Source organism: Scyliorhinus torazame, chromosome 5 (genome assembly GCF_047496885.1).
Source record: "Scyliorhinus torazame isolate Kashiwa2021f chromosome 5, sScyTor2.1, whole genome shotgun sequence".
NCBI classification, from domain to species: domain Eukaryota; kingdom Metazoa; phylum Chordata; class Chondrichthyes; order Carcharhiniformes; family Scyliorhinidae; genus Scyliorhinus; species Scyliorhinus torazame.
The window spans coordinates 187851092-187970152 of NC_092711.1; the positions used below are offsets into that span (position 1 = coordinate 187851092).

Here is a 119061-nt window from a genome sequence, read left to right on the forward strand (position 1 = left end):
GGAAAAAGGAAGCATATGTAAGGATGAGAAAACAAGGTTCAGTTGGGTCACTTGAGGGTTACAAGGTAGCAACGAATGAGCTAAAAAAAAGGGCTTAGGAGAGCTAGGAGGGGGCATGAGAAGTCCTTGGTGGGTCGGATCAAGGAAAACCCCAAGGCTCTTTACTCTTATGTGAGAAATAAAAGAATGACCAGGGTGAGGTTAGTGCCGGTCAAGGACAGTAGTGTGAACTTGTGCATGGAGTCAGAAGAGATAGTAGAGGCGTTGAATGAATACTTTTCTTCAGTGTTCATCAAGGAGAGGGGCCTTTTTTTTGAGGATGAGAGTGTGATACAGGTGGGTAGGCTGGAGGAGATAGATGTTCTGAGGAAGGATTTATTAGCAATTTTGAAAAACCTTAGGGTCGATGGGATATACCCTAGGATTCTTTGGGATTGCAGAGCATTTGGCTTTGTTCTTTGGGTCCTCACTGTCCGCGGGATAGTGCCAGAGGACTGGAGAGTGGCGAATGTTGTTCCTATGTTCAAGAAAGGAAATAGGAATGACCCTGTTAATTATAGGCTGGTTAGCCTTACTTCGGTGGTTGGTAAGTTAATGGAAAAGGTCCTGAAGGATAGGATTTACGACCATTTGGGAAGATGCAGCTTCATCGGGGATAGTCAACACGGATTCGTGAAGGGTAAGTCTTGCCTCAAAAATTTGATTGAATTCTTTGAGGAGGTAACTACGTGTGTATATGAAGGTAGAGCAGTTGATGTCGTATACATGGATTTAATAAGGTGTTTGATAAGGTTCCCCATGGTTGGCTCCTGAAGAAAGTAAGGAGGTGTGGGACAGAGGGAAATTTGGCCAATTGGATAAGTAACTGGCTATCACATAGAAGACAGAGGGTGGTGGTGGATGGAAAATTTTCAGACTGGAGACCAGTTACCAGCGGTATACCACAGGGATCAGTGCTGGGTCCTCTGCTATTTGTGATTTTTATCAATGACTTGGAGGAGGGGGATGAAGGGTGGGTCAGTAAATTTACTGATGACACCAAGATTGGTGGAGTAGAGGATGAGGTGGAGAGCTGTTGTAAGCTGCAAAGAGACATTGATAGGTTGCAGAGCTGGGCCAAAAAATGACAGATGGTGTTTAACCCTGATAAGTGCGAGGTGATTCATTTTGGTAGGAAAAGTTTGAATGCGGATTACAGGGTCAACGGCAGGGTTCTGAGGAATGTGGAGGGACAGAGATCTTGGGGTTCATGTCCACAGATCTCTGAAGGTTGCCACTCAAGTGGATAAAGCTGTGAAGAAGGCCGAGAGTGTGTTAGCATTTATTAACAGGGGGCTTGCGTTTAAGAGCCGTGGGGTTATGCTGCAATTGTACAGGACCCTGGTGAGACCACATTTGGAGTATTGTGTGCAGTTCTGGTCACCTCACCATAGGAAAGATGTGTAAGCATTGGAAAGGGTGCAAAGGAGATTTACCAGGATGCTGCCTGGTTTGGAGGATAGGTCTAATGAGGAAAGGTTAAGGGCGCTGGGGCTTTTCTCTTTGGATCAGCGGAGGATGAGGGGCGACTTAACAGAGGTTTATGTGATGATGAGGGGGATAGATAGAGTGGACGTTCAGAGACTATTTCCTCGGGTGGATGTAGCTGTTACACTGGGACACAACTATAAGGTTCAGGGTGGGAGATATAGGAGGGATGTCCGAGGTGGGTTCTTTACTCAGAGAGTGGTTAGGGTGTGGAATGGACTGCCTGCTGTGTTAGTGGAGTTGGACACTTGAGGAACTTTCAAGCGGTTATTGGATAGGCACATGGAGCATACCAGAATGACAGGGAATGGGATAGCTTGATCTTGGTTTCGGACAAGATTCGGCACAACATTGAGGGCTGAAGGGCCTGTTCTGTGCTGTACTGTTCTATGTTCTATGTTCTACCACGCACTAACTGATTGTGCCACTGCAGCACATGATATCAAGACTTCTATCATTTTACTTTCGTTGTTTTCTTTGACACCCCTCTTTTCCACTCTGAGTGTGTGTGTTTCAATTGTGTCTGTAAAATGTGCGGGCGCGTTGATGGGGAGGAGGTTGGGGGGAAGGAATCTGTTAATACATAACAAATTGCATTTGCTGCATTTTTAATTGTAGTTATTATTAATAAGGATAATTGTCTTCAAACTTATAGACCTGGGCAGTTATTGGGCAGTCAAAAATAACATTAATCTTTATTGTCACACATAGGCTTACATTAAGAGTGCAATGAAGTTACTGTGAAAAGCCCCTCGTTGCCACATTCCAGATCCTGTTGGGGAACACGGAGGGAGAATTCAGAATGTCGAAATTACCTAACAGCACAACTTTCGGGACTTCTGGGAGCAACCAGAGCACCCGGAGAAAACCCACGCAGAAATGTGGCGAACGTGCAGACTCTGCGCAGACAGTGACCCAAGCTGGGAATAGAACCTGTGCCTTGGCACTATGAAGCAACATTGCTGACCACTGTGCTACCATGTCAACCACAATAATCTCAACAGGTACAGCAATTGAACTGAATGTCCTCTCGGCTAAGTCTTTCGGTTCTCGTGAGAGGGACCGGTGCACCCGGAGAAAACGAACGCAGACACGGGAGAACGTGCAGAGGCCACACAGACAGTTACCAAGCTGAGCACAGAACCTGTCACCTTGGCACTGTAAAGAAACAGTGCTAACCACTGTGCTACTGTGCCGCCCATAATAATCTCAACCGGTACAGGCATTGAACTGGTGCTGCTGGCATCGCTCCAGATCACAAGGCACCCTTGCAGCCAACGAAGCAAACCAACTTCCTATATGAAAACATCTGCTCCAGGTGAGGGTTGAACTCACAGTCTCGGCATTGCTCGCTGTTTGCACTGATGTATAAGTACCGCACGCTCACCAATTACGCCACAGGAGCACACTACATCAAAAGTCCTACCATTTTTACTTTCATTGTTTTTTGACACCCCTCTTTTCCCCTCGGTGCTTGCTCACTGTCTGTGTGGCCCCAGCACGTTGTCCCGTGTCTGTGTTCGTTTTCTCCGGGTGCTCCAGTTCCTCTCACGAGACCCGAAAGAAAACCCACGTAGAAATGTGGAGAACGTGCAGACTCTGCGCAGACAGTGACCCAAGCTGGGAATTGGACCTGTGCCTTGGCACTATGAAGCAACAGTGTTACCCGAAGAGGACATTCTGTATTATCCTGTTGTGTACCGAACTGGTACCGGAATGTGGCAACTCGGGGCTTGCCACGATAGCTTTATTACAGTGTTAATGTAAGCCTAATTGTGACAATAAAGATTAATATTATTGACTGCCCAATAACTGCATGTCACCAGGTTTCTAAGTTTAACCACAATAATCTTTATTAATACCAATAACTATAATTAAATATGCAGCAAATGTAACTCATTAACTTTGATCAAATTCCCACCCCCGCCGCCAGGCCCCTCAACTCGCCCGCACCAATTACACACATGGCACAAACAAACAAACACAGAGGGGAAAAGAGGGGTGTCAAAAAAACGATGGAAGTAAAAATGCTTCAACATTTGTTATAATGTGCTCCAGTGGTGCAATCGGTTAGCGCGCGGTAGTTATACAGCTGTGCAAACAGCGAGATATGCCGAGGTTGTGAGCTCGACCTGGAGCAGGTGTTTTTATATAGGAAGTTGGTTTGCTCAGTTGGCTGGATGGGTGCCTTGTGATTTGGAGCGATGCAAGCAGCACAGTTCAATTACTGTATCGGTTGAGATTATGATGGGCGGCACCATAGCACAGTTTCTTCACAGTGCCAAGGTCACTGGTTCTGTGCTCAGCTTGGATCACTGTCTGTGTGGCCTCTGCACGTTCTCCCGTGTCTGCGTTCATTTTCTCCGGGCGCTCCGGTTCCTCTCACGAGACCAGAAAGATATCCAGTTAGTTGAAGTGGACATTCTGTATTATCCAGCCATGTACCCAAACCAGGTACGGGAATGTGGCAACTCGGGGCTTTCCACAATAACTTTATTAGAGTGTTAATGTAAGCCTATTTGTGACAATAAGGATTAATTTTATTGACTGCTCAATAACTGCATTTCACCAGGCTTCAAAGTTTAAACACAATTATCCCATGCCCTTCTACTCGCCCGCACCATTCACACACGGCACAAACAAACAAACACCGAGGGGAAAAGAGGGGTCTCAAATAACGATGAAAGCAAAAATGATAGACTTTTGGTGTAATGTGCTCCTGTGGCGTAATTGGTGAGCGTGCGGTACTTATACAACAATGCAAACAGCGAGCTATGCCAAAATTGTGTGTTCGACCCTCACCTGGAGCAGATGTTTTCATACAGGAAGCTGGTTTGCTCAGTTGGCTGGAAGGCAGCCTTGTGATCTGGAGCAATGCCAGCAACAGTTCACTTTCTGTACCGGTTGAGATTAGTATGGGTGGCATGGTAGCACAGTGATTAGCACTGTTGTTTTACAGTGTAAAGGTCACAGGTTCTATTCTCATCTTGGGTCACTGTCTGTGTGGCCTCTGAACATTCTCCCGTTTCTGCGTGGGTTTTCTCCGGGTGCTCCAGTTCCTCTCACGACACCCGAAAGTTAGTTGAAGTGGACATTCTGAATTATTCAGCCATGTACACGAACTGGTGATGGAATGTTGCAACTCAGGACTTTCCACAATAACTTTATTACAGTGTTAATTTAAGCCGAATTGTGACAAAAAGTATTAATATTTGTGACTGCCCAATAACGTCATGTCACTAGGTTTCTATGTTTACACATAATTATCTTGTGATCTGGAGGAATGCCAGCAGCACCAGTTCAATTTCTGTACCGGTTGAGACTATTATGGGAAGCATGGTAGCACAGCGGGTGGATTCGTTGTTTCATTGTGTCATGGTCACAGATAGCATTCCCAGCTTGGGTCACTGTCTGCACAGAGTCTGCATGTTCTCCACATTTCTGCGTGGGTTTTCTCCGGGTGCTCCGCTTCATCCCACAAGACTTGAAAGATGTCCCGTTCATTGAAATGGACATTCTGAACTCTCCAGCCATTAATGTAAGCCGACTTGTGACAATAAAGATTTTTATTATTATTGACTGCCCAAGAACTGCATGTCACCATTTTTCTAAGTTTAAATACAATTGTCTTTATTAATGCAGAAAATGAGGAGGCTTGGGATAGTGGGAAATTTGGCCAGTTGGATAACAAACTGGCTAACCGATAGAAGTCAGAGAGTGGTGGTGGATGGCAAATATTCAGCCTGGATCCCAGTTACCAGTGGCGTACCGCAGGGATCAGTTCTGGGTCCTCTGCTGTTTGTGATTTTCATTAATGACTTGGATGAGGGAGTTGAAGGGTGGGTCAGTAAATTTGCAGGCGATGCGAAGATTGGTGGAGTTGTGGATAGTGAAGAGGGCTGTTGTCGGCTGCAAAGAGACATAGATAGGATGCAGAGCTGGGCTGAGAAGTGGCAGATGGAGTTTAACCTTGAAAATTGTCAGGTTGTCCATTTTGGAAGGACAAATATGAATGCGGAATACAGGGTTAACGGTAGAGTTCTTGGCAATGTGGAGGAGCAGGGAGATCTTGGGAACTATCTTCATACATCTTTGAAAGTTGCCATGATAGAGCTGTGAAGAAGGCCTATGGTGTGCTAGCGTTCATTAACAGAGGGATTGAATTTAAGAGCAGTGAGGTGATGATGCAGCTGTACAAAACCTTGCTAAGGCCACATTTGGAGTACTGTGTACAGTTCTGGTTGCCTCATTTTCGGAAGGATGTGGAAGCTTTGTAAAAGGTGCAAGGGAGATTTACCAGGATGTTGCCTGGAATGGAGAGTAGGTCTTATGAGGAAAGGTTGAGGGTGCTAGGACTTTTCTCATTAGAACAGAGAAGGATGAGGGGCGACTTGACAGAGATGATCAGCGGAATAGATAGAGTAGACAGTCAGAGACTTTTTCACCGGGTGGAACAAACCATTCCAAGGGGACATAAATTTAAGGTGAATGGTAGAAGATATAGGGGGGAATGTCAGAGGTAGGTTCTTTACCAGAGAGTAGTGGGGGCATGGAATGCACTGCCTGTGGAAGTAGTTGAGTCGGAAACATTAGGGACCTTCAAGCAGCAATTGGATAGGTACATGGATTACGGTAGAATGATTTAGTGTAGATTAATTTGCTCTTAAGGGTAGCACGGTAGCATTGTGGATAGCACAATTGCTTCACAGCTCCAGGGTCCCAGGTTCAATTCCAGCTTGGGTCACTGTCTGTGCGGAGTCTGCACATTCTCCCCGTGTGTGCGTGGGTTTCCTCCGGGTGCTCCGGTTTCCTCCCACAGTCCAAAGATGTGCAGGGAGAGTGGATTGGCCATGATAAATTGACCTTAGTGTCCAAAATTGCCCTTAGTGTTGGGTGGGGTTACTGTGTTATGGGGATAGGGTGGAGGTCTTGACCTTGGGTAGGGTGCTCTTTCCAAGAGCCGGTGCAGACGCGATGGGCCGAATGGCCTCCTTCTGCTATGTAAATTCAATGATAATCTATGATTAATCTAGGACAAATGTTCGGCACAACATCATGGGCCGAAGGGTCTGTTCTGTGCTGTATTTTTCTATGTTCTATGTTTTAATAACCATAACTATAATGCAGCAAATGCAACTCGTTAACTATGATCAAATTCCTTTCCCCCTGCCCCCATGCCCCTCAACTCGCCCGCACCATTGGCACACACGGCACAAACAAACAAATACAGAGTGTGATTTGTTATGTTGTAGGTGTAACATAAGCGGCTTCCTTGTGCTGCACTTGAAAAAGGAAGGTTCAGACGTGGACATAACTTCAACACATTTATTAAACTACTTACACTTCTATTACTCGGGTTCGACACTACTGCTAATCCTACTATAGCTACCCAGACTGACTACCCAGTTGCTGCAATCCACGTGGTGAGTGTAATATTGAATCAACTCTGTGTCTCTACTCACTGACTGTCTCCACTGGAAAGAGGCAGATCATGTGTGTGGTGTTCTTTATATGTGGATTGGTGTAATGCCCTCCTGTGGTGGTGTCACCTCTGTGTGTATCATGAATGGCCATTGGTCATGTCCTAACTAACTGATCTATTGGTTGAGTGTGTGTGTGTGATGTTTCTGGTGCTCCCTCTAGTGTCTAGCTAGCCTACATGTATTCACATTGATGTACATCACCACAGAATGTAAAAGAGGGATGTCAAAAAAATGACAAAATTAAAGATGATTGGGCTTTGAGTGTAATATGCACCAGTGGTGCAATCGGTTAACGCATGGTACTTATGCAGCAGTGTACACAGTGAGCTATGCTGAGGATGTGAGTTCTATCTTTATGTGGAGCAGTCATCTTTATGTAGGAATTTGGTTTCTTCAGTTCGCTGGATGACTTTAATGTGATCTGGAGCGACGCCAGCAGCACCAGTTAAATTCCTCTACCGGTTGAGATTATTATGGTTGACACAGTAGCACAGCGCTTAGCACTGTTTCTTCACAGTGCCAAGGTCACAGGTTCTACACTCAGGTGAGGTCACTGTCTGTGTTACCTCTGCATGTTCTTCCGTGTCTGTGTGGGTTTTCTACGGGTGCTCCGGTTCCTCGCACGAGACCCGAAAGATGTCCCATTAGTTGAAGTGGACATTCATATTATCCAGCCGTGTACCCGAACAGGCACCCAAATGTGGCAACTCGGGGCTTTTCAGAATAACTATATTTCAGTGTAAGCCTACTTGTGACAATAAAGATTAAGATTTTTGGCTGCCCACTAACTGCATGTCACCAGGTTTCTAAGGTTAAACACTATTATCTTTATTCGTAACAATAACTATGATTAAATATGCAGCAAATGCAACTCGTCAACTATGATCAAATTCCTAGCCTTGCCCCCAGGCCCCACAACCCACTCTCACCAGTTACACACACGGCACAAATGAACAAACACAGAGGGGAAAAAAATCGCCGAAAGTAAAAATGATAGGATTTTTGGTGTAATGTGCTCCAGTGGCGCAATCGGTTAGCGCGCGGTACTTATGCAGCAGTGCAAACAGCAAGCTTTGCTGAGGTTGTGAATTCGACCCTCACCTGGAGCAGATATTTTTATACAGGACGTTGGTTCGCTCAGTTGGTTGGATGGGTGCCTTGTGATTGGGAGCGATGCCAGCAGCACCAGTTCAATATCTGTACAGGTTGAGACTATTATGGATGGCACGGTAGCACAGTGGTTAGCACTATTGTTTCACTGTGTCAAGGTCACAGGTTCTATTCCCAGCTTATTGTTACAGGTTCCAGACTCATCTTGGGTCACTGTCTGTGCAGAGTCTCCATGTTCTCCATGTAACTGCGTGGGCATTCTCCGGGTGGTCCAGTTTCTCCCTCAAGCTCCGCAAGACATTCTGTTAATCGAATTGAACATTCTGAGTTCTCCAGCCGTGAACCCGAACAGGTGCTGGAAAGTGGCACCTAGCGGCTTTTCCCAGTAACTTTATTACTGTGTTAATGGAAGTCTACTTGTGACAATAAAGATTATTATTATTATTGACTGCCTGTCACCAGGTATATAAGTTTAAGCACAATTATCTTTGTTAATAACAACAACTATAATTAAATGTGCAGCAAATGCAACTCGTTAATATTTTCAAATTCCTGCCCCCGCCCTTAGGCCCCTCAACTCGCCCGCACAGTTTACACACATGGCACAAACAAACACAGAGGGGAAAAGAGGAGTGACAAAAAACGACAAATGTAAAATGATAGGATTTGTGGCTTCATGAGCTCCAGTGGTGCAATCAGTTAGCATGTGGTACTTATACAGCCATGCAAACAGGAAGCTACGATGAGGTTGTGAGTTCGATTTTCATCTGGAGCAGACATTTTTATATATAGGAAGTTGGTTCGCTCAGTTGGCTGGACGGGTGCCTTGCGATCTGGAGTGACGTCAGCAGCACCAGTTCAATTTCTGTACTGGTTGAGATTATTATGGATGGCACGATAGTACAGTGGTTAGCATTGTTGCTGCACAGCATCAAGGTCACACATTCTATTCCCAGCTTGATCGCTGTCTGTGCGGAGTCTGCACATTCTCCTCGTGTCTGCATGGGCTTTCTCCGGGTCTCCCGGCACCTCAAACAAGTCCCAAAAGAGATGCAGTGAGGTCTCACACTTCTCCTCCAACTCCTCCAGGCTCTGGAAACCCTCATCACTAAAGGTATGTCCAAATCTTTCGATCCCTGCCCGCACCCACTCCCGAAATCCCCCGTCAAGCCCCTCCGGAGCAAACTGGTTATTGTCACATATCGCTGTCCACACCGATGGCTCTTCCAATCCCATAGTCTGCCTCCACTGTCCCCATACGGAGAGGGCTGCCACTGCTCTCAGGCTTGTGGACTACCAAGCCAGCAAGAATGGCAGAGGTGCCTTAAATGATGCCTCCAAACTCGTGTCCTTACATGAGGCCGCCTCCATCCATTCCCATACCGACCTGTCCCCCAAGACCCACTTCCTGACCATCGCAATATTCGCCGCCCGGTAATAGTTGATGAAATTCAGGAGGGCCACCGCCCCTTCCCCACCCCACCATGCCCCCGCTCCAGTAGCATCTTTATCACCCGTGGGATTTTCCCTGCTCAAACAAATGCCGAGATCTCTGCATTCAACTTTTTGAAGAACGCCGTGGGAATAAAAATTGTGAGACTCTGGAAAACAAACAAAAACCTCGGGAGGACCGTCATTTTAACTGCCCTGCCAATGACAACGGGAGCGCATCCCACCTCTGAAAATCCATCCTCACCTGTTCTACCAGCCGCCCAAAATTCAGTTTACGTAGCTGCTCCCACACCCGTGCCACCTGGATACCCAAATATTGAAAGCTCCCTCCCACCACCTTGAACGGCATCGCACCCAGTCTCTTCTCCTGCCCCCTCACCTGGATCCCAAAGACGACACTCTTACCCATATTCAGTTTGTATCCCGAGAACCGACCGAATTCCTCAAATATCCTCATAATCCCACCAATTCCCCCCAGCGGGTCCGATATGTACAGCAGCAGATCGTCCTGCGTAGAGTAAGACTCTGTTCCACCCGCCTGCACTATCCCCTGCCAGGCCCTTGATGCTCTCAATGCCAATGCGAGCGGCTCTATAGCCAAGGAGAGGGAACATCCCTGTCTCATCCTGAAGTACAAACTGATGTAGTCCAATCTCACCCGATTCGTCCACACACTCGCAACCAGTGCCTGGTATAGCAACCGGACCCAATCCACAAATCCCTGCCCCAGGAACTCCCACAAGTATTCCCACTTCACCTGAACAAAGGCCTTCTCTGCATCCATGGCCACCAGCACCTCAGTCTCGTGCCCCTCTGGAGGCATCATGATTACATTAAACAACCTCCTAATGTTGGTCACCAGATGCCGCCCCTTAATGAAACCTGTCTGGTCCTCCCCAATTACCCTGGAATGCAATCCTCAATCCTTGTGGCCAGCATCTTCGCAAACAGTTTGGCATCCACATTTAACAGGGAAATCGACCTTTCTGACCCACAGTTTTCTGGGTCCTTATCCTGTTTTAAAATGAGGTGGATTGACGCCTGTGACAACATTGTTGGGGGGGGGGGGAGCACTCCCAGCTCCTTGGTTTCATTGAAAGCCCTTACCAACAGAGGTTCCAAAACCCCAAGAACTTCTTGTAAAATTCCACCGGCTACCCGTCCGGTCCCAGGGCCTTACCCGATTGCATCGCCAGCAACCCCTCTACTACTTCTACAAGCCCAATTGGGGCCCCCAAGCCCTCCACCAACTCCTCGACCACGTTCGGGAACTCCAAACCTCCCAGAAACCTCCTCATCTCTCCCTCCCCGGCCAGGTGTTCTGACTTATACAATTTACTGTAAAACTCCCTCAGCACCCCATTCCCCCCACCGTGTCCAAGACCATGTTCCCTCCCATGTCCGTCACTTTCCCAATTTCTCTTGTTGTCTACTGCTTCCTCAACTGGTGCGCTAACATCCTGCTCGCCTTCTCCCCATACTCGTATACCGCCCCTCTCTCCCTTCTCAACTGCCCTACCGCCTTACCCGTGGTTACCAACCCAAATTCCATTTGCAGCCTCTTGCGTTCCTTTAGCAGCCTTTCCTCCGGGATGTCTGCATATCTCCGGTCCACCTGCAGAATTTCCGACACTAGCCTTTCTATCTCCACCCGCTCTGCCTTTTCCCTATTCGCCAAATTAACTGCTCCCTGACCACTGCTTTCAGTGCCTCCCAGGCCGTACCTGCCAAAATCTCCCCCGTGTCGTGTCATTAATCTCAACATACCCTTGGATGGCCTTCCTCACTCGCTTACACACCTCCACCTCCGCTAACAGTCCCACATCCAACTCCATTGCGGGCACTGCCCCCCCCCCCCCCCCTTTGCTCACTCATAAATCTACACAGTGCGGGGCATAGTCTGACACCACTATTGCTGAATACTCGACATCCACCACCCCTGGCAACAACGTCTTATCTGCCACAAAAAAATCTATTCAGGAGTAAAACAAAAATTATTTCACCCTCGCCTCCAAAATCTCCACAGGTCCACCCTCCAGTCCCTCCCCCATATGTTCCATGAACCCCTGGAGCTCCTTAGCTGTAGCCGACACCCTCCCCGACCTAGAGCTCGAACGGTCCAGCCTCGGACCAGGAACGTATTGAAGTCCACCCCCCGCCCCCTCCCCCCCGCATAATCAGCCAATGAGAGTCCAGGTCCGGAATCTTCCCCAATACCCACCTCATAAATTCCATGTAATCCCAGTCCGGTGCATAGATGTTGACCAATGCCACCGGCATCCCCACCAGTTTCCCACTTGGCATAACGTACCTCCCCTCAGAGTCTGCCACAATACTTCCCACCTCAAACGCCACACGCCTATTGGCCAAAATCGCCACCCCCCTCATTTTAGAATCCAGCCCTGAGCGAAAAACTTGCCAACCCATCCCTTGCTCAGCCTAATCTGGTACACCGCCTTCAGGTGTGTCTCTTGCAGCATGGCCACATCCGCCTTTAATCACTTTAAGTGTGCGAACACTCTTGACTGGCCCATTCAATCCTCACTTTTCTATGTGACCAGCATGGAGGGGGGGGGGGGGCACGGGGCACGCTGCACTGCGCTCCCCCCACTCCCCCGCCGATCAACCATAGCCCCTCATGGGCCAGCCCCGAATCTCCCCAGGCCTGTCCTCGGGAGCCCACCTTCATTGATCCTCCTCCCCTTACATTTTATAAGCCCTATCCCTGTCAGTAGTACCCCTCCCCATCCTCCCCCAGATCCTCCAGTTAGATGATCTTCGAAAAATTAGAGATGTAACAATTGGGAAACACGTCCTGAGGAACAATTCGAAGATATGTGGAGATAACGGTCAAACTTTTCTGTGCCCATTCCAATTTGTTATGTTATAAATCAGTGTGACTATCACTCAGGCCAACAACTGCGCTGTGGTCGCATGGCCGAGTGGTCTAAGGCACTGGATTTAGGCTTCAGTCTATATGGAGGCATGGGTTCAGATCCCACCGTTACTAAGACATTAGTTTGTTGTCACATCTGTCTATTCAGTGAATTTCTGTTGATGGAGAGGAGGCAGCTGATGTTGCATTTTGGTGGGAAGACCAAAGAAAGGCAGTTGTCCATCAGCAAGTCAAGTATAGTTGTGGCCGAAAGGTTAAGCCAATGGGTTTGAAATCCATTGGGGTTTCCCTCGCTCGCGCGTTTGAATCGTTTTGACAACACGGCTACCGTTTATCATATGGAATGGTGAAGTGTATCTGTTCCTTTCAGTGTCAACGCCACTTCCTATCTCCACCTGTCGCTCTTTATCTCTGTATCTCTACCTCGGTCTCTTTCACTCTCAGTCTATCTGTCTGTGGCTCTGCCACAGTGGTAGGAAATCTGCAGTCCCACCCATTTGGGTTGTAAGTGCCGCCCACGCGACCGTTACCCACACGCAGGATTGCCACATTTCACTGATTTCTGTCCACATAGTTTATTTACCTACAGGGCTGACTGAAGTGGTGCAAGGGAAGTGATGTGTGAGGTGCTTGCAGATTACACACATTAACTGTGAGAGACATGAACTCCTTCTGTGTCCAAAGTGTAAATATTTATTTTGATTTTATCATTTGAAGTTGATAACAGTCCTGGTAATATATAAATTATGAAGCATTTTGTGTAACTCATAAAATATTTGGTGTGTAATAAATGTATTTAATCTTAATCAGTGACTCAGGGTGAGTGAAGAAGTCTGATTGCGGTCCACTGAGATGATAGAGGGCCACTCATGTGGCCCATTCACTCTCCTAGGTTACTCATCACTGCACTGTCTTTCTTTTCCGCTTTTCCTCTCCATTCCCCTCCCGCGTTGTCTGGAATGATTCCTGAGATGAGGCGGTTGTCTTGAGAGGAGAGATTCAGTGGGATGAGTCTGTTCTCTCTGGAGTTTAGAATAATGAGAGGTGATCCGATTGAAAAGTCTGAAATCCGGAGCTGCTCTTGCTCATGTATTTGTTTTGTTTGGCCCTTGTTCCGCACTGTAACCTTTGTCGATTATTCTTTTTGTCCACTATGTACGTTATGTGTACGTTCCCATGGCCGCAGAAAAAATGCTTTTAACTGTACTTCGGTACATGTGACAATCAATCAATCAATCAAATAAAGCAATGGGTAAAACGATGATGATCAACTAACTGCAAATCTCTCAGCTTGCCTGGAGGTTCAATGGTCAGGAGCGGGTTCAATTCTCAGCCACGGATTTCAAAACATTTGATTGATTGATTGATTTATTGTCACATGCCTGGAGCAATGGGTTAATGTTCTTCATATAAAATCATAGAATGGTTACAGCAAGGAAAGAGATTCAATCCGATGAGATCGCCCTGCAATGTATACTCCCTCTTTTATAAACAAAGTGCCGCACTGCACCAGCTACATTCAACCCATCACGAGAGTTTTGCTGTGGGGATCAGTGGACATGTTAGCAGCAAACCCACATCTCCAAAGAGACTGGAGACTAAATTGAGCGCCTCAGACAGTTCAGCCACGCTACCACATATTCATAAACCAGAAATTTGGCCCTGAGCAGTGTTTGCACTAAGTTACAAAGAACAAACAAAGAACAAAGAAAAGTACAGCACAGGAACAGGCACGGCCCTCCAAGCATGCACCGACCATTCTGCCCGTCTAAACTAAAACCATCTACACTTCCGGGGTCCTTATCTCTCTATTCCCATCCTATTCATGTATTTGTCAAGATGCCCCTTAAATGTCACTATCGTCCCTGCTCCACCACCTCCTCCAGCAGCGAGTTCCAGGCACCCACTACCCTGTGTAAAAAAACTTGCCTCGCATCTCTCCTCTAAATCTTGCCCCTCGCACCTTAAACCTATGCCCCCAAGTAATTGACCCCTCTACCCTGGGGAAAAGCCTCTGACTATCCACTCTGTCTATGCCCCTCATAATTTTGTAGACCTCTATCAGGTCGCCCCTCAACCTCCGTTGTTCCAGTGAGAACAAACCAAGTTTATTCAACCGCTCCTCATAGCTAATGCCCTCCATACCAGGCAACATTCTGGTAAATCTCTTCTGCACCCTCTAAAGCCTCCACATCCTTCTGATAGTGTGGCGACCAGAATTGAACACTGTACTCCAAGTGTGGCCTAACTAAGGTTCTATACAGCTGCAACATGACTTGCCAAATGTTGTACTCAATGCCCCGGCCAATGAAGGCAAGCATGCCATATGCCTTCTTGACTACCTTCTCCATCTGTGTTGCCATTTTCAGTGACCTGTGGACCTGTACAGCTGGATCTCTCTGACTGTCAATATTCTTGAGGGTTCTACCATTCACTGTATATTGCCTACCTGTATTAGATCTTCCAAAATGCATTACCTCACATTTGTCCGGATTAAACTCCATCTGCCATCTCTCCGCCAAAGTCTCCAAATGATCTAAATCCTGCTGTATCCTCTGACAGTCCTCCTCACTGTCTGAAATTCTACCAACCTTTGCGTCATCCGCAAATTTACTAATTAGACCAGTTACCTTTTCCTCCAAATCATTTATATATACTACGAACAGCAACGGTCCCAGCACTGAGACACGACATCCCCTTCACAAAACCATGTTGCCTCTCGCTAATACATCCACTTGCTTCCAAACGGGAGTAGATTCTGTCACGAAGAATTCTCTCCAGTAATTTCCCTACGACTGACGTAAGGCTCACCGGCCTGTAGTTCCCTGGACTTCTTAAACAAAGGAACAACATTGGCTATTCTCCAGTCCTCCGGGACATAGAGACATACTTCGAAAATACAAGGAGGAAGCCATTCGGCCCTTTGTGCCCGTTCCGCCATTCATTATGATCATGGCTGCTCATCAAGTTCAATAGTCTGATCCAGCATTCTCCCCATATCCCTTGATACCTTTATCCACAAAAGCTATATCTAATTCCTTCTGGAAATTGCACAACATTTTGGCCTCGACTACTGTTTGTGGTCGTGAATTCCACAGATTCACCATTCTCTGGGTGAAGAAATTTCTTCTCACCTCAGTCCTAAATGGTTTAACCATTAAACTCAAACTACGACCCTGGTTCTGGATTCCCCCACCACCGGGAACATTCTTTCTGAATCTACCCTGTCTAATCCTGTTAGAATAATAGAACAATAATAATCCTGATTGTCACAAGTGGGTTTACATTAACACTGCAATGAAGTTACTGTGAAAAACCCCTCGTCGCTACATTCTGGCACCTGTTTAGATACATATAGGGAAAATTCAAAATGTCCAAATTACATAACAGGACGTCTTTCAGGACGAAACCAGAGCACCCAGAGGATGCCCACGCATACACAGGGAGAACATGCAGACTCCACACAGACAGTGACCCAAGCCGGGAATCGAACCTCGGACCTGGAGCTATGAAGCAACAGTGCTACCGACTATGCTACCATGCCACCCATAACTGTATAGGTTTCTATGACATCCCCTCGCTGTCTTTGTCTCTCCTCATATGACAGTCCCACCATCTCAGGAATCAGTCTGGTAAAACTACAGCCCGTCGCTGCACTTCCTCCATAGAAAGAACAGATAAGGACACCACATTTGCACACCGACGCCCTGTACAATTTCAGGAAAATATCCGGATTCCGGTTTGCCATTCATATATTCTAATCTCTTTATGTGCCACTATCAGCACTTTTCTGAGCCTTAATGACCCCCATTATATTCCTTTTGTCTTTCTGTCCACTTATCGTTGGCCCCTATGCAGCCCCCCCCCCCCACTCAACCCCCTCTTGCCCCCCACAAAAGTGTAAATCTGGTCCTATTCCAGTTCTCTCCAGCTTTGACAAAGAGTCATGAAACGTTAACTCCCCTCTCTCCACAGATGCTGTCAGACCAGCAGAGATTATCTTGTATTTTCTGTTTTTGTTTCAGATTCCAGCATCCACAGTAATGTGCGACCATCCTGATCCCTATACTCAAATCCCCTTGCAATGACGGCCAATATACCATTTGCTTTATTTAATGCCTGCCATACCTGTGTGCCTACTTTCAGCGGCTGATGTACAAAGACGCCAAAGTTTCACTGAATATCCACCTGTCTCAATTTGCAGCAATTCAAATAATACTCTGCCTTCTTATGTTTGCTACTGAAGTGGACAACCTCACATTTATCCACATTATACTGCATCTGCCATGTTTATCCCCACTCATTCAGCCTTCACAATGTTTAAAAATTGTTTTTATTCATTTACGGAATGCGGGTGTCGCTGTTTAGGCTGCGAACTAGAAAATAAGATAGGTCTCCCCTGGTAGGGGACCTCGAACCCCCCCATAACCTCCTTCCGAGCCAGGCGGATAAAAACCTGGAGCCAGAAGGAGTTGATGTGCTTTCGGGGGCATCCTTTCAGCCGAGTGTAAGCGGCACCATCCCGAACTTAACCTTCCCCAATAGATGGAGAGCTCCATGGGGAGGTAGGACGGGATGTTTGATAGAATGAGCATCTCAGCAGTGGCCTCCAGCCACATTGGCCTCCAGCCACATGGGCCCCACCCACCCCCCACCCACCCTGAGCCCCTTTTCAAGGACGAGGTGGACCGCGCTCTCGGCATGAAGTAAGAACATGGCCTTCGCATACAATCTGGAGGAAGGCACGATGGTCAAAGGGCCGACGACCCCAGCCATTACACGTAAGCAACGCCTGAACGGATATTGTAGGATGGGCTTAGCATTTGACGCCCTCGCTGCCGGGTGAACAGACAGAAGGCTGACGGGGCAGCGGGGGCGGTGGAGGTCTTAGAGGTTATCACCCCTGCATAGGTGACCTTTTAGGGTCCTGCCACCAGCTAGATGGTGACGCCATTGGGCGATCGTTGAGCCCACCCCGATATGGCCACAAATGGGGTGGCAAACATCCCCCCCCCCCCCCCCCCCATCCCCGGATAGGTAAGTGGAGGAGCGAGGAAGGGCAAAAAAGGAGAGAGAACCAGTAATATAGACTTTAACCTGGTGTTGTAAGACTTCGTATAGTAATATAGAGGGAGGGGTGGACACAGGAGAATGGGGCACCGTGGCTATTTGGTGCCCCCAAGGAGGGTGCTGGCTGGAGAGAAAAAAAACTCCCGTCCAGCGGTTGGGTGGGAGGGGGAGAGGAAATAATATTCAGCCCAGGAAGTGCCGGACAAGGGCGCAGTCCGTCCTATCCCATCAAACAGGCATTCGGGCAGCCAGGCCGGGGTAGATGAAAACCTCACTTCACGTCATTCACTCCTGCTGTCCCCCTTGCTGGAGGACCGAGCGGAAACGGCTAGTCCTCCAACCAATCACAGTGAATGAGGGGGCGAGGCCGGGCTGGGGTCTGGAGCATGCGCAGTGGGAGTAATGACGACGGGGAGATGTTGATGTGGTGCGGAATCAGTAAGTGAGTGGAATGACGGGACGTAGGGAGTAATGAATCTGGCCGGTGGGCAGAGAGTCTTCGTAAACATGTTCTGTTTGCAAACTCCGAAAAAGAACTTCGCAGCCCGTCGTCCTTCCTTCACACATAGCAGGGGCCACAGTTTTTTTCCCGCAGTTACAGACCCGAGTTCACGGCCGCCATGTAACCGGTGGATAATGAGTAGCAGGGCGCATGCGTGGTGGCCATCTCTGTGCTGGGTGATGTGCAGTAGCGAACAGCTATGTTTATTTGGGCCAATGTTCTTCAATCTTTTAGATTCATAGAATAATACAGCACAGAAGAGACCCTTCGGCAGATCGAGTCCGCACTGACGCATGAAGAACACCTGACCTGCCTACTTAATCCCATTTGCCAGCTCTTGCCCCATAGCCTTGACATGCCAAGTGCTCATCCAGATACTTTTTAAAAGATGTGAGGCAACTTGCTGACCACCTTCCCAGGCAGTGCAATCCAGATCATCACCACCCTCTGGGTAAAATAGTTTTTCCTCAAATCCGCTAAAACCCCCTTCCCCTCACTTTAAACATGTGTCTCCTCGTAACTGACCATTCAGCTAAGGGGAACAGCTGCTCCCCATATACCCTGACAATGCCCCTCATAATCTTGTACACCTCGATCAGGTCATCCCTCAATCCTTTCTGCGCCAGCAAAAACAAACCAAGCCTTTTAAACCTTTCTGCATAATTGAAATGTTCCATCCCAGGAAACATCCTGGTGAATCGCCTCTGTATCCACTCCAATGCAATCACATCCTTTCTGTAATGTGGCGACCAGAATTGCACACAATACTGCAGCTCTGGCCTCACCAAAGTTCTATACAACTCCAACATGACCTCCCTGCTTTTGTAATCTATGTCTCGATTGATAAAGGTAAATGCAAGTGTCCCACGTGCCTTTTTCACCACCATATTAATCCACCCTTCTGTCTTCAGAGACCTGTAGTAAACACTCTTAAGGTCCCTTTGTTCCTCGGAACTTCCCAGTGTCATGCCATTCATTGAATACTTCCTTGTCACATTACTCCTTCCAAAGTGTTTCACCTCACACTTTTCAGGGTTAAATTCCATCAGCCACTTTTCTGCCCATTTGACCATCCTGTCTATATCTTCCTGTCACCCAAGACTCTCAACTTCACTGTTACCCACCCGGTAATTCTTTGTCATCCGTAAACTTACTGATCCTACCTCCCACGTAGTCATTTATATAAATGAAAATAATAGGGTCCCAGCACAGATTCCTGTGGTACACCACTGGACACTGCCTTCCACTCACTAAAGCATCCGTCTGTCATCACCCTCTGTCCCCTACAGCTAAGCCAATTTTGAATCTACCTTCTCAAATCACCCTGTATCCCATGTGCTGTTGCCTTCTTTATAAGTCTCCCATGTGGGACCTTGTCAAAGGTTTGCTGAAATCCATGTAAACTGCATCAATTGCACTACCCTCATCTACACACCTGGTCACATGCTCAAAAAATTCAATCAAATTTGTTAGACAATACCTCCCTCTGTCAAGCCTGATCAAACCTTGCCTCTCCCAACTGGAGGTAGATTCTCTTCTCCAGAATTTTCTCCAATAGTTTTGCTACCACTGACATGAGACTTACTGGTCTGTAGTTCCCTGGCTTATCTCTCCAACTTTTCTTAATAGTGAGACCACATTAGCTGTTCTAATCACAAAAAGATTACGGTTGAGAGAGAGACCATTCCGTCCATCATGTCTGCCCTGACCATCGTTCATTGTTATAAAACCATAAATGCCTCAATAAAATGTTTTCTTTAAAAAAATGACTGCCCTAACCAAAGAATAGAAATACGAAATTAGCCGCTCATTTTAATGCCATTTTCCAACACCTGGCCTGTAGTCTTGCAGGTTGAATGTGTAGATTAGGTGCATTGCCCATGCTAAATTGCCCCTTAAGTCCAGAGTGGGGTTACTGGGATAGGGTGCGGGATTGGGCTTATTTGGGTGCTCTTTCGGAGAGTCAATGCAAACTCGATTGGGCAAATCTGCACTGTAGGGATTCTATGGTTACAGTAATTCAGATGCTGATCCAAGGACATCTAAAATGGATTGAGAGTTTCAGCCCTAACCAGCTTCTTGGCACTGAATTCCAGACCGCTAGTACCCTCTGGGAAAATTTTCCCTCAAATCACTCTACTGGGGAAAACAATTCTTTCCTGACCATGGCCCTCATAATTTTGTACACTGCAGTTCGGTCACTCCTTTTCCTTCTTTGTTCTCAGGAAACCAACCCTGGCCTGTACAATCTCCCCTTGTAGCTGCAATTTCCAAGCCCTGCAACATTCTTGTAAACATCCTCTGCACTCTCTCAAGAATAATTATTCTGTCTGTAATGTGGTGACCAGAACTGTATGCAAATCTCAGCTGTGGTCTAAACCGTGTTTTGTACAGTTGCATCATTGCAATCCTGCTTTTGTATTCAATAGTATAAAGCATTCCATATGCTTTCTTGACCACCTTTGTCCGCCTGTCCTGTCACCTTCAAGGACCTGTAGACCTGCCCTGCACGTCAAGATCTTGCATTTCCTCAACCCCTCTCAATCACTTCCCACTTATTGAGTATTCTCTTGCTTTGTTTACCCTCTCCCAAATCCATTAGCTCACACATTTCCAGATTGAAGTGCTTATGGCAGGTGTCAGGTAGAAAATGCAGTTGGTAACCAAGAGGAACAAAAGAATCAGTTTCGAAAAGAAAATCTGGATTACGAGAAGAGATTGGCAGCCAAAATAAAATGTAATCCCAAAGTCACATCCCATAGGCATATGAATAGTAAAGGGTGGTAAAAGGAGAAGTGAGGCTGATTAGGGAACTAAAATGGAGGCAAGGGGCTAGGTTGAGGTATTGAAACAACACTTTCCATCCATCTTTAGCAAGGAAGTAGATGCCACCAAGGACATAGTGACAGACAAGGAAACTCTATTCTTGAAGGGTTCAAAATTAATAAGGAGGAAGTGTTGAATAGACTGTCGGTACTGAACGTTGACAAGGCACTGAGACCAGATGAGATGCATCCAAGGATATTGAAAGAAGGAAGTGAGAATGCAAATTGCAAGGGCACTGGAATTGATTTTCCAGGTATCTCAAGACTCAGGGGACTGCAAAATTCATACAGTGCAGAAGGAGGCCATTTAGCCCATTGATTCTGCACCGACCCTCTGAAAGAGCACCTCACATAGACCCGCTCCCCCGGCCTATCCCAACCTACTCTGTACATCTTTGGACACTCGGGCAATCTTTAGCATGGCCAATCTGCATAATCCACATCTTTGGACTGTGGGAGGAAACTGGAGCACACAGAAATGGGGAGAAAGTGCATACTCCACACAGCCAGTCACCCAAAGTCGAAAGTGAACCCTGATCTCTGGTGCTGTGAGGTGACAGTGCTAACCACTGTGTCACCGTGCCACTGGAGTACGGTAAATATTATGCGCTTGTTTTTAGAGTACCCAATTAATTTTTTCCAATTAAGGGGCAATTTAGCATAGCCAATCCACCTACCCTGCACATCTTTGGGTTGTGGAGGCGAAACCCATGCAAACACGGGGAGAATGTCCAAACTCCACATTGACAGTGACCCAGAACCGGGATCGAACCTGGAACCTCGTCGCCGTGAAATGTTATGCACTTGTTGAAAAAAGGTTACAAGGATAGTTCCAGCAATTGCAGCCCAATCAGTTTATAATCAGGTGGACAAACGTCGAGAAACAATTATTTAGGATGGGGTTAGTAATCATATGGGAAAATGTGGGTTGATTTGGAAAAGCCAGTGTGAATCTCGAAAGGGGAAATTGTACTTAACTAACTTTCTGGGGTTTTTTGGGGCGATTATAAAAGGGGTCAACGAGGTAATGATTTATTTCAGAAGGCATTCGATACAGTGCCACACAACAAACCTCTGAGAAAAGTTATAGCTTGTGGAATAAAAGGGACAGTAGTAACATCAATAAAAAATGGACTGAATAATAGGAAGCAGAGCGTAATGGTCAATGTATATTTTTTGCGCTGGAGGAAGGTTTGTAGTGGTGTACCCCAGCAGTTGATATTAGGACCCTCGCTTTCCCAGATACATATTACATACTGTGCAAGGGACAGTTTCAAAGTTTATGGATAACCCAAAACTTGGAATTACTGTAAACTGTGAAGAGGACACTGCAGAACTTCAAAAATACATAGATAAGTTGGTGGGGTGGGCAGATAGGTAGCAGATGAAGTTCAATGTGGATAACTGTGAGGTAATGCATTTCAGTCAGATGAACATGAAGAGACAATATAAAATCCCTAAATGTGTCAAGGAGCAGAGGGACCTGGGTGCATAGATCATTAAAAGTGTTAATTTGGACCTTGTCAGATGCTTTACTGAAATCGAGGTAGACAATATCCACTGCGTTCCTCTCATTAATCCTCCGAGTTACTTCTTCCTACATTTGTATTAAGTTAATAAGACACAATCCACTCTGAACAAATCCATGCTGACTATACCTGATCAATCCATGCCTTTCCAGAAACTTTATTGGGGGCACTATTCTTCAATCTTTTCCATGACAAAATGGGAACAACTTGTCCATCAAGCTGCTTCACACTTTAAATTACAATGTCATATTAATGAGGCAGAACAATGGTATATGGCCAAGTCAGTGACAATAATTTGTATTTGTGCCTTTTTCAGAATAAAACTTTCCCTGTCATTTCACAGAAATGTTGCAAAGTAATGGTTGTCACAGTCACATAAGGAGCAATTAGGGCAGGTGATCGAAAGCTTCGTTAAAAAGGGAGGCTTTAAAGAGAATCTTAAATGAAGAAAGTGAGGTGGAGAGGGTTAAGGAGGAAATTCTAGAGCTTGTGGCCCAGCTAAAAGAACGGTCATCAATGGTGGAGCGCTTAGTATCATTAATGTTCAAGAGGCTGGAATTAGATGCGAGAGATCGAGGAGAATGCAGAGATAGGGATGGTCAGTGATGTGGAGGAAAATAAGGATGAGAATTTTAATATTCCTCTGGCGGCATGGTGGAACAGTAGTTAGCACTGCTGCCAGAGACCTGGATTCAATTCCGGCCTTGGGTAAATGTCTTGTGTGGAGTTTGAACTTTCTCCCTATGGTTCTGCAAGGGATGCCTTTGCAGGTCAGTGAACACATGGGTGATGGGTGATCAAGACTTGGTGTGAGTAAACACACGGGCGGCAGAGTTTTGGATGACCTCAAAATTACAGGAATGTTGAATGTGGGAGGCTGGTCTGTGGGTGAGTGTGCGTTATGATAGTTAAGTCTAGAATAGTTGGTGGCTAAACAGTTTATAGCGGGAACTGAAGACAATGGGCTGGATTCTCCTTCAGCGGATCCTGCGTTTCGCCGGCAGCGCACTCACACCTACGGATTTTCCGACAGCGTGGGGGTGCCCACAATGGGAAACTCCATTGGCCGGCTGCTGGGATGGAGAATGCCGTACCTTGACTTCAGTCTTCCAAGTGTTCAAATGCAGGACATTTGCACATTGCGGGGCAGCACGGTAGCCTTGTGGATAGCACAATTGCTTCACAGCTCCAGGGTCCCAGGTTTGATTCCGGCTTGGGTCACTGTCTGTGCGGAGTCTGCACATCCTCCCCGTGTCTGCGTGGGTTTCCTCCGGGTGCTCCGGTTTCCTCCCACAGTCCAAAGATGTGCAGGTTAGGTTGGCCATGATAAATTGCCCTTAGTGTCCAAAATTGCCCTTAGTGTTGGGTGGGGTTATGGGGATAGGGTGGCGGTGTTGACCTTGGGTAGGGTGCTCGTTCCAAGAGCCGGTGCAGACTCGATGGGCCGAATGGCCTCCTTCTGCACTGTAAATTCTATGAAAGCTATGAAATTTCTGTTCATCCAGTACTGGGTATCAGAAAAGTCAGGACAGTGTGTGATCGGAGGTGATGGTGCTCACATACACTTGCTATCCTGGTCCTTACGGGTGTGGCGGTTTGGGAGATCCTGTCAGAGTTCTGGCCAAGCTGAAGTTATATAAAATTCTTCTTCACCTCTCTATCCTGTCACAGAGGACAGAGTCTTGTGTAGGTCCAGACCGGGTGGCCGGTTCCCTACCCCGAAGGACATTAGTGAACCATTTTGGGTTTTTACAACAATCCAGCAGCTTTCAAGGTCACTTTTTCATAGTACCTACCCAAACATTACCAGGTTCATTCAGCTCAATCTCACAATCTGCTTTGTGTTTTTGTGGGTCTATCTCACTCCCTTTTTTCTTTTTCGAACACAATTTCACAGGGTGTTAGAAGGCGACGATTTGCAGTCGGGCAACTGAAACCAAACATCACATCAGTATCTGACAGAGATTCTCAATTTCATCAGGACTTGAGGATCATCAGCCTTCGAAAATGGCAAGAAAAAGCATTGGTGATACTGGGGTGAGTCTGTGGAAATGTGAGGACTGTGGAAAGGGATTCAATTACCCATCAGAGCTGGAAACCCATCGGCGTATTCACACTGGGGAGAGACCGTTCACCTGCCCCGAGTGTGGGAAAGGATTCACTCAGTCATCTAACTTACTGAAACACCAGCGAGGTCACAATGATAAGAAACATTTTAAATGTTCGGACTGCGGGAAGAGCTTTAAAACTTCCTGGGAACTGAAGTCCCATCAACGTGTTCACACCGACGAGAGGCCGTTCAGGTGCTCTCAGTGTGGGACTAGGTTCAAGCGATCATCTCACCTCACTGTACACCAGCGAGTTCACACAGGGGAGAGGCTGTTCACTTGCTCCCAGTGTGGGAAGGGATTCATTTGTTCATCCAACCTGCTGACACACCAGCGAGTTCATACTGATGAGAGACCTTTTCAATGCTCAGACTGCGGGAAGTGCTTTAAAAGTTCAGAGGAACTGATGTCCCATCAACGTGTTCACACTGATGAGAGACCGTTCAGGTGCTCTCACTGTGGGACCGGGTTCAGGTGGTCTTCGCAACTCACCACACACCAGGAAATTCACACTGGGGAGAGACCGTTCACCTGCTCCCAGTGTGGGAAGGGATTCACTCGTTCATCCCACCTACTGACACACCAGCGCGTTCACACAGACGAGAGACCTTTTAAATGCCTAGACTGTGGGAAGTGCTTTAAAAGTTCTGGGAACTTGATGACGCATCAACGCGTTCACACTGACGAGAAACCATTCAGATGCTCTCGCTGCGGGTCAGGGTTCAAGACATCATCTCAACTCAGTGTGCACCAGCAGGTTCACACTGGGGAGAGACCGTTCACCTGCTCCGATTGTGGGAAGGGATTCAGTCAGTCAGCCAACCTGCTGAATCACCAGCGAGTTCACACTGACGAGAGACCTTTCAAATGCCCAGATTGTGGTAAGTGTTTCAAAAGTTCCAAGGAACTGATGTCCCATCAACGTGTTCACACTGACGAGAAACCATTCACGTGCTCTCACTGTGGGACTGGATTCAGGTGGTCATCCCAACTCACTGCACATCTGGAAATTCATACTGGGTAACGACCATTCACCTGCGTGTGGGAAGGAGTTCACTCAGTCATCCAGCCTGCTGGCAACCAGTTCACAATGAATTTTGCTCTTATTCACATCCAGGACTGAATCATGTTCATTGCGGCCTGTTTCTGCTGACATTAATAAAGTCCAGCCCAGTTACAGTGGCTAATATTCTGCATAAACATAAAATAAATCAGCTTTGTGTTAAAAAAAAATGTCTGGTCTCTTTTAATATCTCTAATGGAAGTTAGCTCCTTTTGAAGTTCTTTCCCTCTCCCCTGTCTCCTCCATCATGTTGCAGCTGTATAGAACCTTAGTTAGGCCACACTTGGAGTATAGTGTTCAATTCTGGTCGCCACACTACCAGAAGGATGTGGAGGCTTTAGAGAGGGTGCAGAAGAGATTTACCAGAATGTTGCCTGGTATGGAGGGCATTAGCTATGAGGAGCGGTTGAATAAACTCGGTTTGTTCTCACTGGATAGAGGTCTACAAAATTATGAGGGGCATAGACAGAGTGGATAGTCAGAGGTTTTTCCCCGGGGTAGAAGGGTCAATTACTAGGGGGCATAGGTTTAAGGTGCGAGGGGCAAGGTTTAGAGTAGACGTACGAGGCAAGTTTTTTACGCAGAGGGTAGTGGGTGCCTGGAACTCGCTACCGGAGGAGGTGGTGGAAGCAGGGACGATAGTGACATTTAAGGGGCATCTTGACAAATACATGAATAGGATGGGAATAGAGGGATACGGACCCAGGAAGTGTAGAAGATTGTAGTTTAGTCGGGCAGCATGGTCGGCACGGGCTTGGAGGGCCGAAGGGCCTGTTCCTGTGCTGTACATTTCTTTGTTCTTTGAGCTCATGCAGCCTCTTTGTCACTCAGATTGAGACAATCTGATCTCTGCTGCTTCTCCCTTCCACTAGCCCACCGGGACAAACTTTCTCTAAAGTTCTGTCTTGTCCAAACGCTGATCTCACATCTTTCTCTAATTTCTCTCCAATCTCCCCTCAGGCCCCCTCAGCACACATCTTATCCTTGAGACCCATATTCTGCTCTCTTGACCGTCTTCCTGCTAAATTGCTGATCGTCCAACTTGCCTGTGTTGGCTGATATTATTGTTCTCTCTCTTCTGGCACTCCTGAGAGGGACCCATTGAAAAAAACACTTGGTCCTATCGTCTTTCCAAACTACCACCCCCATCCCCACTCTCCCTTTTCTCTCCAAAGTCCTTGTACTTGGTGTCCTCCAAGGATCTATTTCAGGTTCAATTTCAGGAAGCAATTCAGGTTCATTTAACAGTTTGGGCTGCAGCAATAAATCTTCATTCCTTGACTGAGAAATGAACCTAGGCCATGGTGTTGAGAGCTCTGAATCCTAACTACTAGACTGCCAGAGAGGTTCGTTCACGAGATATTAACCTGGTGTATCCTGAGACTTTTAATTTTTGATCTCTTTCATCTGAAACATGTTTCTCCTCCAAAATGATATGTTTAGATGGAACGCAAGTGACTTCTTCAGTCAATGACATCACTGATTGCTGTTCACTGGAACATGAAATCGACAGTGAGATGGAATAGTCCCACATGCTCATGTGTAACTTCAATTTCAAAAAACCCACCATGTCACAGCCATGTGACATTCACACTTCCTCAGGTTTTTAATGAGATTCTGCAAAATACCGTTCTGGAGAAATAGGCAAAAATTGGGATGCATGTCACTTTATAATTATAATGATAGATTAATTTCTCTGCAGCATGGCTAAGGTTTTCAATGAATTGTACTTCCATGAAATAAGATTCTGTAGTGAAGGGGTTATACCTGGACGGCTCCCCAGACCAAAACCATTATCAAAACTCTGATCTGAATGTTCCCCAATTGAGGTTTATTACTGATTGTGAACGAACTATGGTATCGATCAAAATATTGAACATTTACTCTTCACAATTTCTTGGAAAATGCGCTTAGGGCTTTCTGCTGGCAGCGGGTATTTGGAGTGTGTGGGACTGGAATATTGCTGCTTCTCCCTGCCTCTCACACTGTGGAGCTGAGGAAGAGAGAGTAATTGATGGATTTGTTTGAATGGAATAATTTTATTGATAAATTTTCAGTCTAACATTATAAGGCCTTTAACAAGGTGCCATTCAGGAGGCTGCTAATTAAGAGAAGAGCCCATAGTGTTGGTGGCAAATTACTGGCATAGGTAGAGGATTGGCTGACAGACAGAAGGCAGAGTGGGGATTAGTGAGAATTTTTCAGGATGGCAGCCGGTGACTAGTGGTGTTCCGCAGGGGTCAGTGTTAGGCCTACAACTCTTCATGATGTACATTAATGATCTGGAAAAAGAAACTGACGGCATTGTTGCTAAGTTTGCAGATTATACAAAGATATGCAGAGGGACAGGTAGTGGGGAGGCTGCAGAAGGACATAGACAGGTTAGGAGAATGGGTAAATAAAATGGAAGATAAATTACAGTGTGGAAAAATGTGAGGTTATGAACTTTGGTAGGAAGAATAGAGACATAGACTATTTTCTAAATGGGGGAAAGGTTTCGGAAATCTGAAGCACAATGGGACTGAGGAGTCCTAGTTCAGGATTCTCTTCAGGTAAACATGCAGGTTCAGTTGGCAATCAGGAAGGAAAATGGAATGTTAGCATTCATTTCAGGAGGGCTAGAATACAAGACCAGGGATGTACTGCTGAGGCTGTAAAAGGCACTGGTAAGACCCCATTTGGAATATTATAAGCAGTTTTGGGCCTTTTATCTAAGGAGGAATGTGCTGGCTTTGGAGGGGGTCCAGAAGAGGTTCATAAGAATGATCACAAGAATGAAGGGCTTGTCATATGATGAACAGTTGAGGGCTCTGGGTCTGTTCTGGATGAGGGGGGATCTCCTTAAAAAATACAGGATCCCCTGCGGTCGTTCCCCTGAGAAACAAGTATACCGCTTTGGATGCTTGTGGGGGGGGGGGGGACTTACCAGGGGTAAGCCATGGGGTACGGGCCTCTGGCACGGAGTCTGTCCCTGTTGCTCAGAAGGGAAGGGGGGAGAGGAGCAGAGCATTAGTAATTGGGGACTCTATAGTCAGGGGCACAGATAGGAGATTTTGTGGGAGCGTGAGAGACTCACGTTTGGTATGTTGCCTCCCAGGTGCAAGGGTACGTGATGTCTCGGATCGTGTTTTCCGGGTCATTAGGGGGGAGGGGGAGCAGCCCCAAGTCGTGGTCCACATTGGCACTAACGACATAGGTAGGAAAGGGGACAAGGATGTCAGGCAGGCTTTCAGGGAGCTAGGATGGAAGCTCAGAACTAGAACAAACAGAGTTGTTATCTCTGGGTTGTTGCCCGTGCCACGTGATAGTGAGATGAGGAATAGGGAGAGAGAGCATTTAAACGCGTGGCTACAGGGATGGTGCAGGCGGGAGGGATTCAGATTTCTGGATAACTGGGGCTCTTTCTGGGGAAGGTGGGACCTCTACAGACAGGATGGTCTACATCTGAACCTGAGGGGCACAAATATCCTGGGGGGAGATTTGTTAGTGCTCTTTGGGGGGGTTTAAACTAATGCAGCAGGGGCATGGGAACCTGGATTGTAGTTTTAGGGTAAGGGAGAATGAGAGTATAGAGGTCAGGAGCACAGATTTGACGTCGCAGGAGGGGGCCAGTGTTCAGGTAGGTGGTTTGAAGTGTGTCTACTTCAATGCCAGGAGTATACGAAACAAGGTAGGGGAACTGGCAGCATGGGTTGGTACCTGGGACTTCGATGTTGTGGCCATTTCGGAGACATGGATAGAGCAGGGACAGGAATGGATGTTGCAGATTCCGGGGTTTAGGTGTTTTAGTAAGCTCAGAGAAGGAGGCAAAAGAGGGGGAGGTGTGGCGCTGCTAGTCAAGAGCAGTATTACGGTGGCGGAGAGGATGCTAGATGGGGACTCTTCTTCCGAGGTAGTATGGGCTGAAGTTAGAAACAGGAAAGGAGAGGTCACCCTGTTGGGAGTTTTTTATAGGCCTCCTAATAGTTCTAGGGATGTAGAGGAAAGGATGGCGAAGATGATTCTGGATAAGAGCGAAAGTAACAGGGTAGTTATTATGGGAGACTTTAACTTTCCAAATATTGACTGGAAAAGATATAGTTCGAGTACAATAGATGGGTCGTTTTTTGTACAGTGTGTGCAGGAGGGTTTCCTGAAACAATATGTTGACAGGCCAACAAGAGGCGAGGCCACGTTGGAGTTGGTTTTGGGTAATAAACCAGGCCAGGTGTTGGATTTGGAGGTAGGAGAGCACTTTGGGGACAGTGACCACAATTCGGTGATGTTTACGTTAATGATGGAAAGGGATAAGTATACACCGCAGGGCAAGAGTTATAGCTGGGGGAAGGGCAATTATGATGCCATTAGACGTGACTTGGGGGGGATAAGGTGGAGAAGTAGGCTGCAAGTGTTGGGCACACTGGATAAGTGGGGCTTGTTCAAGGATCAGCTACTGCGTGTTCTTGATAAGTATGTACCGGTCAGGCAGGGAGGAAGGCGTCGAGCGAGGGAACCGTGGTTTACCAAGGAAGTGGAATCTCTTGTTAAGAGGAAGAAGGAGGCCTATGTGAAGATGAGGTGTGAAGTTTCAGTTGGGGCGATGGATAGTTACAAGGTAGTGAGGAAGGATCTAAAGAGAGAGCTAAGACGAGCAAGGAGGGGACATGAGAAGTATTTGGCAGGAAGGATCAAGGAAAACCCAAAAGCTTTCTATAGGTATGTCAGGAATCAGCGAATGACTAGAGAAAGAGTAGGACCAGTCAAGGACAGGGATGGGAAATTGTGTGTGGAGTCTGAAGAGATAGGCGAGATACTAAATGAATATTTTTCGTCAGTATTCACTCAGGAAAAAGATAATGTTGTGGAGGAGAATGCTGAGCCCCAGGCTAATAGAATAGATGGCATTGAGGTACGTAGGGAAGAGGTGTTGGCAATTCTGGACAGGCTGAAAATAGATAAGTCCCCGGGACCTGATGGGATTTATCCTAGGATTCTCTGGGAGGCCAGGGAAGAGATTGCTGGACCTTTGGCTTTGATTTTTATGTCATCATTGGCTACAGGAATAGTGCCAGAGGACTGGAGGACAGCAAATGTGGTCCCTTTGTTCAAAAAGGGTAGCAGAGACAACCCCGGCAACTATAGACCGGTGAGCCTCACGTCTGTAGTGGGTAAAGTCTTGGAGGGGATTATAAGAGACCAGATTTATAATCATCTAGATAGGAATAATATGATCAGGGATAGTCAGCATGGCTTTGTGAAGGGTAGGTCATGCCTCACAAACCTTATTGAGTTCTTTGAGAAGGTGACTGAACAGGTAGATGAGGGTAGAGCAGTTGATGTGGTGTATATGGATTTCAGCAAAGCGTTTGATAAGGTTCCCCACGGTAGGCTATTGCAGAAAATACGGAGGCTGGGGATTGAGGGTGATTTAGAGATGTGGATCAGAAATTGGCTAGCTGAAAGAAGACAGAGGGTGGTGGTTGATGGGAAATGTTCAGAATGGAGTACAGTCACAAGTCGAGTACCACAAGGATCTGTTCTGGGGCCGTTGTTGTTTGTCATTTTTATCAATGACCTAGAGGATGGCGCAGAAGTGTGGGTGAATAAATTTGCAGACGATACTAAAGTCGGTGGTGTTGTCGATAGTGTGGAAGGATGTAGCAGGTTACAGAGGGATATAGATAAGCTGCAGAGCTGGGCTGAGAGGTGGCAAATGGAGTTTAATGTAGAGAAGTGTGAGGTGATTCACTTTGGAAGGAATAACAGGAATGTGGAATATTTGGCTAATGGTAAAGTTCTTGAAAGTGTGGATGAGCAGAGGGATCTAGGTGTCCATGTACATAGATCCCTGAAAGTTGCCACCCAGGTTGATAGGGTTGTGAAGAAGGCCTATGGAGTGTTGGCCTTTATTGGTAGAGGGATTGAGTTCCGGAGTCGGGAGGTCATGTTGCAGCTGTACAGAACTCTGGTACGGCCGCATTTGGAGTATTGCGTACAGTTCTGGTCACCGCATTATAGGAAGGACGTGGAGGCTTTGGAGCGGGTGCAGAGGAGATTTACCAGGATGTTGCCTGGTATGGAGGGAAAATCTTATGAGGAAAGGCTGATGGACTTGAGGTTGTTTTCGTTGGAGAGAAGAAGGTTAAGAGGAGACTTAATAGAGGCATACAAAATGATCAGGGGGTTGGATAGGGTGGACAGTGAGAGCCTTCTCCCGCGGATGGAAATGGCTGGCACGAGGGGACATAACTTTAAACTGAGGGGTAATAGATATAGGACAGAGGTCAGAGGTAGGTTCTTTACGCAAAGAGTAGTGAGGCCGTGGAATGCCCTACCTGCTACAGTAGTGAACTCGCCAACATTGAGGGCATTTAAAAGTTTATTGGATAAACATATGGATGATAATGGCATAGTGTAAGTTAGATGGCTTTTGTTTCGGTGCAACATCGTGGGCCGAAGGGCCTGTACTGCGCTGTATTGTTCTATGTTCTATGTTCTAATACTGAGAGGCCTAGATAGAGTGGACGTGAAGAAGATGTTTCCATTAATAGGAGAGACTAGAACCTGAGAGCACAGCTCAGATTAAAGGCATAATCCTTGAAAATGGAGATGAGGAAGAATTTATTCAGCCAGAGGGTGATGAATCTGGAACTCCTTGCCACAGAAGGCTGTGGAGGCCAAGTCATTGAATGTTTTTGGAGTCAGAGATCGATAGGTTCGTGATTAATAAGGCGATCAGAGGTTATTGGGGGCGAGGCAGGCGAATGGGGATGAGAAAGATATCAGCCATGATCGAATGGCAGAGCAGACTGGATGAGCCAAATGACTGAATCCTGCTCCAATATCCTATGGTCTCATGTCCATCGTCTACACGAGTGATTAATCTCCACATACTATCTCATCCATGTGAAGTTAACTCCACCGGAAAACTGAATTATATAGCATCAATTTTGAGTCATCTACAAATTTAGCTGGCATGCATTTGCTCCTCTCATCTCAGTAATTGACTCCATATATCCTGCCAATCTAATTTTTCTTTTCAAATCCCTCCATGACATTGCTCTTCCCTATTTCCAGCCTCACAGATGTTTGAATCTTTTTCCATAGACACACTTACATTTGGATTCTGATGAATCGAGTGACTGTCAGATTTTGATCTGATCTTTTTTAACTTACTGGAGACTCAGCAGGTGAGAGGAACACATGATCACACTTCATGTTAACTCTGTTTCTTGATCCACAGATGCTGCCAGATATTTTGTGGTTTTATCTCATTAGATATTGGTGACTAACTTATTGTTATTTCCATCTCATCACAAATGGAAACATTGTCCACTTGTCTCCCCGTCAAAATCGTTCATGTTCTTAAAGGCTTCACTCAAGTCATTGCTCGCTCATTTCCAGACCAGAATGTTCAGCCAGTTCAATCTTTATATGAATTAACCATCCAGTTCTGGTATCACAGTACATTTTGATACGGTCACAACAGATGCAGCATTTGCTCTTTCACCTCCTCTTTTCCCACATTCCAGGGACCCAAATACAATTTCCAGGTGACACAATTCGATTTACTTGTACTTCTTGCCGTTTTCACTGTTCTACACTCAGAAGACTAAATCCAGATCGAGTGACTCCTTCGAGGAACATCACCATTCAACCTGGAAATGTGATCCTGAGCATTCAGTTGTTTATCATTTTCATTTGATTTGATTTAATTTATTGTCACATTTACCGAAGTACAGTGAAAAGTACTTTTCTGCGGCCAAGGGAATGTACACATTACGTACAGAGTAAACAAAGGAATAATCAACAAGAGAACATTGACAAATGGTACATCGACAAACTGATTGGTTACAGTGCGGAACAAAGGAAGCAAATATATGAGCAAGAGCAGCATAGGGCGTCGTGAATAGTGTTCTTACAGGGAACAGATCAGTCCAAGGGGGAGTCGTTGAGGAGTCTTGTAGATGTGGGGAAGAAGCTGTTCCTATGTCTGGATGTGCGAGTCTTCAGACTTCTCTATCTTCTGCCTGATGGAAGGGTCTGGAAGAAGGCAATGCCTGGGTGGGAGAGGTCTCTGATAATGCTGTCTGCCTTCCTGAGGCAGCGAGAGGTGTATACAGAATCAATGTGGGTGTGGCAAGCTTGTGTGATGCGTTGGGTTGAGTTCACCACACTGCAGTTTCTTGCAATCTTGGGCCGAGCAGTTGCCATACCAGGCTGTGATGCAGCTGAATAGGATGCTCTGTATCGCACATCTGGAGAAGATTATGAGAGTCAATGCAGACATGCCAAATTTCTTTAGCTTCCGCAGGAAGTAAAGACATTGTTGGGCTTTCTTGAATGTTGCATCAACGTGTGTGGACCAGGACAGACTCTCTCAGGTGATCTTTCTGTCCTCCCAAACTATTCCTTTGCAGCGCAGTGAAAACTCAGATAGAACCTCATCTTTTGATCAGGTACTTTAAATCTTTTAGACACAATAATTATAATTCAAAAGGCGGCACGATGCACAGTGGTTAGCACTGCTGCCTCACGGCGCTGAGGACCCGGGTTTGGCCCCAGGTCACTTTCCGTATGGAGTTTGCACATTTTCCCCATATCTGCGTGGGTCTCAGTCCCACAACCCAAAAAGATGTGCAAGATAGGTGGATTGGCCATGCTAAATTGCCCCTTAATTGGAAAAAAAGAATTCATAACCAGTACTCCCTTTTTCAGACAGGCGGTTTTATACTTCCCCTAGATCAATATTTTGTTCTCTCTCCTGTCCCGTTAGTTTATTTATAAATGAAAATATTGAAATGTTTTACTATATTAGCTTGTGATGCTATTTCCCCTCACTGTTCAGTCCATATTCATGTTGTGACCATGAAAACTTGATTGTTGTAAAAACCCAACTGGTTCCCTAATGTCTTTCAGAGAAGTGAAACTGGTCAGAGCTTCTACAAAACTCCAGCATCTATTGGGGAGCGGGTGTGGTGTTGAAGAGATAAGGGAGAAGGGGTGAAAGAGAGCGATTTTATATATCTGCAAGTCTACCAGAACTTTCTCAACATCTCCCAAAGCCTCAAACCCGACCCCCTAGGTCCCCCCCGAGGGAACAGGTATATGTGAACACCATCATCGCCAAGTCACACACTGTCCTGACTTGCCTGACATCCAGTACTGGATCAAAAGAAATTTCCTGCATTTAAATATTGGGAAGGCTGAAGTCACTGTCTTCAGTCTTCACTACAAACCCCACTTCCTAACCATTAATATATCCAACTCTCTTACAACTTTGAGGCTGAACCAGACTGTTCACAACCTTGGTGTCATATTTCATCCCAAACACAGCTTCTGACGACATATCACTAAGACCGCCTATTTCCACCTCAGTAACTTTGTCTAACTTCACTCCTGCCTCGCTTAGCTGCTGCTAAAACTCATCCATTCCTTTCTTCCCCTCAAACGGGACTACTCCCAACCACTCACATAAGGATGTGGAGGCGAGAGTGACTGCTCTTGACATCAAGGCAGCATTTGATCAAGTATGGCATCGAGATTCCCTAGAAAAACTGGAGTTAATGGGAATCAGTGTTAAAACTCGCCACTGCTGGAGTCATAGAATCATAGATTCCCTACAGAGCAGGAGGAGGCCATTCAGCCTATCGACTCTGCACTGACCCTCTGAAAGAGCACCCTACCAAGGTCCACGCCACTGCCCTATCCCGTAATCCCACCTCGGGTCAATATTCCATGGCCACTCCATATGACCTGCACACCTTTTGACTGTGGGAGGAAACTGGAGCACCTGGAGGAAACCCACGCAGACATGGAGGGAAAGTGCAAACTCCACACAGAGAGTTGCCTAAGGTCGGAATTGAACCCAGGTCTCTGGCATTGTGAGGCAGCAGCGCTAGCCACTTTGCCGCCATACCTAGCAGAAAGGAAGATGATTGCATAAAAGCAAACATTGAAAATCGAAGCAGGAGGCCATTCAGCCCTTCGAGCCTCCTCCACCAATCATTATGATCAGCAAATTGAATCACTGGTCCCACCTTGCCCCATTTGGTTCAGCTCAGTGGGTTAGACAGCTGGTTTGCGATGCAGAACAAGGCCAACAGCGCGGGTTCAATTCCTGTACCAGCTGAGAATTCTGAATTCTCCCTCTGTGTACCTGAACAGGTGCCGGAATGTGGCGACTAGGGGCTTTTCACAGTAACTTCATTGCAGTGTTAATGTAAGTCTACTTGTGACAATAAAAATATTATTATTATTATTATTTCTCTTGATCCCTAAAGCCCCAAGAGCTATATCTAATTCCTTCTTGAAATCACACAACATTGTGGCTTCAACTACTTCCTGTGGTAGTGGATTCCAGATTCACCACTCTCTGGTGAAGAAATTTCTCCTCTCCTTAGTCCTAAAATGTTTACCCCTTATCCCCAAACTATGACCCCTAGTTCTGGACTCCACCCCCCACCATCGGGAAGATTCTTTTTGAATCTACCCGGTCTAATCCTCTTAGAATTTATGAGATTCTATGAGATCCCCTCTCTCTTCTAAACCCAACGAATATGATCCTAACCAGTTTAGTCTCTCATCATATGACAGTCCTGCCATCACAGGTATCAGATTGTAAACCATCACTGCACTCCCTCCATGACAAAAACATCCTTCCTCATATACGGACACCAAAACTGCACACAATACTCCCGGTGTGGCCTCACTAACGCCCTATACAATTTCAGTAAAACATTCATATTCCTATACTCAAATCCTTTCACTATGAAGGCCAATATGCCATTTGGCTTCTTTACTGCCTGCTGTACCTGCATGCTCATTTTCAGTGACTGATGCAGAAGGACACCAAGATCTCATGGAGTATCCACCCCTCTGGTCGTGCACTCTGAGCCTGCGCGGACCAGCTGGCAGAGGTATTCGTGGACATCTTTAACCTGTCCCTACTCCACTCCGAGGTCCCCACCTTCTTTAAGAAGACCACCATCATACCGGTACCAAAGAAGAACCAGGAAACGTGCCTCAATGACTACCGTCCAGTGGCCTTGACTTCAGTCGTAATGAAGTGCTTCGAGAGATTGATCATGAAGCGCATCACCTCCATACTCCCAGAACGCCTTGATCCACTGCAATTCGCATACCGCTGCAACCGGTCCACATCAGATGCCATTTCCCTGGCCCTACACTCATCCCTAGAGCATCTCGAAAACAAGGACTCCTACATCGGACTCCTATCTATTGACTACAGCTCCGCCTTCAACACCATAATCCCAGCCAAGCTCATATCAAAGCTCCAAAACCTAGGACTTGGCTCCCCACTCTGCAACTGGATCCTCGATTTTCTGACCAACAGACCACAATCAGTAAGAATGAACAACAACACCTCCTCCTCAATAGTCCTCAACACCGGGGCCCCGCAAGGCTGCGTACTTAGCCCCCTGCTCTACTCCCTGTACACACACAACTGCGTGGCAAAACTTGGTTCCAACTCCATCTACAAGTTTGCTGACGATACGACCATAGTGGGCCGGATCTCGAATAACGACGAGTCCGAATACAGGCGGGAGATAGAGAACCTAGTGGAGTGGTGTAGCGACAACAATCTCTCCCTCAATGCCAGCAAAACTAAAGAGCTGGTAATTGACTTCAGGAAGCAAAGTACTGTACACACCCCTGTCAGCATCAACGGGGCCGAGGTGGAGATAGTTAGCAGTTTCAAATTCTAGGGGTGCACATCTCCAAAAATCTGTCCTGGTCCACCCACGTCGACGCTACCACCAAGAAAGCACAACAGCGCCTATACTTCCTCAGAAAACTAAGGAAATTCGACATGTCCACATTAACCCTTACCAACTTTTACAGATTCACCATAGAAAGCATCCTATTGGGCTGCATCACAGCCTGGTATGGCAACTGCTCGGCCCAGGACCGCAAGAAACTTCAGAGAGTCGTGAACACTGCCCAGTCCATCACACAAACCTGCCTCCCATCCATTGACTCCATCAATACCTCCCGCTGCCTGGGGAAAGTGGGCAGCATAATCAAAGATCCTTCCCACCCGGCTTACTTACTCTTCCAACTTCTTCCATCAGGCAGGAGATACAGAAGTCTGAGAACACGCATGAACAGACTCAAAAACAGCTTCTTCCCCGCAGTCACCAGACTCCTAAATGACCCTCTTATGGACTGTCCTCATTAACACTACACCCTGTATGCTTCATCCGATGCCAGTGCTTATATAGTTACATTGTATATGTTGTGTTGCTCTATTATGTATTTTCTTTTATTCCCTTTTCTACCCATGTACTGAATGATCTGTTGAGCTGCCCGCAGAAAAATACTTTTCACTGTACCTCGGTACACGTGACAATAAACAAATCCAATCTAAATCCACACCATTCAAATATTTTCACAGTAACTTCATTGCAGTGTTAATGTAAGCCTACTTGTGACAATAATAAAGATAATTATATTATAATCTGCTTTCCTATTTTTGCTACTGAAGTGGATAACTTCACAATTATGCGCATTACACTGCATCTTCCATGCATCTGCCCATTTCTAGTACCCAATTCAATGTCCAAATCACGCTGAAGAATCTCAGCATCCTCCTCACAACTCATCCTCCCACCTAATTTTATATCATCTGCAAATTTGGAGATAATATATTTAATTCCCTCGCCCAAATCATTAATATATCATGTGAATTAGCACAGATCCCTGCGGAACCCCATTAGTCACTGTCTGCTAATCAGAAAAAGACCCATTTATTCCAACCTTTTGCCTCCTGTCTGCGAACAGCTTTCTATCCATCTCAAGACACTACCCAATCCCATGAGCTTTACCTTTACATAGTAATCTGCTTTGTGAGACCTTGTTGAAAGCCTTCTGAACGTCTAAATAACCCACATCCAACGGTTCTCCCTGGTCAACTCTACTAGTTACATTTTCAAAGAATTCCAGTAGATTTGTCAAGCATGATTTCCCTTTCATAAATCCATGCTGACTTTGTCTGATTGTACCACTGCTTTCCAAATGCTGTGCTATGAAATCCTTGATAATGGTCTTGAGCAACTTTCCTAATACCAACGTTCGGCACACTGGTCAATAGTTCCCTGTTTACGGCCAGCACGGTGGGGTAGTGGGTTAGTCCTGCTGCCTCATGGTGCCGAGGTCCTAGGTTCGATCCTGGCTCTGGGTCACTGTCCATGTGGAGTTTGCACATTCTCCCCGTGTTTGCATGGGTTTCGTCCCCACGACCCAAAGATGTGCAAGGTAGGTGGATTGGCCACTCTAAATTGCCCCTTAATTGGAAAAAATGAATTGGGTACTAGGAATTTAATTTTTTTTTAAAAATAGTTCCCTGTTTTCTCTCTACCTCCCTTTTTGAATAGCGGCCTTATGTTAGCAATCCTCTAACCTGTAGGAACCATTCCAGAGTCGAAAGAATTTCGGAAATTGGCCATCAATGGATCTACTATTGGTAGGGCCACTTCTTTAAATACTCCGGGATGAAGATTACCAAACCCTGGAGATTTATCTGCCTTCAGTCCCATTAATTTCCTCAAAGACTCCAGTGGTTCAAGAAGGCTGCCCTCCACCAACTTAGGGATTGGCTACAAATGCTGGCCCAGCCAGCAATACCCACATCCCATAAAAATGAAGAAAATAAAAATCAACATTCTGCTTCCCGTATCCTTAGAACATAGAACATAGAACAATACAGCGCAGTACAGGCCCTTCGGCCCACGATGTTGCACCGAAACAAAAGCCATCTAACCTACACTATGCCATTATCATCCATATGTTTATCCAATAAACTTTTAAATGCCCTCAATGTTGGCGAGTTCACTACTGTAGCAGGTAGGGCATTCCACGGCCTCACTACTCTTTGCGTAAAGAACCTACCTCTGACCTCTGTCCTATATCTATTACCCCTCAGTTTAAAGTTATGTCCCCTCGTGCCAGCCATATCCATCCGCGGGAGAAGGCTCTCACTGTCCACCCTATCCAACCCCCTGATCATTTTGTATGCCTCTATTAAGTCTCCTCTTAACCTTCTTCTCTCCAACGAAAACAACCTCAAGTCCGTCAGCCTTTCCTCATAAGATTTTCCCTCCATACCAGGCAACATCCTGGTAAATCTCCTCTGCACCCGCTCCAAAGCCTCCACGTCCTTCCTATAATGCGGTGACCAGAACTGTACGCAATACTCCAAATGCGGCCGGACCAGAGTTCTGTACAGCTGCAACATGACCTCCCGACTCCGGAACTCAATCCCTCTACCAATAAAGGCCAACACTCCATAGGCCTTCTTCACAACCCTATCAACCTGGGTGGCAACTTTCAGGGATCTATGTACATGGACACCTAGATCCCTCTGCTCAGCCACACTTTCAAGAACTTTACCATTAGCCAAATATTCCGCATTCCTGTTATTCCTTCCAAAGTGAATCACCTCACACTTCTCTACATTAAACTCCATTTGCCACCTCTCAGCCCAGCTCTGCAGCTTATCTATATCCCTCTGTAACCTGCTACATCCTTCCACACTATCGACAACACCACCGACTTTAGTATCATCTGCAAATTTACTCACCCACCCTTCTGTGCCTTCCTCTAGGTCATTGATAAAAATGACAAACAGCAACGGCCCCAGAACAGATCCTTGTGGTACTCCACTTGTGACTGTACTCCATTCTGAACATTTCCCATCAACCACCACCCTCTGTCTTCTTTCAGCTAGCCAATTTCTGATCCACATCTCTAAATCACCCTCAATCCCCAGCCTCCGTATTTTTTGCAATAGCCTACCGTGGGGAACCTTATCAAACGCTTTGCTGAAATCCATATACACCACATCAACTGCTCTACCCTCGTCTACCTGTTCAGTCACCTTCTCAAAGAACTCAATAAGGTTTGTGAGGCATGACCTACCCTTCACAAAGCCATGCTGACTATCCCTGATCATATCATTCCTATCTAGATGATTATAAATCTTGTCCCTTATAATCCCCTCCAAGACTTTACCCACTACAGACGTGAGGCTCACCGGTCTATAGTTGCCGGGGTTGTCTCTGCTCCCCTTTTTGAACAAAGGGACCACATTTGCTGTCCTCCAGTCCTCTGGCACTATTCCTGTAGCCAATGATGACATAAAAATCAAAGCCAAAGGTCCAGCAATCTCTTCCCTGGCCTCCCATAGAATCCTAGGATAAATCCCATCAGGTCCCGGGGACTTATCTATTTTCAGCCTGTCCAGAATTGCCAACACCTCTTCCCTACGTACCTCAATGCCATCTATTCTATTAGCCTGGGGCTCAGCATTCTCCTCCACAACATTATCTTTTTCCTGAGTGAATACTGACGAAAAATATTCATTTAGTATCTCGCCTATCTCTTCAGACTCCACACACAATTTCCCATCCCTGTCCTTGACTGGTCCTACTCTTTCCCTAGTCATTCGCTTATTCCTGACATACCTATAGAAAGCTTTTGGGTTTTCCTTGATCCTTCCTGCCAAATACTTCTCATGTCCCCTCCTTGCTCGTCTTAGCTCTCTCTTTAGATCCTTCCTCGCTACCTTGTAACTATCCATCGCCCCAACCGAAACTTCACACTTCATCTTCACATAGGCCTCCTTCTTCCTCTTAACAAGAGATTCCACTTCCCTGGTAAACCACGGTTCCCTCGCTCGACGCCTTCCTCCCTGTCTGACCGGTACATACTTATCAAGAACACGCAGTAGCTGATCCTTGAACAAGCCCCACTTATCCAGTGTGCCCAACACTTGCAGCCTACTTCTCCACCTTATCCCCCCCAAGTCACGTCTAATGGCATCATAATTGCCCTTCCCCCAGCTATAACTCTTGCCCTGCGGTGTATACTTATCCCTTTCCATCATTAACGTAAACGTCACCGAATTGTGGTCACTGTCCCCAAAGTGCTCTCCTACCTCCAAATCCAACACCTGGCCTGGTTCATTACCCAAAACCAAATCCAACGTGGCCTCGCCTCTTGTTGGCCTGTCAACATATTGTTTCAGGAAACCCTCCTGCACACACTGTACAAAAAACGACCCATCTATTGTACTCGAACTATATCTTTTCCAGTCAATATTTGGAAAGTTAAAGTCTCCCATAATAACTACCCTGTTACTTTCGCTCATATCCAGAATCATCTTCGCCATCCTTTCCTCTACATCCCTAGAACTATTAGGAGGCCTATAAAAAACTCCCAACAGGGTGACCTCTCCTTTCCTGTTTCTAACTTCAGCCAATACTACCTCGGAAGAAGAGTCCCCATCTAGCATCCTCTCCGCCACCGTAATACTGCTCTTGACTAGCAGCGCCACACCTCCCCCTCTTTTGCCTCCTTCTCTGAGCTTACTAAAACACCTAAACCCCGGAACCTGCAACATCCATTCCTGTCCCTGCTCTATCCATGTCTCCGAAATGGCCACAACATCGAAGTCCCAGGTACCAACCCACGCTGCCAGTTCCCCTACCTTGTTTCGTATACTCCTGGCATTGAAGTAGACACACTTCAAACCACCTACCTGAACGCTGGCCCCCTCCTGCGACGTCAAATCTGTGCTCCTGACCTCCATACTCTCATTCTCCCTTACCCTAAAACTACAATCCAGGTTCCCATGCCCCTGCTGCATTAGTTTAAACCCCCCCAAAGAGCACTAACAAATCTCCCCCCAGGATATTTGTGCCCCTCAGGTTCAGATGTAGACCATCCTGTCTGTAGAGGTCCCACCTTCCCCAGAAAGAGCCCCAGTTATCCAAAAATCTGAAACCCTCCCGCCTGCACCATCCCTGTAGCCACGTGTTTAAATGCTCTCTCTCCCTATTCCTCATCTCACTATCACGTGGCACGGGCAACAACCCAGAGATAACAACTCTGTTTGTTCTAGTTCTGAGCTTCCATCCTAGCTCCCTGAAAGCCTGCCTGACATCCTTGTCCCCTTTCCTACCTATGTCGTTGGTGCCAATGTGGACCACGACTTGGGGCTGCTCCCCCTCCCCCCTAAGGACCCGGAAAACACGATCCGAGACATCACGTACCCTTGCACCTGGGAGGCAACATACCAAACGTGAGTCTCTCACACTCCCACAAAATCTCCTATCTGTGCCCCTGACTATAGAGTCCCCAATTACTAATGCTCTGCTCCTCTCCCCCCTTCCCTTCTGAGCAACAGGGACAGACTCCGTGCCAGAGGCCCGTACCCCATGGCTTACCCCTGGTAAGTCGTCCCCCCCACAAGTATCCAAAGCGGTATACTTGTTTCTCAGGGGAACGACCGCAGGGGATCCCTGCACTGACTGTTTTTTCCCAGTCCCTCTTACAGTTACCCACCTATCTCCAATCTTTGGTGTAACTAATTCCCTGAAGCTGCTATCTATGACCCCTTCTGCCTCCCGAATGATCCGAAGTTCTTCCAACTCCAGCTCCAGTTCCCTAACTCGGTCTTGGAGGAGCTGGAGATGGCAGCACTTCCTGCAGGTAAAATCAGCAGGGACACTAACTGCATCCCTCACCTCAAACATCCTGCAGGAGGAACATTGTACTCCCTTCCCTGCCATTCCTCTAACTTTCTACCAAGATCTGGCTAACAACTAAATTAAATTTTTATAAAAAATAATAATAATAATATAATAAAAATATGGTACTTACCTCAGACCAATGGTCTACTTACTCGCACTAAGTCTCATTTATCCAACTCCCTTGTGTTCACTGAGCTACATGTGTTCCTGGTTAAACAACACCTCAATGTTAATATTGTTAGAATTGTTTTCAAATCCTTCAGTGACCTGTCCCCTCACTATCTCTATAATATCCGCCAACCTACACCGCTCCCAGATGTCTCATCCAATTCTGGCCTATTGAGAATCCCTGATTCAGTAAAGGTGGACCAATGGATTGATTAAAAAGGGAGAAATACAATGTGAATGTAAGCCAGTGTAGAACATAAAAACTGACTGTAAACGGTTCTACAGGTATGTATAGTCCTTACAGTCAGAAACAGGGAAATTCATAATGGTGACCAAAGAAATGGCTGAGGAACTAAATTTGTACTTTGCTTCTGTCTTCACAAAGGAAGACATGAATAATGTACCAGACATTCTGAGAAACACAAGTTTTCGTGAGGCGCTGAAGGAAATCAGCATCTGGTAGCACAGTGGTTAGCACTGTTGCTTCAGAGCTCCAGGGACCCCGGTTTGATTCCCAGCTTGGGTCATTATCTGTGCAGAGTCTGCAAGTTCTCCCCATGTCTGCATGGGTTTCCTCCAGGTGCTCCGGTTTCCTCCCACAAGTCCCAAAAGCCGTGCTTGTTAGGTGAATTGGACATTCTGAATTCTCCTTCCGTGTACCCGAACAGGTGCCGGAATGCGGCTACTCAGGGCTTTTCACAGTAACTTCATTGCAGTGTTAATGAAAGCCTACTTGTGACAATAAAGATTATTATTATTAAATTCAAGATAGTGCAATGAGGGCATTTTCGGTCTCTGCTGATGGAGATGGGCCGTTTTCTACCTTGCGGGGCAGACTGGGTTTGATTCCCCCACCATTATTTAAGATCAATAATCCGTACTTCTGTGCTTGGGGCCGAGATTAACAGCCATCCCGCAACCAGAGCCCCTGGAACCTGCAGTCTGGAACTGGGAGAAGCAGAAAGAATGAAGAGAAACAATATAATCCAACACTCACGGCAACCTCCAATCCACCTCTATTGCTGAGATAGTAAGATAGTGTACCCGTCCCCCGTTTCCCCACATGCTTCCAGCTTCCTGCACCTTGATCCAGCTTTGCCGAGGTGTGGGACAGTCCAAGGCGAGTGATTTATGTACCCAGGGGAATGGGGGAGGGGTCACCTCCCGCCTTGTGCTGTGTCCCAAATGGTTCCTCCCTTGTCTTCCCCAAGGCCCTCTGAACACTGTGTGCAGACGTCTGATGGGTGGGCCTCACTGACCTGTACAGGTGCATTATCCTGTACCTCGATTCGCTGTGAGAACCAATTGATTTATCAGCTACCATTCGCTTAATCAAGTCTCATTAATGCCAGGAATAAATTGCAGGGCTGCAGGGCAAAGGCAGAGAGGTGTAAATTAGGGAACATAAGATGAAGGAACCCTTAGGGTACAGTGACCATGATATGATAGAATTTACCCCGCAGTTGGAGAGAAACCCTATGATCAGATGAAACGGTATTACAATTGAATAAAGGTAATTACAAATACATGAGGGAGGAGCTGGCCAGAGGTTATTGGAATGGGAGCCTAGCAGGGAAGACAGTGGAACAGCAGTGGATTGTGTTTTTGGAGAAATTCATCCCAAGGAGGAGGAAATGTGCTAAGAGGAGGATGAGGCTTTCATGGCTGACGAGGGAAGTCATGGACAGCATAAAAGCAAAAGAAAAAGGAAACAAAGTGGCGAGGACCAGTGAGAAGCAGAGGATTGGGAAAGCTCTAAAAGCAAGCAGAGGACAACTAAAAAACAATAAGGGGGGAGAAGAAGAAATATGCGTGTAAGCTAGCCAGTAATATAAAAGAAGATTGGAGAATTTTTTTCAATATATCAAAGGTAAGAGAGAGGCAAGAACAAACATAGGACCACTGGAAAATGAGGCTGAAGAACAAAGAAAAGTACAGCACTGTACTTTCCCGTAACAGCCTCCCCGAACAGGTGCCGGAATGTGGCGACTAGGGGCTTTTCACAGTAACTTCATTTGAAGCCTACTTGTGACAATAAGCAATTTTCATTTCATTTCACAGGAACAGGCCCTTCGGCCCTCCAAGCCTGTGCCGATCATGGTGCCCTAACTTTAAAAAAAACATCTGCCCTTACTCGCTCCATATCCCTCTATTTCCTCCCTATTTATATATCCATCCAGGTGCCTCTTAAATGTTGCTAATGTGCCTGCTTCCATCACATACTCTGGCAGCGTGTTCCAGGCACCCACCACTCTGCGTGAAAAACTTACCACACACATTTCCCTTAAACAACCTTTTCAAAAAAGTCACCACTCAGCCTTCTTGTTCCAAAGAAAATAACCCCAACACATCTAATCTCTCCTCGTAGCTACACTTTTCTAGCCCTGGCAACATTCTTTTTTTTTAAATAAGCATTTTATTGAGGTATTTTTTTGGCGTTGTAACAGCAGCAATATAAACAATGTACATGAAAATATTAACATAGTGCAAATACCACCTCCCTCCACAACAGGTCCCACCATTAATTAACCCCCGAATCTACGCTAAGCTAAACCCCTCCTCCCCCCCCCCCCCCTGATTAATTCTCCGCGAAGAAGTTGATGAATGGTTGCCACCTCCGGGCGAACCCTAACAGTGACACTCTCAAGGCGAACTTAATTTTCTCCAGACAGAGAAAGCTGGCCATGTACGATAGCCAGGTCGCTGACTTCGGGTACTTTGAGTCCCTCCATGCAAGTAATATCCGCCTCCGGGCTTACAGGGAAGCAAAGGCTAGAACATCTGCCTCTTTCTCCTCCTGGATTCCCGGATCCTGCGACACCCCGAAAATCGCCACCGCTGGACTCAATGCCACCCTTGGGTTTTTTTTGGGTTTTTAAAAAAAATATTTTTATTCTCCTTTTTCACATTTTCTCCCACATTTACACCCATCAACAATAAATAATAATCAGCAAGATATGTCAATCCCCATAATAACAACGATCCCATCCGCCCACCAACCCCCAAGCATCAGCCTACATGTTTACATAAACAAATGACAAAAAGGGATCAGGGATTACCCATAGTCACCCTTAATCTACACAGCCCCCCTCCCCCCCCTACCCAACCCCTCCCTCCCCACCCACCCACCCCCAACTAATGTTCGATGTTATCCAGTTCTTGAAAGTGCATAATAAATAGTGCCCATGATTTGTAGAACCCCTCCGAGCTTCCCCTCAGTTCGAACTTAACCTTTTCAAGGGTCAAGTATTCCAACAGGTCCCCCCGCCACGCCAGGGCACTGGGTGGAGAGGCTGCTCTCCATCCCAGCAGGATCCGCCTTTGGGCGATCAACGAGGCGAAGGCTATGATATCTGCCTCCGCACCCGTTTCCAACCCTGGCTGGTCCGACACCCCAAATATGGCCTCCTGGGCACCCGGGTCCAGTTTCACACACACCACCTTGGAAATTACCCTAAACACCTCCTTCCAGTACTCCCCTAGCTTTCGACAGGACCAAAACATATGAACGTGATTCGTGGGCCCCACCCCGCAACGCTCACACACATCCTCTACTCCTTCAAAAAATCGGCTCATCCTTGCCCTCGTGAGGTGCGCTCAATATACCACCTTCAGCTGTATCAGCCCCAACCTCGCACATGAGGTGGAGGCATCCACTCTCTGGAGCACCTCACACCAGACCCCCTTCTCTATAACCTCTCCCAGCTCTTCCTCCCACTTTGCTTTGATCCCTTCCAGTGGTGCCTTATCCTCTTCCAAAATAGCTCCGTACACCGCTGACACTGCCCCCTTCTCCAGTCCCCTTGTCGTCAACACCTCCTCCAGCAATGTGGAGGCCGGTTCCTCTGGGAAACTCTGTAACTCCTTCCTGGCAAAATCCCGAACCTGCATGTACCTAAACACTTCTCCCTGCTCTAGCCCATACTTCGCTTCCAGCTCCCTCAATTCTGCAAACCGACCCCGAAGAAACAAATCTCTTAGCGTCTTAATCCCCTTCTCTTCCCATTTTCGAAAACTTCCATCCCACCTCCCTGGCTCAAATCTGTGGTTCCCCCGAATCGGCATTTCCCTTGACCCTAAACCCAACCCGAAGTGTTGGTGAAACTGCCTCCAGATTTTCAATGAAGCTATTATTACCGGCCTCCCTGAATATTTCCCCGAAGCTATCGGGAGCAGCGACGTTGCTAGTGCCTTCAGCCCCGACCCCCTGCACAAACTCTCCTCCATTCTGACCCACTGAGAATCAACCCCTCTGACCCAGCTCCGCACTTTCTCCACATTTGCCGCCCAGTAGTAGTACAACAGGTTTGGGAGACCCAAACCCCCTGCCTGCCTTCACCTCTGTAGCAGCACCTTTTTCACTCTGGCCACCTTCCTTCCCCATATGAATGAGGTAATCCTTCCCTCAATCTCCCTGTAAAAAGATTTTGGCAGGAAAATCGGTAGGCATTGAAAAATAAACAGGAATTGCGGCAACACATTCATTTTAACTGCCTGTACCCGACCTGCCAGTGACAGAGAAGGCCGTCCCACCTTGCCAGATTGGCTTTCACTCTCCCCACCAAACTAGTGATGTTGTACCTGCGAAGCCTCCGCCACTCCCGGGCAACTTGCACCCCCAGATACCTAAAATGAGTCCCTGCTCTACGGAATGGCAGCCCCCCCCCAACCCCGGCCGAGACACCACAAAGTACTCACTCTTGTCCAGGTTCAACTTGTACCCCGAGGAAGACCCAAATACCCGCAGTAGCTCCAATATTCCTCCGATCAACGCACTCGGTTCCGTCACATACAGCAGCAAGTCGTCAGCATATAAGGAAACCCTATACTCTATCCACCCCCGCACTATTCCTTTCCATGCTCCCGAACTTCTCAATGCGATGGCCAACGGCTCAATCGCAAGTGCAAACAGCAGGGGGGCATAGGACATCCCTGTCCCTTCCCACGGTGGAGAGAAAAATATCTCAAACTGATATTATTTGTGCGGACACTCGCCTTCGGCTCCTTATATAATAGCTTTACCCAGTTCACAAACCTTGGTCCAATCCCAAACCGCTCCAGCACTGCCATCAGGTACCCCCATTCTACCCGATCAAATGCCTTCTCGGCGTCCAATGCCACAACTACCTCAGTTTCCTTCCCTTCAGCCAGTGCCATAACAACGTTCAAAACCCTTCTAAAGTTCGAAAACAGCTGCCTCCTTTTCACGAACCCCGTCTGATCCTCCCCTATCACCTTCGGGAGGCACTCCTCCAGCCTACCCGCCAGTACCTTCGCCGACACTTTGGCGTTCACATTCAGAAGTGATATAGAACATAGAACAATACAGCGCAGTACAGGCCCTTCGGCCCACGATGTTGCACCGAAACAAAAGCCATCTAACCTACACTATGCCATTATCATCCATATGTTTATCCAATAAACTTTTAAATGCCCTCAATGTTGGCGAGTTCACTACTGTAGCAGGTAGGGCATTCCACGGCCTCACTATTCTTTGCGTAAAGAACCTACCTCTGACCTCTGTCCTATATCTATTACCCCTCAGTTTAAAGTTATGTCCCCTCGTGCCAGCCATATCCATCCGCGGGAGAAGGCTCTCACTGTCCACCCTATCCAACCCCCTGATCATTTTGTATGCCTCTATTAAGTCTCCTCTTAACCTTCTTCTCTCCAACGAAAACAACCTCAAGTCCGTCAGCCTTTCCTCATAAGATTTTCCCTCCATACCAGGCAACATCCTGGTAAATCTCCTCTGCACCCGCTCCAAAGCCTCCACGTCCTTCCTATAATGCGGTGACCAGAACTGTACGCAATACTCCAAATGCGGCCGGACCAGAGTTCTGTACAGCTGCAACATGACCTCCCGACTCCGGAACTCAATCCCTCTACCAATAAAGGCCAACACTCCATAGGCCTTCTTCACAACCCTATCAACCTGGGTGGCAACTTTCAGGGATCTATGTACATGGACACCTAGATCCCTCTGCTCAGCCACACTTTCAAGAACTTTACCATTAGCCAAATATTCCGCATCCCTGTTATTCCTTCCAAAGTGAATCACCTCACACTTCTCTACATTAAACTCCATTTGCCACCTCTCAGCCCAGCTCTGCAGCTTATCTATATCCCTCTGTAACCTGCTACATCCTTCCACACTATCGACAACACCACCGACTTTAGTATCATCTGCAAATTTACTCACCCACCCTTCTGCGCCTTCCTCTAGGTCATTGATAAAAATGACAAACAGCAACGGCCCCAGAACAGATCCTTGTGGTACTCCACTTGTGACTGTACTCCATTCTGAACATTTCCCATCAACCACCACCCTCTGTCTTCTTTCAGCTAGCCAATTTCTGATCCACATCTCTAAATCACCCTTAATCCCCAGCCTCCGTATTTTTTGCAATAGCCTACCGTGGGGAACCTTATCAAACGCTTTGCTGAAATCCATATACACCACATCAACTGCTCTACCCTCGTCTACCTGTTCAGTCACCTTCTCAAAGAACTCAATAAGGTTTGTGAGGCATGACCTACCCTTCACAAAGCCATGCTGACTATCCCTGATCATATCATTCCTATCTAGATGATTATAAATCTTGTCCCTTATAATCCCCTCCAAGACTTTACCCACTACAGACGTGAGGCTCACCGGTCTATAGTTGCCGGGGTTGTCTCTGCTCCCCTTTTTGAACAAAGGGACCACATTTGCTGTACTCCAGTCCTCTGGCACTATTCCTGTAGCCAATGGTGACATAAAAATCAAAGCCAAAGGTCCAGCAATCTCTTCCCTGGCCTCCCATAGAATCCTAGGATAAATCCCATCAGGTCCCGGGGACTTATCTATTTTCAGCCTGTCCAGAATTGCCAACACCTCTTCCCTACGTACCTCAATGCCATCTATTCTATTAGCCTGGGGCTCAGCATTCTCCTCCACAACATTATCTTTTTCCTGAGTGAATACTGACGAAAAATATTCATTTAGTATCTCACCTATCTCTTCAGACTCCACACACAATTTCCCATCCCTGTCCTTGACTGGTCCTACTCTTTCCCTAGTCATTCGCTTATTCCTGACATACCTATAGAAAGCTTTTGGGTTTTCCTTGATCCTTCCTGCCAAATACTTCTCATGTCCCCTCCTTGCTCGTCTTAGCTCTCTCTTTAGATCCTTCCTCGCTACCTTGTAACTATCCATCGCCCCAACCGAAACTTCACACTTCATCTTCACATAGGCCTCCTTCTTCCTCTTAACAAGAGATTCCACTTCCCTGGTAAACCACGGTTCCCTCGCTCGACGCCTTCCTCCCTGTCTGACCGGTACATACTTATCAAGAACACGCAGTAGCTGATCCTTGAACAAGCCCCACTTATCCAGTGTGCCCAACACTTGCAGCCTACTTCTCCACCTTATCCCCCCCAAGTCACGTCTAATGGCATCATAATTGCCCTTCCCCCAGCTATAACTCTTGCCCTGCGGTGTATACTTATCCCTTTCCATCATTAACGTAAACGTCACCGAATTGTGGTCACTGTCCCCAAAGTGCTCTCCTACCTCCAAATCCAACACCTGGCCTGGTTCATTACCCAAAACCAAATCCAACGTGGCCTCGCCTCTTGTTGGCCTGTCAACATATTGTTTCAGGAAACCCTCCTGCACACACTGTACAAAAAACGACCCATCTATTGTACTCGAACTATATCTTTTCCAGTCAATATTTGGAAAGTTAAAGTCTCCCATAATAACTACCCTGTTACTTTCGCTCATATCCAGAATCATCTTCGCCATCCTTTCCTCTACATCCCTAGAACTATTAGGAGGCCTATAAAAAACTCCCAACAGGGTGACCTTTCCTTTCCTGTTTCTAACTTCAGCCAATACTACCTCGGAAGAAGAGTCCCCATCTAGCATCCTCTCCGCCACCGTAATACTGCTCTTGACTAGCAGCGCCACACCTCCCCCTCTTTTGCCTCCTTCTCTGAGCTTACTAAAACACCTAAACCCCGGAACCTGCAACATCCATTCCTGTCCCTGCTCTATCCATGTCTCCGAAATGGCCACAACATCGAAGTCCCAGGTACCAACCCACGCTGCCAGTTCCCCTACCTTGTTTCGTATACTCCTGGCATTGAAGTAGACACACTTCAAACCACCTACCTGAACGCTGGCCCCCTCCTGCGACGTCAAATCTGTGCTCCTGACCTCTATACTCTCATTCTCCCTTACCCTAAAACTACATTCCAGGTTCCCATGCCCCTGCTGCATTAGTTTAAACCCCCCAAAAAATATGGGCCGATACGACCCACACTCCATCGGATCCTTTTCTTTTTTCAGCAACAGTGAAATCGATGCCTGCCCCAAGGTTTGCGGCAACACCCCCTTCCCTATCGCCTCCTCAAACATCCCCACCATCAGGGGTGCCAACCGATCCTTAACGTTTTTATAATATTCCACCGGAAACCCACCCGGCCATGCCACCTTCCCCGACTGCATCCTCCCAATCTCATCCTTTATCTCCTGCTCCACCAATGCTCCTTCTAATGTAGCCCTGTCCCCCTCCCCTAGCCTCGGGTACTCCAACCCATCTAGAAATTTGTGCATCTCACGGTCTCCCCCGGGTGGCTCTGACTTGTACAACCTCTCATAAAACTCCTCAAAAACCTTGTTAATCAGCACTAGAGCCACCACCAACTTCCCTGCCCTATCCTTCACCTGAAGAATTTCCCTTGCCGCTGCCTCCCTCCGGAGCTGACCTGCTAACATACAGGCCTTATCTCCATGTTCATAAACTGCACCCCTTGCTCGTCTCAATTGGCACACCGCCTTCCTGGTGGACAGTCGGACGAAGCTCGCCTGTAGTTCCTTCCTCTTTTCCAGCTTCACCGGGTCCCCATCCTCTGCATACCTCCTATCTACCTCCAACTTCTCATCTATTACCCTCTGCCACTCCAACCTCTCCTCTTTATCCACCCTAGCCTTAAACAAAATTACCTCACCCCTTACCACCGCCTTTAGAGCCTCCCTGACGACTGCCTTCGACACCTCACCCGTACAATTGAAACCTACATATTCCTTAATTACCTTTCCAATTTTCTTACAGAACAGTTGGTTCCCCAACAGCCCCAAATCCAGTTTCCACCCCGGTCTCTGCGCTGCCCCCTTCTCCAGCACCATATCCACCCAATGTGGAGCGTGATCTGACACTGCAATTGCAGAGTATTCCGACCCCTTAACTCTAGCCAGCAAAGCCTTCCCCTCCACAAAAAAGTCGATCCGCGAGTATATCTTATGGACCGCTGAGAAAAACGAGTACTCCCGTTCCCTTGGGTGCAGGAACCTCCAAGGGTCCACCCCTCCCATTTCCACCATTAGCCCAGCCAGCGCCTTCATCCTCCCTGAGCGCGGCCGTGATCTGTCCAACCTTGGCTCCTGCACCAAGTTCCAGTCCCCCCGCCACAATCAGCTCATGCATGTCCAAGTCGGGAATAGCCCCAAATACCTTCCTCGCGAATCCCACATCATCCCAATTGGGACTGCGCTGTTAGCGCCACTAATCTCCCCTCCAGCACCCTTGGCTAACCCAGCCCTTTTTAAATCTCACCTGGTCCTTCACCCTCAAGTGAGTCTCCTGCAGCATTGCTACATCGGCTTTCAAACTTTTAAGATGTACAAACACCCGTGACCTCTTGACCGGCCCTCTCACGTTCCACGTGACTATCTGTAGCGCACAAAGACTCCGAGAGACGAATAGAGTGAAGCCGATGAGGCTTTATTAAGCGTGACTGTTCCCCCGCAGTTCAGTAGTAGACTGGCCTGCGGGGGAGGACTCCTGGTTCTTATACTCCGCCTTCAGGGCGGAGCTAGAGGTCAACGGCCAACCAGGACCCGGGATCTGTCAGCCAATGACATCATGGTTTCACAGTTCCACATGACCCCTAATGCATACTACCACATTCACCCCTTGTTAAAAATGAACCCGGCGGGGTGATGCTTCGCATGGTGGTAAGGGTTTACAAGGCTGGTCCTGGGAGGAAAACTTTCGCATGTTATTACAGTATGTACAAGGTTTTTTTTTGTTTCAAACTATTTACAGTAATCGTCAGGAGAAAAAGACAAAATGTTCTCGTTAAAAGTCCACATATTGTAGTGTTAGATCGACGCCACGAGTCGGTCGGGCGGTCTGGAGGAATTTTTGGAGGTTGGCCTCGTGGTCCTGCTGATCGTGGCCACAGATGGTTACATTGTCGAGATACGGGAACGTGGCCCGCAACCCGTGTTGATCAACCATTCGGTCCATCTCTCGTTGGAAGACCGAGACCCCGTTTGTGACGCCAAATGGGACCCTTAGGAAGTGGTATAATCGCCCGTCTGCCTCGAAGGCTGTGTACTTGCGGTCACTTGGGCGGATGGGGAGCTGATGGTAGGCGGACTTGAGGTCCACGGTGGAGAAGACCTTATATTGGGCAATCCGATTGACCATGTCGAATATGCGGGGGAGAGGGTACGCGTCTAGTTGTGTGTACCTGTTGATGGTCTGGCTATAGTCTATGACCATCCTTTGCTTCTCCCCTGTCTTTATTACTACCACCTGTGCTCTCCAGGGACTATTGCTGGCCTGGATTATGCCTTCCTTCAGTAGCCGCTGGACTTCGGACCGAATGAAGGTCCGGTCCTGGGCGCTGTACCGTCTGCTCCTAGTGGCGACGGGTTTGCAATCCGGGGTGAGGTTTGCAAACAAGGATGGGGGTTGAACCTTGAGGGTTGCGAGGCCGCAGATAGTGAGTGGGGGTATTGGGCCGCCGAATTTGAAGGTTAGGCTCTGTAGATTGCACTGGAAGTCTAATCCCAGTAATATGGGGGCGCAGAGTTGTGGAAGGACGTAGAGCCTGTAGTTTTTGAACTCCCTCCCTTGCACCGTTAGGGTAACTATGCAGAAGGCTTTGATCTGTACGGAGTGGGATCCTGCAGCTAGGGAAATCTTTTGTGCGCTGGGACGGATGGTCAAAGAACAGCGTCTTACCGTGTCGGGGCGGATAAAGCTCTCCGTGCTCCCGGATTCAACCAGGCATGGTGTCTCGTGCCCGTTTATCAGCACCGTTGTCGTCGTCGTCTGGAGCGTCCGGGGCCGTGCTTGGTCCAGCGTCATTGAAGCCAGACGTGGTCGTAATGGTTGAGCGTCTTCTTCGAACCCCGTGGAGCCGTCGACACTGGGGTCCGTTGTTGCCGTCCAAGATGGCGTCGGGGGTGAACAAGATGGCTGCCCCCATGCATCGCACATGGTTGGGGGGTCACAAGATGGCGGCGGGGCTGGACAAAATGGCCACCCCCATGCGTCGCACAGGTCTGGGGTGGTCCAAGATGGCGGCGCCCCTCCTCCCCTCGTGGTGGCCGGGACCCAAAATGGCGGCGCCTGCGGGTCGCACATGGGGCGCTGGGGGGGTTGGGGAGCGTTAGGAACACGCGGACTCCCTCTTCTCTGGGGACAGCGGTGGCTGGGAACCAAAGTGGTAGCGCCGGCGGGTCATACATGGGGCGCGGGGGGGGGGGGGGTTGGGTAGCGTAAAAGGCGTGCAGGGCTCCCTGTTCTCCTGGGACAGCGGCGACCTCCCGGGACCGGCACACAGCCACGAAATGGCCCTTTTTCCCGCAGCTCTTACAGATCGCTGCGTGGGCCGGGCAGCGCTGCCGGGGGTGTTTCGCCTGGCTGCAGAAATAGCAGCGGGCTCCCCCGGTGCGACTTGGCGTTTGAACCGCGCAAGCCTGTGGGGTGTCCGGGGGGGGGGGGGGGTGGGTTTGTCGCGACGGGTGCGTATGGAGCCCAATGGGCTGCCGCGCGGTCGGGGCCGTAGGTGCGGGTGTTTCGCGCGGCCACGTCCAGGGAGGCTGCTAGGGCCCGTGCCTCTGAGAGTCCTAGCAACTCTTTTTCTAAAAGTCTTTGGCGGATTTGGGAGGAGTTCATACCTTCCACAAAAGCATCGCGCATTAACATGTCCGTGTGTTCATTTGCGTTCACCGGCGGGCAGCTGCAGGTCCGTCCCAAAATTAGTAGCGCGGCGTAGAATTCATCTATCGATTCTCCGGGACTTTGCCGTCTCGTTGCGAGTTGATAGCGAGCGTAGATCTGGTTTACTGGGCGAACATAGAGACTTTTTAGTGCTGCGAACGCCGTCTGGAAATCCTTTGCGTCTTCGATGAGAGAGAAAATCTCCGTGCTTAACCTCGAGTGCAGGACCTGTAGTTTTTGGTCTTCTGTGACCCGGTCGGGGGCCGTTCTGAGGTAGGCCTCGAAACAAGTCTGCCAGTGCTTGAAAGCTGCTGCTGCGTTCACTGCGTGGGGGCTGATCCTCAGGCATTCCGGGATGATCCTGAGCTCCATAGTCCTTTAGTCACGCTTAATAAATTGTAGCGCACAAAGACTCCGAGAGACGAATAGAGTGAAGTCGATGAGGCTTTATTAAGCTTGACTGTTCCCCCGCAGTTCAGTAGTAGACTGGCCTGCGGGGGAGGACTCCTGGTTCTTATACTCCGCCTTCAGGGTGGAGCAGGAGGTCAACGGCCAACCAGGATCCGGGATCTGTCAGCCAATGACATCACGGCATCACAGTCCCACATGACCCCTAATGCATACTACCACACTATCCTTACTGGGGATCTCTCTCCCCACCCCCCCCCCCACCTTTCTTATCCACCATCACCATACCACCTGGCCCTGACCCACAAGCCTGACCCGCCCCTGTTCATTGTTAACATCGAACCCCTTCCCCCCCTCCCAAGAACCCCCCCTACAAAAACATCCCCCAACATCCATCCCTCCACCCCCTCTTGCTCACCTCATAGGCCCATTGAAGCCTGCTATCCAGGCTCCAACGTCCACAGCCCTCCTCTCACCTCACCCCTGTTCACTGACTTGAGTTAGCTAGCGCGGGTGGCTCCCTCCACCAAGACCTCTCGCCCCCTTCCACGCAGCCCCAGAGAACGAAACACCAAAACAAACCCAACACTCCAACCCCTACAATTCACTAACATAACATTTAACCGTCGCAACACAGAACGCCATTAACTTGAACTCTGCAACAATGCAAAGAGAAGTAAATTTCAATACAAATCAGTAAAAAGAAAGCTGTAACATTTGTACATTTTCCAGCCGCTCAAACACAGCCCACAGTCTCTCTTCCAGTTCCGCTCTTCACGTCTGTCCCAAGCCTGGCGCCCTCACGAACGCCTCAGCCGCCTCCGCTGTCTAAAATAAAGGTCTTTGGCGTTATATGTTACTCTCAACTTCGCCGGGTACACCACACCAAATCGCACCCCCTTGGACAAAGCCGCCTTCACTCGCCCAAACGCCGCTCGTCTTTTTGTCAACTCCACCGTCAAGTCCTGGTAGATCTGAACCGCAGTACCATCCCACAGCACCTCACGCGCCTGCTTCGCCCAGCTTAATACCTTCTCCTTCGTGCAAAACTTATGGAAGCAGATAATTACTGCCCTTGGCGGCTCGTTCACTTTGGGCTTCGGCCTTAATGACCGATGAGCTCGGTCTAGCTTGTACAGGGTGGGGCTCTCACCCTTCCCCATCAGCTCCGCCAACTTCTTAGCGAAGTATTGCGTTGGCCTTGGGCCCTCTGTCCCTTCGGGCAAGCCCACAGTTCTCAAATTGTGCCGCCTTGAGCGGTTTTCCAAGTCTTCCAGCTTTGCTCGGAGTCCTCTGTCAACCTCCACCACCCTCCGCGGCTCGTCCCCCATCGAGCTGACCTGGTCGCTGTGTCGTGTCACGGCCTCCTTCACCTCCTTCATCTTCTCGCCCGGCTCTCTCACCTCGGCCGATGCCTTTGCCACCTCCACCCTCATCGGGCCGATTGCCTCCACCAACAATGACCTCAGCACGACCGCTGTCTCTTTCCTCAAGGCCTCCATGTGCCTCACAAACTGTTTTTCCAGCTCCACCGCCATCACCTCGGTCATCTTCTCCACCGTAAGTAGTGCGGCCCCGCCTTGCAGTTCAGCTTCCGCCATCCTGTCAACACTTTTGCTCGTCTTCTCCTTCTGCGGCAAACCCGCGTTTCCTCCTTTCTTCGACGCTGCTCTTCGCATCCTTTAGCGGCTTATTGTTTTTTACCTTCTTTCTTTTCTCCTCTCTCCCCCTTCACCCTCCTGTCCTTCATCAATCTGACATTCATTTTTTGAAAAGAAAGGGGAGAGAAAAAAAAAACTTTCACCAAACCTCCTTAAACCTTCTTTCTTTCTCCTCTGCATTCACTCAGAGCTCACCTGGGACCAGGCTTCAAGCTTCTTTCTTCTTCCTAGGTGGGAGCCATCCGACATGGAGCACCCACCCTACATAGTGCCCTAGCCTCGGGCTTGCCGCCTCGGCCTCCTCGTAGCTCCGCCCCCGCTGCTCTGACCTGCCGCGCTGGGCCCAGCACCTCAGCCCCCACCGCCCGACACCCGCGCGGGGTTCTTCGCCGTTTTTTAAACCGGCCCCGCTGGCTGCTCGTGGCGGCTGCAAAGGCCGACGATAATCGGGGAGTGCGTGAGGACTCGGGGATTTCCCCGAAATCGCCGTGAATTGCGGCCACTGGCGGGAGCTCTTGTTATTGCGGCCGCCTTGCTCGCCCACACCACCGGAAGTCGGCACCCTTGTTTTTAATACCTTGAACATGACGTCAGCAAACCCCTGCCAAAATCCCCTCAGCTTTGGACATTGTTCGCTGGTCTTCCCGCACATTTTGCACGCACCCATCTTCCACCCCAAAGAATCTGCTCATTCAGGCCACTGTCATGTGAGCACGGTGAACAACCTTGAATTTAATCAGGCTGAGTCTGGCACAAGTTGAGGTCGCATTGAAACTACTCAACGCGTCTGCCCAAAGGCCCTCCTCTATCTCTCCCCCCAGCTCCTCCTCCCACTTTCGCTTCAGCTCCTCAGTCTGCATCTCCTCTGATCCCATAATTTCCTTTTAGTTGTCAGAAACGCTCCCCTCACCCATCCATCCTTTGAAACCTACCCTGTCCTGAATTCCCCTTAGCGGCAGGAATGGGAAGGTTGGTACCTGTCTACGCAGAAAGTCCTGCACCTGCAGATATCAAAATTCATTCCCCCCCACCAATGCAAACTTCTCCTCCAGCGCCCTTATATTCGAAATGCTCCCCTCTATAAACAAGTCCCCCATCCTCTCAATCCCTGCTCTCTGCCATATTCAGAACCCCCAGTCCATCCTCCCCGGGGCAAACCGGTGATTATCGCAGATTGGGGACCAGACCGATGCTCCCACATATCTCCTCCATTGCCCCCAGACTCTCAAGGCGGCCGCCACCACCACTGGTGGAGTACCGCGCCAGTACTTGCCCACCCATACAAAGCCCGCTATAACTTTATTGACCCGCTTAAAAAAGGTCCACGGAATGAAGATGGGGAGACATTGAAATACAAACAGGAATCTCGGGACGACCGTTTGGACTCTATCACCTAGAGACAACGGGAGCGCATCCCATCTCCGGAAATCATCTTTCATCTGATCCACCAACCGGGCCAAGTTCAATTTATGTAGCCGATCCCAAACCCGTGCCACTTGGATACCTAGGTACCTGAAACTGTCCCCTACCAATCTTAATGGCAGTTCCCCCAGTCGCCTCTCCTGACCCCTCGCCTGGACCGCAAACATCTCGCTCTTCCCCATATTAAGCTTATACCCCGGAAACCGACCAAATTCCCCCAAACTTCCCATGATTTCTTCCATCCCCTGAATTGGATCTGAAACATACAGAAGCAGGTCGTCCGCATACAGTGAGCCTCTGTGCTACCCCCCCCCCCCCCCCCTCCGCCCCCCAGGACCAGCCTCTTGACGCCCTCAGAGCAATTGCCAGCGGCTCTATAGCCAGCATAAACAGCAGTGGGGAGAGGGGGCATCTCTGTCTCGTCCCCCGGTGCAGTCTAAAATAGTCTGAAGTTGTCCTGTTCATCCGTACACTTGCCACAGGTGCCTGGTACAGCAACCTGACCCAGTCAATAAAGCCCCTCCCAAATCCAAACTACCCCAGAACCTCCCATAAATAATCCTACTCAACATGGTCAAAAGCTATTTCCGCATCCATCGCGACCATTACCTCCACCTCCCTACTTTGCGGGGGCATCATGATCATGTCTAACAGCCTTTTTACATTGGCCACCAGCTGCCTGGCCTTAACGACCCCGTCTGATCCACCACAATGACGTTCGGTACACAATCCTCAATCCTGGAGGACAGAATTGTGGCCAACAGTTTGAACATAGAACATAGAACATAGAAAATACAGCACAGAACAGGCCCTTCGGCCCACGATGTTGTGCCGAACCTTTGTCCTAGATTAATCATAGATTATCATTGAATTTACAGTGCAGAAGGAGGCCATTCGGCCCTTTGAGTCTGCACCAGCTCTTGGAAAGAGCACCCTACCCAAACTCAACACCTCCACCCAACACCAAGGGCAATTTGGACATTAAGGGCAATTTATCATTGGCCAATTCACCTAACCCGCACATCTTTGGACTGTGGGAGGAAACCGGAGCACCCGGAGGAAACCCACGCAGACACGGGGAGGACGTGCAGACTCCGCACAGACAATGACCCAAGCCGGAATCGAACCTGGGACCATGGATCTGTGAAGCAATTGTGCTATCCACAATGCTACCGTGCTGCCCTTAAGAACAAATAAATCTACACTATATCATTTTCCCGTAATCCATGTACCTATCCAACAGCTGCTTGAAGGTCCCTAATGTTTCCGACTCAACTACTTCCACAGGCAGTGCATTCCATGCCCCCACTACTCTCTGGGTAAAGAACCTACCTCTGATATCCCTCCTATATCTTCCACCTTTCACCTTAAAAAGGTTTGGCGTCTACGTTCAACAGGGAAATCGGCCTATAAGACCCACATAGCTCCGGTTCTTGGCCCATAAGACCATAAGACATAGGAGCAGAAGTAAGGCCATTCGGCCCATCGAGTCCACTCCACCATTCAATCATGGCTGATTTCAACTCCATTTACGCGCTCTCTCTCCATAGCCCTTAATTCCTCGAGAAATCAAGAATTTAGCAACTTCTGTCTTAAAGACACTCAACGTCCCGGCCTCCACCGCCCTCTGTGGCAATGAAGTCCACAGACCTACCACTCTCTGGCTGAAGAAATTTCTCCTCATCTCTGTTCTAAAGTGACTCCCTTTTATTCTAAGGCTGTGCCCCCGGGTCCTAGTCTCCCCTGCTAATGGAAACAACTTCCCTACATCCACCCTATCTAAGCCATTCATTATCTTGTAAGTTTCTATTAGATCTCCCTCAACCTCCTAAACTCCAATGAATATAATCCCAGGATCCTCAGACGTTCATCGTATGTTAGGCCTACCATTCCTGGGATCATCCTTGTGAATCTCCGCTGGACCTGCTCCAGTGCCAGTATGTCCTTCCTGAGGTGTGGGGCCCAAAATTGCTCACAGTATTCTAAATGGGGCCTAACTAATGCTTTATAAAGCTTCAGAAGTACATCCCTGCTTTTATATTCCAAGCCTCTTGAGATGAATGACAACATTGCATTTGCTTTCTTAATTATGGACTCAACCTGCAAGTTTACCTTCAGAGAATCCTGGACAAGGACTCCCAAGTCCCTTTGCACTTCAGCATTATGAATTTTGTCACCGTTTAGAAAATAGTCCACGCCTCTATTCTTTTTTCCAAAGTGCAAGACCTCGCACTTGCCCACGTTGAATTTCATCAGCCATTTCTTGGACCACTCTCCTAAACTGTCTAAATCTTTCTGCAGCCTCCCCACCTCCTCCATACTACCTGCCCCTCCACCTATCTTTGTATCATCGGCAAACTTAGCCAGAATGCCTTCAGTCCCGTCATCTAGATCGTTAATATATAAAGAGAACAGCCATGGCCCCAACACTGAACCCTGCGGGACACCACTCGTCACCGGTTGCCATTCCGAAAAAGAACCTTTTATCCCAACTTTCTGCCTGACAGCCAATCGTCAATCCATGTTAGTACCATGCCTCGAATGGGCCCTTATTTTACTCAGCAGTCTCCCGTGAGGCACCTTATCAAAGGCCTTTTGGAAGTCAAGATAGATAACATCCATTGGCTCTCCTTGGTCTATTTGTTATCTCTTCAAAGAACTCTAACAGGTTTGGAAAGGCATGACCTCCCCATACTAAATCCATGCTGACTTGTCCTAATCTGACCCTGCACTTCCAAGAATTTAGAAATCTCATCCTTAACAATGGATTCTAGAATCTTGCCAACAACCGAGGTTAGGCTAATTGGCCTATAATTTTCCATCTTTTTCCTTGTTCCCTTCTTGAACAGGGGGGTTACAACAGCGATTTTCCAATCCTCTGGGACTTTCCCTGACTCCAGTGACTTTTGAAAGATCATAACTAACGCCTCCATATTTCTTCAGGATAAGCAAAATCATGGCCTGTGACATCGTCTGGGGCAGAACCCCTCTTTCCCTTGCCTCATTAAACACTTTCATCAGCACAGGTCCCAATATCCCGGAGAACCTTTTGTAGAACTCCACTGGGTACACGTCCAGTCCTGGGGCATTACCCGACTGCATTGCCTTCAAGCCCTCCACTAGCTCTTCCAACCTGATTGGGGTCCCCAGTCCTTCTACCAGCTCCCCGTCCACCTTCGGGAAAGTCAGCCCCTCCAGGAAGTGCCTCATCCCCTCCGGCCCCGCAGAGGGTTCCGACCTGTACAACCTGCTGTAGAAATCCCTGAATGCCTTGCTCACCCCTGCCGAGTCCCCAACTAAGTTCCCATCCCCATCAATATCTTTCCCTATTTCTCTAGCTGCCTCCCTCTTTCTGAGCTGCTGTGCAAGCTTCCTGCTGGCCTTCTCACCATGCTCGTAGATCACCCCCTCGCCTTTCTGAGCTGTTCCACTGCCCTCCCAGTGGTGAACAAGCCGAACTCCACCTGTAGCCTCTGCCATTACCTTAAAGCCCTATCTCTGGAGTCTCTGCGTACCTCCTGTCGACTTGTAGAATCTCTTTTAGCAGTTGGTCCGTCTCTTTCTGTCCGTCCTGTCCCTGTGAGCCCGGATCAAGATCAGCTCTCCTCTCACCACTGCCTTCAGTGCTTCTCAGACCACCGCTGCTGAGACCTCCCCCATATCATTTACCTGCAGGTAATTTTGTATGCATTTCCTAAGCCTCTCGCACACCGCTTCGTCCGCCAATAGCCCTACATCTAACCTCCATTGCGGGCGCTAATTGCTATCTTTACTAACCTGCAGGTCAACCCAGTGTGGAGCATGGTCCGAGACTGTGATCGCCGAGTACCCGTGTCCACCACCCCTGCCAGCAAGGCCCTACCCAAAACAAAGAAATCGATCCATGAGTATACCTTTTGCACGTGGGAGTAGAAGGAGAACTCCTTCACCCTCGACTGTCTAAATCTCCATGGATCTGTCGTGTTGGGTGTTCCGATACACAAACAAACTAACACGGTTGTAGATGGTACAACTCTGTTTTATTATTCTGTACAATAATAACTATTAACTTCTGGCTGTGGTTCGTACTTCACCAGCTAACCTGTGGACCCAGCCCTAGCACTATCTTAGTGAGGCACTCAGCACATGGTGTATGTCTGAGTGGCACGCTGTGAGCTCTGTGCTCTGAGCTATCTCCTGGTAGAATGAGCGGGAACTGTGGTGTTCCCTGTTTTATAGTGCGTGTGCCTCACTGGTGATTGGCTGCGATGTTGTGCGTGTGTTGGTTGGTCCAACTACCTGTCCATCAGTGTGTGTGTGTGATTGCACCATGATATGTTAATGTAGATATCATGACAGGATCCATGATCATTGAAAGATCATAACTAATGCCTCCACTATTTCTTCAGCAATCTGCTTTAGAACTCTAGGTTGTAGCCCATCTGGGCCCGGAGATTTATCAATTTTTAGACCTCTTAGTTTTTCTAGCACTTTCTCCTTTGTGATGGCTACCATATTCAACTCTGCCCCCTGACTCTCCTGAATTGTTGGGATATTACTCATGTCTTCTACTGTGAAGACTGACGCAAAGTACTTATTTAGTTCCTCAGCTATTTCCTTGTCTCCCATCACTAGATTACCAGCGTCATTTTGGAGCGGCCCAGTGTCTACTTTTGCCTCCCGTTTGTTTTTAATGTATTTAAAGAAACTTTTACTATCATTCCTAATGTTACTGGCTAGCCGACCTTCATAATTGATCCTCTCTTTCCTTATTTCTCTCTTTGTTATCCTCTGTTTGTTTTTGTAGCCTTCCCAATCTTCTGACTTCCCACTAATCTTTGCCACATTATAGGCTTTCTCTTTTGCTTTGATGCATTCCCTAACTTCCTTTGTCAGCCATGGCTGCCTAATCCCCCCTCTGATAACCTTTCTTTTCTTTGGGATGAACGTCTGTACTGTGTCCTCAATTACTCCCAGAAACTCCTGCCATTGCTGTTCTACTGTCTTTCCCACTAGGCTCTGCTCCCAGTCGATTTTTGTCAGTTCCTCCCTCATGCGCCTGTAGTTACCTTTATTTAACTGTAACACCTTTACATCTGATTCTACCTTCTTTCTTTCAAATTGGAGATTGAATTCTACCATATTATGATCACTGCCTCCTAAGTGCTCCCTTACTTTAAGATCTTTAATCAAGTCTGGCTCATTACATAACACTAAATCCAGAATGGCCTGTCCCCTCGTGGGCTCCATCACAAGCTGTTCCAAAAAGCCCTTCTGTAAACATTCAATGAATTCTCTTTCCTTGGGACCACTGGCAGCATTATTTACCCAGTCCACCTGCATATTGAAGTCCCTCATGATCACTGTGACCTTGCCTTTCTGACATGCACTTTCTATTTCGTGGTGCAGTTTGTGCCCCTGGTCCTGACCACTGTTAGGAGGCCTGTACATAACTCCCATTATGGTTTTTTTGCCTTTGTGATTCCTCAACTCTACCCACACAGACTCCACGTCATCTGACCCTATATCATTTAGTGCTATTGATTTAATTTCATTCCTAATTAACAAGGCAACCCCGCCCCCTCTGCCCACCTCTCTGTCTTTTCGATCGGTTGTGAATCCCTGGATGTTTAAATGCCAGTCCTGAACCCCCTGCAACCACGTCTCTGTGATGCCTACCACATCATACCTGCCAGTCACAATCTGGGCCACAAGCTCATCTACCTTGTTCCGTACACTGCGGGCATTTAAATATAGCACCTTTAATTCTCTATTGACCGTCCCTTTTTGTTTTCTTAGTGTGGTGGACCTTGGTTTACTGAGCCTTTCCATACACTGTGTCATATTTTGTAGGATGGGGACTATCGTAACCTCTCTTGAGTTCTGTCTTTTTGTGCTTTTTTGTATTCCTAAGCAGCTACGCTTCCCACTGATTACTTCACCTCTTGATTCCCTGACTTTCCCTCCTCCCCAATCTCTAGTTTAAAGTCCTATTGACCACCCTATTTACTCTTTTTGCCAGAACACTGGTCCCAGCTCGGTTCACGTGGAGACCATCCCAACGGTATAGGTCCCCCCTGTCCCAAAACTGATGCCAGTGTCCCATGAAAAGGAACCCCTCTTTCCCACACCACTCTTTCAGCCACGTGTTAACTTCCCTTATTCTTGCCTCCCTATGCCAATTTGCAAGTGGCTCAGGCAGTATTCCGGAGATTATGACCCTTGAGGACCTGTTTTTTAATTTGAATCCTAGCTCTTTATAATCTCTAAACAGGTCCTCTTTTCTAGACTTGCCTATGTTGTTGGTACCGACATGGACCACAACAACTGGATCCTCCCCCTCCCTCTCCAGTATCCTTTCAAGCCTGTCAGAGATGTCCCGCACCCTAGCACTGGGCAGGCAACATACCATGCGGGACTCTTTATCCTGCTCACAAAGGATACTATCTATCACCCTGATAATAGAATCCCCTACAACTACAACTTGCCTATTTACTCCCTCCCCTTGAATGGCCTGCTGAACCATGGTGCCTTGGTCAGCTGACTCATCCTTCCTGCAACCCTGTTCGCCATCCACACAGGGAGCAAGTGCCTCATACCTCTTGGACAGGGTCAAGGGCTGAGGCTCCTGAGTTCCTGACTGCTGGTTCCCTTTACCTGCCTGACTTGCAGTCACACCCTGCTGTCCTTGGCCACTGGCAGGATTTAAACTACTTACTCTGACAGGTGTGACTGCCTCCTGAAACACAGTGTCCAGGTAAGTCTCCGCCTCCCGGATGTGCCTCAGTGTTTGAAGCTCAGACTCCAGCTCATCAACTCTGAGCCGGAGCTCTTCGAGCAGCCAACACTTACTGCAGATGTGGTCCCTGCAGCTCACAATGGGATCTGCCAGCTCCCACATCAAGCAGCTTAAGTACATCACCTGACCAGCCATCACTAATTAATTAATTAGTTTAATTTAAGTTTACGAGTTTAGCTGTGTTTTTTTTTAAATTTGTGGCAGCTTTTCTGTCAACCAATCAGATCACAGCTTCCCTCTGACGTCACTTTTGGGGAAAAAACCTGGAACACAGGAAGTTACCGTTAGGTTTTTATACTCACAGAGACTGCTCCTCCTCCTCTGAATGGCTCCCAAAATTAGGCCCGAAGAAAGAGAGAGAACAAAACAGTCGGGGAAAAAGCACCTTCTCCCACTCTTCACCGAATTACCTCACTGCACCAAATTACCAAATTATCACTCTGTCTGTGTCTCACTCACTCAGGCTGTGTCTCCTTGACCAGTGCAATGCTTACTAAGTGCGCTTTCTGTCTGTCTTTTATACAGACTTTAGGATGACTCACACTAAAACTTCAGGAGGAGCTGGTTTGTCAATTTCAGCGGGGGCAGTGCGGAAGTGATTGCTGGGAGGTAAGTCTGTCCTTTAAAAACACTTGTCTTTGCAGGGGCAGGCCAGTCGATTTCGGCGGGAGAGGAGGAGCTGGTTTGTCAATTTCAGCGGGGACAGTGCGGAAGTGATTGCTGGGAGGTAAGTCTGTCCTTTAAAAACACTTGTCTTTGCAGGGGCAGGCCAGTCGATTTCGGCGGGAGAGGAGGAGCTGGTTTGTCAATTTCAGCGGGGGCAGTGCGGAAGTGATTTCTGGGAGGTAAGTCTGTCCTTTAAAAACACTTACCTGGTCCCGTTTTCGGTCCCTCTTTTCTGTTTTTAAAAAAATATTTTAGTATTTAAGGCGGAAACAGGAAGTTCGACCCGCGGACGTCTGGGAAGACCCTCACCAATAAATTCTGGTGGAGAGGAAACCCGAGACACTACACGTGTAGTGTCTCCCACCCGCCCTCCTCCTCTAACCTAATAATAAAACCCATTGGTGTGAGGTAAGTACCATATTTTATTATTCACACTAAGAAGGTAAGTAAGTGATTTTTACGCATTTTTACTTTTGTACCTTTTTCAAATTGTGTGTGTGTCGGGGGGGAAACTGAAGTGAAATCACAGAAAAGCTGTGGCCTGAGTGGCTGGTTGGGATTCTACACTAAATTAAAAAAACTGAGCATTGGTAACTAATTAAACATAATTACTTAATTATAATTTAGAGGGATATCTAAGCCAGAGATCGGAGAGTACTATATTTAGCTTTCGCATTTCTATTAGAAATCTAGTGCTAGGAAACAGATAGTCAACAGTAACTTTGAAATTAAAAAAAATATATATTCAAAAAAAATAATAAAAAATTTAAATTTTAAATTTAATTATTTGACGCAATGTCAGTTAGAGGGGTGCTGTGCTCTGACTGTGAGATGTGGCAGGTCCAGGAGGCTTCCAGCATCCCGGATGGCTTCATCTGCAGAAAGTGCACCCAACTGGAGCTCCTCACAGACCGCATGGTTCGGTTGGAGCGGCAATTGGATGCACTTAGGAGCATGCAGGTGACGGAAAGCGTCATAGATCGCAGTTATGTAGATGTGGTCACACCCAAGGTGCAGGCAGAGAAATGGGTGACCACCAGAAAGGGCAGGCAGTCAGTGCAGGAATCCCCTGTGGTTGTCCCCCTCTCGAACAGATATACCCCTTTGGATACTGTCGGGGGGTATAGCCTATCAGGGGAAAACAGCAGCAGCCAGAGCAGTGGCACCACGGCTGGCTCTGATGTTCAGAAGGGAGGGTCAAAGCGCAGAAGAGCAATAGTAATAGGGGACTCTATAGTCAGGGGCACAGATAGGCGCTTCTGTGGACGTGAAAGAGACTCCAGGATGGTATGTTGCCTCCCTGGTGCCAGAGTCCAGGATGTCTCCGAACGGGTAGAGGGCATCCTGAAGGGGGAGGGCAAATAGGCAGAGGTCGTTGTACATATTGGTACTAACGACATAGGCAGGAAGGGGCATGAGGTCCTGCAGCAGGAGGTCAGGGAGCTAGGCAGAAAGTTAAAAGGCAGGACCTCGAGGGTTGTAATCTCTGGATTACTCCCTGTGCCACGTGCCAGTGAGGCTAGAAATAGGAAGAGAGAGCAGCTAAACACGTGGCTAAACAGCTGGTGTAGGAGGGAGGGTTTCCATTACCTGGACCACTGGGAGCTCTTCTAGGGCAGGTGTGACCTGTATAAGGACGGGTTGCATCTAAACCGGAGAGGCATAAATATCCTGGCCGCGAAGTTTGCTAGTGTCACACGGGAGGGTTTAAACTAGTATGGCAGGGAGGTGGGCACGGGAGCAATAGGTCAGAAGGTGAGAGCATTGAGGGAGAACTAGGGAATAGGGACAGTGTGGCTCTGAGGCAGAGCAGGCAGGGAGAAGTTGCTGAACACAGCGGGTCTGGTGGCCTGAAGTGCGTATGTTTTAATGCAAGAAGTATTACGGGTAAGGTAGATGAACTTAGAGCTTGGATTAGTACTTGGAACTATGATGTTGTTGCCATTACAGAGACCTGGTTGAGTGAAGGGCAGGATTGGCAGCTAAACGTTCCAGGATTTAGATGTTTCAGGCGGGATAGAGGGGGATGTAAAAGGGGAGGCGGAGTTGCGCTACTGGTTCGGGAGAATATCACAGCTGTACTGCGAGAGGACACCTCAGAGGGCAGTGAGGCTATATGGGTAGAGATCAAGAATAAGAAGGGTGCAGTCACAATGTTGGGGGTCCACTACAGGCCTCCCAACAGCCAGCAGGAGATAGAGGAGCAGATAGGTAGACAGATTTTGGAAAAGAGTAAAAACAACAGGGTTGTGGTGATGGGAGACTTCAACTTCCCCAATATTGACTGGGACTCACTTAGGGCCAGGGGCTTAGACGGGGCGGAGTTTGTAAGGAACATCCAGGAGGGCTTCTTAAAACAATATGTAGACAGTCCAACTAGGGAAGGGGCGGTACTGGACCTGGTATTGGGGAATGAGCCCGGCCAGGTGGTAAATGTTTCAGTAGGGGAGCATTTCGGTAACAGTGACCACAATTCAGTAAGTTTTAAAGTACTGGTGGACAAGGATAAGAGTGGTCCTAGGATGAATGTGCTAAATTGGGGAAGGCTAATTATAACAATATTAGGCGGGAACTGAAGAACATAGATTGGGGGCGGATGTTTGAGGGCAAATCAACATCTGACATGTGGGAGGCTTTCAAGTGGCAGTTGAAAGGAATTCAGGACCGGCATGTTCCTGTGAGGAAGAAGGATATATACGGCAATTTTCGGGAACCTTGGATGACGAGAGATATTGTAGGCCTCGTCAAAAAGAAAAAGGAGGCATTTGTCAGGGCTAAAAGGCTGGGAACAGACGAAGCCTGCGTGGAATATAAGGAAAGTAGGAAGGAACTTAAGCAAGGAGTCAAGAGGGCTAGAAGGGGTCACGAAAAGTCATTGGCAAATAGGGTTAAGGAAAATCCCAAGGCTTTTTACACGTACATAAAAAGCAAAAGGGTAGCCAGGGAAAGGATTGGCCCACTGAACGATAGGCAAGGGAATCTATGTGTGGAGCCAGAGGAAATGGGTGAGGTACTAAATGCATACTTTGCATCAGTATTCACCCAAGAGAAGGAATTGGCAGATGTTGAGTCTGGAGAAGGGTGTGTTGATAGCCTGGGTCACATTGAGATCCAAAAAGACGAAGTGTTGGGCGTCTTAAAAAATATTAAGGTAGATAAGTCTCCAGGGCCTGATGGGATCTACCCCAGAATACTGAAGGAGGCTGGAGAGGAAATTGCTGAGGCCTTGACAGAAATCTTTGGATCCTCGCTGTCTTCAGGGGATGTCCCGGAGGACTGGAGAATAGCCAATGTTGTTCCTCTGTTTAAGAATGGTAGCAAGGATAATCCAGGGAACTACAGGCCGGTGAGCCTTACTTCAGTGGTAGGGAAATTACTGGAGAGAATTCTTCGAGACAGGATCTACTCCCATTTGGAAGCAAATGGACGTATTAGTGAGAGGCAGCACGGTTTTGTGAAGGGGAGGTCGTGTCTCACTAACTTGATAGAGTTTTTCGAGGAGGTCACTAAGATGATTGATGCAGGTAGGGCAGTGGATGTTGTCTATATGGACTTCAGTAAGGCCTTTGACAAGGTCCCTCATGGTAGACTAGTACAAAAGGTGAAGTCACACGGGATCAGGGGTGAGCTGGCAAGGTGGATACAGAACTGGCTAGGCCATAGAAGGCAGAGAGTAGCAATGGAAGGATGCTTTTCTAATTGGAGGGCTGTGACCAGTGGTGTTCCACAGGGATCAGTGCTGGGACCTTTGCTCTTTGTAGTATATATAAATGATTTGGAGGAAAATGTAACTGGTCTGATTAGTAAGTTTGCAGACGACACAAAGGTTGGTGGAATTGCGGATAGCGATGAGGACTGTCGGAGGATACAGCAGGATTTAGATTGTTTGGAGACTTGGGCGGAGAGATGGCAGATGGAGTTTAATCCGGACAAATGTGAGGTAATGCATTTTGGAAGGTCTAATGCAGGTAGGGAATATACGGTGAATGGTAGAACCCTCAAGAGTATTGAAAGTCAAAGAGATCTAGGAGTACAGGTCCACAGGTCATTGAAAGGGGCAACACAGGTGGAGAAGGTAGTCAAGAAGGCATACGGCATGCTTGCCTTCATTGGCCGGGGCATTGAGTATAAGAATTGGCAAGTCATGTTGCAGCTGTAGAGAACCTTAGTTAGGCCACACTTGGAGTATAGTGTTCAATTCTGGTCGCCACACTACCAGAAGGATGTGGAGGCTTTAGAGAGGGTGCAGAAGAGATTTACCAGAATGTTGCCTGGTATGGAGGGCATTAGCTATGAGGAGCGGTTGAATAAACTCGGTTTGTTCTCACTGGAACGAAGGAGGTTGAGGGGAGACCTGATAGAGGTATACAAAATTATGAGGGGCATAGACAGAGTGGATAGTCAGAGGCTTTTCCCCAGGGTAGAGGGGTCAATTACTAGGGGGCATAGGTTTAAGGTGAGAGGGGCAAGGTTTAGAGTAGATGTACGAGGCAAGTTTTTTACGCAGAGGGTAGTGGGTGCCTGGAACTCGCTACCGGAGGAGGTGGTGGAAGCAGGCACGATAGTGACATTTAAGGGGCATCTTGACAAATACATGAATAGGATGGGAATAGAGGGATACGGACCCAGGAAGTGTAGAAGATTGTAGTTTAGTCGGGCAGCATGGTCGGCACGGGCTTGGAGGGCTGAAGGGCCTGTTCCTGTGATGTACATTTCTTTGTTCTTTGTTCAAAGAGAAGAATACAATGTTTACCTTTGTGCCCCTTAACAGGCCTCAGCTGACTGCCAGATAACTGCCTCTCAGCAATTAGGGTGGGGGCAGCTTCAGCCAATCAGACACTAATCTACACTGCACTTTTAACTGAAAAACAGCACAATTAGATTAACCACTTACCTTTCCTGGTTACCTCACTGCACCAAATTACCAAATTCTCACTGTGTTTGTGTCTCACTCACTCAGGCTGTGTCTCTTTGACCAGCGCAATATAATCCCGAGATTACAAGATCCTGTCTTTTAACTTTCTGCCTAGCTCCCTGAACTCCTGCTGCAGGGCCTCATCCCCCTCCCTGCCTATGTCGTCAGTACCAATATGTACCACAACCTCTGCCTGTTTGCCCTCCCCCTTCAGGATGCCCGCTACCTGTTCTGAGACATCCTGGACCCTGGCACCAGGGAGGCAACATGCCACCCTGGAGTCTCTTTCACGTCCACAAAAGTGCCTATCTGTGCCCCTGACTATAGAGTCCCCTGTGACTATTGCTCTTCTGCACTTTGACCCTGCCTGCTGAACATCAGAGCCAGCCGTGGTGCCACTGCTCTGGCTGCTGCTGTTTTCCCCTGATAGGCTATTCCCCCCAATAGTATCCACAGCGGTATACCTGTTCGAGAGGGGGATAACCACAGGGGATTCCTGCACTGACTGCCTGCCCTTTCTGGTGGTCACCCATTTCTCTGCCTGCACCTTGGGAATGACCACATTTCTATAACTCCTGTCTATGACACTTTCCGCCACCTGCATGCTCCTAAGTGCATCCAATTGCTGCTCCAACCAAACCACGTGGTCTGTGAGGAGCTGCCACTGGTTGCACTTGCTGCAGATGTAGTCAACCGGAACGCTGGAAGCATCACAGGTCTGCCAATCTCACCGTTGGAGCACTGCAGCCCGCTGAGTGACATTTAAGCACTAGTTAATTAATTTAAAATAAACACTTAAATTATTGTTAGATTGAGTTACAATTAACTATATGGCCCTGATGCTTGATTTTTACTGTAAAATTAAATGCTAAATACCCATCTCTGCCCTCAGGTTTAGTTACTCTACTATCTAATCAATCAATTCGACTTGTTTTGCAATATTATTTTTTTTTCAAATTTAACAGATTCCCAACCAGCCAATCAGGTCACAGCTTTACTGTGATGTCACTTCAGTCCCCCCCCCCACACAATTTGAAAAGGTAATAAAAATCACTTACCTTCCCAGGATCCTCTATTCTTCTCTCCCTGCAGATTAACAGTTACAAGTAGGAAGAAAGAAAAAAAAAACGGTAGGGGAAAAGCACCTTCTCCCACTCTGCACCAAATTACCTCACTGCACCAAATTACCAAGTTCCAATTCCCACTCTGGCTGTGTCTCACTCAGGATGTCTCAACTTCATGTCCGCAGCTTGCAGGTTAATGAATTTTGAAAGCACAAGTGAATCACGCCATCGGGAACTCGGCCTATCGGAGGTGGAGAATTGCAGGTGGACCCACTAATGATATGCAAAACGTGTTTAAAGTATGCATGGAGTGGAACGCACTGACGCCATTTTTGAGGTGATGGAGAATCACGATTTGGCATCAAACTGGCGCCTGCTGTGATTTTGGTGTCGGAAGCTATTCTCTGCCCAATCGCACTCCCAGATTTCGGGGTCAGCAACAAAGAATTCTGCCCTGGATCTTTTTCTGGTTGGCAAGATGTAACTAGTGGGGTACTACTGGGTTTGGCTCTTGCACCTCAACTGTTCCAATCTATATTAATGACTTGGATTCAGGGATTCGAGGCTCCATAGCCAAATTTTCAGATGACACCAAAATAGGTGGGACATTAAGTTCCAATGAGGAGGTAAGAAATTTACAAATGGATACAGATAGGTTCGGTGATTGGGCCAAAATTTGGCATATAGTGTTTAATGTGGATAAGTGTGAGGTTATCCCCTGTGGTCGGAAAAAAGGAAAGCCAATTATTATCTAAATGGAGAGAAATCCTACATCTGACTCCTATTTATTGACTACAGCTCCACCTTCAACACCATAATCCCAGCCAAGCTCTTGAACTTGATTCTTCACTCTGTTACCAGACTCCTCAATGACCCTCTGCAACTGGAACTTCGACGTTCTGGCCCATAGACCACAATCAGTAAGGATAAACAACCTCCACGATAGTCCTCAATACTGGTGCCTTGCAATGCTGCATTCTTTGCTCCCGATATACTCCCGATACACACACGCCTGCGTGGAAAAATTTGGCTCCAACTCCATCTACAAGCTTGCTGTAATGGGTCGGATCTCAAACAACGACGAGTCTCTATACCGGCGGGAGATAGAGAACTTAGTGGAGTGGTGTAATGACAACAATCTCTCTCTCAATGTCAGCAAAACTAAAGTGCTGGTCTTTGACTTCAGGAAGCAAAGTATTGTGCACACCCGTGTCTGAATCAATGGGGCCGAGGTGGAGATGGTTGACGGCTTCATATTCCTAGGTGTGCACATCACCAAAAATCTGTCCTGGTCCAGGGCAGCACGGTGGTGCAGTGGTTAGCACAGCTGTCTCACGGTGCTGAGGTCCCAGGTTTGATCCTAATTCTGGGTCACTGTCCTTGTGGAGTTTGCACATTCTTCCCGTGCTTGCGTGGGTTTCGCCCCCACAAGCCAAAAGAATGTGCAGAGTAGGTGGATTGGCCATGCTAAATTGGAAAAATTTAATTGTAATTGTAAAAAAAAATGTATTGGGTACTCTAAATTATTTTTTTAAAAACTGGTCCACCCACGTCAATGCTATGGCCAAGAAAGCACAACAGCGCCTATACTTCCTCAGGTAACTAAGAAAATTCTGCATGTCTTACCACCTTTTACAGAAAGCATCCTATCTGGCTGCATCACAGCCTGGTCTGGCAACTGCTCGGCCCAAGACCCGAAGAAACTTCAGAGAGTCGTTAACACCACCCAGTCCACCACGCGAATCTGCCTCCCATCCATTGACTCTATCTACACCTCCCGGCTGCCTGGAGAAAGCGGGCAGCATAATCAAAGATCCCTCCCACCCGGCTTACTCACTCTTCCAACTTCTTCCATCGGGCAGGAGATACAAAAGTCTGAGAACATGCACACATAGATTCAAAAACAACTTCTTCCCTGCTGTTACCACTCCTAAATGGCCCTCTTATCTACTCATCTGGTCTCTTCACACATCTTCTTGGTAGAAAGTTAGAGGGATGGCACGGAAGGGAGTGCAATGTTCCTCCTGCAGGATGTTTGAGGTGAGGGATGCCGTTAGTGTCCCTGCTGATTTTACCTGCAGGAAGTGCTGCCATCTCCAGCTCCTCCAAGACCGAGTTAGGGAACTGGAGCTGGAGTTGGAAGAACTTCGGATCATTCGGGAGGCAGAGGGGGTCATAGATAGCAGCTTCAGGGAATTAGTTACACCAAAGATTGGAGATAGATGGGTAACTGTAAGAGGGACTGGGAAAAAATAGTCAGTGCAGGGATCCCCTGCGGTCGTTCCCCTGAGAAACAAGTATACCGCTTTGGATACTTGTGGGGGGGGGGGACTTACCAGGGGTAAGCCATGGGGTACGGGCCTCTGGCACGGAGTCTGTCCCTGTTGCTCAGAAGCGAAGGGGGGAGAGGAGCAGAGCATTGGTAATTGGGGACTCGATAGTCAGGGGCACAGATAGGAGATTTTGTTGGAGCGTGAGAGACTCACGTTTGGTATGTTGCCTCCCAGGTGCAAGGGTACGTGATGTCTCGGATCGTGTTTTCCGGGTCCTTAAGGGGGAGGGGAGCAGCCCCAAGTCGTGGTCCACATTGGCACTAACGACATAGGTAGGAAAGGGGATAAGGATGTCAGGCAGGCTTTCAGGGAGCTAGGATGGAAGCTCAGAACTAGAACAAACAGAGTTGTTATCTCTGGGTTGTTGCCCGTGCCACGTGATAGTGAGATGAGGAATAGGGAGAGAGAGCAATTAAACACGTGGCTACAGGGATGGTGCAGGCGGGAGGGATTCAGATTTCTGGATAACTGGGGCTCTTTCTGGGGAAGGTGGGACCTCTACAGACAGGATGGTCTACATCTGAACCTGCGGGGCACAAATATCCTGGGGGGGAGATTTGTTAGTGCTCTTTGGGGGGGTTTAAACTAATGCAGCAGGGGCATGGGAACCTGGATTGTAGTTTTAGGGTAAGGGAGAATGAGAGTATAGAGGTCAGGAGCTCAGATTTGACGTCGCAGGAGGGGGCCAGTGTTCAGGTAGGTGCTTTGAAGTGTGTCTACTTCAATGCCAGGAGTATACGAAATAAGGTAGGGGAACTGGCAGCATGGGTTGGTACCTGGGACTTCGATGTTGTGGCCATTTCGGAGACATGGATAGAACAGGGACAGGAATGGATGTTGCAGGTTCCGGGGTTTAGGTGTTTTAGTAAGCTCAGAGAAGGAGGCAAAAGAGGGGGAGGTGTGGCACTGCTAGTCAAGAGCAGTATTACGGTGGCGGAGAGGATGCTAGATGGGGACTCATCTTCTGAGGTAGTATGGGCTGAGGTTAGAAACATTAAAGGAGAGGTCACACTGTTGGGAGTCTTCTATAGGCCTCCAAATAGTTCTAGGGATGTAGAGGAAAGGATGGCGAGGATGATCCTGGATAAGAGCGAAAGTAACAGGGTAGTTATTATGGGAGACTTTAACTTTCCAAATATTGACTGGAAAAGATATAGTTCGAGTACATTAGATGGGTCGTTTTTTGTACAGTGTGTGCAGGAGGGTTTCCTGACACAGTTTGTTGACAGGCCAACAAGAGGCGAGGCCACATTGGATTTGGTTTTGGGTAATGAACCAGGCCAGGTGTTGGATTTGGAGGTTGGTGAGCACTTTGGGGACAGTGACCACAATTCGGTGACGTTTACGTTAAGGATGGAAAGGGATAAGTATACACCGCAGGGCAAGAGTTATAGCTGGGGGAAGGGAAATTATGATGCCATTAGACGTGACTTGGGGGGGATAAGGTGGAGAAGTAGGCTGCAAGTGTTGGACACACTGGATAAGTGGAGCTTGTTCAAGGATCAGCTACTGCGTGTTCTTGATAAGTATGTACCGGTCAGGCAGGGAGGAAGGTGCCGAGCGAGGGAACCATGGTTTACCAAAGGAGTGGAATCTCTTGTTAAGAGGAAGAAGGAGGCCTATGTGAAGATGAGGTGTGAAGTTCCAGTTGGGGCGATGGATAGTTACAAGGTAGCGAGGAAGGATCTAAAGAGAGAGCTAAGACGAGCAAGGAGGGGACATGAGAAGTATTTGGCAGGAAGGATCAAGGAAAACCCAAAAGCTTTCTATAGGTATGTCAGGAATAAGCGAATGACTAGGGAAAGAGTAGGACCAGTCAAGGACAGGGATGGGAAGTTGTGTGTAGAGTCGGAAGAGATAGGCGAGATACTAAATGAATATTTTTCGTCAGCATTCACTCAGGAAAAAGATAATGTTGTGGAGGAGAATGCTGAGCTCCAGGTAAATAGATTAGATGGCATTGAGGTACGTAGGGAAGAGGTGTTGGCAATTCTGGACAGGCTGAAAATAGATAAGTCCCCGGGACCTGATGGGATTTATCCTAGGATTCTCTGGGAGGCCAGGGAAGAGATTGCTGGACCATTGGCTTTGATTTTTATGTCATCATTGGCTACAGGAATAGTGCCAGAGGACTGGAGGATAGCAAATGTGGTCCCTTTGTTCAAAAAGGGGAGCAGAGACAACCCCGGCAACTATAGACCGGTGAGCCTCACGTCTGTAGTGGGTAAAGTCTTGGAGGGGATTATAAGAGACCAGATTTATAATCATCTAGATAGGAATAATATGATCAGGGATAGTCAGCATGGCTTTGTGAAGGGTAGGTCATGCCTCACAAACCTTATCGAGTTCTTTGAGAAGGTGACTGAACAGGTAGATGAGGGTAGAGCAGTTGATGTGGTGTATATGGATTTCAGTAAAGCGTTTGATAAGGTTCCCCACGGTAGGCTATTGCAGAAAATACGGAGGCTGGGGATTGAGGGTGATTTAGAGATGTGGATCAGAAATTGGCTAGCTGAAAGAAGACAGAGGGTGGTGGTTGATGGGAAATGTTCAGAATGGAGTTCAGTCACAAGTGGAGTACCACAAGGATCTGTTCTGGGGCCGTTGCTGTTTGTCATTTTTATCAATGACCTAGAGGAAGGCGCAGAAGGGTGGGTGAGTAAATTTGCAGACGATACTAAAGTCGGTGGGGTTGTCGATAGTGTGGAAGGAAGTAGCAGGTTACAGAGGGATATAGATAAGCTGCAGAGCTGGGCTGAGAGGTGGCAAATGGAGTTTAATGTAGAGAAGTGTGAGGTGATTCACTTTGGAAGGAATAACAGGAATGTGGAATATTTGGCTAATGGAAAAGTTCTTGAAAGTGTGGATGAGCAGAGGGATCTAGGTGTCCATGTACATAGATCCCTGAAAGTTGCCACCCAGGTTGATAGGGTGGTGAAGAAGGCCTATGGAGTGTTGGCCTTTATTGGTAGAGGGATTGAGTTCCGGAGTCAGGAGGTCATGTTGCAGCTGTACAGAACTCTGGTACGGCCGCATTTGGAGTATTGCGTACAGTTCTGGTCACCGCATTATAGGAAGGACGTGGAGGCTTTGGAGCGGGTGCAGAGGAGATTTACCAGGATGTTGCCTGGTATGGAGGGAAAATCTTATGAGGAAAGGATGATGGACTCGAGGTTGTTTTCGTTGGAGGGAAGAAGGTTAAGAGGAGACTTAATAGAGGCATACAAAATGATTAGGCGGCTGGATAGGGTGGACAGTGAGAGCCTTCTCCCGCGGATGGAAATGGCTGGCACGAGGGGACATAACTTTAAACTGAGGGGTAATAGATATAGGACAGAGGTCAGAGGTAGGTTCTTTACGCAAAGAGTAGTGAGGCCGTGGAATGCCCTACCTGCTACAGTAGTGAACTCGCCAACATTGAGGGCATTTAAAAGTTTATTGGATAAACATATGGATGATAATGGTATAGTGTAGGTTAGATGGCTTTTGTTTTGGTGCAACATCGTGGGCCGAAGGGCCTGTACTGCGCTGTATTGTTCTATGTTCTATGTTCTATGTTCTCTACTGAGTAGTTCTGCACTCCTGTATGCTTCACCCAATGCCTGTGTCTATGATTTAACATTGTGTATTTTATGTTTGTCCTATTATGTATTTTATTTTCATGCACGGAATGATTGGTCTGAGCTACATGCAGAACAATACTTTTCAGTGTACCTCGGTCCATGTGACAATAAACAAATCCAATCCAATTCAAATTTCAGAGTGCTTCGGTCAGAGGAATCTGGGTGCCCTCGTGCATGAATTGGTGGCCAATTTTGTGCTCTCCCATTGCATTCTGACAGTTATCTCACTGTGTTGAAAAATCTGGATTGGCTGTATGCCCGGCTATCCCTGTCAGTAGAAAAATTAGTCTCTGAATTTCAGGGTAATTGTGTCCAATTTGGGCACCATTGTTTTTAAGCTTTGCTTCTTTCCTGAGTGAACCCCAGATCTCCATTCCTACAATAGTGTCACTGCTCAAACATTGTTATGATCAGTTACTGATTTCCGAGTGAAAACTGCCCCCACTTCACTGGGAGTGTCAGAGACAGGTTTGTAAGCGTGGCCTAATGTACAATGAATGATGACACTTTAAAAGTGACATTTTCCACTCAAGCCAATGAGCCAACAAATCCCAGAGTTAGAATGGCCACTTCCTGGGGGACTGATTGCGGCGGTCCATGTGAAACAGGATCCAGGAGAGAATAATTTGATTAATAAGATTAGGGAGAGAAATTCGAAACTCCCTCTGAACATTATTCAAGTCAGAATGGAGATGTTTCTTCCTGTGTGACTTGTATGTTTGATTACTGAAGAGCTGTATTCTCCGTTCCTGCGACTAAGTGTTGACGCCAGGGCAGGTTTCATGGACTTCCATGATAGCAAAACTGCCGCTGAACCTGGACCGATTCAGCTATCGTGGAGGGGCTAGCTCTGGCGCCACATGGACCATGACCGATTCCAATGAAAAATGATGCGGGATTTGTCGGGTCCCTGAATGATACTCAGGAGGCTGACAAGCTGCAGTCACATATACACATTACAATCCCCACACACACTCATCCCAGTCAATAAGATGGCACTGGTTGCACTGGAGCATGCACATACAGCTGATGAGTCAGCTGGGGCCAGAGGACACCTGGTGGGGGGGCGGGTGTGAGGTCTGGGGGACACCGATATCATTTGTGGCCCTAAGTTACAGTGGGCTGTTAGTGGCCTGCGCAGCTGCACGGCTGCCTTTCCGGCTATGGCAAAGGTGTTCCATGTCCGTCCACTCTGAGCCCACGGCCCACATCCTGGCCACCTACCGATATTCCCCCCACCCCTAGCAGAAGCCCCCCCCCCCCTGGCAAGAGGCACAACTGTCAGCACACTATGGCGATGTTGGATACTTTCCATACCCCTCTCCCTCCCTCAGCAGTCACGATGCCAGTTTCATGATTTTTAAAATCACAAGTAAACTGCGCCATTGAGAACTTCCATCAGGGGCGGAGAATCATGGGAGGCCCCGGAGAATACCCGGTCAGGCCCACTAATATGTAAATGGTGCTTACTGTATGTGCATGCAGACCATATTGACGCTGTTGTCGAGGCACTAGGGAATTGCAATTTGTTGTCAAATCAGTGCCCCTCCACGATTTTGGCATCAGGACCTATTCTTCACCTAATCGCATTTCCCGATTTCGGAGTCAACTTTTCACAGTAATTTCATTTGAAGCCTACTTGTGACAATAAGCGATTTTCAGCGAACGGAGGAACCAGCCCAAAATGTTTATTCTGCATAATGGAGGGGAAAGATTTTAAATTTGTCAATGTGTGACAGAAAAATGATCTGGGTGATCAGAGAAGGAAAATATTCCCAGAGCAGGGGCGACACGGTGGCATAGTTAGCACTGCTGCCTCACACTGCCAGGGGGCCAGGGCCACCCGGGTCCAATTTCAATCTTGGGTGTCTGTCCCTATGGAGTTTGTACATTCTCCCTGTGTCTGCATGGGTTTTCTCTGGGTGCTCCAGTTTCCTGCCACAGTCCAAAGATGTGCAGGTTAGGTGGACTGTCCATGTTAAATTGCCCCTTAGTGTCCAAAAGGTTAGGTGGAGTTACAAGGATCGGGTCGGGAAGTGGGCCTAAGCAGGATACTCTTTCCAAGGGTCGGTACAGACTTGATGGGCCGAATGGCTTTCTTCCGTACTGTTGAGATTCTATGATTCTATTCTTTGGTTCAGAGCAAGCTGATTGACACAGAATGGCCCTCCCACCATCAGTGTCGTTACTTGTTCCATTGACATCTCGTTCTAAATTTCACCATCATCCATTTTCTCATTTAATCGCTCCTGCCTTCCAGCCTGTCGCAGAGCTGCCCTGCTGAGTATTTCCAACATTTTGTGATTGTAAATTCAAATGTCACTCGGTAAAAATTGAGTTAGTCACCAATAATTCTATCTCACAGTTCAGGAGCAACTGGAGATAAAACAGTAAAAATAGAAAATGCATCAAATATTTAACATATCTGGAAACATCTGTGGATTGAGAAACATTTCAGGTCTGAGCACCGTTGCAGGCTCAGATGCAAGCTCACAGAATTTGTGTTGCTCTATCTCCACAGAAAATGACACATCTGAGCATTTGCAACATTTTTTCTTTTAATTTTAGAGTAGCCAATTATTTTTCTTTTCCAATTGAGGGGCAATTTAGTGTGGCCAATCCACCTAACCAGCACATCTTTTGGGTTGTGGGGGTAAAACCCACGCAGACATGGGGAGAATGTGCAAACTCCACACGCACAGTGAGCCAGGGCTGGGATTCAAACCCAGGTCCTCAGCACCGCAGTGGCAGTGCTAACCACTTTGCCACATGCCACCCTACATTTCTTGTGTTACACCAGGGGCGAAATTCTCCCCCAACGGCGCGATGTCCGCCGACTGGCGCCAATCAGACGGGCATCGCGCCGGCCCAAAGGTGCGGAATGCTCCGCATCTTTGGGGGCCGAGCCCCAACATTGAGGGTCTAGGCCGGCGCCGGAGGAATGTCTGCCCCGCCAGCTGGCGGAAATGGCATTTGTTGCCCCGCCAGCTGGCGGAAATGGCGTTTGGTGCCCCGCCAGCTGGTGCAGAAATGAGGCACATGCGTGGGAGCGTCAGCGGCCGCTGACAGTTTCCCGCGCATGCGCAGTGGGGAGAGTCTCTTCCGCCTCCGCCATGGTGGAGACCGTGGCGGAGGCGGAAGGGAAAGAGTGCCCCCACGGCACAGGCCCGCCCGCGGATCGGTGGGCCCCGATCGCGGGCCAGGCCACCGTGGGGGCACCCCCCGGGGTCAGATCGCCCTGCGCCCCCCCAGGACCCCAGAGCCCGCCCACGCCGCCTGGTCCCACCAGTAAATACCAGCTTTGATTTACGCCGGCGGGACAGGCAATTTCTGGGCGGGACTTCGGCCCATCCGGGCCGGAGAATTGAGCGGGGGTTCCCACCAACCGGCGCGGCCCGATTCCCGCCCCCACCCAATCTCCGGTACCGGAGACTTCGGCGGGGGCGGGATTCACGGCGGCCAACGGCCATTCTCCGACCCGGCGGGGGGGTCGGGGAATGACGCCCCAGATGTCCAATATCTGCAGTATTTTGCCTTTAGTTGTCTGGCGAGTGTTGTGAATGTGGTATCGATCAGGAGAGGGCTTGAGATCCCACTGTAAAAAGAATGTTCACAAGCTGAAAGTGGAAAGGGATTCATTTAGTGACACAGCAGAAGTCACACCAAAATTAGAGCTTTCAGATACTTCACTTCTGCAAAGGGATTTATTCAATTCCCCGACCTATTAATACTACAGCTTTAAAAACTCCATGGAATTCCTAGAGTGCAGAAGGAGGCCATTTGGCCCATCGATTTTGCACTGACCCTCCCAAAGAGCAGTTTACCTAAGCCCACTCCCCACTCTAACCCCGTAACTGCACGCATTGATCCAATCCACCTAAACTGCACATTTTTAGAATTTGGGAGGAAACTGGATCACCCAGAAGAAATCCATGCAGACATGGGGAGAACATGGAACACAGTCACCCAAGGCTGGAATGGAACCCGGGTCCTTGGTAACTGGGGTAGCAGCGCTAATCACTGTGAGGCAGCAGTGCTAACCACTGTGCTGCCCAATGACCTACAATCAGTACATTGCCTTTGTTAACGCACGTTTTAAGTGTACCCTCTCCAGGGGAAAAAAAATCATGGCACCAGCTGAGACTCCAGTGACTTCTGCTATTAATTACACCCAGGATAGAAGTCCTGTGAACTTTGTTTGTGGTATTAGTTGTTTTCATAATTTTATATCATGGTCCTGTGACACCAATCGTAATTGAATTAGAAAACTTATTTTTTGATTCAGCAATGTCATTCAATGTTAGATATGCTACCCAACATTCGCAGCGGGGATGAATGCGCCCTATGTCCGAGAGCCGCATGCGCAGACACAAAGGCTGGTTTTGAAATGGAGCATGCGTAGTTGGGTGAGCTTTGCAGCTGCAGGATGTGCATTTTTCCGACTCCACAATTCAAGAAGAACAGCCGATTGTAGGAAGGTAATGGAGTCAACAGCTGGGTGTGGATGTTTCATAAACACCCAGTGGATAAATTTAAATCCGAATATGAAGGGATCGATGCCATGTTCGTCCCAAACGGGGCCGCGGCAGCAGCTGCCTGAGTTGGAAACCCCAAATGAACGACCGCCATCTTAAGAGGGGGCAATGTGCAGCATGGCGCATGCGCAATCATCCTGCCCCAGGCAGCAGGAAGAGAGAATATTGTTAATTTCTATCCTGGACAGATGCTGATGGATTTCGGAAACTCCAATTACAGTGACTGAGAAGGGGAGGATTAACACACAGAAAATTCAAACAAAGACATATTTTTGTCTCTGCTCAATTTCTATCCTTGTCTTGACACTATTTTTTGTAATCACCTTTTTGCAGGATTGTTAATGGGGAGGATTTTCAGACTGGAAACAAACCCAACATCACATCAAAATCTGACAGTCACATGATTCTTTAGGACCTGATTATCATTGCATTTTGAACATGGAAAGAAACAGCATTGTCCCAATTGTGGCAAAACCATGGAAATGTGGGGATTGTGGGAAGGGATTCAATTATCCGTCTGACCTGGAAACTCATCGACGCAGTCACACTGGGGAGAGACCGTTCAACTGCTTGGACTGTGGGAAGGGATTCACTCAGTCATCTGCTCTGCAGACACACCAGCGAATTCACACTGGGGAGAGACCGTTCAACTGCTTGGACTGTGGGATGGGATTCATTAGTTCAACCAATCTGCAGACACACAAGAGAGTTCACACTGGGGAGAGACCATTCATCTGCTCCGAGTGTGGGATGGGATTCATTACTTCAACTAACCTGCAGACACACCAGACACTTCACATTCGGGAGAAGCCGTTCATCTGCTCCAAGTGTGGGAAGGGATTTGCTCGATCATTCGACCTGCTGATGCACCAGCGAGTTCACACTGGCGAGAGACCGTTCACCTGCTCCGAGTGTGGGAAGGGATTCACAAGGTCATCCCACCTACTGAGACACCACCATGTGCACACAGCCGAGAGATTGTTTAAATGTCCAGACTGCGGGAAGTCCTATAGAAGTTCCCAGGACCTGATGTCCCATCAACGTATTCACACTGATGAGAGAGCATTCAGGTGCTCTCAATGTGGGATAACGTTTAGGCGATCAAATGATCTCCTTGTACACCAGCGTAGTCACACTGGGGAGAGGCCATTCACCTGCTTTGCATGTGGGAAGGGATTCACTCAATCATCCAACCTGCTGAGACACCAGCAAGTTCACACTGGGGAAGGGGCTGCTCAATTGCCCTGACATTGTCAAAGTTTTCAGTAATTAATCGTAACAACTGAGAGGCCATCACGTTTTCAACCAGGGAGAGACTAGTCAACTGTTTTGTATTTGGCCAGGATTCACTCAGTCATTTACCCTACTGAGACACCAATGAGTTCACAATTACAGTTATTGGATTTGCTGTTATTCTGAATCAATAATACACCACAGGGACTGCAGCAGTTCAAGAAAGCAGGTCACCACCACCTTCCCAGGGGCAATTAGGGATGGGTAATTGAATGCTTGCCTAACCAGCGACGCCCACATCCCATGAATGAATAAACGCTGAACCATGTACATTGGAGTCATTATATCTGTTTCCGGAACCTGCAGGAACTTTCCTGTCGAATTAAACACTTGTATAATGTGGTATTTGTAAGTCAGAGACGAGTACAAATACTTACAATCTGTTTGACTTCCACATCCGCCTGTTATCAGGCATTTTATCTTGAATGATAACAAATGGGATGAAGCCACATCTTTAGTTTGAATTGTGACCATGCTGTCAGTGGAAAGCGTCAATTTCCTGCTTGTTTGTAAAAGTATAAAGCAAACATTCTCAAATGTGAGCAATTGTGTCTTTATTTTCAGATCAAAGATGAACCAAAGACCACTTTCAGCTTTGTTTTGTCCAATTTGGTATTGTTCTGAGCTTTGCCCAAATGTTATTTTTTTCTTCTTTCTTCAGCACCCTTTCAAAATGACTAATGAAAATGAAGGAAAATGAAACTAGAAAAGTGACCTTTTCCAGGAAAACAGAAGCTTCAACCTTCTGAGACTAAATAGCGTCAAAGAGGTCAGAGCGCCCGGCAGCTTGTGATCTCTGAAACATCACCTCAAGGCTGAAGTTTATCTTTAGGGATTCAAACTTTTTGGTGCCTTTTACAATTAAATTGTGATTCATATTGTCATTCAGTAGTTACAATGTTTCACTTTCTCAGCACAGAAGCTGCCAGCATTTTAGATTAAACCCCAATTGTAGACTGATGTATGGAGAACATCATATCCGCTGTAGACCAGCCAGCACAGAAACTGCACTGTGCTTCTGGATCCACACGGGCTGCAAGTAGATGGAGGCTTTTAATCCTGACATAATGAAGGTCCTCCCAGTGATGCTGACGAGTGAGATGTCCCTGTAGTTGCAATCACTTCTGCCACCTTTGTTTTCTCTATAATGTGATGATGTTTGTGTCTGTGACAACTGGAGGATTTGAGGAATTTTGGATTCTAAGTATTGGGCAATTTAAGGGTTAAAAGCGTGGGGTCCTAGCGTGTTTGACTGCAGTGGTCATGTTTTAAAAAAAATAATAATTCTGTTTTGCCAGGCCTGGGTACTTTTAGGAGCCAGAAGGTGGGATTGACCAGAGGAATGTGTTTTTCAGTCTGGGCTAATGCACTGTAGTTATGACTGGGGACAGTCACTGGGGAATAAACGTGCTTTCAGTCTGGACAGTTATTTTGTTTTACATCTTGGGGTGATAATGTCAGTGCTTGGTGGAGCTAAAGCATGCAGAGAAACCTTTTGAGAAAGTTTTTGAAGAGAGTTGAAGTCTGATCTGGCAACCCTTGTTTTGACTACAAGCAAAGGCAGTTTTCTCTCCCAGTAGGATAGTTCTATAAAGAGTAATACTAGTTAAAACAGAACAGTCTTATCTGAAGGCAAGGAAGAGGCTGAAAGAACAAAGTTGAGACAGCTATTTGGAGACATTCAACCAGAGTCTGAAGGGGTTCTAACAGGAGCAAAAGATTTGTTCTGCAAGGCAAATATTACTTAATGCTATGCTGATTTTAAGTTGGTTTGAGAGCTGTGTGTTTCATTTCTTGTTGTTTAATTGTGAATTGACTAGTAGTGTTTTTTAAACATAAATTTAGAGTACCCAATTTTTTTTTTTCCAATTAAGGGGCAATTTAGCCTGGCCAATCCACCTAACCTACACATCTTTGGGTTGTGGGGGTGAAACACGCACAAACACGGGGAGAATGTGCAAACTCCACATGGACAGTGGCCCAGGATGTAAACCCGGGTCCTCAGCGCTGTAGGCTGCAGTGCTAACCACTGTGCTACGTGCCACCCAAGTAGTGTTTAAGGGATAATTTTTATGTGTGAAGTTAAAGAGTTTAATATTGTATTCATAATAAAGTTCTGTTTCAAAATACCAAAGCACTATTTTTTTCTGCAATCACTCCTGGAGCAAATCATTCTTTCCACAAAATCTTACTAAAATATTGGGGTTTCAGTCTAGTATCCTATTGTTGGGGTCTGGTCTGGGATCATAATAAAACTGGGTGCTCGTGCAGGATCTTAAGTATAATTCCTTGCTTGGCTCGGGTTTATTCAACTTAAGGGCAGTGAGTGTGTGTGGAATGATTGCATTCTTTCAATGTAAATAGGGAGTGACTGGAGATGGCTCTCTCAGTTGCAAAAAAAATCCTGGGTGTGGGAGAGATTATTTGGGGTGGTTTACAAAGGGAGACTAAAGCAAAACTGTTGGGTTTGGCACAGAAGCTGCAGTTAAACTTATCTAAGTGGGCGGGGGGGGGGGGGGCAGCTAAATAGAGACAATACAAGCCATATTTCAATATTTACATTTGCCAGAAACGCAGCCTGAATCATTAGAATTAGCTAGAATTCATTTACAAATAGAAGTGAAGAAATTGGAAATATAAGAAAAAGAAAAAGAGGGTTTTTCAAAAGGAAATGGAAAGGAGGAAGATTGAGGTAGAAATGGAATGATTATCAAAAAAAGGGATAAGGAAAGAGAATTTGAAATTCGGAAACTGGCACGGCAAGAAAATCAACTTAAAAGGTTGGAGTTAAAGGCTAAAACTGAGGAAGGTCTAGAGGGAGAAATACTTCATGGTCAAAAGCTTAGTTGGGGTATATTTAAATATATTCAAGTAGTGCCACGATTTGATGAGAACGATGTGGAAGCCATTTACATCTCATTTGACAAAGTGACTAAACAATTGAGTTGGCCAAAGACCATGTCGGTAGTGTTGGTTCAAACAAAGTTGGTAGGTAGAGCTAGGGGAGTGTTTGTGTCACTATAGAGGAGGTTTCTAAGAATTATCATGAGGCGAGACAAAACATATGAAATGCATATGAACTGGTGCCAGAAGCCTACAGACAAAAGTTTAGAAATCTAAGGAAAGAACCAGGTCAGACATATATAAAATATGAAATAATTAAACAAAAGAATTTTGATAGGTGGATAAGAGCATGAAAAATAGATTGAACATATGATGCTGTTAGGGAAACAATTATTCGCAATTTAGCATGGTCGATCTACCGAACCTGCACATCTTTGGACTGTGGGAGGAATCCTGAGCACCCAGAGAACACTCATGCAGACATGAAGAGAACATGCAAACTCTACACAGACAGCCAACCAAGGCTGGAGTTGAACCTGGATCCCTGGCACTGTGCAACAGCAGTGATAATCACTGTGCCACCCTGCCGCCCCAGAGGAATATAAAAATGATTTAAAAGAGTCAATACAGCCACATTGAGCTGTATGTGAGAATAAATTGGGAAGCACAAAAGTAATTATGTATGACGTAGATGTAGAAAATGCTATTCCCATTAAACAACAATCATAGGTTCAATCCACTAAAGTTAGCAAAGGTACAAAAGGATATTGACAACATGCTGAAGGATTATATCATCGAAGTGAGTTGCATCGATTGGAGCTCACCGATTGTTATGGTACTAATTTCAGATGGAACACAACGATTGTGTGTGGACTAGAGAAAAGTCAATGCATGTACAAAATCAGATTTGTACCTTCTTCATCAGGAAGACTGTGGTGAAAAGGTGAGGCCACCAGATTTTATTACCAAACTGGACTACTTAAAGGATATTGGCAAGTACCTTTATCAGTCAGGGCAAAGATGTTTCAGCTTTTGTGATGCCAAATGGTCTTTATCAATTTCAAGCTCTGCCTTTCGGAATGAAGAATGAGCCAGCAACATTCCAAAGATAAACCAACAAAGTCTAGACTGAACAATTTTGCAGTGTACATTGACAATTTGGTGGTGTTCAGTGAAACATGGAAGGAGCATTTGAAAGAATAATTCAATCGATTAAAGGAAGCTGGATTGGTGGTAAATTTGGCTAAAAGTGAATTTGTGAAACCACAAGTCACAATCTTAGGCCATACCATTGGACATGGTCAGATGTTCCCCATGGAATGTGAAAATGAAAGTTTTTGGAGAATTGCCAATACCATCAACGTGGAGAAAAGTTCTGTGATTTCTGGCCAAGAGTGATTGCTACTGGAAATTCGTGCCGAATTTCAGCAGCTCAGTTGCTCCACTGACTGAACTTCTAAAAATCTACAAAAGATTTCAGTGGACATCGGAATGTCAACAGGCCAGGTGGCACGGCGGTGCAGTGGTTAGCACTGCTGCCTCACAGTGCTGAGGACCCGGGTTCGAACCCGACCCTGCGTCACTGTCCGTGTGGAGTTTGAACATTCATCGTGTCTGATTGGGTCTCACATCCACAACACAAGATGTGCAGGATAGATGGATTGGCCACACTAAATTGCCCCTTAATTGGAAAAAAATAATTGGGTACTCTAAATTTATTTTAAAAATAGCTGGAGACTGTGTTATCCATCCCACCAGTGTTGATGACACCTAATTACGCCGGGCCATTTAAGCTGGCAATTGATGCAGGTGATGTGGGTGTTGGTGCTGTACTGCTGCAGGAAGATGACAAAAGAATCAAAAGACCAATTGGGTATTTTTCTAGGAGACTCCAAAGGAAATATTCAACCATTGAGAAGGAGACATTGAGTTTGTTTCCACTGGCGGGTGAAAGCAGAACTAGGGGGCACAGCTTCAAAATAAGGGGAAGTAGATTTAGGACATTACAGGCATTACAACATTTTTACATTTATGTTAGTAACAATTTATGTGAGACAATTGTATATACAGACCATAATCCATTAAAAGTCGAGGACAAATTTAAAAATCAAAACGCAAGACCATTCCAATGTAGTTTATTGTTCCATTTAATTTACGAATTCTACATGTGGCAGGAAGAGAAAATGTGATTGTGGTGCCTTATCATGACTGCGACATAAGAACTAGAAGCAGGAGTAGGCCACCTGGCCCCTCGAGCCTGCTCCACCATTCAATGAGATCATGCTGATCTTTTGTGGACTCAGCTCCACTTTCCGGCCCGAACACCATAACCTTTATTCTTCAAAAAACTATCTATCTTTATCTTAAAAACATTGAATGAAGGAGCCTCTACTGCTTCACTGGGCAAGGAATTCCATAGATTCACAACCCTTTGGGTGAAGAGGTTCCTCCTAAACTCAGTCCTAAATCTACTTCCCCTTATTTTGAAGCTGTGCCCCCTAGTTCTGCTTTCACCCGCCAGTGGAAACAACCTGCCCGCATCTATCCTATCTATTCCCTTCATAATTTTATATGTTTCTATAAGATCCCCCCTCATCCTTCTAAATTCCAACGAGTACAGTCCCAGTCTACTCAACCTCTCCACGTAATCCAACCCCTTCGGCTCTGGGATTAAGCTCGTGAATCTCCTCTGCACACCCTCCAGTGCCAGTAGGTCCTTTCTCAAGTAAGGAGACCAAAACTGAACACAATACTCCAGGTGTGGCCTCACTAACACCTTATACAATTGCAGTATAACCTCCCTAGTCTTAAACTCCATCCCTCTAGCAATGAAGGACAAAATTCCATTTGCCTTCTTAATCACCTGTTGCACCTGCAAACCAACTTTTTGACTCATGCACTAGCACACCCAGGTCTCTCTGCACAGCAGCATGTCTTAATATTTTATCATTTAAATAATAATCCCTTTTGCTGTTATTCCTCCCAAAATGGATAATCTCACATTTGTCAACATTGTATTCCATCTGCCAGACCCTAGCCCATTCACTTAGCCTATCCAAATCCCTCTGCAGACTTCCAGTATCCTCTGCATTTTTTGCTTTACCACTTATCTTACTGTCGTCTGCAAACTTGGACACATTGCCCTTGGTCTCCAACTCCAAATCATCTCTGTAAATTGTGAACAATTGTGGGCCCAACACTGATCTCTGAGGGACACCACTAGCTACTGATTGCCAACCAGAGAAACACCCATTAATCCCCACTCTTTGCTTTCTATTAATTAACCAATCCTCTATCCATGCTACTACTTTCTCCTTAATGCCATGCATCTTTATCTTATGCAGCAACCTTTTGTGTGGCACCTTGTCAAAGGCTTTCCGGAAATCCAGATATACCACATCCATTGGCGCTCCGTTATCTACCGCACTGGTAATGTCCTCAAAAAATTCCACTAAATTAGTTAGGCACGACCTGCCCTTTATGAACCCATGCTGCGTCTACCCAATGGGACAATTTCCATCCAGATGCCTCGCTATTTCTTCCTTGATGATAGATTCCAGCATCTTCCCGACTACCAAAGTTAAGCTCACTGGCCTATAATTACCCGCTTTCTGCCTGCCTCCTTTTTAAAACAGTGGTGTCACGTTTGCTAATTTCCAGTCCGCCGGGACCACCCCAGAGTCTAGTAAATTTTGGTAAATTATCACTAGTGCATTTGCAATTTCCCTAGCCATCTCTTTCAGCACTCTGTGATGCATTCCATCAGGGCCAGGAGATTTTTCTACCTTTAGCCTCATTAGCTTGCCCATCACTACCTCCTTGGTGATAACAATCCTCTCAAGGTTCTCACCTGTCATAGCCTCATTTCCATCAGTCACTGGCATGTTATTTGTGTCTTCCACTGTGAAGACCGACCCAAAAAACCTGTTCAGTTCCTCAGCCATTTCCTCATCTCCCATTATTAAATTTCCCTTCTCATCCTCTAAAGGACCAATATTTACCTTAGCCACTCTCTTTTGTTTTATATATTTGTAGAAACTTTTACAATCTGTTTTTATATTCTGAGCAAGTTTACTCTCATAATCTATCTTACTCTTCTTTATAGCTTTTTTAGTAGCTTTCTGTTGCCCTCTAAAGATTTCCCAGTCCTCTAGTCTCCCACTAATCTTTGCTACTTTGCATGCTTTTTCTTTCAATTTGATACTCTCCCTTATTTCCTTAGATATCCACGGTCGATTTTCCCTCTTTCTACCGTCCTTCCTTTTTGTTGATATAAACCTTTGCTGAGCACTGTGAAAAATCACTTGGAAGGTTCTCACCTGTTTCACCATAAAGTCTTTGCTCCCAGTCTACCTTAGCTAGTTCTTCTCTCATCCCATTGTAATATCCTTTGTTTAAGCACAAAACACTAGTGCTTGATTTTACCTTCTCACCCTTCAGATCTAGGACCGCTTGTTCCCTCGTAGGTTCCATTACATACTGTTCTAGGAAACTATCAGGGATACATTCTATAAACTCCTCCTCAAGGCTGCCTTGACCGACCTGGTTAAACCAATTGACATGTAGATTAAAATCCCCCATGATAACTGCTGCACCATTTCTACATGCATCAGTTATTTCTTTGTTTATTGCCTGCCCCACCATAATGTTACTATTTGGTGGCCTATAGACTACTTCTATCAGTGACTTTTTCGCCTTACTATTCCTCATTTCCACCCAAATGGATTCAACCTTATCCTCCATAGCACCAATGTCATCCCTTACTGTTGCCCGGATGTCATCCTTAAATCACAGAGCTACACCACCTCCCTTACCATCCACTCTGTCCTTCCGAATAGTTTGATACCCTCAGATATTTAACTCCCAGTCGTGACCATCCTTTAACCATGTTTCAGTAATGGCCACTAAATCATAGTCATTCATGATGATTTGCGCCATCAACTCATTAACCTTATTCCGAATACTCTGAGCATTCAGGTAAAGTACACTTATGTTGGCTTTTTTACCTCTGTTCTGAATCTTAACACCTCGATCAGTAACCTCTCCTAAGTTATATTTCCTCTTAATCTTTCTCCTAATTTTCCTTGTCATTGAGCCCATATCTTCATGTAACAACCTGCCGCATCGCTTACCATTAATGCTTTCACTTCCCATTTTATTCCTTTTAGTATTCCTGGTCCTATTCACTGGGCTCCCCTCAGTCACTGTGCCTTGTACTGTCGCCCTTTTTGATTTTTGACTATGGCTTCTTTGCCTTACACTTTCCCCCTTACTGCCTTTTGTTTCTGTCCCTGTTTTACTACCTTCCAACTTCCTGCATCGGTTCCCATTCTCCTGCCACATTAGTTTAAACTCTCCCCAACAGCTCTAGCAAACAGCCCCCCAGAACATCGGTTCCAGCCCTGCCCAGGTGCAGACCGTCCGGTTTGTACTGGTCCCACCTCCCCCAGAACCGGTTCCAATGCCCCAGGAATTTGAATCCCTCCCTCTTGCACCATCTCTCGAGCCACACATTCATACTATCTATCCTGACATTCCTACTCTGACTAGCTCGTGGCACTGGTAGCAATCCTGAGATTACTACCTTTGAGGTCCTACTTTTTAGTTTGACTCCTAACTCCCTGAATTCAGCTTGTAGGACCTCGTCCCGTTTTTTTGAACCTATATCGTTGGTGCCTAAGTGCACCACGACAGCTGGCTGTTCACCCCCCCCCCCCCCCCCCAGAATGTGCAGCAGCTGCTCCGAGACATCCTTGACCCTTGCACCAGGGAGGCAACATACCATCCTGGAGTCTTGATTGCGACCGCAGAACCGCCTGTCTATTCCCCTTACAAATGAGTCCCCTATCACTATAGTTCTGCCATTCTTCTTCCTGCCTAGCTGCGCAGCAGAGCCAGCCACGGTGCCATGAACCTGGCTGCTGCTGCCTTCCCCTGGTGAGCCATCTCCCTCAACAGTATCCAAAGCGGTATATCTGTTTTGCATGGAGATGACCGCAGAGGACACCTGCACTGCCTTCCTACTCTTGCTCTGTCTTTTGGTCACCCATTTTCTATCTCCCTCTGTACCTTTCACCTGCGGTGTGACCAATTCGCTATACGTGCTATCCACGACGTCCTCCGCATCGCGGATGCTCCAAAGTGAGTCCATCCGCAGCTCCAGAGCCGTCAAGCGGTCTAACAGGAGCTGCAACTGGACACACTTCTTGCACGTGAAGGAGCCAGGGACAGTCGATGTGTCCCTGAGCTCCCACATCTCACACGAGGAGCATGACACGGGTCTGAGATCTCCTGCCATGTCTTAAACCTTCGGTTAACTTCAACAATTACAATTTCCCCCCAAAATAAATAAATAAACAACGAAGAAATAAATAAATAAATATACCAATGAAAAGAAAAAGAAAACAGAAACACTACTTACCAGGGATAAAAAGCACTTACTCCCCACCTAGATTCAAATTCCCAAACTCACTCTTGGTTCTGTCTCACTCTGGCTGTGTCTTCTCTGGCTCACTGGGAGTGAGTTTACAAGTTGATCTTTTTAAATTGTCCTGAATTGACTCCCCTCCCCCATCTGCTTTTAGATCACGGTAGATTTAAGTGACTGACACTTGACTGCCAACCAGTTATGTGAGTGGGTGGGGCAGCCCTTGTTAACCTACACTGCACAATTCTAGCTTAATTTCATTTAAACTCCTGAAATTTAAAAGGAGCTGCCTTACTGATTTGACATGTGAGAAGACTAAAATGGACCATACTCATGGTTATGTTTACTGGTTTAAAAATGTAAATTTATATATCTTATAGAGTTTATGTTGCATGTAATCAGAAGATATGTTTACGGTTAAAAGGTTTTAGTAAAATGAATCCATCTGTTTATATTGCTGGTTCATTTTTTAAAAGGGGGCGGTGTGGTGAATGGAGGATTTTAGGAATATTGGATACTAAGTATTGGGCAACTTAATGGTTAAAAGTGTGGGGTTATAGTGTGTTTGACTGCAGTGGCCATGTGCCAAAAACAAATTATCCTGTTTCGCCCGGCCTGGGAGCTTTTCGGAACCAGAAGGTGAAATTGACCAGAGGAATATGTTTTTCAGTCTGGCCTAATGCACTGTAGTTTTGATTGGAGACAGTCCCTCGGACGTTAACGTGTTTTCAGCCTGGAAATTAATTTTGTTTTTCAACTTGGGGTGATGATGTCAGTGTTGGATGGAGCTAAAGGATGCAGCAATACATTTTGAGAAAACGTTTGGAGAGAATTGAAATTTTATTTGGTAGCTATTGATTTGATCACAAGTAAAGGCAGTTTTCTCTCCAGTACAATAGTTCTAAAACAAGTAATAATAGTTAAAGCAGAGCAGTCTTGTCTGAAGACAAGGAAGAGGCCGAAACAACCCAGCTGAAACAGTTATTTGAAGATATTCAGCCAGAGTCTGAAGGGGTTCTAACAGGAGCCAAAAGTCTCTTCTGGATAATATTACTCCATGCGATGCTGATTTTAAGCTGGATTGAGAGCTGTATGTTTCTTTTCTTGTTCTTTAATGGCGAATTGAGTAGTAGTGTTTAAGGGGTAAAATTATAAGCTGTTCTTTTCGGGTGTGACGTTAAAGAGTTTACAAGGTTTTGCTTTAAAATGACAAAGCCCTACTTTTTCATGCAATAACTCCTGGAGCAATTCATTCTTTCCACAGTCTTACAAAATAAACTAAAATGTTGAGGTTTTTGTCCAGTATCCTATCCATTGTTGGGGTCTGGTCTGGGATTGTAATATGTCACACATCTCCTGTGGAATGGATCCTACCCTCCAACAGAGTAGGTGATGAACGTGTGGCAGTAGATGGCACTTTCCGGGTTGGAGCAGTTCAGTTGGAATTTCATCCTTGCCGGGTGACTCACCGCTCACTCAACCTTTTCAAAGTCAAGTGATGAGGCTTTCTTGTTCAACTCAACCATGAAAGGAAGCTTCAGAAGAACATCAAATGGAGACTGGGGAGATGTCTGTTTCCTGAGGGGAAAAACTCAACAGTGTTCAACCCAGCAAGATATCTGTTAACATTTGTCAGTGAGTACTTGATTTCAGGGGCAATGTTGTGTGGTAATATAATCAGGGCCTATTTTTAAAAAAAATTTAGAGTACCCAATTATCTTTTCCAATTAAGGGGCAATTTAGCATGGCCAATCCACCTAACCTACACATCTTTGGGTTGTGGGGGTGAAACCCACGCAGACACGGGGAGAATGTGCAAACTCCACACGGACAGTGACCCAGGGCCGGGATTCAAACCCTGGTCCTCAGCACTGTAGGTAGCAAAGCTAATCACTCTGTCACCGTGTTGCCCATATCAGGGTCTAGTTTTAAGGCTGATTAAATTGGATATCCTAATTTAAAGAATTGGACACTTTAAAACCACAGTCCGCTCCAGCAAGAAGCCTGCAGAATATCCGACTTGAATCTGAATATACAGAACTCAAGACAGGCTGCCGGGGCATTTCTGGAGCAGCCCCTGATAGCCCATCAAGTAATTATCGTTCGTACTTGAGATGGAGTGGCCTATTGTCCACAGTTCCCGATAACCCATCGAGCAATCATCGCTCCTCCTACGGCGGTTCAGGTGCCCTATCAACAGGTCATCAACTAGACCACTAGGCACTGAGACACTGCCTCCCAGGACTCCATTGGCAGAAGGCCAAGAGCAGGTGGAAAAGGAGGTGAGTGGCGACGGGGATAAAAATAGGCATTCCGGACATCTAGGGAGCGAAGATTGGAGATGGGTGCGACTGAGAGCAGACCAGACCAGGAAGGAAGGAAAAAACATCCAGCGAAAATCATCTTCATAAAGAGGAACCAGAGGGTCTCAGGGATTGGATCTACAACATACCAAACCATCTTTGCTGGTAGTATAGTCAAATGCTTGGCATTTCTCGTGTATATATAGTGGGTGATTTACGGGAGAACTATATTTATAAAGTGTGTTACATTCGATCTGTGTCCGTACTTTGTTCTCCTCATAATGAATAATCTTTATTCGTGTCACAAGTAGGCTTACATTAACACTGCCATGAAGTTACTGTGAAAAGCCCCTAGTCGCCACATTCCAGCGCCTGTTCAGGTACAGAGGGAGAATTCAGAATGTCCAAATTACCTAACAGCACGTCGTGGGAGGAAATCAGAGCCCCCGGAGGATACCCACGCAGACAGGGAGGATGTGCAGACTCCACACAGACAGTGACCCAAGCCGGAATCGAACCTGGGACCCTGGAGCTGTGAAGTGACAGTGCTAACCACTGTGCTGCCCTAAATAAAGGCACCTGGGTAAACTTTGATTAAGGAGCTGTATTTACAGATACAACAGTTGGTGATAGTAGCACCAAGCACCCTCTTATATATCAACATCATATCCCAACATATATAACCTGTAGATCTCGATCACCACAGTCCGTTTGGATTTCTTGTTATAAGCTGATCCAGTGTTAAATAGTATCTCCCTATTCTTTCCCCCATTGGCTTGGCTACTCCCAAGTTTTGCAGTATTCGAGCTGTTGGGTTTAAATTGTGCATCCACAAGTGTTGTTTTTTGCCTCAATGACAGATGTCATCCCTGCTGAAGATAGGTCTCAATCCAGTTTTTGTTGTGGGTTCCAGCTTTACCAAATGTTGTCTGAGAAATGATTTAACTGAGCAACTTCCAAATCTCATTCATATCAATGTTGTTTCATGAAGATCTGCTTGCAAAATATTTAACGTGTTTTCATGTTCCTTGATAAGTTAATTTCATAATGGCGGTCTCACTGTGTGTCATGTGCAAGTCAGTAAGAGTTGTTTGCAAGGATTAATCAGCAGTTTCTAATTGGAAATGTTAATCAGTGGAACTCTCAGACACTGAATTGTGGCATTTGTACCAAAGATCAGTTTAGGATTGAAGGAAAAGTTCAGAATCTTGTAATCTAATTTTTTTTTTTAATCTCCTCCGAATCTTTATTTGTCACATTAAATATTCCTGTACAGTCAAACATATAGTTAACATTACCATATTTCAGAAATACACTTTTATCAAGAATTGGATCAAAAATATAAAAATGTCTGGTAGCTTTTTTTGCTGCCTTTTTTTGCTTCAGCTTGTCTGCATAAAATTTAAAACTTCCAGGGGGCTCAGTTAAGGGTAGAGATTCCCCAGAATCTTTCACAAGCACTACAAGACGCTTCAGAAACGGCTCATCTGGTGTCACCTTTTCGTACAAAGGCTTTGCAGAAACCACATCATTGTCTATAGCATAACTTTTCATCAGGTATAAATATGCGATTTCCCTTTCTAGAAATCTTTCATCAGGTCAAGGAGCTCAATGATCTTGTGAGCCTGTCCAAGTTTTTGTGCTGTCCTCGTAATGAAAGAAGCCAAGTTGATTTTCTGTTCTGAAATTGCAGGGCACCTCTGAAACAGGAATTCGGCAACTGCTGTTTTGTCTAGATCCATATATTGTGGGAAGAGATCCGTCACAGGTTATACACTTCAAAATGGTTAGTTGACTGTTCAGCCATGGCACTTACTTTGGTGCTTCTTCATGATTTACTTCTAAAACCTGTCAGAAGCCGAGGACATATTAGTGCTTGCTGCTGGGAACTATTTTCTCCTGGAATGCAGAAGGGTTCAACATATTCCACTGCTGTATCAATATTATTATTCCTTATGTGAGCCAGGACTAAGTTATTGATAAATAGCGTCCTGGACAAATTGATAGGCTGTGTCAGGTTTCCATCAATTGTTCTACCGACTGAATCTTTTCCACGTCACTTGGGAGGCCTGAGCTTGGACTAACCATGCAACAGCAAGCTGGATGGACACTTGATTAACTTGCAACATCTCCTTCAGTGTGGAAGCAGAATCTTTCAGATTATCCTGACTAACTTGCGTTATGATGAGTAGGCTGTTGGCAGCATCGCTCAGTGTAAAGCCCTAGATGCGAGTCTCAACTTTGGTTTTGATTCCCAGAACCCATGATCCCGAAGTGTTCAAGAAGCTTGAATAAAGTTTGAGCCAGGAAAGCTGGACAGGTTTTGGAGATGGGAGAGGGGAAGCAAGGGGAAGGGTTTAGGTACCTGCAGCTCCGGGACTTTGCTAGAAAGGAGATTCAGAGCTTCCTGATAGCGCTGGTCCCCTCAATGTTGGAAGTTATTGACAGCAGGGGGAACGGGGAAGTGAATAGTGTGGGCGATTTACGGGCTGTCCATGGAAGGGATTAAACCCAAGTGGGAGAAAGAGTTGGGATAGGCTGTGGAAGATGGAATAGGGTGAGGTGTTCCGGAGGGTGAACACCTCAACCTTGTGCACGTGGTTAGTGCTGATACAGCTGAAGGTCGTGTATAGGGCACACCTCACGAAGACGAGGATGAGCTGACTTATTGAGGGAGTGGAGGATGTATGTGAGCGCTGTGGGAGGAGAGCCGCAAACCACGTACATATGTTTTGGTCCTGCCCGAAGCTGGAGAAGTATTGGAGGGAGGCTTCTCAGGGTTAGTGCATGTGAACTTGGAACCAGGGCCCCTAGAAGCTACTTTCGGGGTGTCGGACCGGCCAGGGCTGCAGTGGCAGATGTTTTAGCCTTCGCCTCACTGATTACCCAGAGGTGGGTCCTGTTGGGGTGGAGGTCAGATTCTACGTCCTGTGCCTCGGCTTGGCAGGAGGGGATCTACTGAAATTTGTGACTCTCAAGAAGGTGCAATTTGAGCTGAGGGGGATGAAGGGCAGCATGGTAGCACAATGGTTAGCACTGTTGCTTCACATCAGCAGGGTCCCAGGTTCGATTCCTGTCTTGGGTCACTGTCTGTGCGCAGTGTGCACGTTCTCCCTGTGTCTGCGTGGGTTTCCTCCCACAAGTTCCGATAGATAAGCTGTTAGGTAATTTGGACATTCTGAATTCTCCCTTCATGTACCCGAAAAGGTGCCGGAATCTGGCGGCTAGGGGCTTTTCACAGTAACTTCATTGCACTGTTAATGTAAGCCTGCTTTTGACACTGATAAAAATTATTAAAGATTATCATTATGAAGGAAGGGTTATACAATTCATAGGGACTGTTTATTATGCACTTTCAAGAGTTGGTTGCCATCGAACATTGTGAGGGGGAGAAGGGGGGGGTGGGGGGTTCTTGTTTATGGATTGATTGCTAATTTTATTTTATTTTTACTTGGAATGTGCGGGTGATATTTGGGTTGGTATATTGAAGGATATGCTGTTTGGGGGATTGATACTGTATTTGTTTCTGTTTGTTTATTTGATGAAAATGAGGAGAATAAAAAGATTTAAATAAGGGCCTTGAATAAGCAGCTGAGCTGAATACCAGGCCCTTCTTTTCAGCTGCCAGGAATATGTTATGGGCTTCTTGAATGTTGTTTTTCTTGCAAAGTATTAGCAGCCTGTGTTGATAATCACTGGCAGAATCAACAGGCAGATCGGTAGCTTTTGTTTGTACGGCTTCAATGGGAGCAGTAGATGAAGTGGATCTTGAAGCATTCTCATACCATATCTCAGGAACTTCAAATAGAATTGCCTGACCATTGACCTTCAGTATTTCAGCAAGTAATCAGAGTCTTCTCTCTTAGGGTATCCTTTTTGCTTCCCATTTGCTTCCTGCATTTTGGACCACATTGATTCAGCTTTCCGCCAGTCATTATTTTCTTTGAAAAGCCTCAGAAGATCTGATCCCTGTGACACTTGAAGAGCTTCTGGGCCATTTCCACCATGTTCTCAAGTGCTTCAACTTGATTTGTGGCTGTGCATTTATCTGCAAACCATTGAAGCCTCCCTGGATGGGCTCTCAACCCAGGTGTCTCAATTTTTCCAGCCTCTTTGTATTTCCCACTCTGAAGAAAAGCACAATAAAGGCCACACAACATTGTTATTTCACCTCGCTCCTGGTTTACAAAATCCATAGATTTCAGTACATGTCTCCCTGGTCGACCACTTACACAAAACATCATGAAGCCTGGGCACCTGGCCATATTTCTTGTGACAAACAACTTTAAATTTAGAGTGTCCAATTATTTTTTTTCAATTAGGGGGCAATTTAGTGTGGCCAATCCACTTACCTTTTGGGTTGTGGGGGTGAGACCCATGCAGACACAAGGAGAATATGCAAACTCCACACAGACAGTGACCCAGTGGCCGGGATCGAGCCTGGGACCTCGGCGTTGTGAGGCAGCAGGTTTAACCACTGTGCCACCCCTCTTTTGACAAGCAATAATTGCATTTAGTGCGGCAGGTAGAATCCCCTGATCCAGATAGACTCCAATCTTTGCACATTCTCCCCGTGCCCACGTTGGTCTCGCCCCCACCACCCAAAGATGTGCAGGGTAGGTGGATTGGCCATGCTAAATTGCCCCTTAATTGGAAAAAAAAAATTGGATACTCAAAATTTATTTTAAAAAAGATGGACTCCAATCAGTGGTGAACACAGGTTGGCAGTATGCCTGGCCAAACCCAAATTCAGAATGGGTTCATGTAGCTGTTTCACTCTATCAGCTTCTCTGCTCATGGCACAACATTCAGGATATGGAAGAATGAAGCAACAGTATTCTCTCTCTGAACATCTCCTTTAGGATTAGAATAACATCTTGTAATTTACCATACTTGGCTAGGACCCTCCCAAGTGCCAAGGATCAATAGAAGAATCTTTACAGTCCGTTTCTTGTTTCAGGTTCATTATCTCTTCTGCATTATCATGACAAAGGCAAAGATTTATTAGTGCAGCGTAGCTGCCAATAGCCATGTCCGATTCATACTGAGCTTTCACTTCAAGGGCTTTTTGCATATTCTCAGTCCCACAAAGCAATAGGATCAGTTGCTTCAACTCTCTTCAATGAGTTTCCTCTCCATATATATCTGCCAATCTTGTTTCTAGAGCAGCAATTTTAGCCTTGTACCCTTTTGGGAGGTCAGCAGCAGTCAGCTTATCCTGTTCAATCGCCAAAACAATGATATCCTTCATTAACTCAGGGATGTGGTTAGCATCCAACAAATTTCTTTTTTTTTCCAATTTAGAGTACCCAATTCATTTTTTCCAATTAAGGGGCAATTTAGTGTGGTCAATCCACCTACCCTGCACATCTTTTTGTTGTGGTGGCGAAACCCACGCAAACACGGGGAGAATGTGCAAACTCCACACAGACAGTGACCCAGAGCTGGGATCGAACCTGGGACCTCGGCGCCATGAGGCAACAGGGCTAACCCACTGTGCCACCATGCTGCCGAGCATCCAACAAATTTCTAATTGCTCTGTAATTAGTTGCTGGGATTACGATATCCATCTTGTTCAGCTGATGGAAGTACTGTCTCAGATGCTCCTCCTTGGCCTGCACCTCAGAGTTACTCATGCTGTCAATCAAGTTATAAAGAAAATATCCAGCGGCTTCAGTTGGTCCTGGAGAATGCTGGCAATAATGTTCATCTTTGTACAACAATTCCATTACCTTGGTAATAAAATCAATATCTTTAGACCATTTAAATCCTAAAATAAGACTGCCTCTGAAACTACTTAAATCCACTGCAGGATTTGTCGGCAACAATAACATAGAATAAACCTTGCCAAAATGTCGATTTAAAGCTTCTGTTCTTAGTTCAGAGGCACAAAATCCAATTGTAGTGACCAGATATTCATCATCCATTTTCCTCAAGCTGGGTACAAGCTACCTTGATGCTGTCAAATGAGGACTGCACTTAGTTTTCATAGGTTTCTACATCAGGTTCTATTCCTAGATACTGCCTGGCTTTCAGTACTTCTATGATCCCTTATACATTCTTTTCGTTCTGATGTTGGGCTACCACAGGTCAAAAATAATGGGGCCTTTCTTCTGCATGATTGTCATGAGCTCAATTTCATAGAATCATAGAATTTAGTGCAGAAGGAGGCCACTCGGCCCATTGAGTCTGCACCGATCCCACTAAAGAGCACCCTACTTAAGCCCAAACCTCTACGTTATAAGACCATAAGACATAGAAGCAGAATTAGGCCACTCGGCCCATTGAGTCTGCTGCGCCATTCAATCATGGCTGATATTTTCTCATCCCCATTCTCCTGCCTTCTCCCCATAACCCATGATCCCCTTATTAATCAATCTATCTCTGTCTTAAACACACTCAGTGATTTGGCCTCCACAGCCTTCTGCGCCAGAGTTCCACAGATTCACCACCCTCTGGCTGAAGAAATTCCTCCTCATCTCTGTTTTAAAGGATCACCCCTTTAGTCTGAGATTGTGTCCTCTGGTTCTAGTTTTTCCTACAAGTGGAAACATCCTCTCCATGTCCACTCTATCCAGGCCTCGCAGTATCCTGTAAGTTTCAATAAGATCCCCCCTCAACCTTCTAAACTCCAACGAGTACAAACCCAGAGTCCTCAACCGTTCCTCATAGGACAAGCTTTTCATTCCAGGGATCATTCTTGTGAACCTCTTCTGGACCCTTTCCAAGGCCAGCACATCTTTCCTTAGATACGGGGCCCAAAGCTGCTCATAATACTCCAAATGGGGTCTGACCAGAGCCTTATACAGCCTCAGAAGTACATCCCTGGTCTTGTATTCTAACCCTCTTGACGTGAATGCTAATATTGCATTTGCCTTCCGAACTGCCGACTGAACCTGCACGTTAACCTTCAGACGTGGGGGTTACTGGGTTATCCCCATAACCCAGTAACCCCACCTAACCTGTTTTAGACACTAAAGGCAATTTAGGCCTGAAAAATAAGAACTAGAAACCATTTTGCCAATCCTGAAAGCCACCCCACAAACCACTGAATTCCACATTTCTGAATTTCAGGCGTGAAGCCCGAGTTTATTCTTCACCTCAGGCATAAAGGCCGAATTTAATTCTGTGCCCCAGGCATAAAGCCCAAATTTAGTACTGCGCCACAGATGTAAAGCCCAAATTTAGTTCTGCGCCCCAGGCATAAAGCCCAAATTTAGTACTGCGCCTCAGACGTAAAGCCCAAATTTAGTTCTGTAGCCCATTATAATTGAATTTACATTTACATTTTTCTGGCATCCAGCGCACAGTGAAGAGCGAACTGGAAAGGAGTCAAGTGCAAATTGGCCCCCTTTAATCCCTCACTGAAGTGACACAACATTTCCATTGGCTTGTCGAGATTAATATAGTGCCAGATAAAGGAAGTTACCAAGGTCTAATGAATCACCATTTTGGTTCTCAGACTGAAATGTGGGAAAGGTTTTCAATGCCTGGAAAGCAGGTTCTTCCAAACCATGTGTAATCAGGCTCAAACATAGATTCATTGCATCTGGTACATATCCCTTGTCATGTCTCATCCGCTCCACAATATCCTGAGCATATTGTAGATGGCCAGACTTGACCAGGCTGAAGATAATTTGCATCAAGTCCCTATCCATCAGGCTGGCATCTGTGTTTTCAATTTTCTCCGGTTTCTTGTTTCACTTTCTCAATATCTCCCTTTTCAGTGTATGAATTCAGCAGTGCAACATAGGGATCTGGACTGGGCTCAATTCCTGCACCATTCATCACAGTTAGAATGCTCTCTGCACCTTCCATGTCACCAGTGAATTGAACACCACATCTGTAATTGGTAGAACTTTGCTCTTCATAAAGCCTCAATATCCCCTTCAATACAATATGCTGTTTTCAGTCTCTGGAAAAGAACTCTGTTAGGTTGCACATTTGCAGATTCCATTTTTGTCAGAAAATCAATTGGTGAAAACTTGCATTCATTCTGAAAATAGGCATAGCAGTGGCTCACATTGAAAGCAACACCCAGGTCTTGTAGTTTGTCCCAGATTCGTTGAGTGAAATCGGTTCATTCTGGCAGTTGCGTCCCTGGAAGCAGAGAACCACAGCTACATAGTCACAGCAGTCAGGCTTGATTGCCACTGGGAAAGCCTGTTCGCCAAATGTCACGAAAAATCTTCAACAGCATCGTTTTCGGGATGCGACCTGTTCTCCAAGCAGATGAATCCAATTTGTTCAAGGCCCAGTCAAGTTGCCTGGACTGTTTGACACGAACCACTGAGCTTCCTTCATCCTTGGCAGGTGTCTCCTACTCTGTGGCAAGAGCACGCAAGTGCACATTGCTGTTCAGAGATCTGCAAAAGCTGATATAACTGCCCCTCCAATGTTGAACAGCATTGTCATTGCCCAGCTCCCTGAGCCGGACTGAGGCCGGGGTGCAGGCAGCGAGCCAGCGCCAGCCGCTTGAGAAACCAGGCATAATCTAATTTCTGATGAGAGTTCCTGAATTATGGGGAAAGATCAGAGATGGAACTTTTCATGAGGGAGACAAAGCCTTGGAAATCAGTGACAGATTCAAAATATTAAACACCAGCCAGCTTTAGGGTTGTTGACATCAGCATAAAGAAATCAAATATTGTCAATCAGTCCTGGATGAGATTAACAGCAACAATAACCGCAGAATCCAATCCCCGCAGTCACTTGTGAACTTGCTGGTGTGTCAGCAAGTTGGCTGCCTGGGTGAATCCCTTTCCACACACGGAGCAGGTGAACGGCCTCTCCCCAGTGTGAACACGTCTGTGTACATTGAGGTTAGATGGAGACCTGAACATCTTTCCACAGTCAGTGCAGCTAAATGGCTTCTCCCCAGTGTGAATTCGCTGATGTGACTGAAGAGTGGCTGACTGAGCAAATCCTTTCCCACACACCGAGCAGCTGAACGGCTTCTCTCCAGTGTGAACTCGCTGGTGTGACTGAAGGGTGGCTGACTGAGCAAATCCCTTCCCACATACAGAGCAGGTGAATGGTTTCTCCCCAGTGTGAACTCGCTTGTGTGCAGTTAGATCAGATAAATGTCTAAATCTCTTCTCACAGGACGTACAACTGAACGGCCTCTCCTCGGTGTGAATTTGCTGGTGTTTCAGCAGGTTGGACGACACAGTGAATCCCTTCCCACAGATGGAGCAGGTGAATGGCCTCTCCCCGGTGTGAAATCGCTGGTGTCCACTGAGGTGGGATGAAGATCTGAATCTCTTTCCACAGTAAGTGCAGCTGAAGGGTCTCTCCCCAGTGTGACCTCGCTGATGTGTCAGTAGAGTGGATGACTGAGAGAATCCCATCCCACACATAGAGCAGGTGAATGGCTTCTCTCCAGTGTGAATACGTCGATGGCTTCTCAGTAAGGATGGATAATTGAATGTTTTACCACAATCCTCACATTTCCACGGTTTCTCCATGGTGATGTCCCCAGTTTTTGTGCGTCAATTAATTTCCAGCTGAGATGGATAATTGAAATACTGAACAGTCCTCACATTTCTGTGCCCACACACAGACATGTGCAGTTTCTCCTCACTGTGAACGATATGATCTTTTTCAGGCTGTATAACTGGTTAAAGCTCTTTCCACAGTCAGTTCACTGGAATTCACTTGTCTTTGTGTCTTGGTGCTTTTCTAGTCACACTGATGTTTGAAATCTTTTCTTTCAGACAGAACAAGCAAACATTTCTCTTTCCGCATTCAAATAGGTCAAACAGATTCAGATCCCGATGAAGCGAGTGACACAAGCAGATCTTAATGCTTGATGACGCTTGACATCTGCAAATCCATCCCTTCTAATCCCCTATAAAATGAGTTGACAAAAGTCATCACTGTCAGTACAACACAAAAATATAACAAAAAAAAAAATCTAGTTTCTATGGAACATTTCTTCTTTTCTTGCCCCCCTTCTACACACACTCCCCCCCCCCCCCCCCCTGTTGAAATCCAAACCCTTGACACAGTCTCCACCATTTCCTTGTTCCACTCTTTTTTTCTCACCATTTTCACTGGCTGGGCTCCATTCTCCAATCCCTGTGAAATGAATTTAAAATCTATCAGCGTTAACCAGGATGGAAATTGATTGGAGACAAACATTTCTTTTAGTTTGAGTTTCCATAGAATCCCCACAGTGTAGATGGGCCCACGGGTCCACACCAATGCTCTGAAAGAGCACCTTGCCCCACCCTATCCCCACCTAATCTTTTGTACACTAAGGGGCAATTTTGCATGGCAAATCCACCTAACCTCCACATCTTTGAACTGTGGTAGGAAACAGGAGCACCCGGAGGAAACCCGCGCAGACCCGGAGAGAACATGCAAACTCCACACACTCACCCAAGGCCGGAATTGAACCCAGGTCCCTGTTGCTGTGGGGCAACAGTGCTAACCACTGTGCCATCTTTGGTGTTTACTGTATGTAAATCCTCCCAGTCCGTGTAAAATGAGTTTCCAAAATCCATCAGTCAGTCCAGGATAAAACTTCACAATATTCTCTTCTCCGGCTGTCTGGAACGCGCATGCGCCCTTCGCCACACTGCCCCCTATAAGGATGGCGGCCGTTAACTTGGGGCCTTCAAATCAGGCAGCTGCTGCCGCGGCCTCGTTTGGTGTGTATGTGGGACTGGTCGATTCTTTTTCGGAATTAAATCTCTTCCATGGGTTTTTATGAGGCCTCTACACTCGTTTTTGCAGCCTCCATCACCCTCCGACAATAGGCAGCGCCGCCAGTTACGGGGTCAAAATACTCCACGTCCTGCAGTTGCTTTGCTCGCATTGCGCACGCGCCGATCGTCATCAAAGCTGCGCATGCTCTTTTTCTGAACATGCCATTGCACCTGTGCAAGCGGTTCTTGTTATGAAAGGAGAGCATATTCTGTCCCGCTGCCAATGCTGGCTAGGAGAACCACCATTGAAACGTGATACTGTTGAATAGAAAATAACGTTTTGTGATTCAATTACGATTGGAGCCATGGGACCAATATTTACAAGTATTAGAATAACTAATGCAGCAACCAAAGTGCAGAGCACCATAGTCCTTGCCTGGGTGCAATTAAGAGAACAAATCCTTACAATTACATTTAAACTCACTGGAGTCTGCACTGCTGTAATGAACAAATGTCTTTTTTCCCCTCTTGGGATGTCACATTGAAACTGTATCTTGACATTAACAATGCACTGATTGTAGATCAAAACCTTTGAGCTTTTAAAACTGGGGTGTTAACAGGTGTGGTAACTGAATTACTCCCTTTTCACACGTGAAGTCTCCGGTGTGACTATGTTGCTGTGTCAGTAAATGGGAGGACTGAGTGAATCTCTTTCCGTTTTCAGCTGGTGAACACTATTTTCACTGTGGGATTTAACCCCTGGGTTCCCAGCTCAGGCGTGGATATCAAGCCCTCCTGTGATGGGTTCCAGATTCACAACAATCTCCAGGTAAACACGCAAAATACTGAGGATATTGGACATCTGAAATAACAAAAAAGATTGCAAAGCTGATTTGGTCTTGCCTATAGAGATGGGAGAAATACAATATCTGGGAACTTTAATTAGAAATATACTGCATCAGTGCGCAGACCTGAAATGTTAACTGTGTTTCTCAAATCACAGATGCTGCCAGCTTTATTTTTTAAAATAAATTTAGAGTGCCCAATTCATTTTTTCCAATTAAGGGGCAATTTAGCGTGGCCAATCCACCTAGCGTGCACATCTTTGGGTTGTGGGGACGAAACATAAGCAAACACGGGGAGAATGTGCAAACTCCACTCGGACAGTGACCCAGAGCCGGGATCGAACCTGGGACCTAAGCGCCGTGAGGCAGCAGGGCTAACCTATGCACCACCATGCTGCCTCTGTTGCTAGCTTTGTTTCTCAATCCACAGATGTTGCCAGCTTTGCTTCTCAATCCACAGATGTTGCCAGCTTTGGTTCTCAATCCACAGATGTTGCCAGCTTTGTTGAATATTTGATGGAGTTCTTTGGTTTTATCTCTGCTTGCTCCTGAGCTATGTGTTAAATATATTGGTGACTAACTTGTACTTATTCTCATACATCCACAATTTTTACCAAGTGTCTCTTGAATTTACTATCAAAAATTTTTGGAACAACTCAGCAGGTCAGGATGAAAGTTCAAGGAAGCTCTGTGAAAGAATGGACGGCAGGAGAGATGAAATAACAAAAGGGATGATGGTGAAAAACAGAATAAGACATTAATGGAACAAATAAAGGAATAGAAGATGGGAGAGCCATTCTGTATGAATCAGCTCGCTCTGCTCTGGGAACATTTTGCTTCTCTGTTCATCCAGATCACTTCTGTCCCACACTGAAAAATCTCAAAACCTTCCCCTCTGTTACCCAGCATAAATACTTCAGTGAGAAAACTCATACAAGTCACACAGGAAGAACTTCTTAGTTCTGATTTGTATAACGTTCGGGGGAGTTCCAAATGTCTCTCTGATCTTTGCCGTGGACCCGTCATTATCAGTCCCCCAGGAAATTACTGTTCTAATTCTGTGACTCTGAGCCGTTTTGCTGATTCAGGGGTTGAGTGGAATGTTTCACTTTTAAAGTGTCATCATTCATTGTACATAAGGCCACTCTGATAACTTGTTATTCACACTTCCAGTAAAGTGGATGCAGTTTTCACTCACAAACCCGTAACTGCGATATAAACAAAGCAGGATGAAGACTGACTCAGTTTGACCAGTGACACTGCCGGAGGAATGGAGAGCTGGAGTTCACCCATGAACGAACGCAGCAAAGTTTAAAAACAATGACATCCAATGCGGTGCTCAAACAGCCAACCTTGAAATTAAGACTCTCATGCTATACTAATTCAGCTAGGTGAGCATGCAGCTAATCTGCATTTTATATCACAGTGGGATAATTGCGTGACAGCAAGGGGGAGAAGGAAATTGACCACTAGACGCCCATGTAACCAATGCTTTCTACTCAATAATCAAATAACATCATTCACAGCTTCCGCTTCTTAACTGCACCTCCTTCCAAATAATGTGAACCATTTTCCTCAGGATTTGTTCCTGGATTTAATATTTACCTGCTTTATGTCCTCATTTTGAAATCAGATTTGCTTCAATATCCAACACATTGAATTGCAAACCTGATGGACAAACAATGGGAAACAAGTCACGTGGTAACATAAATCCCATGGTGCTCATTTTTAGATTCACAACAGTCAGCTTTTCAATAAAATGAAGGAAATTTACACTGAAAAAATTAAAAAGTTGCTGGAACTTATTTGTGACTCACTAACTGGGTATTGTGTAAATGATGCTTGGAGGTTTAGTGAGCGGGATACAATCTACCAAAATCCAACATAAACTGAATTGCAAATAAGGTTAAACGGAGATTTCACTGAGATCTTCAGAATTATGAATGTGTGGTCAGGGAGTGGGGATCGGGCAGTTTGTTAGTTCAGATTGGGCGAAACTGTTTACACTGACAGAGGCCAGTGAGCTTGGATTTAAGACAACTAAAGAAATACGTATTTGCTTTACGAGCAGAATGTGTCATTCGGGAACTTACCTTCACAGGAACTCTAGGAGCAGCCTGGAATCGCCGGAGCCCCTCCTATTTCTCATCTACATGTTGCCAGTAGGTGACATCATCCAAAAGAACTGTGCTAGTTTTCACATGTACACTGACAACACCCAGCTATACCTCACTACCATCCCTTTCCATGTCTCCACTGGTACTAAATTATCAAACTGCTTATCCACATCCAGTACTGGATGTGCAGAAATTTCCACTACCGAATCTATCCCTCTCCCTGGGAACTATTGGAGGCTGAACCACACTCTTGACAATCTCTGTGTCATATTTAACCCCAGTATGTGCTCCAACCACATATCCACATCATCACTAATACCAGATGTTTCAATCTCCATGATATCGTCTGCCTTCACCCCATCCCAGCTCATCATCTGCTCAAAGCCTCATCCATGCCAGAGTTACCTTCAGACTTGACGAATCCAATAGAATCCTGGCCAGCTTCACACATTCAATCCACCCCCACACGGAAACGTGACATCATCCAAAACTCTGCTGCCCTTGTGCTTTCTCACACCAAGTCCCGTTCACCCATCACCTTGTGCTCTCTGACCTACACTGGCTCCTGGTAACGCAATGCCTCGATTTAAAATTTCACCTTCTTGTTTTCAAATCCCTCCATGACCTCATCCTTCTCTATCTCTGTAATCTCCAGTCACAGAACCCTCTGAGATCTCTGCCATCCTCCCAGCCTGGCCTCTTGAACATCCCTGATTTTAATTACTCCACCATTGGTGCCGTGCTTCAGTGTGAAGCTCTAAAATTCCCTCCTAAAGCTCTTTCTCCTGATTAAAGATGTTTGTTAAAATCTGCCTCTCCAAATCAATATTCTGTCCATTTACCCTAATATCACCGTGAGACACAGTGTCTGTGTTTTCTTTCGGAAGCCTATCTATTCCCCTTACAATTGAATCCCCTATAACTATTGCATTCCCACACATTTTACGTCTCCCCTCTGCAACAGAACCAACTGTGGTGCAATTAATTTGGCTGTTGCTGCTTTTCCCATGAGAGGTCATTACCCTCAACTGTATCCAAAACGCTATATCTGCTTTGCAGGGGAATGGCCACATGAGATTCCTGAACTACCTGCCTAGCTCTCTTGTTCTGCCTGCTGGTCACCCATTTCTTTCCTCCCCGTGGGGTCTGAGCCTGCGGTGTGACCACATGTCTACTCTTGCTATCCATAATACTCTCCGCCTCACGGATGTTCCTCAGTGTCCCCAGCCACTGCTCCAGTTCTGAAGCCCGGGCTTCCAGGAGCTGAACTGGAGACACTTCCTGCATACATGCTGGCCCTGGGAATGATCCTGGTCTCCCACATGGAGCAAGAAGAGCCGACCATGGCTTGGCACTCTGCTGCCCTGTCTTGAACTTTAAATTAAATTCATCTTTTTAATATCAAATAATATTAACTCATATTAACGAGAGCCCTTCTTCTCCACTCCTTGTTATTCTAGAACATTTAAATGTACTCACCCAATCAGCTCTTTTGATTTCCTGGGTTCTGCTTTCAGATTCACTTCTCCCTCATTATCCAAGCTTTGTTCCTTAACTGTTGTCTTTTTCAGAAGTTTCAGCTATTGAGACACAGAACCTAATATCAGTTACTCATCGATCAATCAGTTTACCGTTTTCCTATGACATCACTGTTGATTATTTTTCTCAAACTGAGTTCGCTGCCTGAACAGCTCCTGAGCCTCGAGAAGGCATTCCCCCGCAGGTCCACTGGCCTCTGCTCCCGAATGTCTCTGTTCCAGAGAGTCAGTGCAGGCCCCGAGCCTCACACTGTCTTTATACCCTCCCCAGTACAAGGTGTCCCTCGCAGGTCGTGTGGTCTCTGCTCCCGAAGGAACGTGCAGACCCCAAGCCTCACGCTGTCTTTATACTCCACCCAGTACAAGGTGTCCCTCGCAGGTCCACTGGTCTCTGCTCCCGATGGTCCCTGCTCCCGAAGGTCAGTGCAGGCCCCGAGTCTCACACTGTCTTTATACTCACCCCAGTACAAGGTGTCCCTCGCAGGTCCAGTGGTCTCTGCTCCCGAAGGTCAGTGCAGGCCCCGAGCCTCACGCTGTCTTTATACTCTCCCCAGTACAAGGTATCCCTCACAGGTCCAGTGGTCTCTGCTCCTGAAGGCAAGTGCAGGCCCCGAGCCTCACGCTGTATTTAAAATCTCCCCAGTCCAAGCTGTCCATCGCAGGTCCACTGGTCTTTGCTCCCAAAGGTATGTGCAGGTCCCGAGCCGCACGCTGTCTTTATACCCTCCCCAGTGCAAGGTGTCCCTCGCAGGTCCTGTGGTCTCTGCTCCCAAAGGAACGTGCAGACCCCAAGCTGTCTTCTTCTCCCCCCAGTACAAGGTGTCCCTCGCAGGTCCACTGGTCTCTGCTCCCGATGGCCTCTGCTCCTGAAAGTCAGTGTGCAGGCCCCAAGCCTCACGCTGTCTTTATACTCTCCCCAGTACAAGGTGTCACTCGCAGGTCCAGTGGTCTCTGCTTCTGAAGGCAAGTGCAAGCCCCGAGCTTCACGCTGTATTTATACTCTCCCCAGTACAAGGTGTCCCTCGCAGGTCCAATGGTCTCTGCTCCCAAAGATAAGTGCAGGCCCCGAGCCTCACGCTGTCTTTATACTCTCCCAGTAAAAGGTGTCCCTCGCAGGTCCACTGGTCTCTGCCCCCGAAGATAAGTGCTGGCCCCGAGCCTCACGCTGTCTTTATACTCACCCCAGTACAAGGTGTCCCTCTCAGGTCCAATGGTCTCTGCTCCCCAAGGTAAGTGCAGGCCCCGAGACTCACGCTGTTTTTATCCCCTCCCCAGTACAAGCTGCCCTTTGTTGGTCCGGTGATCCCTACTCCCGATTCTGGACCTTCTTCAACTGAATTTGTCCTTTCTGAACCTTTTTACAAATCCTATTGAGGATAGATTCGTAATCCCAGTCACCCTCTTCTCCAATCCCCAGGATATCTCCCACTCCCGACCTGCCTGTTTTCTCTGTCAGACTACTCAGCAGTCATTCCCTGTAATATGTCAATGCCATTTTAAACTCCTAACTTCACTTCAAAACTTCCCATTCAAGTTTAAATGAGACTGTTGATTCTCAAGACTGTGATCTCGACCAAAGGCATCCCACTCAGAACACCAGTTTTAAGATTTAGATCTGGGAGTCACAGATTCTCAAAAAGGGAGTTCAGCTCAGAAGTGATGTTAAAGTAGTTTATTGAGAAGCAACAGTTTAAATATGCTGTGGAAGTTAAGTAGACAGAAAAACACATGACCTATGATAGACGAGAACAGTTTACCATTTCCAGAGGACAAATGGACAGATGACACAGAGTGAGAGCTGGTCTCCATAGCTGGTGGCTGCAGTCTCCTCTGAACGGTCAACTGGTGTGAGCCAGAGTATGACTGGAGCCAGTACTGAATACTTTAAAATCTCTTTGTTCTCGAGAGCCTGTTTTAACTTTTACACAGTCAGTTGGTTTACATATGGGTCATGAGATCCAAACACATCAGGATTATAAATGTCTTGTTTCAGGGGCTGTGATAGAGACATGTCCTTGGCTGAGATAACAGGCTTATCCTGTGTTTGTCAGCCAGAAAGCTGCTGTGGAAGAGAGAGAGAGAAAGTGAGATATTTCTATAATACTCCATAAATATCTGAAGATTTTATAAGGGTTATTAGACGGTGATTTCTTGCAGTCCGTGCTGAGGTGATTTTGTTCCAGGTGGGTGGGGTAAAATTTGGGAACTCTTGATTCTCCACCAATTCCCATTCCTCTTCTTTCTGCTGGATACCGAAGGTTTTACTGTGTGTAATGTGCAAGTCAGTAAGAATTCTCAGCAAGGATTAACTGGAGATGTTAATCAGTGGAACTGCTCAGACACTGAATTGTAGAGATCATACCAAAGATCAATTTAAGATTGAAGGAAAAGTCCAAAATCTTGTTGTAAACTAATTTCTGATGTGAATTTGTGAATGATGGGGAAAAATCACAGACAGCGATTCTTAAAGGGCACTGCAGGTCCAAGAACACAATTAGCTATAGATGCAGGATATTAAACTCCAGCCCATTTACAGGGATTCTTAACCTCAACAGAAATAAATCACAACTGTCAGAATGAACATGCTTCCATCCTGGATGGGATTAAAAGCAGGAATAACAGCAGAATCCAATCCCTGCAGTCACTTGTGAACTCGCTGGTGTGTCTGCAGGCAGGATAACTGAGTGAATCCCTGCCCACACTTGGAGCAGGTGAATGGTCTCTCCCCAGTGTGAACTCGCTGATGTCTCAACAGGTAGGCTGACTGAATGAATCCCTTCCCACAGTCGGAGCAGGTGAATGGCTTCTCTCCTGTGTGAACTCGCTTGTGTACTTTGAGGTGAAATGAAGACCTAAATTTATTTCCACAGGAAGTACAGCTGAACGGCCTCTCCTCAGTGTGAATTCGCTGGTGCTTCTGTAGGTCAGATGTTGCAATGAATCCTTTCCCACACTCGGAGCAGGTGAACGGCCTCTCCCCGGTGTGAAGTCGCTGGTGTCTCAGCAGATTGGCTGACTGAGTGAATCCTGCCCCACACTTGGTGCAAGTGAACGGTCTCTCTTCAATGTGAACTCGCTGGTGTACTTTGAGGTGGAATGAAGACCCGAATCTCCTTCCACAGGCAGTACAACTGAATGGTTTCTCTCCAGTGTGAACACGCTGGTGTACATTGAGGTTGGAAGATGACCTGAATTTCTTTGCACAGGACGTACAGCTGAACGGCCTCTCCTCCGTATGAATTCGCTGATGCTTCAGGAGGTCAGAGGATCCAATGAATCCCTTCCCACATTCAGGGCAGGTGAACGGCCTCTCCCCAGTGTGTTTTCGCTGGTGTGTCAGAAGGTCAGATAACTGATTAAATCCTTTCCCACATTCAGCGCAGGTGAACGGTCTCTCCCCAGTGTGATTTCGTTGGTGTGTCTGCAGGTTTGATAACTGAGTAAATCCCTTTCCACATTCAGCGCAGGTGAATGGCCTCTCTCCAGTGTGAGTGCGCCGGTGAATTTCCAGCAGAGATGGGTAATTGAATTCTTTCCCACAGTCCTTACATTTGCATGGTTTCTCCATGGTGCAGGTGTCCTTGTGTCCAGTTTTGACGATCAGTTGTGAATCCGTGTCTACACACAGAACACATGTAGTTTCTCTTTGCTGTGAATGTTGTGATTTTCTTGGGGCTGTGTAACTGGTGAAGGCACTTTCCGCACTCAGTTCACTGGAACACTCTCACTTTTGTGTTTGTGTGTGTGTCTCGGAGCTTTAACAGTCACACTGATGTTTGAAACATTTCTCCTTCCACATCCAAAGACGATGAAATTCAGATCCTGATTAATCGAGTGACTGTCAGATCTTGATGTGATGTTTGGTTTGATCTTCCCGTCTGCTAATCCTCCCTCCTAATTCTCTGTAAAAGGAATTTACAAGAGCCATCACTATCAGGATAGGGTACAAATTTAGAACAGACAATTCCAGTTCCTAAGAAACGCTTTTTCCCCTCTTGTGTCCTAAAACTGCAAATCCTTCTCCCATACTCTCCCTGCTCCCAATTAAATTTAGGACAATTTTTTCTGTATATTTTTACCAAACTTGTACAATTGTAGATAACGATATGTTTGATTATTCGCTTCGGTCATAACTCTGAAACCCTGACCGACCACAGAATAGCAGACGTTAACCTCATGGCCAAAACTTACGCTGTGGGGATGTAATGAGCAATGGTGAAGGTGGTTTCTCCAAACCTTCCAGGGTTTCTTTCTCCCCGTCTAAGTTGCACCTGGGATTGGTCTCATGGCCCATTCTGGTTCTCTTCCTGATGACAAATTAACTCTAATTAAATATTACAAAGACTGAAGACACAGTTTTCAATCACTGCTGCAATCTCCATTCACTAGATACCAGCTTCAACCGTCTCCCTGGGAACACTCGTGAGATGTCTGGTCACAATTACGCACTTTGCCCCTAACTAAGATGCCCACCATACATGCTCATTGCCCGGACATGCGCTCTCTTGTTTATTGGCCCCTATAAAGATGGCGGCGGTTAAATTGGACCGGTTTCCGATGAAAAGCCTCAGTGATAACCGTGGTTGTCAAACAGGGGACCCATCTCTCCTTATTGAGGGTTGGAGGCTGACACCGTGAGCTTATGAAGCCTCTCAACCTACCGGCGGGCCCTGTCGCTATTCACGGGTTGTTTTCAGCTCCGGATCCGCACTCAGTCTCTGTAAAACGCACATTTTAAATCCGCTCGCTTCAACTCTCACGGTCTGTTTCCACGGACTGCGCATGCTCCAGCTCATAAGGAGTGACTGATACTCCGAACCAACGGGAAGAGGAGGGGATGTGGACGGAGAGGCTGGTCCTCTAACCAATCGGAGTGAATGGGGGAGGGGGCGGGGCTAGGCCCGCATCTCCCTCATTGGCTGAAACTCTGCAACATTGTGAAAGCTGATTGGTGTGAAGCTCCAGGAGAAAAGGGTACCTTTGTGATTGTGACTTTAAACTGATGAAACACGGTGGATGAGGAACAAACATTTCAACATTTGTTCCTGAAATGTGATAACATGATGGAGCAATGTATAAGACATGGGGACAGAATGAGGCCATTCGGTACATGGGTTCTGCTCACAATTCAATCATGGCTGATATGTTTCTCATCCCCATTCTCCTGCCGTCTCCCGTCTAGATCCCCATATTAATCAAGAACCTAAAGACACTCAGTGACTTGGACTCCACAGCCTTCTGTGGCAATGTGTTCCACAAATTCGCTAGCCTCTGAAGAAATTCCTCCTCCTCTGTTTTAAAGGATCGTCCCTTCAGTCTGAGGCTGCGCCCATGGGTTCTAGTTTATCCTACTAGTGGGAATATCCTCTCCACGATCCCTGTATCTCGATCTCTCAGTATTCTGTACGTTTCAATGAGAAGGATTGGAATTCTTGAAAGTTTATAAGTCACCAGGAACAGATGGATTGTTTCCGGCTCTACTTAAGGACTAGCACGGTAGCACTGATGCTTCACAGCTCCAGGGTCCCAGGTTCAATTCCTGGCTTCGGTCACTGTCTATGTGGAGTCTGCATGTTCTCCATGTGTCTGCGTGGGTTTCCCCCGGGTGCTCTGGTTTCCTCCCACAAGTCCCAAAAGATGTGCTGTTAGATGAATTGGACATTCTAAATTCTCCCTCCATGTACCCGAACAGGTACCAGAATGTGGCGACTTGGGGCTTTTCACAGTAACTTCAGTGCAGTATTAATGTAAGCCTACTTGTGACAATAAAGATTAAAACAAAAGGAGGTCAGGGAGGAGATAGCAGATGCCCTGAGGATGATTTTCAATCCTTCTTAGATATATTGGAGGTATCGGCGGACTGAATAAATGCAAATGTGGTCCCATTGTTTAAAAAGGGATTAACAAAATGCCAAACAATTACAGGCCAGATAGTCATAGAGTCATAGAACATACAGTGCAGAAGAAGGCCATTCGGCCCATCGAGTCTGCACCGACCCACTTAAGCCCTCACATCCACCCTATCCCCATAACCAGTAACCCCTCCTAATCTTTTTGATCACTAAGGGCAATTTAACATGGCCAATCCACCTAACCTGCACGTCTTTGGATTGTGGGAGGAAACCGGAGCACCCGGAGGAAACCCACGCACACACGGGGAGAACGTGCAGACTCCGCATAGACAGTGACCCAGCAGGGAATCGAATCTGTGGCCCTGGTGCTGTGAAGCCACAGTGCTATCCACTTGTGCTACCGTGCTGCCCGTAAGTGTTACATCAGTAGTTTTACATCAGTAGTGGGCAAATTAGTAGAATCAATCCTGACAAATAAGATAATCTGTCACATTGATTTGTCAGGGACAGTCAGCATGGATTTGTTGAAGGAAGGTCTTACTTCACAAATTTGATTGAATTCTTTGAGGAAGTAACACAAAAGGTTGTTGAAGGTGGTGCAGTGGATATGGTGTACCTGGATATTAGCAAGGCATTTGACAAAGTCCCACATGACAGAATGGTCAAGAAAGTGAAAGCCTATGGGGCACAGGGCAATGTGGCAAACTGGATAAAAAGTTGGCTCAGTGACAGGAAGCAAAAGGTAATGATCACAGGGCTCTGTGTTGGGACTTTTACTGTTATGTTATATATTAACGATTTGGATGTGAACGTGGGGAGCACGATTGGGAAATTTGCAGATGCTACAAAGATTGGCCGAGTGGTGGACAGTGTAGAGGATAGCTATAATTTCCAAAATTATATAGATGGATTGGTGGAGTGGGTGATAAAGTGGCAGATGGAATTTAACATAGAAGTGTGAAGTCAAGGTGACATGTGGCACAGTGGTTAGCACTGGGACTACGGCGCTGAGGACCCGGGTTCGAATCCCAGCTCTGGGTCACTGTCCGTATGGAATTTGCACATTCTCCCTGCGTCAGCGTGGGTTTCACCCCCACAACCCAAAGATGTGCTGGTTAGGTGGATTGGCCACACTAAATTGCCCTTGATTGGAAAAAAAAAAAAATTATATTAAAAAAAAGAAAAAAAAACAACAAGTGTGAAGTCATGCATTTACGGAGGTCATACAGTTATAGGGAGTACACTATAAATGGGAGTATATGACAAGGGGTAGATGAAATGAGAGATCTTGGCGTACAAGTACACAGGTCCTAAAGACAGTTCAGTAGACAAGGTTGTTAAGAAAGACTATGAAATTCTCTCCTTCATTGGCAGAGGTATAATGGAATTGTATAAGACACTGGTGAGGCCACAACTGGAGTATTGTGTGCAGTTCTGGTCACCACATTAATGGAAGAACATAATTGCTCTGGAGATAGTGCAGAGAAAGTTTACAAGAATGTTGCCAGGGGGACTTCTGGTGGCGGCTATGAAGGAGTAAGTCGCACATTTGGTGGCTCCCGCTCTGGTTGGACTTTTGGACCTTTCCCCCGGACTTTGATCCAATTTTAAACGGTAAATTTGAAGGCTGAGGCACCGTTTCCACGTATCGGTGTATGGAGAAAAGAACCAGAAGTGCATGAAAAGGCAGAAATAGAAAGATAGTCAAGAGCTGTGCTGAAGCTGCAGCAGGAGACAGCATGGCCGAGGACTGGAATCCTGGTGTGTCGGCCCAGCGATCAACGGAGCAGTTGATGCAGGTCATCCAGGACGACTTTGCCAAGCAGAAACGGGACTGCCGATTAAAGAGTTGATTGATCGGCTGGAGCACAGATTGAGACGCCCAGGATTGGGCGATCCAGAAGGTTGAGAAGGCACTGGCTGAGCAGGAGGAGCATCAAACAGCGGAGGAGCTGGAGGTGGGGATGCTGTGGGACCAGCAGAAAAGGCTTCTGGAAAAGGTGGAGGACCTAGAGAATAGGTCCCGTCGGCAGAACTTTAGAATTGTCGGGCTCCCGGAGGGGTCTGAGGGAGCGGATGCTGGGGCATACATAGCGGGTATGTTCGAGAAGCTGCTGGGGGAGGGGACATTCTTCCGACCCTTGGAGGTGGACAGGATGTACAGAGCGCTTGCAAGGAAGCCGTGAATGGGGGACCCTCCGAGGGCAATGGTGGTGAGATTCCACAGGTTCCTGGAGAAGGAATGTATTCTTCAGTGAGCCAAGCGAACGCGGAGCTGTAAATGGGACAACAGTATCCTGCAGGTGTACCAGGACCTGAGTGTGGGGGTGGCTAGGAAAAGGGTAGGCTTCAACCAAGTTAAGTCAATCTTCTTCAAGAAGCAGGTGAAGTTTGGACTGCTGTATCCGGCTCGTCTCTGGGTCATATATGAGGACCAGCATCATTATTTTGAGTCGCCCGAAGACACACTGGACTTCGTGAAAAGAGAAGGACTGGTGGGGGGCTGAGAA

At 46.8% G+C, this 119061-nt stretch overlaps 2 protein-coding genes, 1 non-coding gene and 1 pseudogene across 3 annotated transcripts; 1 reads left to right on the top strand and 3 right to left on the bottom strand.

Annotated features, from left to right (window-relative positions):
- Positions 1-2837: 2837 nt before the first annotated feature.
- Positions 2838-2932, bottom strand: trnai-uau (transfer RNA isoleucine (anticodon UAU)). The gene is made up of 2 exons: positions 2895-2932; positions 2838-2873 (listed from the first exon to the last, which is right to left on the bottom strand). It is a non-coding gene; the product is annotated as a tRNA-Ile (tRNA).
- Positions 2933-17927: 14995 nt separating this feature from the next.
- On the top strand, positions 17928-84510 carry LOC140418086 (uncharacterized). Its single transcript, XM_072501508.1, has 3 exons — positions 17928-17976; positions 24292-25522; positions 83073-84510. Exons 2-3 carry the CDS (start codon positions 24402-24404, stop codon positions 83926-83928), a joined length of 1977 nt encoding a protein of 658 aa, XP_072357609.1. The 5' UTR covers positions 17928-17976; positions 24292-24401; the 3' UTR covers positions 83929-84510.
- An 11596-nt stretch (positions 84511-96106) lies between these two features.
- On the bottom strand, positions 96107-104038 carry LOC140418087 (leucine-rich PPR motif-containing protein, mitochondrial-like; annotated as a pseudogene).
- A 217-nt stretch (positions 104039-104255) lies between these two features.
- On the bottom strand, positions 104256-115334 carry LOC140418088 (uncharacterized). Its single transcript, XM_072501510.1, has 5 exons — positions 114891-115334; positions 113347-114601; positions 110641-110741; positions 107424-107597; positions 104256-105036 (listed from the first exon to the last, which is right to left on the bottom strand). The coding sequence occupies exons 2-5, from the start codon at positions 114265-114267 to the stop codon at positions 104256-104258; spliced, it is 1977 nt and encodes a 658-aa protein (XP_072357611.1). The 5' UTR covers positions 114268-114601; positions 114891-115334.
- Between the last annotated feature and the right edge of the window lie 3727 nt (positions 115335-119061).

Coding starts and splice junctions, on each gene's coding strand:
- LOC140418086 (XM_072501508.1), top strand. CDS start 24,402: ATGGCAAGAAAAAGCATTGGTGATACTGGGGTGAGTCTGTGGAAATGT. Junction 25,523..83,072: donor CATCTGGAAATTCATACTGG/GTAACGACCATT, acceptor CATCAAAATCTG/ACAGTCACATGATTCTTTAG.
- LOC140418088 (XM_072501510.1), bottom strand. CDS start 114,267: ATGGAGAAACCATGCAAATGTAAGGACTGTGGGAAAGAATTCAATTAC. Junction 110,742..113,346: donor AGACACACCAGCGAGTTCAC/AAGTGACTGCAG, acceptor GTGTCTCAATAG/CTGAAACTTCTGAAAAAGAC. Junction 105,037..107,423: donor GGCAGCATGGTGGTGCATAG/GTTAGCCCTGCT, acceptor AATTAATTGACG/CACAAAAACTGGGGACATCA.